At 42.0% G+C, this 144,179-nt stretch overlaps 2 protein-coding genes across 8 annotated transcripts in view; one reads left to right on the plus strand and one right to left on the minus strand.

Moving 5' to 3' along the window:
- Positions 1–8,575: 8,575 nt before the first annotated feature.
- On the minus strand, positions 8,576–91,659 carry CCDC93 (CCC complex scaffolding subunit CCDC93). Of its 5 annotated transcripts, none has more exons than XM_075001569.1 (24): positions 91,486–91,659; positions 89,574–89,687; positions 84,889–84,983; positions 81,998–82,109; positions 80,066–80,164; positions 78,470–78,526; positions 68,310–68,410; positions 67,451–67,468; positions 62,981–63,020; positions 60,293–60,400; positions 58,383–58,433; positions 56,882–56,968; positions 46,952–47,065; positions 37,316–37,378; positions 35,134–35,207; positions 33,995–34,076; positions 32,655–32,726; positions 30,999–31,070; positions 30,515–30,677; positions 25,959–26,041; positions 23,970–24,007; positions 22,950–23,034; positions 18,946–19,059; positions 8,576–9,797 (listed from the first exon to the last, which is right to left on the minus strand). In XM_075001569.1, the coding sequence occupies exons 1-24, from the start codon at positions 91,525–91,527 to the stop codon at positions 9,744–9,746; spliced, it is 1,938 nt and encodes a 645-aa protein (XP_074857670.1). In that variant the 5' UTR covers positions 91,528–91,659; the 3' UTR covers positions 8,576–9,743. The 5 variants fall into 5 exon arrangements, with proteins under 5 accessions (XP_074857670.1, XP_074857669.1, XP_074857671.1 ...); XM_075001568.1 differs by having other exon boundaries at positions 8,577–9,797; positions 46,952–47,068; XM_075001571.1 differs by having other exon boundaries at positions 8,578–9,797; positions 30,515–30,623; positions 46,952–47,068.
- Positions 91,660–136,815: 45,156 nt separating this feature from the next.
- Positions 136,816–144,179, plus strand: part of INSIG2 (insulin induced gene 2) — a 15,924-nt gene continuing 8,560 nt past the window's right edge. Inside the window, exons 1-2 of one of the 3 annotated variants that reach the window (XM_075001655.1) lie at positions 136,816–136,925; positions 140,942–141,267. In XM_075001655.1, coding sequence (XP_074857756.1) covers positions 141,024–141,267 — 244 coding nt within the window. In that variant the 5' untranslated portion in view covers positions 136,816–136,925; positions 140,942–141,023. Of the gene's footprint in view, positions 136,926–140,475; positions 140,824–140,941; positions 141,268–144,179 lie in introns of those variants that run through there. The other 2 variants (XM_075001656.1, XM_075001657.1) reach the window with 2 other exon arrangements.

The raw sequence follows: 144,179 nt of genomic DNA on the forward strand, positions 1-144,179 counted from the left end.
GTTTTACCACAATGTTATTAATGTCTGTATATTAGGTTTTGATTATAAAAACAAAATGCAGAATTTGTGATCAGCCATTCCTCGTTTTGCCTTGTTTGAAATAAAGCTCATTTCAGTGTAGCCAAAAACAATTCATGGCATGGGGAGCAGATACAATGACATCTCTCTTCTCATCCAAGGCATAACTTCCACAGCATTAAAACTGGAATGGGGTGCTCTCCTTTTCAGAACTGGAGGTGTCGTCTTTTTTATACACCACGGTTTTGGAAACTTCCAGCCATGGGGGGTTATGTGGTTAATCTTCCACCCCCTGCAGCCCACTGGCAGCTAGGATGTCACCCTAGTGCAGTACAGACGTTCAGAGATTGATACATGCCCCTCTAGAACTTGACAGAAGCACACACTCATTAGAAGGTTGATGTTTCACAAAGTTATGGGATAGCAGCACCTAGGGTGTCCTTGGCAAGTCAAGGGAGATACCTCTGAACACTAACCAGAATCCAAGTATAAGCCAACTTTCAGAAGGATGTTTTTCTTGTTCTCTGTAGTACTCTTCTCTTGAATCTCTTTGCTGCTGTTCCCACTTAGGAGCTAATGTCAAGCATTAGAACAGAAAGGAAGACAAGTCTCTTTTGGCCTTTCTGCGCTAGCTGACACAGGTTGAACCTCTCTAATTTGGCACCCAAAGGATCTGACTGGAGCCAAACCACATAATCTGTCAGACCGTGGGAAGACAATATTGTTTAGCAGCATTACCAACACTTAGAAGACACTTACAGCTAAGTAACAGCACAGCCCACTGAGAGCCAGAACTGGTGGCTGTAAACACATTTTATGGGACCACCCAAAACTTCATCACATCCATGATGAGTGGTCACCCAGCTAACTTAAATCATGCCAGATTACAGATGTGGCCAGACTAGGGAGGTTCAACATGTACTTTGAAGTAAAGTAGATGGGAAGAGAAGCAAAAGAATTATTCACAAAAACCACCAATGGAACCTGAGGAGTGTATGTCCACCAGTAAGCTTCCTGTGCTCTTGTGACATAGTGATGGTCAGCTGGCCCATCAATTTAATTGTGAGGAGCTGCTAATGGGACATTTTTAGGCCTCATCAGTGCTCTAAGTCTGATGACTTTCACGGTGCATTAGAAAGTTTCCCATTTAACAGATTTCTTCCCCCCAAACAGGGTTTTGGTAAAAAATTGAAATTCCACTTTCTACCAGGAGTAGGGGGGAAAGAAAAGCTGGGGCTAAATCCTTAGTGGCTGTAAATAAGTGCTGCATCATTGAAATCAGTAGAGCTGTGCCCCATTCACCAGCTGAGTCTGACAATTCTTCAGTTGCTGTTGCACCAGTACATAGAGCTATTTAAGTGCTGTATTTTTAAACTGTACATGCACTAACAGTTTTCTGATCAACACATTTTATGATTAAAAAAATGATGAAATTCTCTTTGTGATCATGTGCACTCTGACAGCCCCTACTGACGGGAATTAATAGATTTGTTAATTATTTACACAAGGCATGTTTAAAACCACATTTTTAAAGATCCTTCTCATGAGCATTTCCTGCAGAACTCACTTAAAGGATTGACAGTTTTTAGGCTGCATCAGATAAACACATCCCCCGCCCCCCCCACATGAACCATAGTTGGTATCTAGAAGGATGAAAGGACTGGAGACAATGTTCTTAAGGCGTTAGAACAAAGAGCCAGAAGGAATGTACCTTCTCTTCCTTGCTCTGATAGCAACCTTAAGCCTTAACTTTTTGGTGCCTCAGTTTACCAGGTATTGAACCAATATAATTAGATCAGGAGGCTTGTATGGGATGAACTCTGTCATTTAGTGTTTAAAAACCAGTGGGGTTTTAGTGCCCAGGGGCCTCATCTGAGACTGGGACCCCATTTTACTGGGTGCTGTACATATGTAAGAGGCAGTCCCTACCCTGAAGATCCTGCAGTCTGCATAGGTAAGATTAACAAAGGACAGTAGAAAGGGATTAGTAATCCAAATTTATAAATGGTAATTGAGGCAAAGAAAGACAGGGCTAGATTTTCAGCTATTTAGGTATCCAAAGATGCAGATTGGTGCTTTTGAAACTCCTACTAGGCATCTATATCTTGAGGTACTTAAATACCTTTAACAGTCTAGCCCCAAGCAACTTGCCCATGGTCTCACAGGAAGACAAGGGTGGTACAAGGAACTGAAGCTTCTGCTCTCAGTTGCACCATATTTACACATAGATGCATAACAGTTATTTTTGCTTTTGGTGCAAGTGAGAACAGACTAATGCACGCTAGATACAGGAATCATCTTAGTGGTGTGTTGCCAAAGTTCTTACTGCTGGGGGCGAACCCTTCTGTTATCAGCTTTACATTCCTTCAGGCTACCGGCACATTTCCAGACATTGAGAACAGATGTTTAAGACCTTTTAATTCATTTATTAAATCATCCATCCCAGAGCAACTGAGCTGAGAACAAATGCTATAACCCCATGTCCCACCTTGTCAGTTTTACAGGGCTTTTAAAGTATCATCATCGCTTGACTTCCTGCGTAACACAGGCCACATCAGTTTCACCATAGTATGGCCTCTGTGCTGGAATCACTGGGTGAAACAGTATAAGAGCAATGCTGTCTTGATTGAAAGATTCCAACTGATTGATAATTAACCTATTGCTTGGTAAATTGTTCCAGTTATTAGTTACCTACATCTACAGTAAGGGAGGCTAAACTGAAGTATGCAGCTGTTTTCCCTGTCCTACAAGGTTGTTTCACAGAATTAATACAATGTGTTTTACCCTTAGCTGCAGGATAGACTAATGAATGTTTAGAAACACAGCTCCCACATGGATGGTATGAACATAAATATCTGAAGTTGTTAAAGCAGCCACACTAAAGAAACATCTTTGGCAATATGTTTAGACATTTTGCATGTGGGAAAATAAGAGGCCAGATGGCTAACATGGAGCAGGCTGGCAAGGACTTGAAAATTCTGCAGTTATAGAGATGAAGGTTTTTATTCTCTGTGGTAGCAGAATACATTGTTCATTGCAGAAACCAAAAGAATCTGGGACAGGGGAATTGAATTGCTACTATCAGCTTCTGTATGTTTTCTCTTCTACCTCAAACTCACAGCCAGCTAGTGTATGAGTGAAGTTGATTTTCTATGTGGGCCATTCCATCTAGACTGCCTCTGGCTTTCACAAATAGGGCCACACAAAAGAAAGCTAACAGTAACTTACACAGCAATTCATTGTTAAACATGGGGATGAAGAACAGAATTGTTTAGCTCCTTGCTGATCGCTCACCCACACTTCGCTCTCAGGATCATAGATGTCTGCTGCATATTAGAACCACCAAGCACTTCCTGTATGAAGTCTAATCTACAGACATAAAAGATGCAAACAGAGAGCCTGACCTTGTAAATACTTATATGCGGATATTAAGGTAAACAGTCCCTTTGATGAAATGGGTTTGAACACGTCTTAGATGAGAAAGGCTATCCCAATGCCAGTCTTGAGTCATTCATTACCACCACCCAGGAAAAATCCTCCACTGCCTTGCACCTTGTGTCACTAGTTACACATGTGCCACAGAAACATGCAGTAGATGTGTCAGAGTTCTCTATTTATGCACCGCACACAGCTGTAAGTGACTGCGTACAGCATGAAGCTGTAGAGAAACGCCCCATTTTTTTGACTATTCTTTAAAGGTTTATAACGAAAAGCTGCTTTCATAGGAACATCTTGTTTCTTGCATGACTTTCAGTACATCCTTCCTGATTATATCTGTGGACCAGAAGGACAAAGACAATCATATTTCTACTTTGCTACCCAAGTCATCACACACTCCTGGACAGCAACAAGTAAAGAAGAGCTTTTACACATTCAAAACCACTAATTTCCCCCAGTTGTGGTTTAATCCTTGGAAACATGCATGATAAAAGTGACTGAGATTTGCAAAAATCAGCTATAAGCAAGGAGGTGAAATAATTTAATTACATTTTAACCAACCCCCACCCATCTTCCCTTTTCAGATGAAATGAATGTGTTTTAGTAGAGGTTAAACCTCTCTAATCCAGAACTGTTTTCCTGAAACATCCATAATCTGGCATGATTTTAGTTAGCCAGATGACAGTTTATCATGGGTGTGGCCAAGTTTCCCAAGATCCCATAAAGTTTGTTTATAGCCACCAGTCCTGGCTCTCAGGGTTGTGTTATTTAGCTGTAATTTACCCCTATATATCTTCTATGAGTCCAGGAAACAGTGGAAGTGTTGGCATTGTGCTAGACAATACTGACCTCCTGTGGTCTGGCAAATTCATTTGGCACAGGTCAGGTCTGGAGGGTGCCAAATGAGAGCGGTTCAACCTGTTTTCCACTTATTCCCTGTGAAGTAATAACTGTCTGGATGTTGTCATGCTGCGTTGTTTTTCCCAGGCTGAATACGTCAAATACAACAAACTGTCAGATCCGGCATGCTATCATCCAGAACGCTCAACTGGCATTTTAACCTTAAGTAAATTTTAATTATGTTGTCCATAAGTAAAGGATAGTGAAAGTAAATACAAATACAGTGTAAGTTTACAGGGTACAGTACTATTGTTAGTAAATAAGTACTCTGCATACATTTGTTTCTTAATATCTAATCTTGTTTTTCTTTAGTGTTATGCATTGCTAGATATCCAGAATATCTGGCAATCTCCCGACCCTGGGGCTGCTGAATATGAAAGAGTTTACCGTATTTTCATTCACAAAAAAGTAAATCAAATGAACTCATGTCATGGCATTTACTGTCATTATTTAAGAGAAGTGTCTTACCTTAAGGTCGCTCAGAGTGTCTCAGTTTCTGACACGACATAGGCAAACTGTTATTCTACAGCAAGTCATATTAGCCGGCCCAAATAATTAGATTTACTGAATTGTGACTTCAACCTCTAAAAGAATCTACCAGTATAAAATAGATATGCTAGAAACCTTTCAAGTTTTACTTCACAAGCCTGGTATGACCCTAATGAAATCGAGAGGCAGGTTTTTCTTTTTTAAACTGTTGAATAAATCTTCAGCATGAATGATGGGGCACAATGTTAAGAAATTGGCTCAACTCCCAACAGCTAGTCTGAGTTGAGATCTCTCTCTCTCTCTCTCATACACAGGCTTTTGGACACTGGACTTTTTCATTCACTTTTCCCAGGACAAAATGCATTTTTTCCCCCCTGACAATGTGGACCCAAAGTGTAAAATATTTTCCCTCTTTCATAGAGTTCATTTCAGTTTTCATTGGTATTTCTTTATACATTTACCTGGCATTGTGCAAGTCCTTAACTCAATTCATTTTGGTGTTCTGGAAAATAAATTGAAAATGTACATGCTTCATTTAAATCGTTGCACTAAGGTCGGGCTAGGAGCGAGGGGTTCAGCTGGGACTACGCCAGTACTCTTTCATTGCAGCAGCCTCTCCACGGCAGCTTGAGTTCCAGTGGGCATAACATGGGGGGGGAGGTGCATGTCTCCCAGCTGGGACAGATTCATGTTTTCCCTGAGCTCCCCAGATAGAGTGAGGAATGCAGCAAACTGGGCACCTTCCCCTTGCTTCATGGCACAGAGGAACAGCCAGCAGTATTCCCTTACAAATCAGGGAGGAGCTTCAGCCCCTCAGCCTTCCCTTAAGCTTTCCTAAGGGTGGGAGGCTGTGGGCTGGGGCAGTCCTGGATGGTCCCTTTCACCTTTTCTGTATGGTTTTGAGAGAAGCAATTCCATTCCAGGCCCATCTCATTTTCCTGAAACAACCAAACCCTTGTTGTTTTAAGTTATGAGAAGAGAAAGGTGTATGCTACATTTGACGGGCCTAGCTCTTACTATTTAGGCATTCTTGAACAGAGATACAGGCAAACCCCATTGCCACCAGCCAGTCAGTTGACCCCATGGCAGCCAGCCCCACGGCATGCCAGTTAACCCAATGTGCCAATTAGCTGGGTGCCAGATAACTGAGCTTTTACTGTATATAGTAGCTCTTACTGACTTCCTTACAGATTGTGAATATATATTCCACCTCCTGCCCTCAAGACAGGAATTTACAAACCATCTATCTCAGAATCCTGCTTGACTGTGGCCTGAGGAAGGTCTAAAGAGCTCAGCAGATGTGAGATAATCTACCCCCCCCCACACACACACACTCCGCTGGGGAGCAGATTTTTCCCTGGTTAACCATTTGATTGATTTAATTCAGACTTGCATTTTACAGAACTGCTTCTTGTGCCTTGCAACCGTCTTATCTAATCTGATTTTGAGTTTTGAAGTAATGGTTCCATTTCTCTGGGGAGTCTGCTTGACTGTTCAATTGATCTTATGGTTCAGATCTTTAAAGTCTAATCAAACTTTGCCTTCCAGCCATTGCTCTTTTTCCTACAGTTTTCAAAGCCTAAAGATATTTCATTCCTTCATTTATATTGTAACACTAATAGTATTTATAGACTGAGCCCATCTCCACAATTTCTTTTAGAGCCCACAATATCATTTTTCTCCCTTACTCTCACAAATTTTCCTGTTTTGTTATTTGATTGTATATTGTGCTGCTTTCCTATATCCTTCCTCAACCCTGCATAATAGAAACACAGTATTGCTGCTGTTAGTCCACCATCTTACCATGAAACTCCAAAGAGGATTTCTTCTCTTTCTCCCTTATATGATTAGATTGGGACAAAAGTGTCTTTCATATGTAAACCCGCACGCAGATCTCTCACTGGTAAAAATTATACATGCATGTTCCCACCTGATGTAATAATTATGTAGGCCTGATCCTGCAGCCACTGAGGTCAGAGTTTTACAACTGGATTGTGTGCCCAATCCAGAAACATGAGTGAGTGGCTCTCAGTTTAAATCAATGAGAACAAAAGGCACCAGTTCTTTGCAGATGCTGCTCCCGGACCAAGGTCATCCTGACATGCACTGAAAGAGTTCATTCTTCTCATTGCATGTTTGCATTTTCTACTCAATGGTGAAACTGCAATTGCACACTTCTGTCATGAGAATTAAGACTGGGTAACTCCCAAAACCACTGAACACACACAAAACCAAAGCATTCTGTATGCCAACATTTCATTAGCTTAAGCAGGTCCCAGTCCCCAGACTACTGCCCAGCGCTTTCTTGTTTTTTTTTTTCTCATTTCAAGATGAAATAGTTCTACATCATTGTGTGAAGTGATTTTAACATTCTGTTTGCTAGCACAGGCAAGGTCTAAATTGAAAGCTGCTCACCATAGGGATTAATTCCATAGGTCTGTTTCTGCTGTCTTGAAGAGCCCTATTTTTGCAGAAGGGCTGCAGGCTGGGAACTTGCTGCTTTGTTCAAGCAGATCCCTCAGAAAGCATGTGTGTGTGTTGGGTCTGGGGGCATGGGAACTCCCATTTAGAAAACAAGAGGGTAGAGCAGGGCCTCATACTGTAATACTCAGGATAACCCAGTTAACCTTCTCATGATCACTTTACAACACCTTTACACTCTTAGACCAGTCTTCTCCAATACTTTTGTGCAGTATCCAAAAGAGAAGCTTGCCTCAGTAGTAGAGTCAAATTTTCCCCCCAAAAATCTAATTATTAATATTGGAAGTTAACAGGTTTTACAAGTCTTATGACTGAAAATGGATTCTGTTGCTGAGGCTGCTTCTTTAGCAGGTTTTCAGTGTAGGTCAGGGGTTCTCAAACTTCATTGCATCAGAATGAACTTCTGACAATAAAAATGATGTGTCTCCAGGCGTGGGGGACCAACCCCTGAGCCTGTCTGAGCCCTGACAACCTAGGAAGTGGGGAACCAAAGTTGAGGCCTGAACCTCACCAACCTTGGGGGAGGTAGGGGGGCCCAAAGGGTTTCATCCCCAAGCAGGGGGCCTATAACCTGGGCCCCACCATCCATAGTGGAAACTGAAGCATTTGGCCTTGTGTGGTGTGACTTGGACTTCTGCCACAGACACCAGCTGCTGCCAGTCTGACCCTGTACTCTGGCAACCCCATTAAAATGAGGTTGCAACCACTGTGCAACTTGGGTGGCCACCCAGAAGAGATTCAGGTGCCATTCAGTTGATTAGCAGAATGCCCACAGCCAGCAGCATGTATTTCTACTGGCATTACACATCTGCACATGCCTCTGTGGACATAACATTTATTCTGCATATGGATGGAATATATTGGATGGAACACTGGTCATGCATGACCCATGCTGAGGTTCCAACTCAGTTTGAGAACTGCTGGTGTAGATCATATTGTTCATCTGTTAACAATCTTATACCAGTTAGAATAATGTGGAAGACATTTGATTTACTGTGTATTCGTTTTCAAGATGGACTGACAGACCCATTCAGGAGCCTACTGATGCGCCAATATGTGGCACTGAACACAGCATTCTATGGTTATAAAAAAAGCTTAAAACAATAGAAAAAGAATTTCCATGACCTTCCCACACCTGGTTTAAAAAGATCCCTCACTTAAAATGCAGTGCTATGTCCACAGGTACTAAGAACAAACTGCAAAGGAGATACACCAGTTTGTGAGATATTGTGCACATTTATACAAGTCTAAATAGTCTTACACATTCCTTATCAATAATCCGTTAAGGCTTCTAAAGAAAAGATAAATATAACAGCTGCAAGTCATTGAGTCCCAAACATTTTTATTTCACATTTATCTGCCATAGACAGTAATTTAATAGCACTGTCATCCATGTTACAGAACAAAATGAAGATTTTTTTTTTTTTAAGCAAAAGAGGGTGTATTATACCTTGGTAAGTCTAGTCCAAGTAACTTCCTGGTTTGTATAACAAGCTGTCTGAACTCTTAAATACTGTATACAGAGGTTATATAAAAATTCACAAGGGGTTCAACAAATTTTCTGAATTTTCAGGGCTATTCTTTCTGATATAAAATTGGCAGAGCTTTATTGACTGCAAAGCTGCTATACAGTTTAGACTTAATCTTTCCAAATTACATCGGACACATAATTTGTTTTGACAGATGCATTTTCCACCCAACCAGTGACACTCAAAAGGTCTGAATGATTAAAACAATTTGTCTGGAATGACTTCAGCACTCCCCCCTCCACATAATTTTGAAGTATCAAAGAAAGTGGTATACAACAGCTATACCTGCTGAACTCAAAATACAGAAGTCTAATTTTACACTAGGGAATTATGCATGTTACAATCTATTTGCTTAAATCTTCAGCACCAGGAATGATATTTCTTACTCTCTGAAATCCTATCTATGGCTAAAATGTAAAAGTGAAGTAAAATCTACTTTCTTAGCAGGTGAAAAAAAAACAATTTTCTTTGTTTCACCTTTAGCTACATTTATCAAACCACTGCATTTTACTATACTTCATGATGTCTGCATTTATTTTTTCAAGTATGTTACAAACTTACTATATTTTTTTTCCTGAAGTTACAATTAGTGCAGTCTTTAATCCAAAGTACAAAATACTCCTCTCTTCCCCATTGTGAAAAAACAAATAAATAAAATTAGACAGCATTTCTAAATTACTATACTGCATTGAACTCTTTACTGAGTAATGGAGGTGATTATGAACAAACAGCTTCTGGATGAAATAGTGTATAACAAATTACAGGATTGAAAAATAAAGACATATAGCAATATACATGTTTTTAGGCATTGCAGCAGTTATCACTGTTACCAAAAAGTATTCATTTACAGACCGATCAATTACAAAATTCACTGGCTAAAGGCATTCTTCAGGAAGAATTGGCTTTCAGCTTAGATAGCAGCATTTCATTCTTACGGCATTCCTGTGGTAAAAGTAAACAGTTTATCAATTGCTCATAATAGTTATGGAGTCTCTGTTCACATTATTAAGACAATGCCACCGACATTGTGGGAGCTGACATGCAGGAACGCAAAAGGAATCTCCATTTGCCTCTTTAAGGCAACTTTCTGGCTCTTTTGTGCATCTTTGGTGACCAAAAGGTGATAACATAAGTCAGGATCGAGCCCAAAGTATGGTTATGAAATGACTAAATTGCAGTGACAGCTACTTAAAGCTTAACAATTTAAGCCACAATTAAATATATCACTGAAGTGGCACTAAATTATTTTACTCATTTTTGTGCTTGCCTGCTCTGCAATTTGAGGCACCACAGAGTCAGCTGGATTCTTTTTATTATTATTCATAAAATCATCAATGGAACTACTAACTTAGTTTCAATGGCAGGATCACTATTACAGGTAATGATGCACAAGACAGAAAGAATCTAGCTTTATGATCAGTTCTAAATGGAGTTTATGGTGCTGGTAGTTATGCAATCCATATTTTTTTCTTACAAAAGGAAATAATCTGAAATACAGGTCATTGATACCTAATCAAAACCCCGCAATGCCATTTTGAAGAGAGTCTATACATGTTTTCTGTTCCCAGTAAGGTTACCATTATCTTTCATGAGAGAAAACAAGACACGCTAGGGTTAGGAAACTCCCTCAAAAGTCAACTGTTACAGAATGGCTTTTTCATACTTCACAGAAATCCAATTGCTAGAGAGGATGGAAACTCCTATCATAGCTAGGAAATTGGCTAGGCAACCCATCGGTCTCTGAGAGGTATGTGATGCAAGGCAGGGAAAAGTAACCCAGCAAATGAGGGCAGATTAGAAGAAGTAGCCTTTTCCAACATGCAAATGCCACTCTCTTTTGCATGGCAGTGCTATCTTGGCATTCGTTCTCAAAGACACAAACAACAAACAACAGCACCTGGAAGGCCAACTCAATGTAATATTAATAGTACCTTTGCAATGTTTAGATGACAAGACTGTGCATTTCCTCTATTATTTTACTGAGGAAAACACACACTGCAGACGGTATCATACAATTTAAGACTCTACAAAACACTACTACTCTTCCCCTCTTTTCTTTGAAAGACAGATTCTCACACCACAAAAGGTTACATGTTACAATAACAGAAAAGATGATTGTGAACAACTGCCACCAGGAAACAGACAAGACTAGCTCTTTGCCTACATCTTCATCCTCTCCATGCTGCACATACTTACAGTCCCTTTCATGGGTTTGCAAAAGGATTCCATTGGACAACTGCAGCCCATAACTAACATTTCCTGTACTGTTACCAGCATGGTTAAAGAATTGCTTATTATCTGAAACACACTCCAACCCAAACTCTATATTATAGATAACGTTATCAACTATGAAAGAAATCGTGAAACACAAGAACATTAGAAGTTAGGATGCTCTGTTTTTGTCAATGAGGAGACAATGAACATATCTCGTACAGATGATCATGACATGTCTCCCTGCAAAAACATTATATAAATTGAAAAATCATAATTTATGATGTGCAAGCAAATGCAAACTTAAAATGCTGAATTGCCTCACGTTCCACTTTCAAAGTCTACAATTGCTACATTGATTCCATTATAGAGCAATCATATTCACTGCTTTACAATAGCCTGCATGCAAGGATCCTGAAGAGAAACAGCTCAGTAAGCTAGCTAAACAGTATACCTGTTTCCTAGAAGGATTAAGTGCTGGAGCAAACTTGTATCTTAGTCCACTCAGCAATACAGGAAAGACTCACTAATCTATTTTCTCAAATGTGCAGTGCCTTACAGCATCTATTCCTGTGTATCTGACAAGTCATTCCAGCTTATCATCCAGAATCAGCACCCGAAGAATTTACAATCTATGCATATAGTAAGACAATATACACAGAATGATACAGTAATAGATAGATAAATAGTGAAAAAATCCTGATTGCCTCAATGAACAGGTGGTGTTGCTGTTCATTAAAGACAAACCCGTAATTAAGCCACTACGATTTGCGTATGTATAAAACAAGGAGACCACTAAAGCTCAATCCTTCATGACAGGATTTTCAAAAAGTAAGCGTGGTCCTAATTCTGCTCCCATTGAAGTTACTGGTAAAAACACAATTGACTTCAATTGGAGCAGACTGGGCCAACAAGTGCTTTTGAAAACCTCACTTTTATCCAGTTAGCCAGGCTTGTTCTAATAAATATTTTAATGAGCTGAAAAATAAATTTTCAAAAAATCAGTTTATAGGCCAATGAAAGGTCTTTAGCTCCACCCCTTCCATGAGAGTTCTCTGAGATACAATAAACCCTCAAAATGCACGGCTTCAGGTTGCAGGTATCTTGCTTTAACGTGAGTTATATACAACTTGAAGTTGCTCTGTGGCCCCTTACCCCCGCCTCTGCTCAGCTGCACAGCTGTCAGCTGACAGGCTAGAGGAAAGCAGGGGGAAAGCTTTTAGCTTGCTTAGCTGTGAGCAGCTAGACACACTAAATGCCCCTTCCCTCTGTCTTCCCTGTCAGCCACACCACTGAAGGAAGGAAGGGAGAAGCAGCCAGGAACCTGACCAGCCCTAGTGGGCTGGTCAGTTTCCCAGTCCTGGAAGCGGAGGGGAACTGGGAACCAAGCAGCAGCCTGGTTCCCTCTCCCCCCAACTTACACAAAAAAGAGAAGTTACTCACCTGTGTAGTAACGATAGTTCTTCGAGATGTGTCCCCATGGATGCTCCACAGTAGGTGTTGGGCTCGCCCCGGCGTCGCAAATCGGAAATTTCCAGCAGTCTCCGTCGGGTCACGCATGCACCGATGCACAATCGGTCCTTCGTGTGCTTTCGGTCACGTGCGCGATCCGGTCCCCGCCAGTTCCTTGACCAACTGCCCTGGATGCTTCTGAAAAACACGAAACAGAGCTCCGAAGTGGGGAAGAACGGGTGGGTAGTGGAGCACCCACGGGGACACATCTCGAAGAACCATCGTTACTACACAGGTGAGTAACTTCTCTTTCTTCTTCGAGTGGTCCCCGTGGGTGCTCCACAGTAGGTGACTACCCAGCAGTGACCCCAGAAAAGGAGGTGGGTACCCGATTTATGTGCAGCTTGCCTTTGAAAGGACTGCTGTCGACAGGCGTGTATCCTCATCAAACACCCGGTGCATGGCATAATGCTTGGCGAAGGTGTCGTAAGATGACCAAGTCGCTGCTCTGCAGATGTCTCTTAGCGCAATTCCCTTGAAGAAGGCTGTCGATGCCGCCATCGCTCTGGTGGAGTGAGCCCTGGGTGGAACTAGCAGAGGGGTCTTACGAAGCTCAAAACACAGTCTTATGCAGCATACAATGTGATTTGAAATCCTTTGTGAGGACAGGCCTTCCCCTTTCGACCTGGGTGCGAGGGACACCAGGAGTCTGTCTGCTTTCTGGAAGGGCTTAGTTCTGTCTATGTAAAAGGCCAACGCCCGCCTCACATCTAGTAGGTGCAGCCGCGCCTCCTTGCTGGAGTTGTGAGGCTTAGGATAAAATGAGGGCAATACTATTGGTTCGCTAATGTGGAACTCTGAGGAAACCTTTGGAGCGAAGGCTGGGTGTAATCGTAAGATCACTGCTTCCCTTGAGAATACTGTGCAGGGTGGCGTTGCTGTTATTGCTGCAAGTTCGCTCACCCTACGGGCTGACGTAATCGCAAGAAGGAAGGCTGTCTTCATGGTAAGTAACCAGAGGGGTACTGTGGCCAATGGTTCAAAGGGTGGTCCCGACAGCGTGTGGAGGACCAAGTCCAAGCTCCATGATGGCGGTAGCAGTTTCCGAGGGGGGTACAGGTTTGCTAGCCCCTTTAGGAACCGAGTGACAATAGGATGGGCGAATATGGTTGGCCCTTCCTCTTTGTGTTGAAACGCTGATATAGCTGTGAGATGGACCTTTAATGAGGATAGGGAGAGCCCGTCTCGTTTTAGCTCCAGCAGGTATTCTAGAATTACAGTTATAGGGACGTCCAAAGGAGCTAACTGCTTAGAAGAGCACCAGGAGATAAATCGTTTCCACTTCTGCGCGTAAGTCCTTCTAGTGGAATTCCTTCAACTGAACTCCAAAACTTGTTTCATTCCCTCTGAACATGTGCTCTCTAAGGCACTGGGCCATGGATTAGCCATGCCTGTAGGCGGAGTCCTCGAGGATGTGGGTGCACTATGGACCCCTGAGCCTGCGTGAGAAGGCCCGGCACTACCAGTAGGGGGAGTGGTGGGCGGCATGACATGCGCAGAAGCAGAGGGAACCATTGCTGTCAGTCCCAGGTTGGGACTATAAGTATCATGTGTGCTCTCTCCCTTTTGGCTTTCTCTAAAACCTTGTGGATGAGTGTTGTGGGAGGGAACGCGTAGAATATAGGGCCCTTCCATGGTACCATGAAGGCGTCCCCCAAGGATCCCTGTCCTATGCCTGCTCTGGAGCAGTACTGAGGGCATTTCTTGTTGTTGTGAGTGTCAAACAAATCGATTTTTGTGAAACACTTTGTCGGAGCAGATCGGAATGGATCTGCCACTCATGCGTGAGCGCAAAGCATCTGCTGAATTGGTCCGCCTTCACGTTGTGGACATCCGGTAAGTAGGAGGCTTTTAGGGTTATATTGTTGACAATGCACCAGTTCCACAAACAGACCGCCTCCGCGCAGAGCGCGCAAGATCTGGCCCCTCCGTGTTGGTTGATATAAAACATGGTAGAGGTGTTGTCGGTATTTATCCCGACTACTTTGCCGTGCAGGTATTTTCGAAAACGTCTGCACGCACTGAATACTGCTCTGAGCTTTAGTATGTTTATGTGCAGTGTCTTTTCCGCAGGGGACCATAGCCCTTCAGTTACTTTGTTGCCGATGTGCACTCCCCATCCTACGTGGGATGTGTCTGTCGTAAGAAAAATCGTAATTTGTGGTTGGCGGAAGGGCACCCCTACTAGCAAGTTCTTGGGATCTACCCACCATGCCAGTGACCTTCGTACCTCCGTTGTGGGCGATACTGCCCTGTGGACAGTATGGACTATTGGTTTGTCAATACTCGCCAACCAATGCTGCAGGCCTCGCATATGCAGCCTGACATTCTGTACCACAAACGTGGTGGTCGCCATGTGTCCCAACAGCTGTAGACATGTTAAGATTGGCACTGTGGGGCTGTACGTCATTACTTGTACCAGGGATTTGATGGCGCAGAAACGGGCATCGGGCAGGCATACTCTTGATATAATAGAGTCTATGCGTGCCCCTACAAACTCTATATTTTGCGCAGGCTCGGTCTTTGATTTTGAAAGGTTGATAACTAGGCCCAACGAGGCAAATGTGTTTGTAGGGATGCGTGTCATGTGTAGGACCTCTGCCTTCGAAGCCCCTTTCAGCAGGCAGTCGTATAGGTATGGAAAAATGAAGACACCCTGGCTCTGTAGGTAAGCTGATACTACCGCCAGCGTTTTGGTAAAAACTCTGGGCGCCGAAGAGAGACCGAACGGAAGAACTCTGTATTGGAAATGCTCCCTGCCTACTGTGAATCACAGAAAACGTCTGTGTGCCGGCTGAATTGTTATATGAAAAGACGCATCCTGTAAATCGAGGGCTGCAAACCAGTCTCCATCGTCCAGTGCCGTGATTATGGAGGCAATTGTAGTCATCCTGAAATGCTGTTTGCGCAAATGCCGGTTGAGGGCCCATAAATCCAGGATTGGCCTCCAGCCTCCTGTCTTCTTCTCTGTTAGGAAGTATCGTGAGTAGATGCCTTTCCCTTGGAATTGTTCCAGTACTCTCTCCACCGCCCCTATAAACATGAGATGGTCTACCTCCTGTTTTAACCTTGTCTTGTGAGAGGGGTCCTTGAAAAAGGACCTGGTGGGAGGTTTCGGTGGTGGTAGTGATTGGAAGGGGATCATGTATCCCGTGGCTATAATCTCCAGTACCCATGTGTCTGTAGTGATGTTTCGCCATTGAGAGTAGAACGGTTTGAGCCCATGGTGAAACGTGCTGAGATTGGCACTGAGAGATGGTCTTGATCTTGCAGTCCTCGACATACCCGTCAAACTTGCTGTCTCAGGGCTTGCCCGGAGGGTGCGCGACCCTGCTGGGGGCGACGTCTGGGGGCCCTATACTGCTGCTGCTGTTGGTGGCACCCCTGGTCATAACCCCGTTGATATTGTGTGCGCTGGGGTTGATAAGCGTAACGCCTTTGCTGTGGGTAAAACTTCTTCCTCCTGTACGGGGGGGTGTATGTACCCAGGGTCCTAAGCGTGGCTCTCGAGTCCTTGCTGGAGTGTAGGACCGAGTTGGTTGAATCTGCAAATAACCTTTGTCTATCAAATGGAAGATCTACGATTTTTGTTTGCAGATCTATGGGAATACCGGATGTCTGGAGCCACGATTCCCTACGCATTACCACTGCTGTGGCTGTGGAACGTGCTGCCGTGTCCGCCACATCCAGGGCAATCTGAACTCCTGCCCATGATGCCGCGTAGCCCTCCTGGACAATCACTTTCAGAACCGGTTTCTTGTCCTCTGGAAGGAAATCCATGAGGGAGGTAAGTCTGGAATAATTGTCGAGGTTGTGGTTTGACAGGTGTGCGGCATAATTTGCCATTCGCAGTAGTAAGGTAGAGGAGGAATAAACCTTCCTGCCGAATAGGTCTAATTTCCTCGCATCTTCATCTGACCCTCCTGACTTATATTGGGGTGTCTTGGCTCTATGCTGTGATGATTCAACCACCAGGGAATTCGGCTGGGGATGGCTAAACAGGAATTCCATGCCTTTGGCTGGAACAAAGTATTTCTTACCCGCTCTCTTACTCGTGGGTGGGATGGAGGCCGGAGCATGTTATATGTTGGTGGCTGATTCCATAATCGCTTCATCTAGTGGGATGGTGATCTTGGATGAAGCTGGGGGTCTCATATTTTTCAGGAGTTTATGATGTTTTTCCTGCACCTCTGCTATTTGAATGTCCTGTTTGTGCTACCCTCTTGAACAGCTCTTGGAATTGCTTAAGGTCATCCGGGGGAGAGATAGCCCCGGGGACAACTGCCTCATCTGGGGAGGACGAGGAGGCATTGCTATGATATACCTCCTCTAATTCCTCAGGTTCCTGACTCTGTTCGTATGCTCGCTCTTTTGAGGGTTCTGGAGGGGGGTCCAGGGCCTTTGAACCGATTTGCAGCTGGGAAAGCTGTGATCTTCCCACAGAGTGAAATTGTGTGAAGGGGTGTTGGCGAGGAGTGGATGGGGATCTACCCCCAGATCTGGACCCCCTGTGCCGGTGTTCAGTATGGTAAGGACGGCCATAACAACAGGGGCAAGGGCCCGGTGATGGAGATCTGGACCACGACCGGAATGTGTACATATGGTGCCTAGAAGGGCGTGACCTCCGAGATGACGTTGACAATGGCGGAGATGCTCTGTGATAGTATTCATAGGGATCCCTGCTGGAGGTTGGTGAAAGTTGTCTGAGCCAGGGGGATGGAGGTCTGAAGCAGGCTGTTGGAGTCACTGCCCGGTGTATCTCGGGGTGGGCAGGGGAGCTAGGCGATAAAGGCAACGCGATGATGTCTGGAGATGGGCTGCGGTGCCAGGTTTTGGCCTTTGCTTTTCCCTGTCCCCGAGTAGCAGGTGCTGCCCCCTCCGGTGCCAGGGATCTCGGCACCATAGTCGGTGCCACGCTCGGTGCCACTGTGCACGGTGCCGCGCGGGTAGTTTCCTCCAGCACCGTTGGGCCCCGTGCCAGGTACCCTCGCTCTGGTGCCGTCAGTGCCGCGATGCTCGGTGCCGTGGGAGCCGGTGCCGCCGATTCCGGCGCCTGCGGGGCCCTTGGTGCCAAATGCTTAATGGTCGGAGGCCCTTGTGCAGCTACGTGCGCTGTGGTCTTCCCGCTATGAGCAGCCAACGGGTCAGGGCCCTCTGCTCCGCTCGTCCCGCTTGTGGATGTCACTGGCAGGGATCGAGCTGGGGAGAGCTTCTTCTTCTTTTGCACAGAGGTGGTTAGGGAAGCCGCCTTCCTCTTGTGCGACCCTGAGGGCTCCTTTTTGTGGGGCTTCTCTGATGGCCCAGGTTGGAGGGCCTTATCAAATAGAATCATCTTCAGCCTCATTTCCCTGTCCTTTCTGGCTCTGGCTGTAAGCTTAGAGCAATGAGGACACTTTTGTGGAATGTGGGTCTCCCCGAGGCAACGAATACACTTGCTATGCCCATCTGAGGCAGGCATGGCCTCATGGCATGACTCACATTTCTTAAATCCCTGCAAAGACATTGCCCGGGCATTTAAGTCTTTGAACGTTAATAGAGCACTTAACAGCTAATCAGTCCTGGAGCAGATAACATTCGCGGCCTTAAGATAGCAGACCTCCTGAGGTGGCCGCCTCTGTTCTTCTCTCCTTTTCTTCTTTTTCCTTTTTTTTTTTTAAACTATATACACCTCTAACACAAACAACTTCAATGGTAATAACTAAACTATCAACTAATAACTATTAACAGTAAGAAAACACAGTTTTATCTTTCTCAGGCATTGGAGCCTGTCTTATGCAGCTATGGCGACTGCCCTGTCCCTCACAACAACCCAGAGCATTGGTGACATCTGCAGCCGTTGGTGGTTGAGAAGGAACTGGCGGGGACCAGATCGCGCATGTGACCAAAAGCGCGCGAAGGACCAACGCGCATCGGCGCATGTGCGACGCGACGGAGACTGCTGGAAATTTCCGATCTGCGACGCTGGTGTGAGCCCAACATCTACTGTGGAGCACCCACGGGGACCACTCGAAGAAGAATTTGAGTTATGCTGGGGTTGCAACAATGCAACCCCCCCAAAACTTGAGGGCTTACTGTAATAGGAAGTTAATTGAAAAGATGGTTGGGGAGTTCCCTGAGAGCTTTTACCTCTCCTTTTCATTTGACTCAGAAACAGATAATCCAAAGGAGGCTTGTGAAAGTTATCTGTTGTGAAAGTGTTTCTTAGCAAGCCAACACATCTAAATATTTGTCCATCAACAACTGACTTGTGATCCATGTTTAAGTTAATTAACTTTGAGGAGGATGGCTTTGAAGATTATTCTCAAGTCAACTAATTGTTTCATGGGATCAAATTCTCTTTACCCCATGCAAATACAAGTTCTCTTACCTCTTTAAATTCTTTCACTGTTTTAAAGTAAAGCCTCTGTTTCTCTAGCAGCTCCAGGTATTCATCATTTAACTGGTCTCTTCGCATTTTATTTTCTTGTTTCTTCTTTTCTATCTGTTTTTTAATGTTCACAAAGAATGAAAGAAGAAGTATAGTATAAGGACCAGAAACATGAGGTACATTTCCAAGTAGATGCTGGAAAAGGATGCTTCACAAAAGACTTGGATTGCTTCCTTCAACAAAATAAATATTTAGGCCTAGACCAAGGAAAGGCTTACACCGAATCAATAGGATTACTTACACTGCACTTGGAGAATGCACACATCTTTGTGAGACCATGACCTTGTTTACTGAAAAAAAAACTCAAATAAGGCTATTTATTTAAATTAAAATGATAGGTCATAAGAACACCCCAAAGTTTTTGTAACAAAAAGTTACTGATGAAGTAGTGAAGGCTTGAGTTGGCATCTAAGGTGGGTTGCCTCTATTATCTATCAACTTCGAGGGGAAAAAAATTCATACATTAATCTGGAAGATTTAGTAGGAAAATTAAATTAGCCTTGATCCTGGAGTCTGTCACAAAATTTTAGAAAAGTACTGTGATGTTTTTAATGCAAGAATTTTATTACTTGATGCTTTCTGTTTCTGCCAATGAGTCAGGACAGTGTTATAAGTAAAAACTAGAGCTGCATTTAAAAATACAACATTCTTCATATGTTCCAAATAGAGCCTGTATATAGTATTTGTAATGCTGTCTGTTCCTATGGGAGACACTGTGGCCAATTCTCCACTGCCTTCTGCATACTCCTTTTCAAAGCGAACATGCAGTGCCATCATTCTGATTTGATAATAGATTGCACAGAAGTAAGGTAAGATGCCAGGTAGTGGAGACCTGGGCCTATAAATGGAGAACCCAGTTAGCGGGACTCATCAGAGGTATGTGAGGCTGCTAAAAAGCATTAAATGTGAGCTATCTGGGAAGCACCAGCAATTTATGCTATTGTTATTTCAAAACAAAGAAACAGGGTCTTTCTTCTGCGAGCATCCTATCAAAATACACATGCCCTGTAAACCGAACACTTGTTCATTGAAAAACTGCTCTGGGTTTCCAGCACCTAAGGCAGAGAGAAAAGGATCAGTGACAGTGGCTCGGCATTTGGGGGACATACACAAGAGCAGAGGCTCTGCTGCGAGTAGTAGTGGAGACAGACAAAAAGCTCCTCCTGCTATCAGTGCAGTGGAGCAATCTGTTGCTTGTTTTGTGAAACACATCTCTTAGCAAAAAGAGGGGCAAAGACTATTCAGTCAAGTGAAAAAACCTGTTGCATCATGTCCATCCCTTTGCTGCTTCAAATTCTTCATACCCAGATTTATTCCTCAATCTCGCCAGCAAAAACTTGCACTTCTCTCATCAAACTTTGAAAATTTAATATAAAAGATTTTTTTTAAATTGTTTATTAAGTGAAAAATACTGAGAAACTAATATGATATGAGCAAAGTTAACCCTCCATCATCCCTCAGTTACCTAATATGTCTCCTTGTTGCTGGTCATGTCAAAATTAAATTTAACTCCTCAGGGTAGGGACTGGATATTGAATTGTAGACCCAGTTGCACAAATATGTGCATAGTCCTTTGGGTAGCTATTACTATCCTCTAGTCTTCCCTCTTGCACATCACAGACCATCCATTCCCATAAAAGCCCCACAACCTCTAGCTGAGTTACTAAGTCCTCAACTAATGATTTAAAGACTTCAATTGTAGAGACACAAGTGTGAACCATACTCTGAAAAAACCTCCATGTTTGCTTTCTTCCATTAGATACCTGATGGGGAAGACAAAGCTGTCATGAGGACGTAAGGGAAAACAAAGAGCTCTCTCAGACTGCGTCTACACTACAAGATAAAACTGAATTTAAAAGGAGTTAGTTTGACATTAAAATGTCAGTCACTGTCTTCACTGTAAATGTCATTAGTTCAATTTAGTCTTCCCTAGTATCGATAATAAAACGTCGATATTAGTGGATGGGTATCGTGGCAATTCTGAATTCCTCAGCTATCCCCAATTAAACAATTTCTGTAGCAGAGGGGGAGTAAGAACAACAACTTTCAACAATTGTTGACTTTTTGGAGTTTGCTTGGGTTGTCGCCGCAGGAATTACATGTCATTAAAGAGTCTGTCAGCCTTCCAAAACAGACAGACATAATTATTGCCATCTCCATGAATAAAAAATATGTACTGAAATATTTCCATAATCTCAACAAGTGCCTCAAAATTAAATTGTCTGAATGAGCTTGCTAATGGGAAAAAAGATAAAATAAAATAACCAAAAGCAAACAATCCCCCTACCATTTATGTCATGCGGAATTTGTCCCTTCTATTAAAAAAAAAACAACTGCCCACCAATTACAGACAGTTCACTGCAATATTAATTTACTGACATACTTATCTCCTCCAATATAGTGGCTAATAATAGTTCTCCATTTTTACAGAAGAGTGCTAAACTGAATGTCACTGAATTTCTATACAAAGGTTTCATCATATCAATATATGGAAGTCCCTGTGGGTTTACTTATCTCATAACAAAGAAACAACATGGAGAGTCCCTAACACTCAATATGTTTCTTCTATGTTAGTTTTTCCCCCCAATACTCCATAATGCTTCAAATTTCAAATAAAAAAACAACACAGAACATAATTATGATAATCCTAACATTGCACATGATGCTTAGTTCTTAAGAATAGGGAATCTCAGCAGGTTTATTCACTCGATTTGGTTGACATGGTGTCATTAAGTAGGCTAAAACTGACATATATTATAAGTGTTTCTCAACCCAGGAACTGCTCACAACCACATTCTGGGAGTGCTCACCCCCACTCTGCGCATGAGCCCCAATGCTTGAATCTAGGGGTGTCTGCCTCTGGGAGAGAGCATTGAGCCACCTGTTTATATATATCTCTCTATATATATATATATATTTTTATACCCCCCCCGAGATTATATGGATATATAAATATAAATTTTAAAATTATCTATCTAAAAATTGTGGATATTGGGGTACTTCTTTTTTGAAAAAGGGGTACTTTACAAAAAAGGTTGAGAAACGGTGTTATAACAATATTTGTGGGACTCAAGAAGACTTTTTTAGGTGAAAGGAATAAAGCCGAAGAAAAAGTAGAATAGGAAATAAAAAAAGACACCCAAATGGAAATAATTATATCATATTTATAAAGAAACAAGTAAGTTCAAAACATACTTGGAACCATCTTGCAAGTGCATAAGACCACCTACAGATTCTTCAGTTTCAACTTTGCTGCTGCTAACACTGATGAACAGCCTTAAAGGACTGGCAAAAAAGTGCATGACAGCAGTTGCTGAGGGGCAGATCAAAGGCTGAACTCCCAATGTCAGTGGTATTGAATCAGGCTATGAGTCCTATGATTGATCTATTTTGTAGCACCAGAAGATAACCCAAGTGCTTAAATCTGTCTGGAGTGAGAGAAGTGCTGGTAAAAAGACAGTAATTTTAGTTAGAGGCTCTTTTTTAGGGAATAGAAAAATACAAAATGAGGAGACCTGTTTAATTAGTTTGCATTTAGGATGACCATCCGTCCTGTATTTGGGATGCCAAAAAGGCATCCCTACTTATTTTTAAAAGGAACTAATTATCCGTTATTTGGGACCTCCCACTGGCTGACCTTTTCTGCCAGCAGCTGCGCAGCTTTTCCACAGGCGCAGCTGCTTGCCAGAGAGCACTAGGTAGCTTCCCCAAGCCTTGGAGTAGCCGGGGGGGAACGCTGGCGACTGCCACTTCCTTCCCGGCTCCCTGGGGTTAGGTAGAGCCAGGCGGAGCTGCCCCTCCCAGCCATATCTCCCTGTCCTGTACCTGGGACAGGGAGATATGGTTGCCCGATTTGCATTCCATCATACACATTTTTAAATCATCCATGGTTATCTGAGAATTTCTTAGCTTTTGCCAAAACAAGCCAGGAGGAACAGTCTAACCTTCATTCGATTCTGTTTAATTCCTTCTACAATCTGTTCCATCTGCCGCAGAAACTGCTCACGAGCACCAGAGGAGGCCATTGCTCTGGAAGAGAAATCAATACTAAGAGAGGAGGGAGTTGGACCAAACAGGAGTTTCCCCTAGAATTATCTAACCTGCATGTAGAACTCTTAAAATAGATCTAAATAATAAACATGTGGTCTTAGAACTACAGCTGTTCTTTCTGCACAGAGTAAAGGGATAAAAAGTAGATTAAGACAATCCTGTTAATTGTCATAGTTCCTTGGGATAGATCTCCATACTCTATTAGCTCACCCAGGGTATGTCTACACTACAGAGTTATTCCAGAATAGTTTATTCTCAAATTATAACTCCAAAATAAACTATTCTGGAACAACACAGACATATTACAGGGAAGCCCCAAAATAAGCAAAACATATTCCAAAATAGCACATCCACACAAAATAAAGCCAATTTTACAGCAGTGTTGTATCAGAATAAGCAATTCCAGAATAGTTGATTTCAAAATACTCCTTATCCCACTGTGTATACAGCCGCTAGTCTGAAATATCTATTTCATAATAGACACTATTACTCATAGAATGAGGTTTACAGAAATCAAAATAAGCCATCAGCTATTTCAAAATAATTTTTAAATAGTGGGTTTTTTTGTGTAAATGCTTGCAAAGTTATTTAAAAAATGGCCATTCTTCTGAAATCACTCTGCAGTGTAGACACACCCCCAGTTCATCTCCCTGCCTGTACACAACTGATCCCTTTGCTAGACTTGTGTCATGATAATAGCTATTAATGAACCAAAAATATGGCTTCAAAGTAAGTGTTTCAAAAGAATAACTTATGTGAAACGTAAAATTTTAAATTAAATTATCAATGTATAAACACTAAATAAGAATTTATAAAGTTTTTGCAAATATTCTTGAACAATTTCCACCCTGATTTTGCCAACCAATTACAGATGAATGGGTAGACACCAAGACTTAATGATTCAGATTACTTACTGCTGGAAATTATCATGAATTGAGTTCAGCAAGTTAACCTAATGAAGACAAAAAAAAAACAAAACTGAACACGTACATCCTCCTTTCCAACACCAATATAGATTTTCAGTCAATTTAAAATGTGATTAAGCTAAAAAAGAGAGTCAGCCGACTAAAATGCCAGCTTCCTGTTTTGCAGAGTAGTATACAATACTACCTACTTGCACTCATGGGCTACGTCTACACGTGAAGCCAACATCGAAATAGCTTATTTCGATGTAGCAACATCGAAATAGGCTATTTCGATGAATAACGTCTACACGACCTCCAGGGCTGGCAACGTCGATGTTCAACTTCGACATTGCGCGGCACCACATCGAAATAGGCGCTGCGAGGGAACGTCTACACGCCAAAGTAGCACACATCGAAATAAGGGTGCCAGGCACAGCTGCAGACAGGGTCACAGGGCAGACTCAACAGCAAGCCGCTCCCTTAAAGGGCCCCTCCCAGACACAGTTGCACTAAACAACACAAGATACACAGAGCTGACAACTGGTTGCAGACCCTGTGCCTGCAGCATGGATCCCCAGCTGCCGCAGAAGCAGCCAGAAGCCCTGGGCTAAGGGCTGCTGCCCACGGTGACCATAGAGCCCCGCAGGGGCTGGAGAGAGAGCATCTCTCAACCCCCCAGCTGATGGCTGCCATGGAGGACCCAGCAATTTCGACGTTGCGGGACGCGGATCGTCTACACGGTCCCTACTTCGACGTTGAACGTCGAAGTAGGGCGCTATTCCGATCCCCTCATGAGGTTAGCGACTTCGACGTCTCGCCGCCTAACGTCGAAGTTAACTTCAAAATAGCGCCCGACGCGTGTAGCCGCGACGGGCGCTATTTCGAAGTTAGTGCCGCTACTTCGAAGTAGCGTGCACGTGTAGACACAGCTATGGAGCTACAATCAGCTTTCTTTTAGCAACAAAAACAGTTCTACTGCTTTATACTCCTGTTAGCTAGGGCTGGTTAAGGGTCTGTTTTCAGGAAAAAAAAAAACAAAAAACCTTACTGGTAAAGAAGCTGCACAATGCAGGGTTTACATCATACATGCAGCACATTTATGTTATAGCTTAACTATATTGATGTAATTATACCAGTGAAAATTCTGCTATACAGTAGACCCCTGACTTACATGGCGGTTGCAATCTCTGGAGGGGGAGCATTCTCTGGAGAGGAGCCAAGGACCAGGTGGCAGTTTGGATCCTGGTTCCCCTTGGCTTGCAGAGGTGGGAAAGTGACCACCGCTGGTGCCGTCGTCAGTTTTCCCACGCCTGTCAGGGATGGCAGCTGAGAGCTTGACTCTGAGCTGTTGCCCCTGACAGGAGCAGGGAAACCTCTCCTGTCAGACACGGCAGTTGTGTTAACCCAGCTGCAAGTACCTCGGGGGTTTACTCCACGGGCAGACTTCCCAAGCCAAAAAACATGAGAGTTGTACAAATGTCAGTGTGGGCTAAACGTAACACAATTAAGGTGAACAGATGTAATAAGGGGCACCACATGGCCTGTAAACCTTACATCACTGAAAATAATGGGATACGTGAACGGACCCCGTTTGGCTATAGCACCGGGTCCTATACAAATGCAGACACCGGACAAAATAGCACTCAGGTTAATCTGATTTTGTGAAGTCAAAATTTACATGGTCAGTGCTAATATCCTAATTTTATTCCTCTTTTGAGCCTGCACTGAATAATTCAGATATCTATGGCGTTGGCTTTTCTATTAAAATATACATATGTACACACAAAAATGCACAAGCAGAATCTGAAACAAAGATTTCCATAAACTGTTCCGTAAACCGAGTTTGGGATGCAAGGCGATTTCTTCTCAGTTTTGAACTTTCAAGATAATTACCTGTCCCTTGCATAGTCAAGACCTAGTCCAGTGCCCGCTACACAAAAGCTCAGCAGTATCCTATTGTCCTATTGCGTGCTAAATATTTTAAAAACATGTTCTTACCTCTTTTTCCAAATACACCTTCTTATCATCCAATGTGTTATAGAGGGTAAAGAACTGCTTGGTTTCTTTGTGAGTTGCTGACACTGAAAACAAAAAGAAAAACAATAGCCCGATGAGAGCATAAGGGCATTGCCCCCTCCAATATGTTTAGGGGGATTTATTATTGGTTACATAACACAGCATTAATAAAAACATTTTGATGAAATTATTTAAAAATCCTCAGTGAAACAGTCTTTATGTAGTTCAGTATTCTCATGTAGTGCTAATAATCCTATGTTGTACTGTGGGATTTCAATCAGAGTACAGAACTGAATAATCTCCTCAAAAAAGGCGATGAGAGGAGTTGGAATTAATTCCATCGAAGAAAGAGTACAAAATATGGCCTGGTTAGCTGTTCTGAGGAGACAAAGAGCCTGTCTACTCGGGGAAGTTAATGTGCAGTAAGTTAGGGTGTAAATTTAAGGCACACTACATACTCCATACTAATTACCTCTATGAACTCTTGTTGTACATGAAGACAACCCTCAGACCACATAGTTTAATGCACTTCTAACATACTTTAAGCTACTGCCTTCAAAGGCACTCTTAGGCTGTGTCTAGCTTACTGAGAACTGGTGGCAAAATATACGCAAATTGAGTACCACAATTTGTGTACCTTTTGCTGACAGTTCTATCAGGAGAGGCTTTTCCAACATTTGGCCCAGCCACATGGGAACACGGGTCAGAAAAACCCCCTCTGTCGAGATATCCTGTCTTCCTCATGGAATGAGGCGTATAGCGATGCTCGCAGAATGCACCCAACCGGCAGATCTCTTCCAAGAGATCTGCAGTCTGGATGCCCGCTCTGTTGACAAAACTTCTGTCAACAGAAGCCTGCAGTCTAGACACAGCATTAGAGGTTGTCATTACACAGAATTAGTGCACAGCAAACTGGTGTGTAAAATCTACAGTGCTGTAGCCTGCCTCATACCAACAGCCCATGCTACCATGCATGAAAAGGTCTACAGTAGTTTCTGGGTCCACACAGCTAGTCAATGTGCAAGACTAGTGCACCACAGATTTTCATGCAGCTAGCCAGGCACGAACTACCCATATAAACATGTGCAATCCCGGTGTCCACATGGAGAGTTAGTACAGATTAGTTAGATCTCAGAGATCCACTGGGAATTTCAGTTCAAGTCCTTTGCATCTTTGTACAGACCTGTTTTGCACACCATGGTACTGTGAAGTGAGAAGTTTGCCTACATAAATTTCAACAAAAAGCAGTCAAGTAGCACTTTAAAGACTAGCAAAAGAGTTTATTAGGTGAGCTTTTATGGGACAGACCCACTTCTTCAGACCATAGCCAGACCAGAACAGACTCAATATTTAAGGCACAGAGAAACAAAAACAGTAAGCCAGGAGGACAAATCAGAAAAAGATAATCAAGGTGAGCAAAGTGATTATCTTTTTCTGATTTGTCCTCCTGGCTTACTGTTTTTGTTTCTCTGTGCCTTAAATATTGAGTCTGTTCTGGTCTGGCTATGATCTGAAGAAGAGGGTCTGTCCCACGGAAGGTCACCTAATAAACTTTTTTGCTAGTCTTTAAAGTGCTACTTGACTGCTTTTTGTTTTGGTAGTGTATAGACTAGCACGGCTTCCTCTCTGTTACTATAAATTTCAACAGTGCATGTGAAAATTAAATCACAAAAAAGAACTAGACATACGCAAGGATTGCTTTCAAGTAAAAGAATCAAAGAAAGTCAATTTCTTTCTTAGATACCCAGCTGTCCAGTTGTCTTGCAGTACACAATATGCAAGAACACACTGTACAGATCTCACATAAGTAGCTGGAAATTCAGCATTGAGATAAAGATTTATACATAGTGCATGATGAAGAGATTAAAGTAACACTACTGTGATGCCCATGGGACAAATGGATGTCAAAATACATAGTTAAATCAAATAACAGGAATCATCCTAAAAATCATGAGTCATTTTGGGCTACTTAACTATTACTATGTATGGTTTATTAGGGACAATAAGCTACCCCCCTGGAGGCAAGACTTTACTGAATTGACATTATTATGCTATGCTTCTAAATGAAGCCATTCATAGCCACTAAACCATACAACCTGAATGAAAGAGCAAGGGTAGGACCCATAACCCTAATTCTAACAAATAATCTGATTAATGCAAGGTCTTGCTGATCAAAATAAACATTAACATGCTTAAAAAAGCTTAACAGCAGTCATTTACATAGCAGCATGCTCAAATTAAAACCAAAAGCAATTCACATTCCAACAGTGAGCATTTTAGTAAAGGACACCCATTAAAAGATGTATCAGAGAGGTAGTCGTGTTAGTCTGTAGCTTTGAGAACAACAAGAAGTCTTGTGGCACCTTATAGACCAACAGATATTTTAGAGCATAAGCTTTCGTGGGCAAAGACCTGCTTCATCAGATGCATGAGTGGAGGGGTGGTTTCAGAGGGGTATTTAAAGAATGGGGTCCCAGTAAAGGGGGACGGCCAGAGCTGACAAAGTCTATTCAGCAAGGTGGAAATGGCCCAGTATCAACAGTACTTATCAAAAGAGGAAAAAACAAGTCAGATCAGACAGGCAGATGTAAGCCATTGTCAGCATCTAATGGGGAGCTATGAACACCCAGAGCAGAGAAACTGTCTTTGTAAGCTGCGAGCCACTCCCAGTCTCTGTTTAATCCATGGCTAATGGAGTCAAATTTGCAAACAAATTTCAGCTCAGAGATTTCTCTCTCCATTTGATTTCTGAAATTTTTTTGTTTCAGAACTGTCACCCTTGAATCTGCCACTGAGTGTCCAGGGAGATTGAAATGTTCTCCCGCAGACTTCTGTATATTACCCCTCCTGATGTCTGATTTATGTCCATTTATTCTTTTACAGAGAGACTGTCCAGTCTGGCCAATGTAAATTGCAGTGGGGCATTGCTGACACATGATGGCATATATTATATTAGTAGATGTGCAGGTAAAGATTAACAGATGATGAACTCTGTGTACCAGAAAAGAGAGGTGTGGAACTGAAGAACCTACTAATTTAAACCATTGTGAAGGAACTGAGGAAACCTTTCATGGAAAAATATACTGAGTGCATTATAGGTACACATGGTGCTCTCTCTTATTGGACTAGCTTCTGATGGTGCAAAAGACAAACTTTCGAGCTATGGAGCTCTATTTCGGATCATGATGCAAGTTCACAGTTTAATTCCTCAAAGATTCCATCCATGATGATCTTGTGACAGCCCAGGTTGGAACATATGATGATATGCAAATTTTTTTTTTGGGGGGGGGGGGAGCGGAAGAGAGGGAATGTCTCAAATTGTGCACAAGAAATTAGTGGATACCTCTGATCTCAATCTCTTCGTGCCTCAGCATCCAGCTGTAAAACTAACATCTTCTCATTTCACAGGATGTTGAGAAAATAAATTCATGAATATTTGTCAAGTTGTCAGGTACCACAAGGATGAGCATCACAAAAAATTCCATGAGGAAATTAATAGTGTGTTTATATGGCAGGATCTGAATAGTGTACAGCAAATAGAATCTCAAGCCAAACACTGAACAATGAAGAGAAAAGGTATTTAACAGCTGCTAACTAAATTAGCATCATCCATTCTCTGCACTGAATGAGGCTGGGCTGCCATGCAAAAGAGAACCAGGATGGGACCACATAATGAAAGACTATGACAATGCATATGCATAAGGGAGCCAATTAAAATTGCTCTGGCAACCTTAACTCTGGCATTTCCTAACTTTAAGGTTGCTTTGCCAAGAATTCTAATGGTCTTTTAAAATAGATTGTGCGCATGCTGAGACACATTCTATAGTCTGTACACACATTTGATTATGCACTGGTCACATCTGTATATACACAACACAAACAGTATATGTAGTATATACACACGAATGGATGCATAGTATGCCTTCCTCACAGTAGAGGATCACATTTGGAAACACACAGAGAATGATCATTTATATTCTCTCTCTCACCAAATTAACGATTGACAGGGAAGAAATTTCAAAACTAAGCTCATTCACACTTCTTCCTAGATATCACAGCACATTTGTAAAACTGACAATTGTAACAATACAATAGACATGAGGTATTCAAGAGCACTGGCCTCAACTATGAGCTTCTTGATATTTGATTCAGAACCACATACTCATAAAGAAACACACACACACAAATAATAAAATCGGGATTAACTAATTAATAAAACACAAGTCAGATGTAGCTTTTCCCTGTAAATGGTGGATAAAGGGCTCTCCAAACACTCAGAGTTGATCCAAGGGACTGAGCCTACTGCAAACAAGAAAACAATTACTTCAGAGACCTTGTGTATCAAATATTAACCTCAAGGGAATTTTATAGCCCCTTTACAAAACCTTGAAAAGAGAGGTATACTATGTGACTGTCCAGTGATGCTTAAATAGAAGAGAATTAGCAGGTGTTGTCGTCATGCACCATAAGCCTGTAATATGGTTATGCTCCTTCCAGCCGTTAGCTTTCAGGAGTACATTCCTTTTTGATATACGTACCCTGACCATAGAGTTCGATAAATCTCTTCTGATACTGAGTTAACTCCGCTCTGCTGGGTACCTCATCAATCTTGCGTTGTAAAATAGCTATCTCTCTATTTCTTCGGGCCTCAGTGAAAGAGAGGGAGAGAAAAAAGAAAGGCCCATCTCTTATTTTGAATAGCTAAAAAGATAGCAACATTCAGAAATAACCTGCTGAATAAGTTAATCAAATAGTTCCTGCAAAAAGGAGAGTTAATATATTGGGTAAATTCTGGTAAGTCTCAAGATTTACTTCATGAAACTAAATTATAAAGATACTTAGAATCATAAGGCTGCAACAGACCTCAGGAGGTTGAGTCCAGTCCCCTGCTCAAAGCAGGGCCTTGCTTACAAACACTGAAGAAATTTACAGAAATACATTAAATTGCTTAACTAAGAAAACTAAAAATTTTTCCCTAGCAAGTTTGCCAAAAAACAACCAAAAAAATCACTTTGCACTCACCAGTAATAGCCTGATCTTTTGAAGCTTATCTTTTTCAGCTTTGTATTGCTGATCTATAATCTTATTAGGTTCCTAAAATTTGAGTAACCAAGATAATTTGATTAGTAGACAAAGAAACAGAATTTAAGCATTACCTTAAAAAAGAGAAGTAGCTGTTTATCAATTATAAAAACATAGGTTGGATTTTTTATTTTGTTCACCTTTAAGGCTAATCAAAATATTGCCAACATTTTTATATTATTATAATTAGAACAGGTTATCAAAGCTGTAAGATGAACTACATTCAAGTTCTGAATGTCAATTATATTACATAAATAATATCCTCTGCTGTTTAATGGTTCAATGATTTTCTTTAAAATTTGTTAAGTAGCCTTTTCACTGGAGACTAACACTTCCTAAAGGACAATCACAAACTAGGTAACTTATGTTTTAAATGCCTGTTCACAGTTTCATTATGTTCTCACTTACTGTAAGTGTAAAATTAGAGAAACTACATTGCCATCAATACATTTGTGATCAAGGACTTAAGAGAGATGAGCAGTCTTATGGAAGTGAAGCATATACATAAGTCTACTTAGGATGGGGGCCCCCCCAAGTTCCCAAATTATCACCATCTTCCTTTGATTCTCCCATTGTGCAGTCCTTAATTTCCTGTTCATCTTTCATCTTTGTAGGACAAGGACCATGTAGGTGCCAAATGCACAAATAGGCAGTTAGCCAATCACCACAATACTAAGGATTGTGACAACCATTAGCAATAAATAATAGCTGTGTCAATCATAATGATGTCCAGAATCACTTCATTCTATGGGACAAGGACTGTACAAGATCCCCCATGACACATTACCCCTATATTATCCCCGCATAAGATGATCCCCTCTATGCTTCCTCCCTCTTGCCTCAGTCTGCCCTGGGGTTCACACAGCACCAGTAGCAGCAAATTGTGCAGGACCATTGTTTAGGCTTTGGGTGGGGGCAGAAAGTTGGAAATTTTGTTCTTAAAACTATTTTAAATCCTAAAATAATAAGTTGAAAGCTTTCTGTTCAGTTAATTTTATCATCTTCTGCAATATTGAGGTACAGAGCACACACTGAGCACTTAAGAGCTTGTCATTTTAAGATCCAAGTATATAAAATAACTAAACACAAGCCTCCACTTTCATCTTCTATAACTTTCCTGCCCTCCTATTAGCATAGATACATGGTAGCCAAGTTTCACAGTGACTGATATTTATTACACTAATAACTGTTTCATTGTAATCTGATTCTCCACTGCCTCTAAATCCAACTTTCTTACTTTTTGTTTAGATTTGCTCCTTTTGGTGAACCTTTTTCACGTCTAATATAATTAAAGCCTGATCCGTGACTGGAGACACTAGATACCTCAATAAAAACAGATAAATACATAATTTTATTGAGAGGCATTGCTAATATTTCTAATATCCCCTAGCGATCAGATGAAGAGTACTGAGGTTACTCCTGAATCCTGGAACCTGCATGATAGCCCATCTGTTGTGCAGGATTGATGGCTGTATGTCTCAAATTCCAGTAGGTGAGGGATTTTTTTTAAACATGACACATGCGTGAACAGGAAGAAAATTACCTAATGAATAGGATTAAAAACTAATTAAAATAAACTTTATATTTGCTGTTTACCTTTTCTTCCCCATCTTCCTCCACATCAGCTTTCAAACTTTCAATATTTTGCTGTAGGCGTGCCATCTCTTCCTTTAAAAACAGACACCTTATTTTTAATAATTTAAGCTTTTCTTTTTGAGAAAGTAAAAGAAAGCCCAAATCCACATTTCTTTAATAATGTATGCCACAGACAGTATTTTATGATGTACAGGTACTGGTAACATTAAATAGCATTCTGTCCTAATGGGAGGATACCAATGTTCTTCATTATGTTAAACTGAACGCCTTGATTGTCAAGTTAGAAACAGACACATTCAACTTTGAATGCATCTTCAGCAACTGACACATGATATGGAAAGGAGGACTGGAGAAGTGTAAAAATGTTAAAATTCCAACACTGACATTGGTCTGAAGTATGTGGAAACCACAACATATGAATGCACATGAGACAAATTAAAAGTTGCAAAATTATTTCCATTATGTTTCCTTTGTTTTCACAACTTTTCAAATTATTCATCACCATACTTAATCTTTGCCTAGAGCTGGCATTTCCTCCATTAGATTTCAACAAAATCTCTTCAGCTGTTGTTGCGTTACAAACCTCAGAAAGAGAACAGTTCTCTTTCTTAACTATTATATCTTATTTCCAGGTTGTGCATCATCATAGTAGCAACCTGAACAGCAAGCACATGAATTATAGACTGAAACAAACATGCTGAAAGTATTAAGGCTTGATCTTGGGCTTCTCTCTACTGATGCATTTTCCAAAGTCAACGTCCCTTGACCAAGTAGATGATCCAGGGCACTCTTACCAGCACTATCCAAAAGACAACCTAGCAATCCCAGTGAAAAAAGATAGATAGGTATCTACCAGGTTCGACTGTGAATAAGCTTTTCAGTGGTGTTCTTTGTAGTATGGTTCATGGAGTTAAGAAGACATGTTACTGCGTCAATATAATGATGACATTACTTATATACAGACATGACACATAAGACAAGACAGAACCTTCAGGGATGCCCACTACAGATATCCTTTCCCAGAACACAAAATCAACAGCCTATTCAATATTATCTAAAGACCAAAGATGAGCACTTCTGGGTTTCCAGCCTAATGTCAAAGATATATTAAATGACAGCTCTCAGTGAATCTCCACAGTTCGGTCATAGTTTGGGATGGCATTGTTCAAAGTGGATCTGACATTACTAGTAACTGCCAACAAACTGGGAAGGTGGAGATTGGATCTTACATCTACCAATGTTTCATCCATCTTCATGTAGCAAGACAGACAGACAGACAGACAGACAGACAGACAGACAGACAGACAGACAGACAGACAGACAGACAGACAGACACTTACCCTACAATGTGTTCTGAACTCTTGCTCTTGGCTTTTGAGATTTTCATTCATAGCCACCAGTGCTCGTAGGTTCTGCAATACGCTAAATTAGAAGACCCAGAAAACTATATTAACTATTTCAGTTTCTAAATTTAGAACACAAGAAAAACTAAGTTATTAGAACAATGTTAATATAAACATGTTTCCCTGAATATGAGCTAAACTAGTAACACAAATATCACCATGGTGCCACGGAGGAAAACAAAAACAAACAAAAAAAGAAACCCAAACCAAACCAAAACAAAAAACAAGCAAGCACACAAGCTTTGGTACTGCACTGTTGTAATGCTTTCATGATGCTTCCCTTAATTCTTCTACTTATAAAAGTTCTGGAAGCATCTCTCATCCGGTATATGAAACAGTTTTCAAGACTAAGCCTTCAAGTAGAGGGGAAAAGGATAGGGAAGCTTTACTGTCTTGTCAAATTAGTCTTGACTCCTCTGACTGCAGTACATATCTAAACTTCTCCAATAAAGGAAGAGTTTCATTTTTAATTGCAAGTTTTGATCATGTTGCGGGGAAATTTTAAAGACTCCAACAGGAGTTTCTAGAGTTGACTGACTTTCAATTGGAGCTGGGGCCTGAACTTCCATTTATGACTTTGAAAAACAATCTTCTCCCCTTCCTTGTGATACTCTAAATGGTAATTTATCCTACATCTCCTTTATGAAACTTCTGGAATTTCAGGCCATCCCAGAGAAAAGGAGCATCATGAGCCATTATTTATTAAAAGGTAAAGAATATGACAAACAGAACAAAACAAGCCAGCCACATTTTTCATAAATTAAGCAGGTGAAAGTTTAACAGTTTGTGACACCCAGCTCTTCACTCACGAATAGCATTATTCATTTAAAATTTAAGAAATGTGTTTGACATTGTCAATTAATGATGCAGTCAAAAACACAGAATTTAAATTCAATGTAGTAGTAAGTTGGATTTTTTTTGTCCAATTAACTGCAGAATTGCTCTCCACTAAGCTGCAAACAGATGCCTTGAAGTCATACATTAATTATATATTTAGAGTGAATAAGAAATAAGTACAGAATGCCAAAACCAGAAATGTCTAATGATCTTAAGTCATATGAATGAAGAAAACATACTTAGAATCTGCTTGGGATTCCACCTGTTCTAAGGCTGCCAGCTCCTTGTCCAATTTATCACTGTAACTCTTAACCTAAGGGATGCAATGAATAAAACATGTAAATAAATTTGTACCTACATTCATGTTTCATTGTTTTTCCACACAACACAACTAAGGTGGTAAGATAACTCCAAATAATTGCTGTCAAGAATTCCCAAAATCTTTGGCTTTCTCTCAGCCACCACTAACACAGTACGATTTCTTCCCAAGGACAGAGGAAATCTCTTACCAGATGAATTTACTGACCACTCCATTTGCCCTCTACAATCAATATGTAGAATCCCTATTTCACAGCAAGATGGTCAAATTCAATCTATATTGCACAAGACTGTACCAAATGCTCTTGTCGCTCTTAATTCGGGAACCTATTTACATACAGGCGGAACAGTCATATTTCATTTTCTCAGGGCTGTATGATTTAATCATAAAAACCTTGCCTTGGAATGAAATGTGAAAGTTCAACAGCGCATGCTATTTAAAAAAGAAAAAAATCTTATCTAACATTAAAATCACATTGGGTTGTAGAACAGAAATATTCTATATGACTGGTTCAAGACATCTGAGTGCCTTCTTTTTCCAACGCACTTTTGCAGTCCGCTATGTAAGCACAAAACTATGATTCACATAATACACCTACCTAAGTGGGTAAAAATCTGTTTTAAACACCTTTCTGGGCTGCCTGAACCTCAAGTGCAGGCACACAGGAGTAAGGACAGCTACTCATGAGCTTATTCTATCCTGGCAAGTTGTGGAAAGAGAGGAGCAGAGAAATGAGGAAAGTCTGCTACACTTCTCATTCTTACTAGTCCAAGAAGTTGAACCAGTGTAGGGGAGTTGTATTTTGCAGCTAGTAAAGACCGACGATAAACTACTAGCCTCAGGTAACAAAGAGGGCAATGTACAGCAATTGGTACAAACTATGCTGCTCAGTTTAAAGATCAGAATGAAGACAAAGCTTTAGCTCAGTGAAACTGAGTAAATGCAGAAGTACAACAACTTCATCTGGGCTAGAGCACCAGAAGATGTTAGAGTGGACTAATAAACAATATTAACATCCCAAGTTTTATATCTAACCTAGAGAAGGCCTCATTAGAGAAGTATCTCCAACTTGTACAACCTCCCATGGCTACTCCTGAGTGGTACAGTTTATATGCCACCCCTTATGCACATGTAGAGTTGAGACAATAATCTAGTCATTCGTCTAGTCTGACCATAAACCATATATATAAAATGCATAATAAACAGCAGAAAACCCCTCTGTCCCTCTCATCACTGTACAAGAATGTAGCACATTTATGACTAGACTATCTATATGACCAGATGAGTGACACAGAGATAGCTGTGGATACCCTGCCTATTTGGAATGCATGCCACATTAGATAACGAACAGCTGTCAGATGGAAATAATCTTCAGTCTTGACCAAACTGGGATAAAATTCATGATGATGATCAATAGATGAAAAGTCTTTGTGTTTTATTACTAATCCAGAGGCAGCCAGTTCAGCAAAATTCATTTTAAAAAACAGTGTTCATTTTGACAGACTTGAGAAGATATTACAATCTCACCTGGACTCACGAGGATCCACTGTGTTTTAATACTTTACCTCCCCAAAACCATGCAAGGTACCAACAGAATGACAGCAGCAAATTCACTGCATCCACAATTTCAATGAAATGGGACTAGTTAGTTTCATGAGCGACAATTCCAGTAGTGTCCATACACCAATACATATTTATATCCTGCTCCCATTTCACACTCTTACCAGAAGTATTCTCCTTAGTGTTCCAAATACATGATCGGAAAAAAAAAATTCTCCTTACACTATTATTAAGACTCTGGTTTGACTTTCAATTATTATTCAACAGGAGCAAACTCAGGCCAATGCTGAAAGCTTTTCAAAATCCCACCCTTCATGTATATTTTAGGTATGCATCAATTAAAAAAACAGCAATCCAGCTGGTCAATACTAGTTTTAAAGTTTATGTCTAATATTACATGTTATTGTCATAAAACAAAGGATGAGAAAAGTAGTGTGATAAGTTTGATATTACCGCTACTACCACACATTTTAAGTTGTGTTACCTTAAGAAAGGCAGAAGAAATGTTACATTTTTACAGAGGAGGAAGAAAGAAAGATTACCTCAGTTAACGTCTTCTTTGTTTCATTGCAACTTGCTTGCAGGTCAGCATATTTAGCTTGCAGCTGTTATCAAAGAAAAAGAAGAATTTGATTCCATGTTCACACTCATTACACCTGTAATGGAGAATGGTAATATTTGCTCTAGTGAGTTATTTATTACCTTGAAGTTCAAAATGGCTGTCCTCTACACAATAGGAAAGCTGTCAGAATAACAGTTTTTCCCTGTCAGATTCTTAGTCTACATTCTGTTACACGAATCTGAGCTGAAAAATTTCAACAAACATGCCAGACATTTACTGATGAACTCGCCAGACGCATTATCCTTAAAACAAAAACTTGCCAATGGACTGATGACATGCGGGACGGAATCCTGATGCTATACAGAACTCCAAAGACGTCTGAAGAATAAGCTAGTCCAGTTTCCTTAAGCTTCATAACTAGACAGGAAAAAGTGTCGTGTTAACATGCTACCTCTACTCTTCCAGACAATTTGGTAAATTTAGGAGACCTAAAGGGAGGAAGGATGGTAAGTAGTGTGTCAGGAGATTATTAATGATTATTTTTATTAATTCTCCCCCACGGCAACTTTGAAGTGTTAAACTACAAAGTCCCGGCCACAGCTAATCCACCGGTACTTCGAAGTACCCAGGCAACTTCAAAGTCCTTTTACTCCTCCAACTTTGAAGTCCCTTTACTCCTCAAAATTTTGAGGAGTAAAGGGGATTGGATTTCGAAGCTGCTCAGGCACTTCAAAGTGCCGGCAGCTTAGCCACAGCTACATGTGAGCCGGCACTTTGCGAAGTTGCCATGTGGGAGAATTAGCTTAATGAAGTGCTGCATATGCAGTGCAGCACTTCATTAATAAACTCCCAACACCCTAGTTACCATGCTCCCTTCGAAGTAGGGAGCTAGTGTACACACAGTGATTGTGTTGTATATTATTGTTGTGATTGTGGTCAAGGATTTCTTCAACTAACAATCAGGAGGAAAAAATATTTTAGTGGCAGCAGAGAATTTTCTTAATATGCATCAACCTATTGTATAATAGTAAACATATGACAATAATCTGAGATGACAGCAGCAAGGAAAATTCCACTATTTCCACCTCGTCACACAGCATTTACAAGGTCCTCTGATAACACAAAACAAAGATGTATAATACTTTACAGGTAAAAAAGAAAAGGTCCCTAGCTTTGTGCCTAGTTTTTTTATTTTTAAGAGCAATTAAGGTATCTAATTCCCTTGTATTTCAATGCGAGTTCAAAGCTCTAAAACATTTCAAAAAGTGAAATCTAAAAGCCAGCACCCAAACACACTGTAACCAACTAACTTCAAAATTTCATCCCATTCAAACCGCCCAAGGAAAAACAGAATTCTCCTCTGATCTGGGATAACAAGCTATTTAAAAAATGAGCTTTACCATAAATTTAAAAGGGGAGCTACACTTGGGCTTATAAAGAACTATCTTATAAACTATTACCCCAGAATATTTAAAAGCCTAATGTTAGAAATATAAAAGTTCTGCAAAGTAGCATTATTCATTTCACAACCACACTATTTTTTTTTTAATTGTTTTTCCTCTTTCCTGTTGTTTGTGGGGGTCTTTCGTACAAGAAGGGAACCTACAGGGGAATGGCTCATAAGAAAAAAATAAAGGGGAAAGAGTTAACGCATTTAATATACGCCAGATGACAGGACTATTTCTATTCTACTAGTCCACAGCTCACACTTGTCTTTAGTACTGTAAAAGAAATGGACCATCTGTTCCAGTACCGTTCTTCTGAAAATCATGTTCGCACTTACGGGCACAGGAGCAAGTGACAGACACACATTTATTAGTAGGCAATTGTTTTTCTTTATTAATGGGCTAGAGGAGGGGGTGGGGAACCCAACACAGCCAGACTCTCCTGCTTTTCAGACCATGTGTCGCTGGCACAGCACATAGACTGCAAAGCTGCCCAGCTGAGAATTCCCTAAGCACAGGGTATGCTCATTTGGCAAGACCCAGCACCTGTGGCAGCTTCCTCCCTGCTCAGCTATAGCTCTTAGAGAAAGGACAGAAAAGCAGTGGGACTATGTAGAGCCTATACCAGCTGTCACAGTGTTTCAGGCCAGTGTCAAGAAAAGTAGGCTAGAGAAGTAGTAAGCCAGCTTCAATTTATGATGGAGCACAAGCCACCTCTCCCCATTCCCAGCCAAATCAGCTTGAGATCATCTCCCATATCATCTCTCCTAACCCACTGGGCAAGGAGTCTGATGTTCTGATCTACCTTTGCCTTTGAAAGTAAACTACTGTCTCCCCCCTCATTTTGCATGTATGTGAGTAAGTGGAAGCACGTGTCCCACAAGCTGACACACGCATGTGTATACAACACACTGTGGTATGATCAAATAGATTTAGCACAGGACTGATAGCACAGATCCAATGGGTACTAATACCAGTAAACATCCATTTCTTCCACGCCTGAGAGCAAGGAATACCTCTCTGCCTCGCCGTGAGGTCAACGCATATTTGTTTTACGAGGCGTTAACAGGAGCTGTTTCTAAGATACACTAAAGAATATGCATTATATACATACTTTTGATAGCTATCATGATGGGGCTTTTCATAAAGCCTCATCAGAGACCAAGAGAGTGTATGAGAATATTACTGTTAAAAAATAAGTTTCTAGCGCTCATAATTTTGGAGAAACACATGAAGTGAAAGCATCCTGGTGGCTTAAAAACCAAAGATGTTTTGCCAGTCTCATGATTTTTGGACCTTACTCTTGAATTCCGAGTACTGGAGGTTAGCAATACTGTAGTCATTCGATGTATCGCCCACATTTTGTTACAGTGTCTAAACACACTTCATTTGTTTGTTTTTCCTACTTTGAAGCTAGTGCTACCCTCACACCTAATGCTGGAAGCTTGATGCAAAGGAGAAGTTGTGAAAATATGCAAATGAGTGGTCATTTTGCATTTGATGGCTCATTTGCATATTCACAGCAGAAAACAAGCAGTGAAGACGTGGTTCTGCCAGCAAAAAACCCCTTTGATGGCAGCCCCTTGTCCCTGATTTTTTCTCAGGGATAAGGGGCTGCCAACAGAGTTGGTTTTTGCTGGCAGAACCACATCTTCACTGCTTGTTTTCTGCTGTGAACGTGCAAATGAGCCATCAAATGAAAAATGACCACTCATTTGCATCAAGCTGCTGGCACTAGAGGCAAGTGTAGCAATAGCCTGAGAGTAAAGTGCAGATAAAGTCAATTGCCTTTTCATGCTACAATATCAATACGCTTATCCCTCGCTGTACAAGCACAATTGGTTCCTAACTTTTTGCTTGTAGGTGAAAAATTGTAGTAGTAGTAGTAGTAGTAGTAGTAGTAGACATCCTTCAGTCTGCATAGACTATGGATCGCGCCCTTTAAAGTTTCAATTGAGGACTTCATTTACAGCGTCTATTGTGACTATGAAGACCCACACAAGAGTGACAGTCCTTGCTGCATCTCTTGCAGATGTAATGGGTGTCTGGCAAGTCCTTATTGTGCTTTCTGTGCGCTCGCTTCTCCTCTGCTAGCTGTCTGATCTTCATCTCGCCCTTCTGAAGGCCCTTGTGTAACCCCTGCCTCCATCTGCTGCAGTCATCTGCTAGTTCTTCCCAGTTGTCCAGCTCGATGTCTACCTCTCTGAGGTCTCTCTTGCAGATATCTTTGTAGCGCAGCTGGGGGCGTCCGGGAGGTCTTTTGCCAGAAGCTAGCTCACCATACAGGATGTCTTTTGGAATCCTTCCATCATTCATCCTGTGGACGTGGCCAAGCCAGCGGAGTCGACGCTGCCTATGGAGGGTGTGCATGGTTGGGATTCCAGCTTGCTCGAGGACGGCGGTGTTGGTCACTCTGTCCTTCCATGATATTCCAAGGATGCGCCTGAGGCAGCGCAAGTGGAAGACGTTCAGCCTCTTTTCCTGGCGGGCATACAGGGTCCAAGTCTCACTGCCATTAAGGAGGGTGCTGAGGATGCAGGCTCTGTAGACGTGCATTTTGGTGTGAGTGTACAGCTTGTTGTTGTTCCACACTGTCTTGCTGAGTCTGGACAGAGTTGTGGCTGCTTTTCCAATCCTCCTATTTAGCTCAGTGTCCAACGACAGGGTGTCAGTGATGGTGGACCCGAGGTAAACGAACTCGTGGACAACCTCTAACGTATAGTTCTCAATGCTGATTGATGGGGATTCAGCAACATCCTGACCGAGTACGTTTGTCTTCTTTAGGCTGATGGTAAGCCCAAAGTCCTTGCACGCTTTGGAGAACTGATCCAGTAGTTTTTGAAGCTGGTCTTCTGTGTGAGACACTACAGCAGCAGCATCTGCGAACAGCATGTCTCTGATGAGGACTTCTCGCACCTTAGACTTAGCTTTCAGCCTTGCAAGGTTAAACAGTTTCCCATCAGATCTTGTGTGCAGCAAGATGCCCTCTGTTGAAGATCCAAAGGCATGCTTCAGGAGGAGTGCGAAGAAGATCCCAAACAATGTCAGAGCAAGCACGCATCCTTGTTTGATGCCACTCCTGATTCTGAAAGCATCCGATAATGCGCCATCATATTGGATGGTTCCTCTCATGTCTTCGTGGAACGACTGGATCATCTTCAGTAACCGTGGAGGACAGCCTATCTTGTGGAGCAGTTTGAACAGACCATCCCTGCTGACCAAGTCAAAGGCCTTGGTCAGGTTGATGAAGGCTATGTAGAGTGGCTTTCTCTGCTCCCTGCACTTCTCCTGCAGCTGCCTTAGAGAGAAGACCATGTCAACAGTAGACACCTCTGCCCGGAATCCGCACTGCGATTCGGGGTACACCCTCTCACCAATATTCTGGAGCCTGCCAAGGATGACATGAGCGAACAGTTTACCAGTGACGCTTAGGAGGAAGATTCCACGGTAGTTGTTGCAGTCGCTTCTGTCTCCTTTGTTCTTATACAACATTACAGTGTTAGCGTCGCGCATATCCTGTGGAACCTCACCCTCTTTCCAGCACAGGCACAGTAGCTCATGTAGGGGTTCCAGGAGTGTGTCCGCGGCACATTCGATTGCCTCTGGTGGTATACCATCCTGACCAGGGGGCTTTCCTGCTGCAATGCTGTCGATGGCTCTCTTCAGTTCATCCACAGTTGGTTCTTGATCCAGTTCATCCATTACTGGTAGGAGCTCAACAGCATCGAGGGCTGCGTCAACCACAATGTTCTCGCGTGAGTACAGCTCGGAGTAGTGCTCAACCCAGCGCTCCATCTGTTTGGCTTTGTCAGCAATGACTTCACCAGATTTGGATTTCAGAGGTGCCATCTTGTTCTGGGTGGGTCCTAGTTCCTTCCTCATACCCTCGTACATTCCTCTGAGATTACCAAAGTCGGCACAGGTCTGGATGCTGCTGCATAGCTGGAGCCAGTGGTTGTTGGCTCAGCGCCTGGCTGTCTGCTGTACTGTTCTTCTGGCCTCTCTAAGTGCTTGCTGGGTACTCTGGCTCGGTGAGCGTTTGTACTCCAGGAGTGCAGCGCGCTTCTTTTCAATGACTGGAATCATCTCATCGGAGTTAGCTTCGAACCAGTCGTTCGTGTTTCTAGCTCTTCTTCCAAACACCGACAAGGCCGTGTTGTAAACTGTATCCCTCAGATGTTGCCATTTGGATGTCGCATCGGTACCCCCAGGGCCGCTGCGCAGATTTTCCTGGAGGGTCTCTCTGAACTTTTCAGCTCTCTCAGAGTTTGCTGTCTTTCTGGCGTCAATGCGGGGCCTTCCAGCAGGTTTAGAGCGGTACAGCTTCTTGGCTCTCAGTTTGAGCTTGGAGCAAACTAGCAAGTGATCTGTATCACAGTCAGCACTATGATAGCTGCGTGTCAGGAGGACGTTTTTGAGATTATTACGCCTAGTGATTACCACATCTAGTTGATGCCAGTGCTTTGAGCGTGGGTGTCTCCACGACACTCTGTGCTGTGGCTTCGTTTGGAAGAATGTGTTTGTGATGCACAGATTGTGGTACGAGCACAGTTCAAGGAGACGCTGTCCATTGTCATTCATTTTTCCCACACCGAAGTGTCCTAAGCAGGAAGGCCATGAGGCCCAATCAGCTCCAACTCTTGCATTGAAGTCACCCAAGATGTACAGTTGTTCACGAGCAGGTATTTGCGCTACAGCAGCACTAAGCATGTCATAGAACTTGTCTTTTACTTCTGGTGTGGCGTACAGGGTTGGAGCATAAGCGCTGATCAGGTGGACAGGACCGGCACAAGTTAGAAGTGTGATCCGAAGAAGTCTTTCTGATCCGCCCGTGACTAAATCAACCATTTGAAGAAGGGTGTTTCTGACAGCAAAGCCAACACCATGCTCTCTGGGTTCTTCTTGGGCTTTACCCTGCCAGAAAAAGGTATAGTCCTTTTCCTTTAGAGATCCCGAATCTGCGAGTCGCGTCTCTTGCAGTGCAGCGATATCAACTCTGAGACTCTTCAGTTCCTAGCTAACAGGGAAGGGAGTTTGCCGAGGGAGGAGCCCCGTGTTTGTCCTTTTCAGGTATGGTGTTCCACGTGTGCCCTGCAAGGCAGCACTACCAGGAAAAGGAGTCTCTGAAGAGAAGAGCCTGAAGAGCGATGAGGGAAGGTGGACCTGGGGGCACTGAGAGCAGCTGAGGGGAGAGGGGCCAGTGCAGTGAGGAGGGTGGACATGGGAGCAGATGGGGGTAGTGGGTTGGGGAGGGTCCTATGGTGATGGTAGCTGGGGGGAGGGGTGGTGAAAGGTGGGGAGGAGGGTCCTGGGGATATATGAGGTCATTGCTCTGCAGGGAGCTATGGTGACTCGTGGTAACAGGGAGGCAGGAAGTAGTTGGATCCTTAACCACATTCTCCACACCCCACTGCCTTGTGGGTTATCCTGGGAAGGAGAGAGGCTAAGGGAATAAACCCGACAGAAAATCCGGAGTGGAGTCCGAAGGCGGTTTGGTGTCAACTTCTGGCACTGTCCCGGCAACTCCTGCAGCTGAGCTGGTACCAGACGTGGAGGTTATCCTCTCCTTTAGACTATATCAGTAAAGCCGAGAGGGGCACACTGGTGTCTGGGCAGCCCAGAGTCTCCATAATAAGTGCCCAGGCTCGCGCCCGGAGAGGTACTCCAGCATCGCTGAACAGCGTTGCATCAACACGGGAGGCAACAGATACCGGTTGTAAGCTCTTGCTCGATTGGCGTAGAGAACGAGAGCCAGGGGTTGCCTTCGACGGTGGGAGAGATCCTCGCATCTCACTGGACAGTCACCGCTCGCCTCAACCTGGGCAGCCCCCAGCCAATAGGGTACTGTCCCGCCACAGTTCACCTGCCTCGCTGGGTGCGTGAGGCTTAAGGTTCTTGAACCTGACAAGTGACTGAAATTTGGCCACCAGGCAAACCAATAAGAAAATCAACAAGAAATGAGAAACATCAACAATTTAAGCTTGCTTGCTGGAATGTGCGGACCATGCTGACTGGCTTGACTGAAGATCTTCAGGCCATCAGTGACACCCGCAAGACCGCTGTCAGAGAAAAATTGTAAGAGGGATACTAAATGCCTATTAAAATACATGTAAAACTCTGATTGGTTCCAAGTGCTTGGAGTGGCAGCAGGTGGCACTGCTTTTGAAAGGTGAAGTGAATGTGGGGTTGGGAGGGGGTTAAAGGCTGGGGGCAGTTTGGGGCCATGAGCAGGAGGGAGGGTTAAAACCTGCAGGCGGCTCAGGTGGAGGTGGTGGGGGCTTGTTCCTCCTGGCTGCAGCAGAGGTACCTTGTGGGGGGTGGGGGCTTAGGAATGGGCTGGGGTGGGTGTTGGGAGTGGGCTGGGTGCATTGCGTGGGGAGCTGTGGGCTGGGAGAATGTTGGGACTGGGCAGGCGGGAGGGAGGAGTGCACTGAGAGTTGCCACAGGGGGAATGTTGGGAACGAGGCCTGCGGGTCTCCCTGCCCCAGCCAGGGACCTCTTAGCTGGAGATGAGCCAGCCCCAGGGCTGTGGGTCTCCCTGTCCCCTGGCCAGGGACCCTGCGGCCAACTCGGCTCCAGCCATGGGGCTGCAGGTCAGCCCGTGCCCCGTCCAGGGACCCCAGGGCTGGCTTGTATAAGTGGGGAAGTTCACTCGCACAGTGAACAATTATAAGTATGTGTGTCGCTCGTTTGAGCGAGTACTCGTAAGTAGAGTACTCATTAAATGAGGGATGAGTGTACAATATCACAGACAAAACCCACACACCACACACACTTGACCCATTAGATGAGAGAATAGCGTAAGATGATCCAGGAAGAATGATGAAAATAAACTGTAGAACTTTTATAGTGGAGATAGAGTGCTAGTTTTAAATAAAAAGGGATAGCTAGCAAAGTGCTAACAGCTTATAACAGATGTGGTGGGACAGAAGGCAATAAAGATGTGAACTGCTTTAGCTTTGACAGAAAAAAAGTAATTAATCCAGTTATGTGTGTTCCATTAAGAGATCCAATCTAACACTTACTAGAATTTTTAATTAGCTGTCATATTAGAGTTTTCTAACTAAAACAACCCAACTTTCTTTATAAAAATGTTTATGTTAGCCAAAAAACCTCAATTTAACATTTTTTGTTAGGAGGGAGAAAGTAAGATTATCTTCAATTCAAGTTTATCAGTATTTTCAATTGTCAATTCATACATATATGTATGTATGGATTTCGTTCTATAACCTAGTCCTAACCTTGTGTTTGTTGAATGTTAAATTCAGATCAGTGACCTACATTCAAAAACCTATGCTCCATTCAGAGCTTTTTAATGGATTTACCTATAAAAGGTGATGTACACCCTATTCATAAGTCTTAAACATGTACACTAAGCAACACTGAGATTTTGTTGAGCTAGATTGTGAATGACCTTTATTCTGGTATACAGATGTGGTGTGGGAAGAGTAGACACATGAGAAACTGCATTCACCAAGCATCTCTGTTATTTGAATATACACGTTGTCACCATTTCATTACAACTGGTTATTTTAAAATAACTTTGCAGGGTAGACGTAGCCTAAGAAAGTATTCGTGTTAGGAGGTTTGCTATTTAGACAAGATAGGAACTTTTAAACACAGCACCACATTCACAAGGGTATCTTGCTCTTTAGTATAATATCCACTCAGATTTCTTAGTAAGGTACGTTCAAGCAAGATATAGAATCATAGAATGCTGGGACTGGAAGGGACCTTGAGAGGTCATCATGTCTAGCACCCTGCCCTTATGGCAGGACCAAGTACTCTCTAGACCATCCCTGATAGACGCTTATCTAACCTGTTCTCAAATATCTCCAGAGATGCAGATTCCACAACCTCCCTCGGCAGTTTATTCCAGTGTCTGACTACCCTGACAGTTAGGAACTTTTTCCAAACTTCCAGCTTAAACCTCCCTTGCCCATTGCTTCTTGTTCTATCCTCAGAGGCCAAGGAGAACAAGTTTTCTCCCTCCTCCTTAAGACACCCTTTTAGATACCTGAAAAATTGTTATTAAAAAGGTACTTAACTAACGTTCAGTATGATACATTACTGGTACGGAATATAGTTTTCAAATATTTTCTGAATGGCAAGAACGCTATAATAAAATACATTTCCTGATGCTTTTTCTTTGTTACCAACACAAAGCATACCTGTTCCAGAAGTTTGGTTTTCTGCAAGATTTGCTTTTTTAGAGATGCCACTTTCCTTCGGTGCTGCTGTGCAGCTCCAAGTCTTTCTGGACGCTCCTCAGAGGAAAGCTCAGACTGCTGAAAATAAATTAAAGTCAACCAAAAACTGTTGAATTGCACATAGCCAGTATTTGCTTTACAGGGATGTAAAAACACAGGACCAGACATAGTGGAGTGGAATTACAGTCTATCTAGGCCAGCATTCTGTCTCTAACAACAACTAACACCAGCTGTCTCACAGAAAAGTGCAAGAACCCCACAGCAGGCAGATATGGGACAATTTATTCCCAATACATTAGTTTTAACATTGCATGTGGCTTATTGCAGATAGAAGAACATCTAGCAGATGAGCAAGCAGGGTTCAGGAAAGACAGAAGTACCATACAGCAGATACTGGCGCTAAGATTGATAGTGGAGAAAGCTCAATGAAAGAACAAGAACATGTACACTTCCTTCATCAATTTTCAGAAGGCATTTGACAATAGAGATCAGAAAGTGACTTGAGCAGTTTGGGAGTCATACACAGTGGATAGCAGACAGAAATGGTTGTTGAAGAATATCAATGACAATGCAGAGGTAGAGGTGAGAATGTGCAAAGAGTTGGGAAGTTAGTTTAGAATGAGTAGGGGTATGAGACAAGGAGATCCAACATCGCTGAGCATCTTCATCACACATCTAGAGAGAGTGATTGACAAGATCAAGGTAGAAGGGATATCTGTGCATGGCAATTTGAGGCTCATGGATGATATAGTTATCACTGAGGAAGATGAGGAGAAGCTAGCAAAAACAGTGCAGGTGCTAAACGAGGAACAGAAGCGGTACAGACTGATTATGAACATTGGTAAAACCAATGGTATTTGGAGACAAGGAAATTGGAAGGAAGATCAGTGTAGATGGGATTGAACTAGAGAACGCAGAGAAGCTCGCATACCTGGGAAACAACGTAAAACGTATGATCTAGACTGTAAGAAGGAAATAGCGACTAGAATAGTGAAAGCAAGAGTGAGTTTGAAGGTGAGTGATAAGATCTGGAAAAGCAAAGCAATTAGCTTAGAAACGAAGCTGAGCATCTTGAAAACGTGTGAATTCAGCAACATGTTGTATGGATGTGAGATGTGTGATAACAAAAGATTCGAGGAGAAGAATATTAGCATTCAAGAGGAATTATAGAAAGATCCCAAGAATAGGATGTATGCAGAAGGTCAGCAACAAGGTATTATACAGGAAGTTACAGCAGAAAGAGAACCTACTGCAGAAGGTTATACAACAGAAGCTATGGTTATTCGGGCATATTTACAGAATGAACAATGAACAAAAAAAATCAAGACCTTGGTATTTGGCATAATGGACGGTTCAGATAAGATAGGCAGACCCCACAGAGAATAGGTAGATTGGCTTAGTTTCTATAGACTAGCTCCGCACCACTCCACACTGGACAGGGAAAGAGTGAAAGAAATAGCGAGAGAGGCATCAGACACCAATGGGCGCTGCGCCCATGGTTGTTGATGACGATGATGATGTGGCTTACACTGAGACCAGTAGGCAATGGTGTAATGAAATTATATAATGGATGCAGTAGCATAAGAAACACTGTTGTAATTTCATAGTTGTTTAGAAAATAATTTTCAAGATACAAATGAAGGGGGGGAAATCACTTGTAAATGAAACCATGTAACAATTTTAGTGGAGATTTTTTACTAGGAAGGTAGACTTTGATAGTTCTCTTACTGGAAATTACTCTCCTTCCAACAACTAAACACACATTTCAAAGGATATTATTAAACTGGCATGTTAAGTAAATTGTTAAAATTCTTTCAACCAGCAGAATCAGTCCCCTTATTAAAATATTTATTCCACACATTAATGGTCTGTATTTCAAAAGTAATGACCTATGGACTTTGCCATTTTTTGAAGAGGAAATATATTCACAAGATACTTTTTTAAAAAAGGATCCTTCTGAAGAATCGTGCTTTATGAACACAGCATAAAAAGCATGTCAACTTCAAAACTTAGAGGTCATGCTGGGATCAGGACAAGGAAACAAAATAGGAAGAAGTTTTTTTCGAAAATGGGTTTTTTCCCCCATAAGGAAACCTGTCTACACAGCTGTTTTTGTTTTTGTGACACACTCTTCTAGAAACAAGATCACGCAAGATTATGCGAATGAAGCATGGAGATTTGTAAATCCGCACTTCATCTGCATTTTTGATCTCATTTGCATTCCTCCTCTGAAAGGGGAATGCCATGTAGATGTAGCCCAGGCATGTAAAATATCACTGTCTTTAACACAGACAGTCTTTTATATTTCCAATAGCTAATCAGTTAACAAGTTGCTTGGCCTTTACAACTAAGATGACTTTCTAATTTGGGATGCTTTCCTCAATCAGGTGGGATCTCAACCTGTACAGCTCACCATACACTTTCAGCAGCTGTAATGTACAAGGACTTCAGCTTCAAACTGTCATGGACAATAAGGATGGTAATGCCTAATTTGCTGGGTACCAAAATAAAAAACTGGTATCATTTGTAAAACTAACTCCCAGAAATCCCAACTCAGATTAAGGTCTCAGTGCGTTAAGTGCAGTGTATGCACAAGGCTATTGCCTCCAGAGAGCTCATCCTGCCATCCAGTTTAAGAAATACCCATGGCAACCTGAAAGCTCATATATGGCAAATGTTCTGAAGACAATATCCTCACCCTAAATTGAATGCATACATAAATGTATACTTTTGAAAACTGAAATTAGGATTTAAAGAGATTAAATCTGTTTCCAAAACAAATTCATAAAAAGGTAGCATGTATAACCTATGCACTAGCAAAAGCTGACAGGCGGAAAAAAAATCACTTCATATATGAAGGAAAAACTAGCATAACAGAAATAATGTTTATAACATCTCATTCACTGGTGAGTTTGAATGAGTTACTAAAGTGGTTACATAAATGTAAAGTAAGTTAATATCAAAAGACATGGAGGAAGGGGCGAAAGAAGAAGTATGGATGACTATGAACAAACGTGAGGTAAAAACAATGTTCCAAAGCTGTGGTTCTTAAACTGTGGGTCAGAATCCCAAAGTGGGTCAAAACACCGTTTCATTGTGAGTGGCTTACACATGCTGGGGCCTAGGCCAAAGTCCAAGCCCAAGCCTAAGGATTTCAGCTCTCAGTGGCAGGACTCAGGTTACAGATCTGCCCCCACTTCACAGACACCCCACCCTGGCCCAATGCAGGGAGGCTCAGGTTTTGGCTCTGGCTCTTCCACCTGAGGCACTGGGACACAGACAGAGATTCAGGCTTTGGTGCTTCCTCCTGGGATCATGCAGTAATTTTTGTTGTCAGAAGGCAGTCATGGAGCAGTGGAGTTTGAGAATCCCTATTCTAAAGGCTATAAGTAACTAGGTAACTGATTACCCCTTGAATATGTAAGAGGATGTCTACATTTAAACACAGTGATATTCTATACACGTTGTTCTAGAAGGTACCACTCCTTACTCAACTCTCTAAAAAGGAAGTATGCATTTGCTATAACTAAACTGTGATGCCTATTTTCCACAGCAACCAGCACCATAGAAACCCGTATAAATAAACGAATGTGCAAAAATTTAGAAAGTCCTTTTACAGGTGATTACTAATGAATTGTAAGGTGGTATGAATTGTGTCAATCTTAAAGGAATTAAAAGAGTTTACCCATTCTTCCCTGGTTTTATTCCCTCTTGTGGATTACACACAAGCTTTGTGTTTTCCTCCCCAGCTGAGCCTCCACGCCTGCTGTTCAGCCACAAAAGGTTTTCTTTATTCCCAAGCATTCAGACTCTTGCCGACAATCAAGGTGCAGTGTTCCTCAGCTACTTCTGCTTTCCCCAGACACAAACGTCCTTGTTACCTCCTAAACCCTACTCCATCAGATCCCACACTTCATTTGGAGTATTCACTCCAAAAAGCCATCTTTTTGTTGTTACTCAGTGATTATTCAGTATTTGTACCACTACAGGTTGTACCTCCCTTTTCCGGCATGGTCGGGACCCGGCAGATCCCAAACAAGAAAATCTTCCAGACCAGGGGAGTTTCTGGATTTCTGCCCCCAGACAGCCCTGTGCCCCCGGGGCTGCTGCAGCCCCAGCCACCCTCCACCAGGGGAAGGCACAAGACAGGCATGGCTCCAGCTCTTGGCCCCAACCCAGACCGTGGATGTTGCAGGATGAGTACTGGATTTAAGAGTTGCATCCTGTACCACAAACAATACATGTGGCAACCGAGAGGCAGGAAAAGGTGACTTTACCATTCCTCTGCATGAATTTTTGTTAAGAAAATACTGGAATGAGCCTGATTTTGAAGCCATTAACAAAAATATGCATTTATAATATACATATTAGGTTTATAAACTACAATAAGTAAATAATTGCCAAGAATCCACTATAACTTTAAACCTAAGACTCCTTGAAAAAAATCTGTTACTTGTACATTTTATGAACCTGTCTCTCCATTTTCAGAGGAGAAAGGAATTTGTATTGGAAAGAAGACAAATGGAGGCAATGATTTCTCTCCTTTGTAATGAGGTACTTTCTCTTTCACACAGCTATATTACTATTGTAAACCTTCCAAGGGTAGAAGAAATAGAATTGAATCTTTAGACTGAGCAATTTACTGGTGGGAGGGGGAACCAGAGAATTCACATACAGCTTCTCTGTAGAAAATTCAGACCTAGCAGCAGTTTGGTATTTTGGTTCCTCTACCCAGCTGTTGGAAAACACTCCTGATATGCCCTGTGTGGGTGGAAAATAATGGTCTGCTAAAATATGTATAATGATAAAAACAAAATGAATTGCTTCTATCAGAGGAAAACAATAAAACCCTGAATGGTACAAATATTCAATTGTATCTAAAAATATATGCACAATGGATCTTGATCTTACAGCTCTGGAGAACAAATGGGCTGCTCATAGGCTTTGTGGAACATATTTCTAATCAAAAAGGAGAGTAAACTGAGTCAGAGGATTGCATCTACTTTCCCTGAGACTGATGCATACTCCAGCATCTCAATATTAGTAGTAATTATGCACATACTTTTGGATGATGAATCCAAAAAGAATCAATGCAGCATATAGTTCTATAAATAGTGACTTTGACTTACAGTTTGCCAACCTTTGTTGCGATAACCACAGTTGTGATGCTACTTTAAAAATGTTAGTAAACAGGGTAAGAAAAAGCAGTCTTCACGATGCTCTGAAGTTCAGACAAGCATCAACAATGCCAACAGCAGCATATCAAGAGGGAAAAGAAATCTCAGCACAATGAGGCTGCTTGACATCCATGCATCTCTGGTTTTATACCAGTATAACTGTACTGGAAATAAAAAATACATTTAAAAAAGCGGGGGAGATACACTGGTGAATCAGTCATCAATCAATTTGCAAATTGTGCAAAGTATATTAAGAATTCTGCAGTTGACCTTATATTTCAGTCTAGTAGTCAACACATGTATCTCCATACTTAGAAAGCGTTTTGTTCTGTCTTTCTGTAATGTTTATGAACAGCGTACCCTCTATTTTTTCCCATTGCTGGGCAGAAAAAAAATTGTTATGTGCACCAAGACATGTGGATGTACCACCAAAAGCAGCACAGGCTACTGGCTGTCAATGGCTGGAAGTGCTCAGATAATCTGCTGGGCAGCACCTGAGTGGGTGACCACTCAGCACTCAGCTTACAGGGAACACGGTCTATGACATCAAAGCCCCCCCCCCCTCTTTTTTAACTACAATCGTGGAAACACAGTGTCCATAATGATTGATCAGTGTCAATTAGTGTCACCTGTGGTCAGAACACTGTAGGTCTGATGGTTTCACCTAGATCACTGGTTCCCAAACTTATCACTGCTAAGGAGTCCCAATTATACCACACCCCAAACCATTGGCAGACCTTCCATCAAAGCCAATTCTAGCTGCTATGTACATGTCATTAAATGAAAAAGGAAACCACCACAGATTTTCAGACAGCAATTCACAACATTATTGGAATAGATTTAATTTAAGAATAATAGATTGTAACATTGCTATTTATTTAAAACTTATTTATTATGACAATTTTTATTTGCCTTCTTTTTCATGGACCCCCTGCAATACCCTCACAGACCCCCAGGGGTCTAGAGACCCCAGTTTGGGAACCACTCTCCTATACTGTTGCCATGATTTTAAAGACAGATGATCAAAATATGCAGTGCTGATGAGTAAAACAAAGTTACAAAAAGAAAATGAAAGAAGAGCGAAGCAGGGTCAAAGCCATGAAGTCCTGAAAGAAAACAAACTGGGAAAACTGTGGATTAGGATTCACCTGTGATGAGCTATGATCCATTCAACTTATTTGAGCCACACCTCACACTATGAGTTCAAATCTTCAAAGAGTAAAACAACCAAGAGAACAGTTTATTTTGTATAAGTAGTCCTAACAACTTCAAGGAAAAAAAAAAAAACATATGGGGCATGGCTGTGTAATTCAGACTACCATAGTGTTAGTATCTCCTTTAGCAGAGAGACCACACTGATTTCAGTAAGCTACCATCTCCCAACTATGGCAGTAAGAGTCAAAGTTTGCACTCGCTGAAGTCAATAGCACAACTCTCACTTTTATGAAATGAGGATTTCACTCTGTTACTTCACCTTAAGCAGCAGAGGCAGATGTTTTTCTATCTGGAGCTGCTCAAGTTCAGTCCCTGCAAATGAGCCAACTAATTGCATCTTTAAATCAGATATAGCAGCTCTGAATTATATGGGTGTCCTGGTGGGAAATTAACCACAAAATGACAGCATGACAACCCCCCACAAAACCATATCCTACTACTAACATTACTGCTCATTTTGTCCTTGTTGACTACTACCTGCACACAGAGATGCTCTAACTTAAATTGGTTGCCAACAGCCCTTAAGAGTTTGTTTTGCCGGATGGAGCTTAGAAAGAGCATGAGCACTCTAGACATGCTCCCCACTCCTAGGCCAAAAAGCCCATACCAAGATCCCATTACATGATCTACATGCATCTGACAAAGTGGGTCTTTGCCCACAGAAGTTTATGCTCCAAAAAACTTGGTAGTCTACAAAATACCACAGGACTTCTTGTTGTTTTTGCAGATACCCATTAAAATAGCTACCCCTCTAATATGTGACCTACAGGGTATCCAGAAGAGATATAGTCTATTTGTTCACACTTTGCTGCAAAATAGCTAGTAGCAGTAAGATTCGTGCCAGCATGATGAGCTCACTCCTCCTCAAACATTTCAGGCTTCTATCCTCACTCAAATGGGCAAAAGTCACAGGCTGAGATGGTATGTTTGTGCTGCCCAGCTTCCTTTCGGAGTTAGTCTGAGGCCAACAACTGATTTTATGCAGATAGCTGAATGGCCAGTACTGGTCATATTTAAATTGCAACCTCTTCATACCAGGTAGGTCATTTTCATATCAGCACTTAAAACACTTTTGGGCATGCAAATAATGAACACTTTTTTGCTCATAATCAACTAGAACCAACATTATTTGATCCTTGAGTCATCTGTTCTCCCATCCAAATTTGTATAAAATGACCAAAAACCTATTTCTAACAAACTCAACCAGATGAAGCATTTAAACTAGGTTCAATCTGAAGAACTTTAAAAGTAGCATTAGTGCATTGCACATTTTTACTACAGTTTGATTCAATCTGCAATAATTTTATCCTAAATCTTTTCCATACACAAAAATAAAATAATAGTATACTTCATTTCTCTTTGCTGTCATACATTTCTGGTTTCAGTATACAAAATAACCCAAACAAACAAAAAATAAGCAGTGTTTCAGTGGCACAGTCATCCATCACAATGAGCTATTAATATGCTTATTTGATTCTGTTCTATCTGAACATATATGGTTCATGTTACCTTTAACAGAAGATTGTAGACATGGACACATTTTTACCCATGAAGCCTTGAGCTATATTCTTATGTAACAATTTTCTCCGTGTGTAATCACTCTGAAGACAGCAATCAGTGATGCACTCATTAAGAATCACCCTTTGTGTATTTTTAATGAGGTGATTTTGACACTACACTTATCCAACTCTTAGTTTTTTACTTGTATAATTATCCTCATTAAGAAACTGCAAAGAAGCTTTCCTAATGCAAACTATACTTCTGGGTGTTAAAGTGGGCACTCACTTGATAGGGGCACCATCTGGCATTCTCACAGCATAGGAACCTCTGACAACATGGTAAGAACAAAACAAATTTAGTACAAAACAGCCCTTTAAAAGGGTGGTGGGAAAACATATTTTCACGTTTTCAATGTTTCACAGCAACACTCTGTCAAGATTTTAAAAGAGGCCTCCCCTGACACTGATATACCCACTCTTTTACATGTTCATAGAAAGCAGGAGTGCATCACTGTAATTTACCTTCTTAAACAAAAATTCCATCTAACAGCAATAGAAAGGAAACCTTACATGGCAAACAAACTCACTGCAAGTCTGGGAACATGCAGTGACTATACTGAGAGTACATGACCTGTACGCTTCGTAAAAGGGGGAGGAATTCCAAGTTAAGAATGGTAAAGGGAGGCCTTGTAAATGGAACCACCTTCTACAGAGCTTATGAGTAATTTCTTTAGGCTTTTAAAATTATCATCAAACACCTCTTTCTTTGGCACAATATGGTACATGCCAAAAACAAAAAATAATCTTAATCTCTTTCGGGGCTTAAAGCAAGAACGATCAATATTAAAGTTGGAGGAAAACAGCAGCTGCATCAGTGGCATAGATGTCATTGTACGTCACCTTTTAATTTAGGATTTAAAACAGATTTCTGGAAACTGGGAGGTTAATGCTTCAGTGAGCGGTGTTTCATACCCTCAACTTCCACTTCCAGTACACACACGAAGAAGGATCCTGTTCTGTAATATCTAGTAAATTCTAGTAAATGTGATACATTTTGGTCAGACTTGGATCCATTCTTATTTTCTAGATTATTAATCATTGTTCTACTGTAATAGTCAAGGTCCTGCTGCCTTCTTTCAGAACAGAAGAAATGTAACATTGAAATATGACCCTATGGCTTCTGTTCTTCCAATCCTTTATAATACAGAAAGGCAGGGAATTTGCCATAGCCTCTGTTGAGTTATAGGGTTTATCTCATAAGTGGGAAAGCGCCATACCTCATAAGTGTCAACAAAAAGGAAGAAATATGAGAAGACTATTGGACATAAGAACGACCTATAACTCATATCTGGCAGTGATGTATTATACGTATTAATTGCTCGAAGAGCCAGGTTTTCTTTCCACAATATTGTAAAAACATTCCCAGTAGAAGACAATAAATTGAGCTAACAAACAAAATTAATTGCCTTGATTAAAGAAGCAGCAAGGATTTGGTTTTGACAAAGCTAGTTACTGAATCAGCATCTAGGTCACATGACTGGTAATGGGAGCCAATGAGACTAATGCCCAGTCCCATACTGATGCGTGTATTTATCTTTAGCCACCTAAGCAGTTCATGGATGCCACGGGACTAGTTTTGTGCTTAAGCCAACCAGGTAAGCAGCGATCAGCAGATCAGAGTCTTTGTTCCAGGGCTTTTTTTTTCCAGTGACACAACAGGTGCTGATTCAGGCCCCAATTCAGCAAAGGATTTATGGATGCATAAATTCATCCCTATTCAGTAAAGCTAGTCAGCATATTATTTTCACTGACATGTAAGTTTACAGAAGACCTAAGCACATGCTTAAAATGCTTTCCTTGATAAGGATAGCTCCCTGTATCATGTCTTCACTACTTTGCATTGGAATGTTGCTTTATAGACGTCTAGACAATCAGTTCGCAGTATCAGGGCCTAAACATTCAAATATGATTTGATAAAATGTAATCAGAAATGAACATACCTTTTCAGCATACTCGGACACGATCTGCTTGATCTCATCAGACTGGAGTCCAACAATCTGACCTACTGTGCTAGCTGTTAACCTGCCCTGCAATTAAGCCAAACATTTATTGAAACTTTGGGACAATTTGCAGTAATAAATTGTGGGTTCGTTTGTAAGGCACCTCTCCAGAACGATATAAATACAAAATTATTTTAACGTAATCAAATCTGCTTATAGAAAAATGAAGTATGTCATGAAGTTCATCTGGCCCAGGACTCAGTACACAAATGAAGATTCATATATGTCCTCCATGAAGAAATGTAACTACTGAAGATTCCTTCATAGCACCAATAATTCAACTAAATTTAAAGTCACCTTTTCAGATGTGTGCAACTGTCATCAAGTGCTTTAACTCTTAGGCAATACATATTTTTGCATTGTGCATATGATAGCATTCTGTAACAAGGATCAATTTAGATCATCACTTTCTGAACCAAATTATTGACAAGTAGGTGTGTGAATGAGTGTTCATCCTAAATCACACAGGTAGGGAAGCCAAGTCTCTCTCCTAAAATGAATTCTAATGTAGGAGACATCCAATCTCAAGGCAGGTCTGACATACCATCATTTGTCAAATTAATTTCTGTCCACCTGGTGCCAGAAAATGAGAAAGATACCAGGCTTCTAATAGTACATAGAATGTTTATTATGTTCATAAATATTTCAGGAATCACTGCGAAATTGCAGGAAAAAGCATAGTAATGTAAACAAGCAACATTTAGATGTTATATAAAAGTTACAATTCATGATACTGTTACCAAATTCTAGGTGATGTGACAAACGCTATGAAAAACACCTAGTATTTTTGCAGTAAGAGGAAAACCCTATAATATCCCTACCTTAATTCTGCAAAGTCAAAGTGTGAAAGTCTAGGTTACACAAAAGTTCCATATCTTTAAATGCCATTTCAAGGATAGGTGCACTGTAGTACGTTTAATTATTGATGCAATTATTTCTGTAGTAATCACTTAATAAGCAGCACTATGATTTATACAAAGGCCACAATCATTTTAGGGTAAAGAATTACAAATCAGAAGTCTTATGAAAAATACTGTTGCATGTTCAACCATTTTTCCCTGTATCGATTTTTAATATATAATTTCAGTACTTCATGCAGACATAACAGTTAACCATATTTCAGGAACATTGACAGCTTTCAAAGCAAATGGCAGATGTAAAGAGGAAATTCAGGGGCACAAGTAAGGTAAGCGTGAAGCATGTTGAACTGATTTATTATACAACAAGAAAACAGACTTCTGGGACTGAAGTATTATTATTTTAATCTCTAACTAAATAAATCTTTTTATCTGACTGGCAAAATGTCAATGTGCCTTGGGCCCAATCCAAAGCCCAACAAAGTCAATGGGATTCTATCTGCTGATCATTTGAATTCTGATGTCTAAGACTCATCAATGTGCATAAAGGAAACTATAGCTTTATTTTAACAAGTATCACTTACCTCCTCTGTTGCCATTGCAGCCATTCCAGTCATCAGTGTTTTAATACGAAGCTAATGAAAAAGATATGGTGAAAGAAAACATAAATCAGCAAAACAATTAGCATAGTTCTGTGAGAGCTCCCATCAGCCAATTAATCCAGTTCACATGGTATTTTAATGCTCCTAATGGAAGAGGCAACTTTTATGAAAGTGAGTGAAACAGTTGCTACTTATTCCACCCAGAAAGTTCTGATTACAATAAAGGACTTAGTGCATGTGGTGCTCAGCGCACTCACTTATCACTGTTAGCAGGAGATGAAGACACTGAGCTACCCATGAAAAGGCATCAACAGGATTAGGTTGTGACATTTCACCCCATATTCTTCACAGAAATATGCTTATGAATACTCATAACTGGAAGATGCTTGATGCAAAATACATCTTGTAACAGTAGAAAAGTTATAATCTGCCAAATGTTTATTCTATTTGTATGCATGTAGCGTTCCTGTATTTGAAGTTAAAAATATAAAGTATAAACCAGTTTCCTGATCTAGCCATGATAAATGAGGGCTGTTAGGAGTAATAGAACTTTATGGCTTCGTACTTGGGACCATGATCTGTGACTGGTCTTGTTCTTCCTGTAAGGCTGGACTACAGTTGGTCCTGCCAAGACATGTGGCCAGGTCACTCAATCCTGGAACCCATTTTGGATGCTGTGCTTTTCTGCTGGAAGCATGACAAATTTAAACTGAACACAAAGGAGTCTCGTCTTTAGCAAAAGAGATACAAAGATGGGAAACCAAACAACAGGAGCTGCCAGATATCAGGATACCCCAGCTTACCACCCAAGATGACTGCTGGAAACCTCCAAGACTGAAAAGAGGAAAGATCAGGCCCAAGATTGGAGGCTTCCCGGCTTGTGAATAAAGGTTATTAGAACTACTGTTAGGGTAAGAAATTATATGCAACAAGTAGGGATGCAAAATGCCACTTAATTAACCAGTTAAGCTTAATGTTTAACTGACTGGGCTGACACAACCTCACCCCACTCAAGTGAAGACCAAGGTTGCTCTGGCCAGGCTGTTGCAGCCCCCACCACAACACTCCCAGGGTTGCCATGCACCAAAGCCACTGTGACCCAGCTGAAGCAGCCTCACATCCATGTTCCTCCAGCCTAGCTGAAACGGTCCTGGTCCATGGCAGCCGCTGCAGCCCCAACTTGATAACCTTAGGGTGAGGCTTACCAGTTAACCGTTAACGTCTCTAGCAACAAGTTTGAGTGTCAGGCTTAGCTGTCATACTTTATTGTGTTTATTAACTTACTTGGCTCTGTCTGCTACTCTTAAAACCACTTAAATCCTACTTTTTTATGTTTAATAAAAACACTTTTGTTTGTTAATAAACCCCATGTAAATACCTGTTACCTGGGGGTAGGATTTGTGTGTCCACAATAGATGTGTGTCTCTCTCACTGATGAAGGATGAAAACTATTTGTGAACTTGCTCTGTATAAAACTTTATATAGAGTAAGATGAATGTATCTCATGTTCTGATCATATTGGAGCTCTGCACCTGGGTGCTGTGCCAAGTCCCTTTGACTGAGCCTTCTCAGAGATATTTTAGCACATCAAGTGACAGTGTCATATGGCTCTCTGGGATCAAACCCATCACACAGGTCCTATATATGGATAGTGCCTGTGGTTGCAAAACCCAAATGTTGCCTAGACTAGATTTTTATATGGAAAATCCTAAGTGAGCATTTACTTTTTGTGCCTCTGTTTATTATTCCATATTTCCCTATCTGAAACCCATTCACTGTTCAGCTATGCTACTGAACTTATCTTCTTTGTAGAAAGGGAACAGAAGATGTCATGCTCTTTACACTGTCCCCAAGCTATTAATAGCTAAGCTGCATGCCCCCGCCCATACAACCTCTTCAGCAGCTTGAAGATCATCTTCATCATAGGCATCGACCTTCCCTGCTGCTGCTGCGGCTGCTCCTGCAAGTCCTGTAGGCAGTACCATTTTCTTGTCTTCAGCCTATTTAAGGAAAATGAATACAGCACAAAGCTACATGATCAGACAATACAATACAGCAGTCAAAGGATTATGAAAATAAAACAAGGAAAAAATGTAATTCAGGGGTTATATTTAAATAATTGAAGTATATTGTTATTTACTGTCTAGAGTCCAAGTTCAGGCCCTGCCCAAGCAAGTGCAATCCACTTTGGCCATGGCTACACTAGCCCCTGCCTTCAAAAGGGGTATGCTAATGAGCCACTTCGACAGCTGTCAATGAGGCACTGCCATGAATACGCAGCGCCTCATTAGCATAATGGCAGCCTCATGCTTTTCGAAAGTGCTACTTTCAAAAGGCATGCTGCTCATGTAGACAGGGGCCTTTCAAAAGGACCCCCAGCTTTCGAAAGCCCCTTCTTCCCATCTGGTTTTGGGAGAAGGCACTTTCGAAATCCAGGGGGTCCTTTTGAAAGGCCCATCTACATGAGAAGTGTGCTTTTCAAAAGCGACACTTTCGAAACGCACACAGCCACCTTTATGCTAATGAGGTGCTGCATATTCATGGCAGCACTTCATTAACAGGTGCTGAAGTGGCTCATTAGCATACCCCTTTCGAAAGGCAGGGGCTGGTGTAGCCACAGCCTTTGAATGTAATGGTTGTTCAGACCATGTGTGACTAATGGTTATTTAGTCCCCTGGTCTCAGTGTATGGCATAGCAAGCCAAATGTTGAAAGAAGCATTTTTACAAGTCTATTTTAACATAAAATTTAAATCTCAATCCAAGTAGTAGTTTAAAATTTTAAACATATTAAGAATAAAGAACAAATCTATTTTAAGGGAGGACTGTCCACTTTCAGAAGAATTCTGTTGAGGTTAGTAGCATTTCTCAGAGATTTGTATGGTATTTCTTGACACCACGTCATGTTTCTACCCAAACATTTAAGTCCCCTCACTTGTAGTGGCTTAATTCAGACGACAAATGGCAACTGCCCGACATTGGCTAACAAAGCAAACAGGACTTTGTGAAAGAACATGGTTATATTTTGTGTATTACACCTCAGTCATAGCCATAGCATGGTTTATTTTTTATGCTCAAACACACAATTGGAAATATCTTTTATATTAGTTGAATATTATATTTTAAGTTAATGGCTGGCCTGCTGCTGGTTCTTCATATACCTTACTACAAGCAATATTGTGACTTCCTGTCACACTTAACAGGATGTACGCACAATTTGATGCACTATCAATAAGAACACCTTGTAAGTGAAATTAAGTAACATTGTGCTGCAATATGTTCTATTTATATGGGTTAATTTAAACAAAAAGGGTATGGCTGTCAAGCAATTAAAAACACAATTGAACAATTAAAAATTAATCATGATTAACCATGAGATTAATTACACCATGAAACACCAGAATATCCTATTTTTGGATCTTTTCTACATTTTCAAACACAGCTCTGGGATTGGGAGGTTGCCAGATATTCAAATATTCTGGACAACAGAGAGGTATACTTAGCAATGCATAACACTGAAGAAAAATCAAGATTAGATATTAAGAAAAACAAAAATGTATGCAGAGTATTTTATTTACTAACAGTATTATGGTACACTCTAAACTTATATGGTATTTGCTGTATTTATTTGTATTTACTTTCACTATGCTATACTTCAGGAAAACATAACTAAAATTTACTTATGGCTAAAATGTCAGTTATTTGAGCATTCCGGGGGTCCCAAAACCAAATGGGAAGAAGGGTTTTTCCAAACACATGTGGCTGCCATTGTGCTAATGAGGCACTGCATATTCATGACAGCACCTCATTAGCATCTTCGAAAATCCCTCATGACCATGCCCCTTCCTAAAGGAGGGGGCTAGTGTGGCCTACTTGTCTGAGGTGAGTTAAAAATACTATTTATTTTACATGTATTTGTAAAATATATGAAGTGAGCAATGCACACTTTGTATTCCATGTTGAAAATGGAATTGAGATATTTGAAAATGTACTAAAGCATCCAAAATATTTAATACTTTTCAATATAATATATTTCTACTGATTAAAAGTGCAATTCAAACTGATTAACTGCACTTAATGACAGCCCTAAAAAAAACCCTGTATATGAAGAGCCCTAGTAACATTATTTTATGGCAAACGAAAAACAAAGCTTCAAAGTATGGTCAGATTACCTATAATGAGAGACCGTCCTAAAATGTGTTGTTCATGGCACAGCATAACATATTTGTATCACAATGTATTACTCTTCGCATGACCATTGTTGAAAACATTTTTTATCGGATCAAATAACTTTCAGCAGCCTGTTACTGGATTTATGTCAAAGAGGTTGTGAAATCAGTACAACATGACCTTTCAAGGGGAATTTTCAAGACATGAAGAAATCAGTTAAATCTTTCATGAGCTACAGAACTTTAGTTTCTTTTAGCAATTTTTTAAAGAGCAGTAAAACAAACAACCTTGCTGATGTTAAAGCATTTCTTCAAGATCTTCCAGAGTTGAGGTGTCTTTACTAGAAAACAAAAATTCCTTCTCCCTTGACCACTCTGTTTTCTTAATTTATCAGTAATCAGTGTTCTCTTACCTTCTCCATTTTGCCTGCTTGCCTGCTAAATCCATATCTCCTAAAATACAAAGGAAAAGAAGAAATCAAAGAAAATTGTTGATGAAAGCTGACATTCTCAATTTTATGAACACACTTGTGTTAATTTTCTGCACCTAAGAGATGCACTAAGAGATAAATTTTATAACACGCAACAAAAAAAGCAAGCTTCAGACTAGTTATCAAATACCCAAATTAAACAGACTTTACAGCATATTTGCAATTTAATTTTTATTTCCCCACCAAACTTTCTCTACTACAACAACATAAACCTGCAATCAACCTTCCAGAATGCTGAAGAGCAACATACTCTTGCCTAGGGAACGCTTCAGATCTGTTTGAGAAAAGTAAGCTTAGCAGTTTATATATGTCTGATTTAGAAAAGCTTAAATTCCACTAAAGTCAATGGGACTTGGGCACATTCTTAAGTGTTTCCATAAACTGCATTACCAGTACCTCAAATCCTCCCAGTTCTAAACAAACATATAACAATGGTGCTTTGGTTTATTTTTTTCCTAAAAGAAAAGTATATGCCCTGCAAACCCACAAGTTAACAAGTGTTATTAGATCATACATGAGCAACCAAACTCAGCAATATAAAAGACCCAAACAAGAAGGGGGGAAAAAAAACCCAACCCTATGAAACACACACATATGAAAGGACAAGCTTGACATTCCTGGAAAGCTTATTTGGTAATAAAAGTCTGTTTGAAGCAATGTTTGCTGTAGAAAGAGTTTCTAACGTTTGGGCTGTGTCTACACTAGCTCCCTACTTCGAAGGGAGCATGGTAAATAGGGTGTCAGGAGATTATTAATGAAGTGCTGCACTGTAGATGCAGCACTTCATTAAGCTAATTCTCCCCGGCGGCAACTTTGAAGTGTTAAACTCCAAAATTGAGGAGTAAATGGGACTTGGAAGTTGCCCAGGCACTTTGAAGTACCGGTGGGTTAGCCCTGGCTAAACCCGAGCCAGCACTTTGAAGCTGCTGCAGGGGAAAATTGGGAAAAATAACCCCAATTATACATACAATGTGATGGGGGCAAATTTAGATACAACAGATCAGGAAAGGGATCTTGGAATTATAGTGGATAGTTTTCTGAAAACATCCACGCAGTGTGCAGCGGCAGTCAGTAAAGCAAATAGGATGTTAGGAATTATTAAAAAAGTGATAGAAAATAAAACGAAGAATATCATACTTCCCCTATATAAAACTATGGTACGCCCACATCTTGAGTACTGCGTGCAGATGTGGTCTCCTCACCTCAAAAAAGATATACTGGAGTTAGAAAAAGTTCAGAAAAGGGCAACTAAAATTATTAAGGGTTTGGAAAGGGTCCCATATGAAGAGAGGCTAGAGAGACTGGGACTTTTCAGTCTAGAAAAGAGGAGATTGAGGCGCAATATGATAGAGGTATATAAAATCATGAATGGTGTGGAGAAAGTGAATATTGAAAAGATATTTACTTGTTCCCATAATATAAGAACTAGAGGACACCAAATGAAATTAATGGGTAGTAGGTTCAAAACTAATAAAAGAAAATTTTTCTTCACACAGCGCACAGTCAACCTGTGGAACTCCTTGCTGGAGGAGGCTCTGAAGGCCAGCACTCCAACAGAGATTAAAATAGAGCTTGATAAATTTTTGGAGGTTAGGTCCCTAAATGGCTATTAGCCAAGGGTAAAGTATGGTGCCCCTAGCCTTTAGCCAAAGGCTGAAGACAGATGGCAGGAGACAAATCACTTGATCATTGTCTTTGGTTCATCTCCTCTGGGGCACCTGTCACTGGCCACTGTCGGCAGACGGGATAATGGGCTGGATGGACCTTTGGTCTGACCCAGTATGGCCGTTCTTATGTTCTTATGAGAATTACCTTAATGAGATGTTGCATATGTAGTGCAGCACTTCATTAATAATCTCCCAACACCCTACTTACCATGTGTCCTGGGAGTAAAAGGGGTTCGTTGGACAAGCAGTGGACGGAGACGAGACAAGCAGTGGGCACAAAAAAAGCTTTATTAACAATGGCTCAATGTTATGAAGCAAATTAAGGGGGAATGCCTAGCGTGCTCTAGCCTTCTACCCCAACGCAATGTCGGGTGACGGACAGGGGAAAGCCTGTACTTACGGGGAGGTTACCAAACTGCAGATGGCAAGCAGAGGCCACACCAACATCTAGGCGAAAGGGTCCGGATTTTCGAAGAGAGGGACAAGCGACTCGGGCCAGCCGACAGGCTTGTCAAGGTACACGTCTACGATTTCAGAGGGCGGAGTTAATTTTTTATTGGGGTTCGGACATGGAAGCAACCCCTGAGCCAATGTCAGTGTGTTGTGCCCTTTTGCTCTTTTTAGGAGTTAGGAGCTTTTCCTTTTTAGGAGCTTTGAATGCTTGGTGAGGCAGTGGTCTCACTTCTACATAAGTGACTAAGCCCTTGGCTCAGCCATATACAAGGAAGCGGGGCCAGCTCTTAGCTCCTTGTTGGGGTTTGTCAGTGCATGCTGGCATGCTGGGTTCTGACTGGGTAGTGAAGCCTTGATCATGCAAGGGGTGCATGCAGGCCACAGCTTGCACCACTGTCATGGTCACGCCACAAACGGCTGTGCCCACACCGTGCTCCCTTCGAAGTAGGGAGCTAGTGTGGACAAGCCCTTTATGAATAAAGTAGTAAAGGTACAAATAAAGTTTCTCAATGATACTAGGATTGATTTCTGCTAACTGCCCACATGGCTTTTTCAGCCTTTGTACTTTCAGGGTCAAATTCAGCCTTCTGATTATGGCAACACAACTCCCACCCTTAAGAACCATATCTGTTCTAGACAGTTGTATCACTTTAATTACACTGCTAGAGTTAAAGCAGTACCCTCCTCCTAGTCTGGGCGCAGTTTTAATCCATTTAATGGTGCTTTATACTGGCATACCTATAACCATAAGGGAAGGGAATAAGCGATAAAATGCACCCATTTAACTGCATCCACACTTGTGAGAAGATTACACAAGTATAACTATGTCATCAGAAAAAATACATATAAATCATATTTCTAACAGGTACCATCATACCAATACAAAATTTGTGCACATATGATGCCTTAATGCATGTCCTGCTCTACAATCTGATATATTGGAATCTTTGCCCCCAAATTAATTTGGGATACGTAAATAGGAGGTATGATAAGCCCTGAGTCACAGCCCACAGAACTCAAAGGAAAAAAAGACTTGACTGGTCTCTGGATTAGGGTTGTGGTAAAACTATAACATTTAAACAACAGAAGAAGACTAACAGAAGAAAAGATAAGTGAGAATACAGCAGCAGATATTCAGTGTCTATAGCCATATGATACCACATGCCATAGCCATATATAATAATCCCAACCGTTTCTCCAGGCACTTAGAAGGAATGACATTAAAGGCTGAATGGGCTTTATAATTACTATGTCTGCAGTGAAGGACCAGGGAGTTTCAACCTATATTTCATCACTAAATAAATGTAACATTTTCCAACAGTGAATTGAGTACAACAGAGAAACGTTTAAGGGAATGCAACGAAGCCACTCCCAACCATAATGTTATTTTTTACTCCATAAAAATAATCACAAAATGACATGGCTAAAAATCACAAGTAATTAAAAAGAAATTCTAACGAATTCCACCCCCCAAGAAAACAAATAAAAATTGACCCTTTACAATACATCTGAAGACAAAGTTTCCCCAGGGAATAAAAGATTCAGGGAGAAGTCAGCAATTTTATTTTGTCAAGAACCTATTTTTAATGGAAATATTTCAATCACTAATGGGCAAAATGCTGCAGCCTTTGGACAAAACTTCCATTGACTTCAAGTCTGAGAAAGGAGGAAAAACGTTTTTTGACTCATTTAAAAACATAGTAGCTAAGGAACATTTACTGATTTTTAGTCAGATAAAATGACACAGCTGCACATTTAAGACTATGTTGCACAGTCTTTGGAAATTTTAGTTTCATTATAGAATTATTCAAGTACTTTTTTCATTGCAGTGCTAGGGACTGTGATCCCAGATTAGTGTTCTGAACAGATCAAGAGATTTCAGAATTGCTTACACTCATTAGCAGATAAACTTATTTTTCTGGATCAACCAGCCAATATTTAAAATAGCTATACTGAAAGCCATTGAACAAACAATGTTATTTAGTTAGCTTCTGTATAGATTTTATGTAAATGTTCAATCTCGTGTGTGAATGAAAGGAGAGTCTTCTCATTCATATGTGCATTCCAAATAACCCTCATTAGTTAAGATCATATTGCAAATTTTATCCCACCTTCTTTGTCAACAAGCTGGAAGGAAAATGTTAGTTAGTCCATGCTGTCAGGGCCAAATACACAGGGAACGAGAGGAAATCTAATAAAGCATGCTTCAACACAGGGCACTACTGCTGTCTTAAAATAAAAGCCAAAAGGGAACAAAAAGGAAAATACTCACAATAAAGAGTCAGTAAATCTAAGGTAGGGGAGAAGGGATGAAAAAAAAGATACACATAAAAGAAGGAAAAGAGATATAAAACTTAATACTAGCTGAAAAAATTAGAGATCACAGTGGAAAATCTATCTATTAAGAGTGCCTTCAGCATTACTAAGCTAAAAAAAGATAGTACTAGAAATAGAAGTTGGAAATAGATAAAAGTTTATTAGTACCTCCAGTACCTTCTTCCCAAATACTGAATATTCTCTCCCCCAATCCCATTTATCTCATGTGAAACCAGAAAAATAATGGAAGTCAGAAGATATTCGCAAATATTTATTTTCAATTAGATTTTTGTCTCTTCATCTGGGTGATCATTCACATAGCACAGACAACATTAGTGTTATAACGACAATTCAGTTTCCTAAGGTGTTGACCACATTCTCACCATCTCAAAACAAAACAATAACCTCTTTCTTGCAGACTTCCAGAAAGACAACTTCAGTTAAAATCATGGCTGAAAGTCTCAGCCCAGTTAGAAATGTCAAGAATCTAGACTTTGCTGTTTTGTTGTTTTTTTTTTTAAAAGGTATGAAGCTTAATTATTTATACAGTGGTGGTGCTAAACCTCATTCAGAGACTGAGTCTCCGTTATGCTGCACACTGTGCCCTGTACGTATTACTAAAACAGTTCTTGCCCCAAAAATGTTTAGAACTTACATAAACGTAAAATGTAAAACCAAATACACCTATTGAAACCTGAGTCATTTGCATAAAAACAAAAGGGTTCCAGACAAATCAGACAGCTAAACTTATGCAATGTAAAATATTTAAACAAATCACAATAAGTTAACTGCTAACACTGATGGGACCCTCTTACCTGCCATATTCCAAAAGCGTAGCATGAACCTTAGACTCCTCATCTAGTAGCTCTTCTGCTCCCTCCTGACGTTTGAATTTTCTCTGGGGTTTATAAACCTCCTGTGAGACAGTAAATAAATTCAAAAATTGTCAAGGACTTTGCCCAAACAAATGTTTTTCTTTTCTAAACAGATAATGAGCAATCCCACGCTCTAAAGTGCCTCCTCCATCCACTCCATGGGGCTCTAAAATCAGTTTCTGCAATAAGGTTGGAAAACCCTGACAAAGTTAAACTTGAAAAGACTTCCTATAACACCTCTTTTCTTCCTCCCTCACCTTTTTTTCAAATATTATACATGAACATTTCATTCAATTTGCCATTTTAAGCACATTAGAAAAGATGGCCCAAAATAAAACAGATGCCTGTTTAAATGAAAAAAACTATAATTAGACAGCTTCAGTGATGGGGAATTAAATTCAATTATCCAATTAAGACATAATTACCATTGACTTAATTACAGCTCCTTTAGCCAGTCATTCAGGAAAGGAAAACATATATATCCATATTACACTTCAGAGTGCATCTGGCTGGCTGGCTGACGGTGCTACTTTTATTCAAGAACTCAAACTATATGAGCTACATCCATGAAATCTGGAATGCAGCTTCCTCTTATTGTATCTTAAACAGAGGTCAGGGTGTGGTTGTGCTTGGAAAATGGGAAGTGCTGGGAAGGAGATGTTTTCCAGAACATGGAAGGGGAGGGAGCAGAAGCAGGGGCACAGACACGAGGGACACAATACTGACAGTAGCCACTGGGGCCAGCTGCAGCACCAAGGCCGTTTCTACATCTGAAAGTTGCATGCTAATAAATGGCCCAAAATATGCTAATGAGGCACTGATGTAGATTCCCGGCACCTCATTAGCATTGGATCACATGATTTGGAGTCCAGAAGACACTCTTCTGGACTGCAAAATGGCATGTAGGATTGCGGTGCCAGGGGCAGGGGTCTTCTGGAAGGAAGTCCTCCTTCTGGAGGCCCCTTCTTCCTGATAATTTTCGGGAAGAAGGGGCCTCCAGAAGATGGACTTCCTTACGAAAGACAGCCTCCCCCCTGGGGGTGGGGGGGACCGGGCTTATACACGCTGTTTTGGAGTCCAGAAGAGCACCTTCTGGACTCCAAATCATGTGACCTTATGCTAATGAGGCACTGGGAATCTACATCCTTGCCTCGTTAGCTTATTTCGAGCTGTTTATTAGCATGACACTTTCGGAGAAAGTGGCATGTGTAGAAATGACCCAAGAGACCAGACAAATAGCTCCCCTGCCCCAAACCCAGAACCCCCTCCCCACTGTACCTGTGGAGAGATTGGAGGCCAGAGAGGGTGCTGCTGCGTAATTTCCACTCCCCAGTTGTTCATCGCCATGAGGGCTTATTACACCAAGCAGGACCACTAAAGCCATGTCTACAGTTTTTTAGCAACATAACTGTTGCGGGGAGTGGAATTTTTTAACCAATGTAGTTAATACCTGTACAACTCCTAGCATGCATGCAGTTATATCATTATGAGAGTGTTTTATAGCAGAATAGCTATTCTCCTCACGTGGGTATAAGCACAAATACACTGCACTAGGGGGCAGGAAACTACACCATTTAAACTGAACATGTACAATGAAGCAGTACAGCTTTTATGTACTGCAAAGCTCAGAGCACTCTAGGGGAAAAGAAGTGACCAGCATATGAAGCACTCATAATGGGGTTATTTTTCTTATTTCTTTGGTGTGGGTGAGAGGAGAAACGAGCTAGTTCAGCACAAACACAGGAGACATTCTGCAACTGGAACAACAGTTTTAAAAAAGTACTTTACAATAGAGAAGTCTATAAAATGTTAAAAATGAAACTCCACAAATACTGCTAGCCATGACAGTACTTGGGGGGGGAGGAAAAAAAAAAAAAAAGAAAAAACCAAGAGCAGTGTTACCAACCCTTCTGATTTTACTGTAAGGTCTGCAATGTTTGGTATTTGTCTTGAAGCCCCACCTATCAGAATCATTTGACTAGGGGTACGTCAACACTTACAGGAAGATCAACACATCGGCAATCGATCTAGCATGCCTAACAGAGATGCTAAATCAAACAGTTATGGAACTACCATCAATCCCAGTACTTCTGGAAGTCACGAGATTAAGGTAAACCAATGGAACTGTTTGTTCCATTGACTTCCTGCTGTGTGGACAAACGCAAAAATTGATTTTAGATACATCGAATCCAGCTATGCAATTCTGGTAGCTGGATTTGCTTATTTAAAATGAATTTTACCTCCTAGTGTAAACCTGGCCCAGGTGAGTGCTCGTTCTCTCTCTCTAGATAGGTCTACATGAGGGGAGAAAGCTGACTTAAGATACAAGACTCCAGCTATGCTTCTACGACAAGCACCAGGGTCAGTGGGGATACCCCCAGCATTCAGTTAGGCACATCTCTAGTAGATACACTAAATGAAATCCTGGAAGATCGATCTCCACAGTGTTGATGCTACAGTAAGGCTATGTCTACACTTACCCCCTTCTTCCAAGGGGCTATGGTAGTCAGGGTGATGGGAGATACTAATGAAGTGCTGCGATGCGTATGCCACATTTCATTAGGTGAATTCTCCCCCACGGCAACTTCAAAGTGTCAAATGGCATGCTGTGTAGCCGCTGGCACTTCCAAGTGCCTTCACTCCCCCAAAATTTGTAAAGGCACTTCGAAGTTGCCGTGGGGGAGAATTCACCTAATGAAGTGCTGCATATGCATCGTAGCACTTCATTAGTAATCTCCCATCAGCCTGATTACCATGCCCCCTTCGAAGAAGTGCTCAAGTGCAGATGTAGCCCAAGTGTAGACATACCCTCATTCTCTCTCAAAAAGAGTGTCTGTTTCCAGCCAATACGCCTGATGATGCCTTTGCCTGATAGAAGAAAGCTCTCAAATCTATCAGATGTCTTCCTGTCTAAAAGAATGGAATTCATAATAGCAATTATAGCATGCACAAATACACCATAAATGTTAGTCTCAGTATCTGATAATTAAAACAAAAAAGCAGTCAAGTAGCACTTTAAAGACGAACAAAATAATTTATTAGGTGAGCTTTCATGGGACAGACCCACTTCTTCAGACTGTAGCCATACCACAACAAGCTCAATATTTAAGGCACAGAGAACCAAAAACAGTAATCAAGGAGAACAAATCAGAAAAAAAAAAAAATGATCAAAGTGAGCAAATCAGAGAGTAGAGGCGTGGGGGGTAGGAAGGTCAAGAATTAGATTAAGCCAAGTAGTTAACTCTCCTGCATCTGTCCTTTTCTTAGATGGATCCAGGTGTTGGGCCCTTAGAGAGGCAGGTTCCCCGGTAGCAACGCTGTTTAATACTTATTTAACCACTACCTGACATTCATGAGCTGATACTTCTAATGTTAAAAATGACTGACTGTAAGAATGGGGAGAGTAGAAACCAACTTTCAACCTTTTATATATGAGAATGGGGGGACAAAAAGAAAGTGCAATTTTGAAAGAATTCATTGCATAACCCCTTTTAAGAAGCCATTCTACGGGAGTGCTGTGAGGGCACAGAATTTATTACTTATGTGTCAAATTAGCATGGAAGAGGGTCATTAAAATTTAAAGCTGTAACTTCATTTCTTTACTTCCCCACTATTCCTTCTACGTAGTTCCAGTCCTACGAACAGAACTCATGTGCTTTAAGTGTGCAAGATAGGGACTGTCCAATCTTGAAAACTGGCCTACTACAAGTGCTAGATACTTTAGGTGCTACCTCCCTGACTTCCACTTACGGAACAACACTCATCTGTGTCAGTCTGAATTTGAGTCAACATGACCATGCCTGATACTTGTCTGCCCCTTTCCTTATGCCCAATGCTAAACTTCCCTCACCTTTTTCCCTTCAACACATTCCAGCACACTGTTCATATCATCATCTGTGATCAACAGAGACAGCACAATAATAGTATTATGGTTTGTTGACTAATTTGATTCAAGTGTCCATCTTGTAGAAGGTTTTGCTCAAATAAAGAAATTTGTGGCATGTATAAACACAGCTGTTAGGAGAGCTTAAAAGAGTTTTTGGCTCGTAAATGGGTAGGTTAGAAACTAGATGCTATTGCCCTCTGGAAAGAGATTTCAAGCAAGTCTAGTTTTGGGCTCAAACTATTCAGTATCTCTTTAAGATTGCTAGCATCTAAAACAAATAACTTGTAGGTCAGCTGAAGCCTGCTAAAATGATTAATCCTGGAATGTCAATACCGCCTACGAGAGAAAGAGTAAATGTGTGGGAGGGAGAAATGAGGGATCATTTAGTTGTCACAGCAACAGGCAATGAACAAATTGAATGTGAGGTTCAAACATATAAGCACACGTGGGCTGAGCCAATGCAGCCACCAAAAAGTCACTGGATCTCACACTACAATTATTGGGTAAAGAACAGATGTGTTCCAGAAGGTGAGTTTTAAATAAACACACTACAAAAAAAAAACAAAACAGTAACAAAGAATGAAATCTGAAGAAAACAGGGACTTCCCACTCCCAAATCTAGACTATAAAGTGGCTTATGGTGTAAGAGAATACAGGGGACAGATTCTGCTCTCAGTTACACCAATGTAAACCCAACATCAATTCAACACTAATGGACCTATTTCAAATTAACTAATGTGTAAGAGCGCAAAGTTTACCCCAGACAATCCCAATCAAGCACCTTCAAACAGTTCTTTAATATACAGAATCAACATGTATTGATCAGAGCCAAGTACAGAAATTCCACAGCCCTTGCACCAAAGAGATTTACACTTATGAACTGGAAGTACATAAGCAGTAACAATATATAAGGCATTTTAAGTAGTGCTATTAAAAATGAAGCAGTATTCATTCAGGATAATTTTACAATTGCAAAACAGCATCCTCATGCTTTTACAACAGTTTGAAAGGCATTAGCAAGCTAAACCAAACTAATCAACATTTCCTCCCTTCTTAATCTTCCAGAGATGTGGGAGGAGACCTTGACACTCTGAATACAAGGAAAACAATATATCAGAATGCCATGAAGAGCTCTGGTTAACTGTTCTAGTTATCTGGAAAAGCGTGTCTTTTCAGAGTTGTCTCTAGGCAAGGAAATGGAGCAGAAGCTTCTCTTCCCTTACCTTGGTTTCTGAAATGTGGAGATTTTTTGCAGGGAATAGGAACTGCAGAGGTCCAAATGAAAACTTTCAAGTGTCTGGAGAATCTTCATTATAAACAGTAACCTACTACAGAAGAGCTCTAGAGGCACTTCAGCAGCTACATACTGATTTTTTTGTTTCAACTGCACCCAAATCAATGTATTGCAATGTGTGCACTGATGCCATGTATTGCATTTAATCTCCAACATGGAGAAACCTCAAGAAGCACTTTGCAGGCTAAACTGGCTTAACTCTGGTCCTTTACTAGATTGGCACTGTTTATCAGAAACTGATGCACACAAAAATCAACCCATTAGGAAAGGATTTTGAATTCTAAAGAGGTTCTTTTTGTTATACAATCTAGAGCTATGGGCTATTCCTTTATTCCAATACTCTATTCACAGTCTTGTCAAACTCTAGACATAATACCCATGCTTTCCAAATCCTTCAGGTCAGATGTAAAACCCAAGACCTGGGACACATGTAATCACTAGAAATCCCATGTCTCTCTCTCAATTAAAAAAAGAGATTTCCCTGTGCCCTGACCAAATATTTCCAGAAGCTCTATTGTCCCTCCCTTATGCAGTATCAATTGGCTATAGCACCCTTCATGTATGCCACCCTAAACACATTTTTGCATCACTTGTGCTCTGTTTGAAAATTACTGCTTTTCACACCAGAGTTGGTTGCATTTCAGTAAGGGAAAATTTGAGCTCTTAAGCACACGTAAATCTATTTTTTCTAATTGTAAAGCATTTCTGAAACCACTAAGATCAAAAGTATGTTTTTAAAAGGAAGAATCCACACCAAATAGCTTCTGTATTACTCATATTGAGAGCAAAACTCCACACCTACTAAACAAACACACACCTAACAGGATAGAAAAGAGGCATCGAAAGCTGCCTGTGAAGACATTCCACACTTTTCTCCAGAAATAGCAGAATCCATTCTCTGCCTTAGCTCGATAAGCATCATGAAAATACATCAGCACTTCCACTTTGCTCCTCTTGTTTTGACAGGTTTTGGCAGCTTCACAGCAAGAAATGCTTTTTTATTGAATGTAGCGCCTTGCAAGTGGAATAGTAACAGAGAGAAAGCCGTGTTAGTCGTGACAGTATATAGACTAGCACGTCTTTCTCTTTTTATTAAAGCTACTAGGTTTCAGTGTAAGGCCCATGGAAGTCATTGAAATTCATAACAGCTGTCCAGATGTGGAAGTACAATGTTGTTAAGGACTTTTAAACTGTCTAATGCCTACTCACAGTGAAAGGAATAGAGAAAAATCCTGAGGTCATGCATACCGAAGTAGTAAAAAGTAAACCGGCATCTCCCAATGCAACCATATTCCAGTCCACCTGCCACCAACCTAACTGCTTTCTCCCCTCCTTTATTAACACTAAAGATTGCAAAAATTATGTGTATCCAGTTAATCCAGTCAGATGTCTTCATTTTAATGCCAAAAGTACTCAAATATTTTCAGTACTTAGATCTGAAGATGAGAGGTTATAGATCAGAAACCCTCTTTGCAGCTGTACTTCACCGAAAAAAATCTCAAAACAACAATATTTTAATTCAGGTGAGAAGGTAGATTTTCTAAGTCACGTTACATGTGGAATTAAAATATTTCAGGTGGTTGATACATGCTGCATTATTTTAAGAACAATTTCAAGTCCTTCATTCTAGTTGCAGCTCAGCTTGATTAATTAAAATAATTATGCAAATTTAAAGGTAAGAAATACGTAGCTGAGGGTCAAGTGCACAGAACAAATTCTTAAAGGCTGGTGATCTGAGGTTTTGTTAAATCAAATCGGAAAAAAAATCTTGGTGATTAAGTTCTCCTTATGCAGAGATACAGAAATATAAATTTTAATACCAAAGTAAACTGGTGGTTTCTCTAGTCAGAATGATTTCTTCTAGATATTCAGCATTATGGATCCACAATTCCAATAAGACAGTATTGTCTTACTTTTATTATTAAGAATCCATATTGCATGCTGACCATGTATGTTGTACTCTTAAATCCATGGGGACAATACCAGATTGATTTCAAAGTAATATTTTCTTGCTCACTTTGAAAAGGAAGGGGCCCATGTATTCCAGATTAGCATTAACTTTGAGAAGGAAGGATATTTATAGCCATGGACTAACTGCATCCTGCCACGTCTGACTGTAAAAGACAATATGCAAGAAAATGTTGTGATGGAACCAACATTAAAAGCTATACACAAGAAGCGGCCCTGGTGTGACCATCCTGTGTGGGGCTAGAACTGGGACAACATTCATCCAGCTTGACTCCAGAACTGGCAATCCCCAGTAGCTTCTTTTAATAGCTTAATTAGAGCTAGTTTAGAACCTATGCCACCAGCGAATCTGGTGGCTGTTCTCCTTACAGAGGAATACCATGGGCCTGCCACAATTCATGGCTCTAAAGTGAAAATACATCATCATTTAATTCCAAACATGAAAGCACTGCAGTTATCTAGAATCTAGTGGAGAGAGCTTTTTTAGAGTCTACATTATAAAAAAACATATCCACTCCTTTGTCACTAAGAACAAAGCATATTTACTTATTGCCTATTTAGCAGTGGGAGACCCTACATCTCAGAGGGTTAGCAAATCAAGACTGGGGACTTCATCGATCAGTGTCCCAGAATAGGAAATCTACGTAACCTTTGGGAGTTGAAAGAAACATCCAAAGGTAAAGCTGACAATGTTGTTTACTGCTGGAAACATGCAGGTTCTCTCACAGAGAGAGGTTAGAAATCCAAAACTCACTTCATGCTTGAGCACAGACTGTGATTTCAAGATTCCCAGCAAGATAATTAACTTTTCTGTATGCAGTCTGGCCACCGGTGGGATACCATAAGTCTTGGGAAAGCTAAAAGTTAGAAAAGCTGACAAGCAGTCAACATAAAGTGCAGGACCAGTTCTGTAAGCAGATGCCTGGAGATGCATTTACCGGCAGATAATTTTAAATTTAATTAAACTTAGGCATTTATACTAGATAAATGGTATTGGGGAGGGCTGGGTGTGGAGCCTCCTTGCCCAAGCGCTCTCCCATCCCCATTTAATCAATACTGGCTCCCCGTTGCAAGCAGCAGCAGACGAGTCAGCATTAACCTCCACTCCTCCAGGACATTTCCTGATTCAGGACTGGTCAGTCCCTTGGGTGCCAACCCAGAAAATTCAACTCAGAAAAAAAAGTAAAGCTTTGCAACTTTTAAAAACACAAATGTCAACATCCCCAGTCAAAAATCACAAAATAAATATTCTTACATCAAAAGTAACTTCTCAAGGAGCACTTTTATTATTTCATCTAAGCTTATATCAATGAAAAAAATTTCCTTTGGTTTGTGTGTACAGTGTGAAGCCAATGTTTATTGACATTTGCCAATAACAAAAATCTATTCCTTCCACACTTATTTATTAGGAATACACAGCTATCCACGAAGTGAGTGAGGGGAAGAAAACACTTGGACTTCTCTCTACCCGCAAACCAGCAGTTTACAAAAAGACAGAGATGCCTGGTCAAGTTCCATCCTGCCCATGAAGTCTGCAGAGTGAGAAGCATAAGCAGGGCAAAATGTGCACTGCTACCTGTATGTTGCTGCCATCACATCAAGATATGACCAGTGGGGACATTCCAAGTTTCTGGAGCAAAAGGCTCAGACTCTGGAATCCCAGGTGCTGGGATTTCAGGTCAGGCAAGAATCTACTCTTCAGTCTCACTGGGAAGGGAGAAATGGAATGAAAAATGTTGGGATAGAGGACCCCAAATGTGATGTACTGTGTAGGTATATGGCAATGAAATAAAGGTCGTACGCACGGGAATTCCGTTCTGCAGATCAAACTCATAAGGGAGTTCAGTTCATCTTCTGTGGATAAACTAGGCTGGCCAGAAGGGAAAAAAGTATACAAGGGATGATGTATGTCTGTTATTTCAGCCTGAACATCAATAGTCATAGCATGGACTGTGCCACTGCAGCTGTGCCCACTTGCTGAGGGGCATATACAAAAGCAGAAAGCTTCTCTGGGGAGACTCAGTAAGGCAACGTAACCACTGAAACCCAGCTGTTTTGTCAGCATTCTTCCAGTGTCTGTAACATCATCACTCCTTTGCACTGGTAACCAAAGTCATATATCCAGCATTATGATTCAGTGAAGGAACAAGAGCAATCTATGGCTCAGAATTGACAAGCAGTCCCTATCTGCAGTGGGAAGGGGAAGAGAAGAGACTGCACCAGCGTGGTGGAGAGACCTCCCCAGCCACCCCCACCCATTAAGCATTTAACCGGTTAACTAATTAAACAAGATTTTATATCCCTAATTTATACTAACATGGTTTCTGATAGCAGCAGCTTCTTTTTCCACTGTTTTGATATTTTAGGGGTTGCAAATTATATGTTTAAAGCAGGAGAAAATAAAATAAAAAGTCTGAATGCCTTGGGAAAAAACATTACTGAGTAGGCATAACTTGCAAGGAGTATCCGTATTCTGACTGTTAGCTGTAGCAAGCAGTTAAACTAAAAACAAGTTTTGAGATATAAATTCATTCAAATAGATTTAATTTCAGGTCTGTTTCTATTTTCACTCATTTTTAAGAGTAAATGATTCCTGTTTTTGACAGTTGCAAATTAATGTTTTCATTTCCTAGAATTTTAATGGTGAATGTGTCATCTTGTGACTTTTGTCTGATTGCATGGAAAGAGATGCCTCCTGCAGCAGCAATTGATGTGGTTTATGCCAGCAGTGCATTACACACTGAACGGTTTGTAATGTGAAATGCTGGCATCTATGACCCTTTCTGAGAACGAGATCTGACATACAGCACCTAATTGGGACCTCCTTATGAGAAAACCCAGAAGTAGTTGCATTAAATTAGAATTAAATATCACATTTCATTACTCAAAAAAGAACTTTAAACATTTAAGTTCTGAAGCTTGATAATATAAAGTGCAATATATTATACTTACAAAGATATCAGTTACTGTTTTGATAGCCTTCTCTTTTCTTTGCATAAACTCATCATCCTGCAATACAATTGACGATCAAAAACAAGTATTAAAGTTAACCCTCAACAACTCTGTTGCGTTTAGCAAGTAGACTTATCAACTCATTCCTAAATGAGCTATTCAATTAATCAGTTCACTTAATTCTAAGCTTGCATCTACAGCAGTCTTTTTTGTTCTGTGTTTGTACAGCATTTTACCCAACATGGAATCCCTAGCAATCAAAAGAAAAATGGACTTATTTCAGAGGAAAATAAGTGTTTTGGAATAATGATTACTTAAATTTAAGTCTGGGAAGAAGGGTTGTCGTATTATTTCCATTTTAATGAGGACACTAGGGCAGAGCAACTCAGTGACTTCTGAGAGTCACACAGGAAGCCTATATCTTCAACAGAGCTGGTAACTGAAATTGAATTGCTGCAAACCTATTACCCTAGACACTGGGAACATCCTTCCTCTAACAATTCTGCATGCAAAACAGTTGTTTTAGAAATTGATTATACAGTTTACGTATCTGAGAATTTTTAATTTTTCTTTCTCTCTGTTTCCATTCATCTGGCATTATCAAAAGGAAGTATGGGATTTAGGAGTCCAACTCTGAAATAATATAATTTGGACTTGTGCACCTTTGAAATTTCAGCCATATACCAGTCTGCATACCAACCCTGATATAGCAACTGCATCTCTCCAAAATGGAAAAGAAATTTTTACATCTCGAAGGACAGAATAGTTCTAGCATAAATGGTCTATAGAAATCTAACATAATGGTAACCTGGGTAAAATTTCAGGCAACCACTTAAAATAAGCAGATAAAAAAAGTGCCTAACAGTTTGTAAACTCTGACTTCCTCACAGTACGATACAACTAAATACCATAATTTCAAAACAAGTTTATCTGAAGTGTGGGGGGAGGGACAAGACAGTATAACATTTTTCAGTTATATATTCCAAGATACAGCTTCACCATATCAAGTCTGCCCATTGCACTAGAATTCTAGTCCACACAGTTTAAGCAAAAGTTGACTACTATGCAACTGTCACCTCCATAATATTTAAATTTCTATAAGATTCTATGAAGATACTTATGTACATACAGAGACCTAATTCTAAATGGATTTGTTCAGAAAAAGGACATAGCTAAGTACCCATGCTGATATAACCAGCATCAGAGATAGTTTGCCCAGAGCTGCTACAATCACAATGATTTGATACTGTTACTTTCAGGACTGAAACAGAGGTAGAGGTGGCTCCTAGCAATGGTTGATAATATAGTTATCCAGTATTTGGTGTCAGCAAGGATTAATCTCCCCCACTATATGCAGCTGGAGCTTCAATTTGGATCCTGGTATTCACTTGCTTTTCTAATAGTACTCTTCAGAGTTCAACCCATCCAATTATAGCATAAAATAAAAATCATAGCCACACAATCAGTAGGGATAAGAAAAGCATAGTTTTATAAACTTCAATGCAGTTACACAGATTTACAGCAGCTGAGGAGACAGCTCCATGTATGTATAGACATATTTTAAAGAGAAAATAAAAAGTTTTAGCTAGGTCTTACCTCTGGTAGGCTACGAGTTTTCTGAAATTGGGATATGGAATAGGAGCGGATATAGTCTCCCGTTTCTTCTCTAGTTTCTATTGCACGTTTCACCAGCCACTAAATAAAAAAATAATACTATTCTGCAATAAGTGTTTTTCTAAGTATTTTTATTTGTAAGAAGCAAATATTTCAAACCTGAAAGTTTTTAATGGAAATGCGACAAACAGTTTAATGGAAGTTACTGCATAAACAGTTCAACATTAGCTATTTATCATCTTCATATTATTGTTATGTGTTAAAAATTCAACAGAACCAACAAGAGAGATGATAAACTAAGTAACATACATAACTGTGTCTGTAAGCCATATCTTTTCACATTTGACAGGCTCATGAACTGTATGGTTACAAGGGGCCACCATGATCTCGTCTCACCTCTGGAATACTGCAGGCCACACAATCTCAGCCACTCAGCTCCTGTAATAGGCCCATAACCTATGCCTGAGTTACTACAGATGGCAAATCTTGTTTTAAAAGTTTCAAATAACACAAAATTCCCCCATTTACTCTAGTTCAAACCAAAAAGTGACCTGTGGCTCACACTACAGAGGAAGGTGAAAAAACCCTTTAAAATGTCCAGGAAAAGATTCCTTCCCCAACATCAAATATAGTAGATAGACCGTAAGCAGGGACACAAAACCTGTCTAGGAAAGAATTCACTATAGTGAAGGCTGAACCTCTCTTGTCCAGCAACTTCAATGGTCTGGCATAATTTTAGTAAGCAGGATGTCCACATATTGTGGGTATGGCCAAGTGGGTCAGCACTAGTTAGGTCCCTTCCTCCACTGACCAAGGGAGACATCACTGTTGCTGACCCTAGTTTCTTATTTTTCCTTTCCTGTTAATCTTTAAAGAATTTCTAAGCAGAAGTAGGCTAACTCTTCCGCTCTCCTGTTTCTAATTCCTTCCATCATTTCTTGTCATACCCCTCAGACCTCCATTAAAAAAAAAACCCAAAAACAAAATCTCTGAGCATCTTTTAATCTGATTTATGCCCTCTATTCTGAGTCATCTTCCCCAGTTTATCTACTATATATTTTAGCGTGTCTCTGTCCATGCTACGTTGGCTCAAGAAGTCCTCAGACGATAAGAGCTACAATCACAAAATTTGGTATGCAGCTTTCTCTGACCCTAACATAAACCAAAGTCAGTGTTTGGTTGTACTTGGAAAGTGGGAAATGCGTGAAATCCCAGGATTTCCCAGAACATGGAAATGGGGGGTGGAACAGACTAGACAGATGACATACTTCAGACTCACCACTAGGCACAGCAAGCAAAGGAACAGTAATGCACCAGAATGAACACTGGGGGCAGTCACAGCAGGAAAACAGTGGCCCTCTGGAGACACCGCTCTCCACCCTGACAGGAGAAGTAAGAGTCCCACTATCCAACCCTCAGTCACACTCCTCCAACACAATTATCTCCCAATCATTGGCATAAACCACATCCTTTTTTCAAATAGGACAAAAAAATCTGACCAATGCCAGGTCAAGGAATACCTGATTTCTAGGAGCCTGGATGGGGAAAAGAAAGAGAAAAAGAAAAGAGACAGAAAGAGAGAAAGAAAACTAGTATATGCTAAAGCAAGGTTCTTTCCCCCAACTGACAGACACCACTGCATGCAAAATCCAGCCCAAGGAGGTACATAATCCAGACAATTTTTTCACGTGGGTCAGAATATGCTTTAGAATTCCATTTTGTACAAAGATATCCTGGTATTGTAAAATATTTACCCTTTTTAAAAAAAAAGGTTGAACCCAATGTTTCATTCCCCAGCAGAACAAATTTTCAGAAGATATAAAGTCCAATAACCAAATAGCTATTAACAGTCCTATGTGAATTTTAAGACTTGTTTTGTTGACAGAAAAGCGTGATACATAGCAAAGCTATTACCTGTACAACAGGAAATATGTGAATGAAATCCAGTCCCTGGATCTGATGTGGCTCCAAGCGATGTGGGCACTTCATTTTTGGTAAGACTGACACAATTTTCTCTGTTAAGGCACTATTTAAAAAGAAAAATATTAAAAGCGCATACCATGTAATTTTTTAAATTTTAAAAGAAAACATTTCTAAAACATGCAATATTATTATAGCCATAATGGTCCTAGGACACTAATTTCCAAATTGTGTAGCAATTTAAAAGCGCTCTCTAGTGGCTAAAATTAGATACGACAAGCTGGAAAAAAATCTCTCCTGTGAACAGTATCAGAGAGGTAGCCCAGTTAGTCTGTATCTTCAAGAACAACAAGAAGTCCTGGGGAACCTTATAGACTAACAGATGTTTTGGAGCATAAGCTTTCATGAGCAAAGAGCCGCTTTGTCCCATGAAAGCTTATGCTCCAAAATATCTGTTAGTTGATACGGTGCCCCAGGACTTCTTGTTGTCTCTGCTGTGAAGTTGTATTTTTTTTAAATTAATACAATATTGCTTGTTTTTTAATTTCCATTATTTAACATCAAATTTGAAAAGCTCTTCGGCTGATCAGCAGTGCAGAGTGTTGAGGGGCATCCATTTTATACATAGGTTACAGTTACCATGCATGTACATTTAATTGTTAAAGTCTCAGAGACTAATTTTAAATACAATTATGTAACATATGAAAAGAAGTTCAACTTCAGGATGAAAAGTCTTGAACTTAAAATTGTCTTAGTGGAATGTTACACCTCTCTGCTGTTACTAATGAAAAGCATTCTCCTGCAAAACAGTCAAAGTGAAATAGTGTATCTACCAAGAATACCGCTTACATGAACAGAGTCCAATCAGCTGAAGTATATTTAATCCACTTTGCTGAAAAACCATGTCATTCTGAACCTCAGAAGTGCTGTTCAAGTGAAAGGTAGCTTAATTTGGGAATAACTCTACTGGGATTCAAACTTGTACCTATTTCATTAACATGGATTTTGGTATAAAGTATTTTTCCCTGACCACAGAGAGTTAAACAAACATACAATAAATTAGAGAGAATGTTCAAGAAGTCAGTCTTTACAGACAACAACTTCAAAGGGTCACTGATGTGATAAAATCCATTTTCCCCAAATTAAAAAAAAAAAAAAAAAAAAATAGTATCCAGACACTGATGTCAATGACAGAGACTACCATCCTAAAGAGATGTTTTAAAGGCACATAGACCAAAAGGATGGAAGAGAACAGGATGGACACGAGAAATGAGCCAAAAGCTGGGGACAGAAATTGAAGAGTCAAAATCAAAAGAGAAATAGCTGAATGAGAATTTCTACTACATCAATGTGTTGATGACATGCAAGAGTGTTCTTTGTTTGCATGAAGAATACATGCAATTAATTTAAAATTTTTGTCCCAGAGTAACAACATACATAACTGTAATGCTCATTTGTGCTTCCATAAATATTTTGATACCATTAATAATGGTTGGCCCAAGACTTTTAAAATTAGAACATCAGCTAATAAGAGCCAGCAAAATGGACACTGGAAAATACCAAGAGAACACTTGCTAATTAACCCCTATTATCATTACTCTGTCAGCTGAATGAAAATATTAGGAGACAATAACTGTATAAAAACAAAACATCCGTATTTGTATTACCACTACTACCTTGATTATTAAATACCCACACAGTTGTCTGTTATAACAATTTCTGGTATTTTCTCACTGGCAATTTAATTTTGCATTTCCTTTAGCTAGATTAAAAGAGATTAGAAAAATTTCATTTTGGTGCTTGTAGACTAGCACAGCACTATTTTTGTTCCAGATATTCCAGAGGAAATGTTTAATGTCAAACTATTTTTTTAAAAATGTCATCTGAAATGCTGTCATTAAATTAACAGTGTCAAGGCTGACTTTCTTTTACAGAAAAACAAATGAATTTTGGTGTGTTTTTTTAACAAAAGTTTTGTTAAAACGCACAAGATTTTTATAACAAAAAGATAAAAGGAAAAATATATTCACCTCCATTTCTGGGCTGGAGGGGTGTAGTTAAGAGTACTTTGCATGTAGTTCATTTCCCCTGCTGGTGTACTTGTCTCTCAAAGCAACAAGGGAAAGACTTCTAAAAAAATGTTTTTTTCTAACATGGTTATAAACAGCATCTAAAAATCAGCAGGTGAATACAGAGGCACATACAGTAGCTTAAACTACATTCCATTTTTCCCAAGTGGGAAAGTAAACTTAAATACCATTGAAACTTGCCTGGCATTGACCTTCCTTAGTCACTTCCTGCAACATTTTAACTGTGGCCTATAATACTCCAGGTTTATCAAGAAACATACTGCACTTTAAAAATATTGCACTCCGCTTCTAAGGAGATCTGCCATCAGGTAATTCTGCATCCCTCTGTGATGCAAGGAGTGTCTGACAATCAAGTGCTATCTATACAAGATGGCAGGAGCAGGAAGAAGCCTCTTCAGGCTCCACCCATCATGTGAACATTCTCCATCCACCCTTCCGCCACAGTCTGGGGCACTTGTGAATGACTTCCCTTTCAAAAGGGTGTACACCTCAATGCCATTCTGTAGATTTTATTGCCAGATGCTTGCAATTCTAGGTTTGAGACTAAAAGAGGACCAAAGACAATTTACAGTAAAACCTGTCTTCAGCAACAGCTAGACAACATGCATCTTCTTCTGACATACAGAGAACTAATTATACTAAATATAAGGGAGCCCTTTGTAAGTTGTTTCCTAAAACAGGAAATTGCTTAATAAAACTGATGATTTGTATAGATTTCATACCCATGATGGTGATTTGTATTAGATTCTTTACAAAATGAAAAGCTAAACCACGATTCCCTCTTTACCTACTTACATTTTCTGACCAATTGTAGAGTTTTCCTGAAACAATAAATCAACATCAACGTCAAAGTTGCAAGTAGTAATGCACCAGGTCATGCCACCAACCACCTGAAAGTGAATAAAAATATGCTTATTTTTACTTTATGTTCACACGGGAGAGGATTTTCAAACAAATATTATTGTAATCCAGCCAACATGGTATCATGTGGACAGTCTCCTTCCTGACCTCCAAAACAGCATGATTCAAATGCCACCTAATATTTCATAAGAATACAGTGAAGGAAAAGAGAAATACAGAACCACAATTTACGGTGTTTCAGATTTTTTCTAAACTTTATTTCCTACTCTTCTTGAGTCTGAGTTGTCCACCTTTCAAGCAAATGAAAATCCAAGCAATCCAAGCACAGCGTCAACCACGAAGAATGGAATAAAGATTTTAAACCATGGCTGTTCTAGAGATCATGACATGTTAAAATTCAACAAACAAGGATTAAAATATGCCCTCATTTACCTAATCCAAGTTTTCCCACTGTTATTCTTTTAATTTGCACTAGAAGTAGTACACAAAGCCAACGAACACAGCAGGCATTGTACAAGGAGTGATAGAAATCCCCTTACCTGAAGGGGGCTCAATCTTTCAAACATTTATAAACATGTTCAACTTCAAATTCCGCAGCAGTCTGACTGATTTTAAAAGGTCCACTCATTTAAAGTTAATCATGTGTACAAGATTGGGATCTGCACATGACAGGCAAGGAATAGAAGAGCTACATGCATAGAGATGTGAAGTGGCTTACCCAAGGTCTCACAACAAGTCAGTGTCAGAATAGAACCCAAGTTTCCTGTCTTCCAGTCAACTTTCGACTCTACCAAACACACTGCCTCTCTAACATAATACTCTATTCAGGCGGAACATGGATAGTGCCTTTTAAGGTGTGTTCCCGGGCAGCCACACACAAGAGAATGAAAGGCCACCCATCTAATTGAGTGGGGCCGTGCAGGTGTGGCTCCACTGTGTCTTCTCCAGTGTCCAGACACACTAAGACAAGGTAGTGGCCTTTGCCAGGGGGATAGGGGATGGATGTGAGGGCAACAGGAGGAACATGGAGGGCAGTGGGGTGAGAAGTGAAGGATGGGGGAATTGGGGATGTGAAGGGCTGCAGCAGCCAGAGAAAGGGGAGACTTTCCTAAGCTCCAAGGCTGCAACTGCTAGGAAGTGACATCTTTCCTTCCCAGCCCAGCTAGATGGCTGCCATGGTGGGTAAAGCTCTCCCTCCTTTCCAGCCCATCTTGGGAGCTGCTGTGGAGGCGAGAGACATTTTGAAAGATCATTGAATGGTCAGGAGAGACTGTCAGCAATTTTCAATAGGTCCATAGGGGGGGCGGGGAACCACACCTGAACTGGAGAACCACTGGTCTAGTCTGACAGCAGACAGGAGAAGTGTTTTTATTCTTACAACATTTGTTTGTTAATTGAGCGATTAACAAAAAGTCGTGTAAAATATACTATATCATGAACTGCCTACAGATTATCAGTACATTCATCTAATTAAAGTAATCATACAGGAGGATCAAACTGTTGGGTGTCAGTTCCTTAACTGAATATCTGAGTATTACTGAAGTGTTCATTTCCACAGATGAGTTATATCATAGGAGCAGGGTCTTAGTTTCCAACAGGAATATTTATATTTGTGCTTGTTAAGGGCTGGGACTGCCTAAGGCTCTATAAATGTAATAGCCTGCAATTTTTAACAAGCCAAAGGTTCATAAGACAGCACGACTGTTCTATGCACAATCAAACTATGGTATATAAAAATGAATTAAAGAGCCCATCTTCAAAGTTTCTACCATAACTACCAGGGATGCATTTTCAAAGCAAGGTTCAGGGATTTATCATCAAGTCAAATGTTTAACCAAGAAAGGTATCTCCTGAAGCAAAGCCTGACTTACTTCCTGTCTTTAAGGATAAAGGTCTGTATAAATTGCCTTCCCACAAAATTACCAAATCCTTCCTAAAAAATTTCCCGTGACAGCCCAAAGACAGCTCACCCTGGATAAGCAGATCTATTCTTTCATGAAACTCCACTGCTAATAACTTCTTTAACCTTATTTCATTTTGTCCCCATTACTCCTTATTTTCACTGTCATAATTATCATGCCACAACACAAACAAGAATTAGGATTATCAGACTATTTTTTTAAAAACCAACAACTGCAATTAATTAGACATTAAAAAAATTAATTGTGATTAATTGCACTGTTAAACAATAGACCAACTGAAATTTAAACATTTTGAATGTTTTCTACATTTTCAAATATATTGATTTCAATTACAACACAGAACACAAATAATACAACACAGAACGTACAACTGTAGAATTCTATACAAAAAATGCATTCAAAAATAAAACCATGTAAGACCACATAGAGCCTATAAGTCCCCTCAGTCCTACTTGTTGTTCATCTAGCCACTCAGACAAATATTTGCAGAAGATAATGCTGTCCATGTCTTGGTCACAATGTCACTTGAAAGGGAGAGCAGGTGTTCATATAGCCAGCACCTCAAGATATTTGCATGCAAGATACACTAAAAATTCATATGGCTCTTCATGCTTCAACCACCATTCCACAGGACACGTCCATGCTGATGATGGTTTCTACTCAATAACGAAACAAAGCAGTGCAGATGGGCACATGCTTATTTGCATAATCTGAGCCAGATTACACAGGGTTAGCTCAGTGGTTGGAGTATTGGCTTTATAAACCCAGGGTTTTGAGTTCAATCCTTGAAAAGGCCATTTTGGAGTCTGGGGAAAATAGATAAAAAAGAAAAAAAGATGGCAAGAGATGATTTCTTGGTCCTGCTGAGAGTGTAAATTACTGGACTTGATGACTTCTCGAGGTCCCTTCCAGTTCCACGAGATACGTATGTATATGTAAGCAGAATGGTGATTTTCTTTTTTTAGTGGTTCAGATTCTGCAGTTTCCACATTGGAATGTTGCTCTTTTAAGGCTTCTGAAAGCATGCCAAACACCTCATCCCTCTCAGATTCTGGAAGGCAATGCAGGCTCTTAAACCTTGGGTTCAGGGTTGTAGCTATCTCATAGGGGCACCTTCTTTGCGTTTTGTCAGAACTGTAGCAAAAATGTTCTTACAACAAACATGTTCCGAATTATCATCCCAGACTGCTATAACACGAAATATACAGCAGGACAACAGAGCAGGAGAAAATACTCTCCAAGGAATTTAGTCAGAAAGGGAATACAAATATTTGGTATATCTAACACCTTGCAACACTGACTACAAAAATGCCATGTGAACACCAGTTCTTCCATTCAGTTGAAATTGTAAACAAGAAGCAAGCAGTATTACTCCTGTAAGTGTAAATTAACTTGTTTCCCTTAGGCTGCGTCTACACGGAGGGGTACTGCCAGCAGCTTCATGCTAATAAGCAGTCTCAATTGCAAATTGCCACTCATAAGCATAATCGCACAGCTAATTCGCATAGCTGCATGAGATCTTGCTGCCAGTGGAAGCTGCTGCTGGCAGCAAACAGGCCGTGTAGACATACCTCCGCCAGAAAACCCCGGCCTTGTCACCAGCCCCTTATGCCTGAAAAAAAATACAAGTTCAACAGGAATCAAATGCATTAATGTTTCAAATCCAGCAGAGAATACACTGCCTTAGATAGCAAACACAGACACTTTCAAAAACTGCTCAATGCCATCCTAGGGATGTTGAGTTACACTTTCCCTCATCTTTGCAACAGCAGAGAGCAGGGGGCAGGCTCCCTATCATCTCATTTGGCCTGGGAAGCAGCATTTCAACCGCTTCCTGGCACAAACAGGGTCCTGCAGGATCAGCATTTCCCCTCATAGTGGCTCTGCAAAGAGCTACCATTACCAGGAAATTGACAAACCTGTGCCAGCTAGAGCTCAAGCAGCCTTGTGCAGGGTTATCAATTCTCTCCCCCCCCCCCACACACAGTAGATCTGCAAAGAGCCACAGTGAGGGAAAATTGACAAAATTTCAGGGTGCACGTGGACAGTTTTTACACCACACTAGTTGAAAAGCCAATGTACTAAAATACCTGTAGGAGATGAGTTGAAAAATATTTTTTTATCATTTTACAGTACAAATATTTGTAATAAAAAGAACATGAAGTGAGCAATGTACAATTTGTATTTTGTTGTAACTGAAATCAAGAGATCTGAAAATGTAGAAAAACCTCCAAAATACTTAATTTCGATCCATATTCTATTATTTACCAGTGCAATTAAAACAACTCATTTTTGAGTTAATCACTTGAGTTAACTATGATTAATTGACCACATTTTTAATATAATCAAATTTAGGTTCTTCTTTGTTTAGCCATGAAACTCCAGTTCCAGCTGCAAATGACACATGGGGCTAAATTCCCCTTGTGCCCACTTCAGAATTTTAGGACTTTATTCTGTAAATAGTGACGTGCTTAGTTCTATACATGCAAATAGTCCCAAACAAGTCAAGAACAGCATTCATGAGTAACCGCTGAATTTGGGGGCCTTAGTTTCCGGGATAGGGATGCAGTTTTGCTCATTTCTTCACCACAGTAGTGCACTAACTATTTGCTGCTGATCTCTCTTCCTCCTTATTTTCTGGAACTATAAAGCTGAATTTTAACCTATGTCTAATTAATAATTTTGGGTAAGTCTCACCTTGTCAAAGGGGGATAACCCTTTGATTCTTGCCCTGAAATATCCAGCTGCCACCAGCAACTCCAAAATTTCTGTCAATTTGACATTTTGTTCTTCATCTTCTCTTGTTTCAACCTACCAAACATAAAATTAAACCTAATTTTAAAATAATGTATTCATTCTCCTCCTCCTCCAAACACTCAACATTAGGATTCAGAATAAACTTTCCCATTTTTTCTTAATACTTACCACATGTATGTTAAATACAGATTTTTCTCTCACACACTTCCTTTCCATTTGCAATGTGAGATGGTCTTTATGGCAATTACACACCAATTGCACATTAGAAAACATGTTAGAAAAGTACTTAATGTGTTTCTACCTGGCTTTAACGTGAAATGTTTTGTCCTTTTTGACAAAGTACATATATTATTCCCCAGATGATTTTGCCCTTTTATTTCAATCTGCATCTCTTCTCTAAATATGGCATTTTCTCATCTTCTAAACAAACAATTCTGCTGTTACATTCTAACTGAATCCGTGGATTTTCCAGTTCTTCATTCTATCTTTTTTCCTCAAAGTAAATCCAAACAATCTGGGTATCTTTTACCATATCATCAGTAACCTACCCTTGATTCTGCAGATATCTGGCAACTTTCTAGGGCTCATATAATATTATGTCTTACAATTTAGTGTTTTCAAAGACTTTGTATGAAGATGGTAGCAGATAAATTCCACTGTTTTCTTTAAAAAAAAATTCCACAGACCAGAGTAGGGCAACAACAGCACTAATACAGAGCACTTTTTTAGCAAGTTTAAAAACAAAACAAAAAACAAAACAAAGCCACTGTGAAAACATTATCAAGCTAACTGACATAACGCAGCTGTGTCACAAGTGTGGGAACCCTCCTTTGGCCTTGTACATGTAGGAAATTTGGGGAAACAAGAATATCTGACTTGCCCATGGATTAGAGCAGAGGTGAGCGAATGGTTTATGTCAGACCCCATTTTTCCGCCATCTAATTACCGTCCCCCTACCCCCCTCAACCTGTCTAATGTAATCCAAACTGACAGAAATTTCAGTAATGTTCATATGGGGGGAACCTACAAGATAAAAACTTTGTCAGTATGTAAATGTAAATATACATACATAAAAACAGCAACGTATTTTAAATGACATGGATGAGCCTAAGATCGATCCTGCTGCACTCTCTTTATGAAACGTCATGCCCCGCACTTTGCACACCCCTGCCTTAGAGAAGGGTCAATTACAGAGCTAGACTTCCCAAGCTCCGTGCCTTAACGCTCAACCAGCTAGAAACATCCTGCTTCTTTCGAACACCAGCGTCAGTGCGCGGAGCGGGGCGGAAGCCAGGCTGGGAAGTTGCTGCCTTTGCACTTATTCATACAGTAAGACAAGCCGCGAGACCTAGGCGCCCCGTTTGTTTCATGGTGGCAGATCCAAGTCTCGGAATATTTCACGCTGTGGCTGGAAGTTAACACTCGCAAGGAACTCGAGGCCGCTTACGTGCAACACCCCGGGGATACGTGCGCCAGAGAGCTGCAGCCCAAGGGACTCCGCGGCTCGGCCACGCTGGGCCTTCGCCCCTCTGACCTGGGCCGCCCCCTGCCCGTGGGGAACCCGTAGCGTAGACACAGCCCAGGCGGGCAGCCCCGGAACGCCGCGAGCCAAAGCACAAGCCCCGTCCCCAGCCCCCACGGCGAGGCATCGCAGCCGCCCGGCCAGGCGAGAGGCTCAAGCCGCTTCAAGAGGCTGTGACCCGCCCGGCAGGACCCCGCGCCGGCTGATCCACAAGGACTCGCCAGCCCCGGGCGCACGGCGCGGACTGGGCCCGGGGTCTCGGGGCAGCCCGGCCGCAGGGAGCCCAGGCAAGCGGCGCGGCCCTGAAGGAAGGGAGGGTGGGGGTCGTACCTCCTGCGGAGCCTCGTACCCGTGTCCCTTGGGGGCGCCCATCGCCCCGGTCTCCAGCCTGCGCGGCCGCCGCTCTCACCTCCGCCCACCAACGGCCGCGAAGACGTTTACTCCTCCTTCCCCCTCTTTGCCCAATGGTTCGCTCCCGCCCTCCGTGCGCACAAGCACATTGGGGCCGTGCCATTCGCTGCGAAAAGGGGCGGGCGCGGAGGGCTGACAGGAGGGTCATGTGACCGCGGGGAACGCCGAACGCCCGGACTGGCAGCCGTCTGCCGTCTCCCGGCTGCGCGTGGGTGAGGGGGACGGGAACGGGGCGGAACTGGAGCGCGCGCTGTGGGGTTCTCGCTGGCAGCAGCACGGGGAGGGACTGGCTAAGGCAGATTCCTGTCTTAGCTTATTTGTTCTCTGCCTCGCTTTGCGTGCATGACTTCCTCCTCTCCTCTCCTCTCCTCTCCGGCAGCGGTCCTCAGTCTTCTCAGTGACCCAGCAGACGCCAGGGAGACAATTCCACCCTACACCCGCGTTTTCCAGCTGAATCAATTTCTCATAAAGGTCCCATTCACTCACATGTACGGTGGTTGCAGACTTACTAATATCAGAAAGGTAGCCGTGTTAGTCTATATCTTCGAGAACAACATGAAGTCCAGCGGCACCTTATAGACTAACAGATATTTTGGAGCATAAGCTTTTGTAGGCAAATACCTGCTTTGTCAGATGCATGAGTGGGAGTGGGGGGAGGGTTCAGAGGAGTATTTAAAGATGGGGGTCCCAGTAAAAGGGAGGGCCAGAGCAGACTTACTAGAGAGGTTTGCAACATAATAGTGCATGCAACTAGCTTAACAAGGATCAAATGCATTAATGTTTCAAATCCAGCACAGAATCCACCCTCTTAGACAGTGGTCATGGACATTTTCAAAATCTGCTCTATGCCTTGCTAGGGATGTTGTGTAATGGAGTAAAGTAACCACTGAAAGCTGAATCACTGAGGTAACCACTGAAACAAGTCTGGTGGACCCAGGGGCATTTAAACCACATCCTAGTTCAAACAGGCTCTTGTTGTATCTCTCTTTCCCTTGCCACAACAGGGGACGGGGGCAGGCTCTCCAATGGCTTGTTTGGTCTGGGAAGCAGCATTTCAGCAGAATTGGCATTTCCCCTCACAGTGGCTCTGCAAAGGGCTATCATGGAGGGGAGGGGAGGAGAAATTGACAAACCCTGCACCAGTTGGAACTCAGGCAGCCTTTCTGCCTGAGCCTTAGATGGTGCAGGGTCATCAGTTCCCCTGCTTACCACCTCTTCCCCATGGCTCTGCAAAGAGCCACAGGGAGGGAAAATTGACAAAATTTCAAGGCTCACTGGGACAATTCTCAGGGCACTCTGATTGAAAACCTCTGCTTTTAGGGAACGCAGGATTTCCTTCTGCTCTGCAAGTCACTGGGGGTGGAGGGAGCTGTGTTTCTGGTTAAAAGCATTTGGGCATGTGTGTAAGATGTGCAAACACACCTTTTGTAATCACAATTATTTATCCTGATTTTTTTCTCTATTGCTGAAGACTCCTGGACTTCTAATAATGTCATGCTGTTGCTGCTAATGTGCAATGTGGAGCTCTTAATAAACTACCCAAGGAGTTCAAATGTCCCTCATTTTCTCTCCCAAATATATGCATCATGCTAACAAACCACAGCACCTATTAGCGTAGAGGTGTTCTAGACAGATTATTTGGTAGCCTCAGGTTATGGCTACCAACTCCTGCTTGTGACTGCTCTTATACATCCATTTAGTTATTGCTAGGTAGAAAGTCTGAAAAGTGAGACTGGTAAACATACTATCAATATTCACAACAGACCTACTCTGCCCTGCAAACCTGGGGGTTAAACAAACCCTGAAGGCATTACCAGCCAGGAGGGGCTGTGGGGACCAGAATATGATGCCCCACGGTGTGTGGCTTGGGACAGAGCTTGAAGCTATGTGACCAGAACCTAAAGCCTTTACTAGGAACTGAAGGTTGGTGCTGCAGCCGAAAGCTCTGTGGCCAGTCCACTTCTCTGCCACCGTAGGGCTGAAGTCCCTTTCTTAAATCCAAAGCACTTAAGGATGTGTTTCAACCACACTTAAGTTAACACAGATTTAGATGATATTTTTAAAGTAGGAATGGTACTTCTCAGACTTAAATTTACTTTCACATGCTTTGCTAAATAAGAGTCATGTGGCCTGATCCTGCAAACATTAATTCATATTGTCCTGTGAGATATAAAAATGCTTATCAGCACCCAAGATAATTAACTTGTATCTGACTTGAGACCTTTTACATTTATTCTCACCTGCACCAGCATTCTAGCTCACATTCGGAGCCCTGTGCAGAAACAAAAGTTTGAATCTGCATCTGATTCACCAAGATAGTAAATAATACAAATACATCCGCAGATGCAGATGTCCATGGATATAATGTAGATATCCACTGATTTGCAGGGCTATAATTGTTTTCATGCTTAATCTCACAAACAGGAGTAGTCCTTTAAAATCATAAGACTTACTTCTGGTAGTACAGTTAAGCTTGTGTTTGGAGGATTGGGAGTTTACAAGGTAGCTTTCAAACATATAACTACTACCCAGGTCCTGCAAACACTCATGCTTAACTTTACTTCTAAGAGGGGATTACTTATAGGAATAAAGTTAAGCAGATGCATAAATATTTACAGGATTGGGATCAAAATATGTCACTGTGCAGTGCTATTTCAGTCCACACTATGAGGCTTTTGTATGTCTTTCTGAGCCAACTGCAATCTGTGTAATGTTATTGGAGACAAGCCCCACACAACAGGCTTCTCTGAGAAGGAGCTGATGGAGCAATAATGGAATTGAATATGCCTGCCCTGTTTCATCCAGTAAAGGACAGTGCTGCACACACAAGGCAGCCCATAAAGACGGCAGTCATGACAGGACAATCAAAACAATACAAATAAAAGCAGAAATATGCCAGACTGGCTCTGTCTGAGCACTGGTATGTGGAGTCTGTCCATTGACTTCAATGGGTTTTGGGTCAGGCCCTAAGTGAACATATTGTTACATTTGATCATGTAGCAATGTTAGCAGAGATCAGTTAAATTCTTTTCATTCCCTAAATTCTGCCACATTCTCCAGATTCCTGCTGTGTAGGTTTTAATCTGGATTTCTGGAATGAGGAGTGCTCTCAGTCAAAGCATTATTTTCTTAACCTTTCACTCATTTATTGTCCTTACTCTTCTACTACTCAACTTTTATTTTGATTTGTAGCTCTGAGAAATGTCCCTACTCCAGTGGGCTTCAACCAGTGTGCTGTGAGAATTGTCCAAGTGTTCCACAAAATTTTGTCAATTTCCCTTTGCTGAGGTTCTTTGCAGAGCTAGTGTGTGTGGTGGGAGTGGGGGAATTGACAACCCCATGCCAACTGTGGCTCAAGCAGCAAGCAAGCACGTGCCAACTCCACAAGGATCCTGTTCACATTGGGAGGCAGCTGAAATGCTGCTTCCTGGCCCAAATGAGCTGGTGGGGAGCCTGTCCCCACTCCCTGCTGGTGCAAGGGGGACAGAGGGAGGGAGCTGGGATGTGGCTTAATTGCTGCATCCTGGCTCCAATAGGCTGGCAGGAGAGCCTGCTTTCAGTGCTTACTTGTTTACTCAGTATCCCTAGCATGGCTTTGAGCAGAGTTTGAAAATATGTCTGTGCTCACTGTCTAACATTTGATCCTTGTTTAGCTTGTTGTATGAACTACTGTGTTGCAAACCTCCCTAGTAAGACTGTAGCCACAGTAAGTGTAAGTAAATGCGATGTTTATGAGCAAATGATACAGTTGAAACAAGTGGGAGTGCTGTTGAATTGTTTGTCTCATTGAAGTGTGCCATGTTACTGAAAAGGTTGGAAACCATGGCTCTACTCCTTAGCTGCCTCCAACCTCCTCATAGACATGCAGGAACATCTTTGCTGTCACATAACATGTAGTAGGCACCTTGTCTGGTGTGCTGCTACTGAGGACATCCAGATGCTATGCTGCAGAATCCTCATCTGGGTTAAGCAGGGCTCTATGTACAATCAAATGAAAAAGCTACAGACCTATTATGATTACCACTACATTAGGGGTTGCAGCAGACCAGTGATTCCCTCAAGCGGACTGATAAGTTTTGCAAGAAGTAGTGCCCTTCTAGCACTCAGTGTGGGTATCAGATGCTGATGTTTTAAATATACTGGCTATCTCAGCAACAACTAGTAGCATTCGGGAGGTGCTGTTGAGACTGGACTCTTTTTACATCCTTCTGTTAAAGATGGTCACATTAACTGGCTTACAAGACAAATATTTTTAGATCAGGCACCAAGCAGATAATAATAGCAATATACTGTTTGCCCTTCCTCTGACTCCAATCCTCTATTCTGACACCATTGTCATTCTTCCAGAGCACCTAGAACCTGAAGGCAAGCTTGGGTCGGGCTTCTCAATGAAGGAGTAATTAGTGACACAGAATCTGAATCTACTCCAAGTGTAATTTGTTTTACCCCATACGCCAGTCCCGAAAAAATATCATCATGTAATATGTAGGGCAATCCCTCCTTCTGAAATTCTCAGTCCAACGCCAATGATTGGTTGCCAATAGTAAATCCATCTCAACAATTACCTCCAATCAGAGCCCAAGGAAGAAAGCAAACTTCCCTGCTGCTCGCACATTATCCTTTCTCTGGAGACGGCCTCTAGACCAGTGGTGGTCAACTATGAAGGGCGATTGGGCTGCATGAGTGGGCCTCCTACAGATCAGTGGGCCGCAGCCCACTGGGGGTCCACCTGTGGTTCCCCCCAGTTGGTCTTTTCAGCCACACATTTATCATGCACCAGGGCAGCAGTGCCCACCCCCTAAACCCCTGCTACCCAGGTCCTCTCCTTCCCTCCCAGCACTTTTGAAGCTGGGAATCACCTGATTCACACTCCATCCCCACTCTTCCCACTCCCTCCCAGAACTGGAATGCTGCAAACAGCTGATTGGTGGTATCCCAGTTCTGGGAGGGAGGCAGAGGAGTGGGCCGCAGGTTGGTAATGCTGCTCTGGACTACACAGAACCCTTCAGAACCCCAAACAGACAACAACACAGCATGAGTCAGACCTTGTATTCATCCACTAAGAAAAATGAACACTAATCAGTGCCACCCCATGGTCCCAGCCATGACAATATGCTGTTGCCTTGTGGGATTATATTGGTTCTGTTTGGAGTGGGACTTTTCAGGAGTCAATGTTTATGTTAAGATGTGTTTGTAAGTGTATAGCTTTACATTATGTAATACACTGAGAGGACTGAATAGGTATGTGTTAAATATAAGTACCTAAATTGTGGTTGGCCTTACCTCTTCTCTTCCCTGTAATCGCTGGGGAAATCTGGGACAATACATCTCATAATTCTGATTCAAATGTTCTCTGAACTGTTGTAGGCCATTTTTTCTAAGACAAAGGAACAGATTTTATTGTCTCCATGAAATGAAGTCCAAGTTTTATTACATTGGCCATATCAAGGATTTCTGTCTGTGATCCAAGCCTTTTCTTTGCTGGTGATTTATTTAAAGCTTGGCATAATGTTCTTTCCAAAGACTTTCATATTCTCTAGAAACAGTTACTAAGAAAAAACAAATTAACTTTCACCTCTCTGTCTATTCAGACTTTGGAAATAAAGATCAGTGTTGAACTGACAATTATTTGCAAATTATAGTTAATTTCAGCAAGAATTAAATCTCCCTACTGATGACAAATAAAATGTATTGCTTACCTGAAGGGTTCTTTTTCCATTCTGACTCTCCAAGGCATTCCACTCATGTTCAACACAAAACTAGATGAGAATCAATGACAGAGTTATCTAACTAGTCTTATTGTTAAAGAAAATACTTGGTGCAATTTTGGTTCATGAAAAGGGCAGGTTTTCACAAAGATCATAGTTCCTGATTTGTTGAGAATAATTGACTCACTCTGAAAGCTTTGTCAAGTCTTGTGAACTCAGTAAATCCAGGCAAAAATTGGGTAAAAATTAGGAATAGGTTAACAGATTCTGAGTTTCTTATGTGGGTGATAACTTATGCTCTATGTACATTGTGACCAAATATTAATAAAAACTGCCCCATAATTGCTAGTTCTTTTAAGGTTATCACATGATATTTGTCCAGAATATAATTCTTTTTTATTTTATTGCTGAGTATTTTATCAGAAATATGCCACCCAGTAGTTGCCAATTATGGTTTGATGTAGTGATAGGTCATGGGGAAGGCTGCAGGGGAAAGATGGAACAGAAATGAATTCAAACACTCATGGCAACTTTGTCCAAAAAGGAGGGAGAGAGAAGATACATCTTTCCATCCCCAGACTGTCTCCCACAACTTCTTTGGTAGTAAAACCTCACAGTTGGCTTATCAAATACCTGTAACCTAAGAACAGTGTCTTTTAGCTTGTGTAAGAGGGTCTCATAGTTTTTGATCCAGAGGTCCTGGTTTGATCGCTGTTGGTGACAAACCATCCAGACACACTGCAGTACAGATGCTGGCCCATCCAGTGATTTAAACTGTGTGGTTCTCTGAAGCTTGGAACAACCATCTCACAGCTGAAAGAAGTACCTGATGTGCTTCTGTCCCTGTCTTAGGGCAATAGGAAAGGCAGCTGTGAGTGACTGTCTCTCCCCAACTGGCTGAAAAGGAAGATACCAGTGACAAATTTGATACTACTGATTGGTTGAAATGAACAGTACCTGTTTTGTAATGGTCTGCCCTGAGGTATTCATGCTCCCGAGCCTCTCCATGCAGCTTGACAGCTACTATATACCTGTATTGCTTCTCTTCGTCAGATTGTCCACAAACAAACAAACAGGCATCCATATCAAGTGCTACTGCCTGCAGGGAACCTTAGCAGAATTTCACTGCTTTTCATCCAGAAGAATTCTGGTGTGCTTGAGGGGCCAGGGTACAGGCCATGAAAGCTGTGTCCTCTAATGGCAATGTCTAAATTGTCAGCTTGGCACCATGTGCATGGAGCAGAACTAGCTAGAATCCAATACCCAATATCTAGTGGGGAAAATACAGTTTGCCAGTTCATTTGCAAGCTACCCTTTCCACAGTGAAGCAAATGTGCTTTGTCCTCCACACTACTATATCAAGCTTCAGGACCCTCTTGCGCTCTCTCAGCTCCCCTGTAGAGATTCGTGTTAGAAGTCTTCCTCTGGGCCCTTTCTGCAATGGGTTTAAAGAAACAGTGCATATATTCTCATCAGTCTTACCACCAGTTTGTCATTGGGACTCCCTTTCCTCAGTGTTTGTCTGCTCTTTTCTTGCTGTGCTTCTCCCAGACCTTGTAGGTGAATGCGTGGGCAGGGCCATCCTGATTGGCTTTCCATTTGGGAAGCAGGGCAGAGCAGGCTGTATCGAATGTTTCCACTGGGTATATCAGGAGGGCTGAGAAAATTCGACACATTAACACATGGTTTGAACTGGGATGCCAATTTTCTGGGACACTATAGGGACCCTTTGGAATACCTGGCTTAATCTAATTCTTGACTCCCCCCCCCGCCCCGGCCCCTCTACTCTCTGATTTGCTCACCTTGATAATTTTTTTTCTGATTTGTCAATCTTGATTACTATTTTTGGTTCTCTGTGCCTTAAACATTGAGTCTGTTCTGGTACAGCTATGGTCTGAAGAAGTGGGTCTGTCCCACGAAAGCTCATCACCTAATAAATTATTTTGTTAGTCTTTAAAGTGCTACTTTACTGCTTTTTTGTTTTGACACTTTAACAGATGTATGGGATGTGAAGGGGAGAGAAAACCTGAAAGCCAGAGGGCAGCCTGAGGAGACATGGAGGCATGTAGGAAGGGGGAACTGAAGCAGTGATACTGACAGCAAGAGTCAAAGATCTCAGCTCTTCAGAAAGAAGTCTGGGCTTCATGCAAGAGAGAAAGGTAGCAACTGCCCACAGCAATGCGGCAAATTAAGAGAACTAGAAGGCTTCAGACTGAAGTGGTCAGTACAGGCATAAGTAGAAAAATATGAAGGCTGTTCTCAGGGCCATTCCAAGGGGGCGAGGAGTAGGGCCTGGGGCACCCCTCTTCCCAGTGCCCCAGATGCAGGGCCCTGGGCAACCCCTCCACCCCCCTCCATGCCACATGCCCAGCCCTTTCCATGTTCTGCCCCACTCTGACCCCTGAGCCCCTTCCCTGACCAGCTTGGCCAGGGATTAACTGGGGTAGGAGGTGGCCGGTGGATGACAGCAGCAGCTGAAGGGGGTTGCCCTCTCCCAGGCCTCCTTTTCCCCCACGTGCTCACTACACAGTGATTTGTCACACCCTCCTTGCACCACTGAGCTCTGTGGCTGCTACCACTTGCCCCCTAGGTAATTCTTACCCCCTCCCATCCATAGTGTAGTTGGGGTGGCCACCACAGGGCCCTCAAAAGCACAGGGCCTGGGACAACTGCCCTACCTCATCTGATGGATGGGACGGTTCTGACTTCTTCACCAGGACAGGAAGCAGAAGCTTTGGAGCTATCTGTGAATTTGTCAGCAGAGGCAGAATTTCTGGGATCAGGCACCAGACTGGAACAAAGGCGGTCACTACTGGGTAGCCTGCTCCCATAACGTTTGGTACATACCACCAGAAGAGGTGGATTTCCAGACATGCACTCACACTATACTCTGTGAAATTACCTGACTTGCCGAGGTCCCAGAGGAATGGAGGCCAGAGCTAAAATTCTATTGTAAACCACATTAAAAATTAAAGAAAATAGTAAGGTGGAAATGGGAATGGGAAGAGTGGTGGAAAAGACTTATGTCTGCACCTCTAGGCCTAACCTTTCTCCTTCAGAATGGCTACAATATTTATTTTGTTCTGTACATTACCTGTATCGTGCTATCATAGTGTTTTTGAGGATCCAAACAGGAATATGATCTGATAAAACCCCTGAAGCTGGCCAGTCAGAACACAACTCAAGGCAAAGGTGGAACTGAAATCATGTTGTAATTTCCCATAAACAGCTGTTTGGTCTTACATAGTCCCTATTAGGGAAAAATGATATGTTGGTGCTCCATATTTATGTGTCTTCACTGACTTCCTTGTGAAATTTTCTCCATTTACAAGTTAAAAAATGTCTAGCAACAAAGTGGCTTTGAAAATCGAGTTATGTTCTTTCCACCTCATAGCTCATCATTTACCACTGACAGTGATACAGATTTTGAGATCAGGAGTGAGCTGACACATTTGTTGCTGGTGCATGAGGCAGGACAGAGTATATCTTGCTTTTTTGCAATTTTATTAACTATTAATCTTTTCAAAATCTGAACGAGCTCAGTTTGGTTCATTTACTCTAGTGACTTGCTTCTGGTAGCATCCCGCACTCAGCACTCCAGAGGAAGGCTAAAATATCCATAATGAATGTAAATAATTGTGTATTGTATGTAACTAATTGTGTAATTGTGTAATGTTATCATGTAAGGACAGTGGGGGATGGGGAGGAGAGGAACATCCAGTATCTTGAAGTTTATCACATTAGAATCACAGAATCGTAGGGTTGGAAAAGACCTCAGGAAGTCATCAAATTCAACCTCCTGCTGAGAGGAGGACTAATCCCAACTAAATTATCCCAGGAGATTCTACCACCTCCCTAGGTAAATCGTTCCAGAGCCTCACCACTCTCCTGGTGAAATTTTTTCCCAATAGCCCCACAGCTTGAGACTGTTCTGTTCATGTTCTGTCATCTGTCGCGACTGAGAACAGCCTCTCTCCATCCTCTTTGGAACTCCCCCTTCAGGTAGGTGAAGGCTGCTATTGAATCCCACCCTCCTGCCCTCACCCTTCTCTTCTGCAGAGTAAATAAGCCCAAATCCCTCAGCCTCTCCTCATAAGTCATGTGATAAAGCCCTCTAATCATCTTTATTGCCCTCTGTGGAACTCTCTCCAGTGCCTCCACATCCTTTCTGTAATGGGGGGCCCAGAACTGGATGCAATACTCCAGATACAGCCTCACTAATGCTGAATAAAGGGGAATAATCACTTCCCTTGATCTGCTGGCAATGCTCATACTAATGCACGCCAGTATACCCTTAACTTTGTTGGCCACGAGGGCACACCGTTGGCTCATATCCAGCTTCTCATCCTTCTCATCCACTGCAATCCCTAGGTCCTTTAATTAATCCCAGAAACCTGGAATTTGGTTAGTCTTACAGCATTATCTTAGCTAACACATCAACAACGGGTCTTTGGGCTTTATCCAAAGCCTGCTGGATAAAACAGAAACAGTTCTTTTAACTTCAGTGGGCTTTGGATCAGGCCTTTAATGTGATCAGAGAACATACAAACAATCAGATGAGACTGACGATACATAATTGAAGCAGAAGGTTCACTTTGATAGCCTCTTTCCCATCTCTGATTACATCTGAAGGTGACGGAATATTTTTAACCATTAGAACATCTTTTATATTCTTGGTCGCAAACTAGATTATTTGTTTGAATTTTTATTTAGATACAGCAATGTTTCTCATTTAACCCAAGCTGCTGTCCTTACTGCATATCCTTCTATTTGTCTAAAGCATTGAAAAATAATATATTTCCCTTTCAAGATAACAAAAATTGCTTGGATGCCTAAAAAAATCAGTAGCGAGATCGTTTCACTTAGACTGGTAACTCTTACTTTAATTTTTTTGTTGCTGTTCCATCTTTGTACAATGTTTAGCACAATCCATAACTGGGGAGTCCCTGTGCTACTGCAATACAAAAAGCAAACCATTTTCCCTGGAGCAGACCATGCGCAACAGAATGTGCAATGAAAGTCAGCAAGCAAGAACCATGAACAAATGAACTAAGGGAACAAATTTGGAACTGTACTTTAGTATGTGCATAACTTGTAGTAGTGTGTGTAAGTCTCCTTGATTTCATGAGAATGTAAAAACACGCTTAAAGTTAAGCAAGGGCTCTAGTGGAGTCCAAAACAGAAGATGGACTGGAACAGATGTTTAAATGTTTCCCTGAATCAGAGTCATGCCAGGGAAGAAGAGAGAAAGCACAAGGCTTAGACATAAGATCACATGTCTGCACCACAAGGTGTGCAGATATCTTCACGGTTCCTGTTACTTTCCTTAAGCTTAAATGCAAGTTATTTTCCTTCTCCTCCCACTCTCAAAAAAAAAGCAGTTTTGTAGCACTTTAAAGACTAACAAAATAATGTATTAGTTTATGAGCTTTAGTGGAGCAGACCCACTTCTTCAGATTTGGAATAGTGCTGAAAATGAATTGGCATGATGAATATATAACAGAGATATAGAAAACAACAACAGCAACACCAAAATGAAACGAAAACTGACAAATCAGCTGGGATGGGTGAAGGGTAGGGAGGAAATCATTTACTGCAAGTGTCTATTAAGTTAAGTGACTTGCCTGAGATCACTACAAATATGAAAGATGGGGAAGCTATCTTTGTAATGCTTAAGGTAATTGCTATTTCTACTAAGGCCAAGGCTCAAAGTGTTGAATGACTGCATTTTTTGTTTTGTGAAGATACAGACTAACATGGCTACCTCTCCGTGAATATCTCACTCTCAACTCTTTATCTTCTTTTTTAGTTGTTTCAGGTGAGATGGAAGAAGAGGGGTTTTAGGAGGGATAGGAAAAAAGCCAAGGGAATGGTTCAGCCAACAGACTTACACAAGGTATACGATCTATAGGAGAAGCATGGAAGAAAGCACAGAGGACTGGATAAAGGGAATAGTGGGGTTATTAAGGCTTGGTCTACATTAGGCAGGTAAGTTGATGGCAGATACGTAATTCTAGGTACAGCAATTGTGTAGCTAGAATCAACTTATCTGCAATCAACTTACCTAGCCATCTTCACAGGGGATGCTCAATGGGAGAAACTCACCTGTTGACCTCCCTTACTCCTCACGATATTGAGTAGTACCTAAAACCTTCTAAAACCCCTCTTCTTAACTGCTGACCCCAGGTAGTTCAATTTTGTGCATCTCTACCAGGCAGAAATTAGTGCTGGATTTGTGAGGATTAAGAGTTGAGGGTGAAGAGGGATAACAGTTAACATGCACAGGGCTGCATGTATTTGGGCAATAATATATATTAAGGGTCCATTCTTGCAGCCATTGAAATGAGTGGGTATTTTACCATTGATTCCAATGGAAACTGGATCAATTTCTTAGTGTGTTTCCAGAGCTACTGTAAAACTGCATAATAATGGAAGCAATTGCCCAGTGCACCTTGGAACAAATGTATACACAGAAAGAGATTCCAGCCCATCACTTGCAATGACACTGAACTATGGGAAGCTTAAAAATAATTCTGCAATATGTTGTGTACACACCATGGCTTTTCTGTGGAATCTTTTCTCTGTGTCAGCAACAGATGGCGCCAAAGTTAAGCAAATGGATGAAAATAAAAAGCAGTTCATTTCCTTGGCTAAATTGTATGCTGCCTGCCCTGAACAGATCCTGATGCATATTCATAAAGTAAAAAGTGTGTGTCCTGTGTATTGCTCATCGCTGAGATGAACTAGGCATGCTTTAATATCAGCAAATATTGCTTAATGGAAAATCATTTAATTTCATTTCACAGCTGATGGGATTTTTTTTTAAACTTCCAAAGGGGAAAGGATCAAGATGTCATACAAATTTAACTTTGTCTTTGAGATCTCTTGCCTAAGTTGAAGAACAGAAAGAAAGCAAAACTGAAAGTCATACAGTTTTCCCATTAATGTAGTTTGTTTGATCATTATGCTGAAAGCCTGCTTGATTTCCTAGCCTGACTGGTACAATTCATACATAGGAATGCAATCCAGCAGGCTTTAAGCATAGAGATATATATATAAACCACCATTTCAGACCAGAACACTGGACCATCAAGTTTAACATCCTGTGTATGTGCCTGGCCAGTACTTAATAATTAAGAGGAAAGTGAACACTATCCTACTTGCCTAATCTACCTATTTATGTAATATTGTAACTGAGAGGCAAAGGCTACATCTACACTACCATAGAAGATCAACCCGCTCACAGTCAATCTTCTGGTGTTCAATTTTGTGTGTCTAATATGGACGCACAAAATCAACTTCTCCAGAGTCACAGTCAACCCCTGTACTCCTTGCAAGATGGGAGGAGTAAGGGAGATTGACAGGAGAAATTCTCCCTTTGACCTTCCCCTTTATAGACAGCCAAGTCAGCTGAGTTCAGATACATTGATTGCTGTAGTTAGAATTGCATATCTGTGGTCAACTTACTTTGCCTAGTGTAGATATAGCCTTAGATATTATGGAGATAAGGCACTGAGGACCTGTTTCAAAGCCCATTGAAGTTAATGAAACAACTCCCATTCACTTATATGGGCTATGATCAAGTCCTCAGTTAGTATGGTGATGAAAATGGTGTAAATGCATAGAATGGACAGAAAAAAATTCCTTCGTGACCCTTATGTGGTTCAGTTTATACTCTGAAGTTGGGGTTGAGGTGGGCGTGGATTTGGCAATCATACTCCTGAGATAAGTCCCAGGCTCATGAGGCTTCTTGCAAGAAAGTCAGCATCACTCTCAAGATTTGATTGCCCTTATCACAGCATGCATAACTACATATTTTCTTTTCAAGTTCATATCTATACATATCACACCTGGAATATGCTTTTAATCTTGCTGTAATATTAGAATCATTGCTTAAAAATGCGCATGATATGCTGCTAGACATATTTATAACAAGTAGCGCATCCAGTCTCAGTCACTTGTGAAGGAGCAGCTCTTCTTAATCTGTCAATCAGCCCATGCACAAAATGTACAGAGCATCAATTGCATTTTAGATTATTTACTGTGACTTTTGTATCTGCCAATAAATCTAAAATCCAGTCAAAGAATATGTAGCTCTAGCAAATCCATAAATGTAGCAGAAAAGCTTCACTAACTACCTGAAATTGTCAAAAGCTGAGTTCATTCCTTATTTCAAAAAATATTAAGGTCCATAAATTATTTTTATCACCCTCCAGGGCAATGCAAACAGTTTCCTGCAGATGCTGAAAGTGTGATTGAATTTTTCTTGAACATCAAAATATCATATTTGAACACTCCCAAATACTAAGTAAAAACATATACTTGGACTTTAAGGTCCCAGTAAAGCATTTTACTTACTGAAGCATTGTCTGTTGAACTGCAGTGTGAAGGCTGGATCCTGCTCCCATTAAAGTCAGTTTCTTTTCATCCAGATGGGATTAGGCCTTAAAAAAGTTCTGTTTACTGAATCCTTGAATAAAAACAGTAAAACACCAGGAACATGATTTGGGGCCTATGGAGTGAAAGTAATATTAGCACATGAATTAAATCTTGTGTTTGACTAAATTTGACATTCCTTGTTTTGGTTTAGTTTGGTCTTTAGTTAGGATTTAGTTGACATGTTCCTTAAATTAAAAACTATGCTGGGTATGCAAAGAATGTAAAAATAACGAATGGTGAACATTCTGCAGAGAACTTTGTAGAAAACACCACTGAATTAACTTGCAGTACATTTGTTAAACATGAGCAGCTCTAATAATGACATTTCATTTAACAATGCCCTTTGTCTTTTCAGTTCATCAGTTACCTATTTCGGTAATGAACTGCAGTCATACCATTCTGATTTTCACCTAATGTAAAGGCTGAGATCACTTCACTTGCACTGAAGCATGATGCTATTATTCAGTTTGTGGCTTAGGAAAAAAGCTATAGAATATATCACTATTCTAATTGGCTAACTAACATTACAGTCTATGATTGTTAAGGGCAGACAATAATGTGGTTTATTTTTTGATGGGAGCAAGTAAATTTTAAAAAAATGGTTTGAAAATGCTCAATATATATACTTTCTGAGCAACGTGTTAAGTGTTCTTTGGGGAAAAATAAGCCATGCATTAAATATTATCTTAATTCTTTATTATGAATCCATGCACATAACTTAATAGCAGCATCTTTGCTTAGGGGTAATAATCTCAACTGCATAAGCAAAACTGAGATACCTACAATTTTGATGAAAGATTTCCCAAAGAACTACAGGAGGCCAGATTTTGTGGGTGATATTTCACCTTGCACTATGTAAACGCAGGACAGATAAAAGAAATATTTCTGCTTGATGTATTCCATAAGTCTTACAAAAGGTAACCAAGCCTGTGTTCAAACTCATTTGTTGGCCCCTTAAAGTTTCTTAAATTTCAAAAATCTTTGCATTGCCTTATCGGCTATGAAAGATATATTTTCTATTGACCAGGATTCATTCAAAAATATTTTCAGAGCTCACCAAAACATTTAATTAGCAAAGACTGGTGGTCAGCACTTCATAATCTTTCCAAACTGAACTAAATCTACACAATTTACAATAGATCTTTGGAAAACTGCTTTATACCAAATGCTGCATCTATAGATCTCTCTCAATTACCCACAGTAAATTTAGGCATTGTACAAGAGCAAATTTTACAGTCCATGAAGAGATGAAGTGAAATCTAGATGAAATTCATTGTGACAGATTCTCAGTTAGCACCCTGATGTGTCTGTATTACAGAAGATAGACATTCTATTAGCATGGAAGCTCCCATAATGGACTGTGAATCATTTCAGGTAATAGAGATGCCAAGTAGAATGACTGAAAAGCACTACTGAATTCCATTAGAGCTCTTTGTTTTTAAATCAGTCATTTCTTTGTGAATATCCAACTATATACTTCTTGACCCTATCTGCAACTAGTAATTGTGAACTAATATTACAAAACATTAATCTGAGTTACTGTTTAATTAATGTTTCTGTTCAAGGGTTATTTTTATACTGCAAATGTGAAAGAGACTGTGGCTTGTATTACAAATACGTATTTTGTACTTATGCTAGAGCAGAATGCCATTTTCAGTAACATTTGAGCATCTACTATATTCAGTCTCCTCTTATTAGGTAATAAAACTCCCTAAATATTAGGATTTTTTTTGCTAAGTTATATAGGCAGGATTAAATGCCTATAATCAAGAAACATGGAGAGAAACATTTTTATAAGGGGTGCCAGAACTAGGGTTGTTTTCCATTTATATCCTTGGTAAGTATTAGCAAAATAAATAACACCATATCCTGCCCCGTTTTATCGGCCATGTCTGATTAATCAGATTTAATCGTTTATTGGCTAATTAGTATAGGATCTAGGTTTATTCTATATGCTTAAATCACAGGAATGCCTGCATAATGTCCACTCACCAGCAGATCATGTTATGAACTATTCTTTTCCAGTTAAAAGTGCAGGTTAGAGACTAAGCAGTACATTTTTCCTCATCCATTGCCTTTAATGCAAATATCAGTTTACATATCATCTCATACAAATGGCATTTCACCATCAGATTTTCTCCAGTTTATTTATTTATAGGTCATTTAAAAACAAACATCCTTCTCCTCTTGTGTGTAAGTCCTTTGTGCCCAGTTTAGATGGAATAATACTTCGAACACATGAACAATGTGATTTGATGCTCTTCTGTATTCCCACGTAAATCCTTTGGGATGACTTTAAAAGAGTAGCATCTACATCCTCTGTCTACAATCATCTACTTTTGAATCACACTGAGGAATATTAACCTTATATACTTACATACACAGAGTATCTGTGTCTGCAGCTTGAAAATTAGACTCTCCTTAATATTGTAATGACAGGTGTAAGATTAACTTTGTTAGGTGCCTAGCCACTCATGCAAACTAAATTAAATTAATGGAACAAATTTCTCTCATAATTAAGATAAAAATTCATGTCAGCTGTAACCTTGCTGTACACTAATTATGTACAAATGATTTATCATCTGTTTCGCCCAGAATATTAATTCTCACCTCATTGATAACTGCAGCCAATGTTAAGAGATGAGAGTTGATTAACTATGACAGATCGGGCAACCATGCTACCAAGTGCCCAAAGAACCAGTGAAACCAATAAAATTCAGCTAACACTTCTTATTTAACAACGCATTCCCATAAAAAGAGATGCATGTTAAATGATGGGTATGACGATTATTTCAATAATGTCTGATATTGGATCAATCAATAACAATTAACCACTTTTAATTTTAGTCTTAAAGATATGATTCTATAAAGTAGGTTACATACATAGTGGGACCCCAGTTCAAGACATTTTAGGAATAATGTATTTATGCTATGTTGTTATGTATTTACTTCTTTGATTGCAGGCTTTCAATCGCTTATGCACACTCATAAACCAAATCATCTCTTGTTGGCTCCCCCCTGTCTGTAATAAAAATAAAATAAAAACAAGGGATTGGTTCTGTCCATAGTCCTTTGTGTGGTCCATACATAGAGTCCAAAGGTATTTATGATCAGGAAAACAGTATCTCTTTGTGAGAATGTTGCTCTACAGAAAAAAAGAAAATTAGCTCAAGAGGCCCCATTCTGTGAGACAGAAAACATTATTTGATCTTAGTTCCAGAATATGTCAAAGGTGCCTTTAATCACATTACAATAAGGAAAAGTGATTCAGTCTTTGTTTTGTTTTATAAACTACCACTGTGTACTTTTGAGAAGGTCTTTAATAATGTGTTGTTTAATGAATAAAGAAAAAGCATTTAACCTTCCAAGCATTTCGAAGATTTGCACTTTTTGTATTAATGCTGTCACCCCCTGGACTCTTTTCAGGCTCTTTTCATGCTCATTGCTCATAGAGGTTCCCAGAATCCCTCCCTAGCAGTTAGCATGGAGAAAATCCAATTCCCTGTACCTAGGCATTTACAAAGAATGATTAGCAAATATGCAGAAGGGGGAGGAGGGGGGATGTATGAAGAAGGGGACAATGCTGTTATAAGTGAATTATTTTCCTTGAAGATTTGTGTCTCTGAGGCAGAATTATACCTTCAGGAAAAGTAACAGCTGAAGTTTGATTTCAAGCAACTCTGAACCTGTACCAGACTGTGAGCCTCTTTTTCACACTGCTGAGCAATGGCACAACTTTTGTGAGAATCAGCCCTCCAATGGGGGTTCATAGCCCAGTCTTCAGTGATGTTATTGCTGGTGAAAGCAGCCAGAGACCAGTCACCTCAGCTATACAGAACAGGCAGTGGCAATGCAGACTTCCATATTTGCCAACATACCCAAACTGGGACATAAAGGAACACACTCTAGGAAGGAAGGTAATGTATGTTCCCTACCTATTTAGTGAATGCTTATTTCTGAGGTCAGCACTTCTTCAAATGGTGGTATTTCCTCTAATATAGATAACCCTTGCCTTCAAACTGCACTGAAATGCATTTCAACTGAGCCACCAATACAAATCAACCACTTACTGAATTGATGTTTGAACCACGATCGTAGGAGGTAAATCTTCTATTTTCCAGTAACAATACCCTAAGCCACCTGATCCCACTCTTTTCTTACCTTGGCCTTTAGGTCACAAAAGGAGTTAAACGGGAGGATATAGAATCTTCTAACTTCATCCACATTTCTAGCAATTTCAGGGCTCTGAAATTGTAGATGCAGATAATTAGAAGAATCCTAGGCATAAAGCATTAGATCATATGCAGAACAATTTAATCCAAATTAATTTTGAGTCTAATATCAACTTTAAATAAGAAGAGAGGCCATAGGATTTATCAGAATATTATTCCTCGGTGACACACATCTTTTATGAACCTAATCAGCCACAGTGTATCCCCGGTGCTCTACGCATATGCTCTACACATATGCTAATGAAAGAATATTTATGTGGCAAAACAAAAGGGATCATAAACACCGCGGCTGTGTCTACACTAGCATTGCACTTTTGAAAGAGGCATACAAATGAGGAAATTGAAAATGGAAATGAGGTACAGATTTATATATCTGGCACCTCATTTGCATATTCTTCTTTCAAAAGAAGAAAAGCAGTGTAGACGTGACTCTTTTGAAAGTAAACCCCCATCTTCAAAAGAACCCTTTTTATGGGAAGAAGGGTTCTTTCAAAGATGGGGTTTACTTTCGAAAGAGCTGTGTCTACACTGCTTTTCTTCTTTGGAAAGAAGCTCTTTTGAAAGAATGTGCAAATGAGATATATGTAAATCTGCATTTCATTTGCATTTTTATTTCCCTCATTTGCGTACCTCTTTCGAAAGACGAATGCAAGTGTAGACACAGCCCACAAATCTGATGTGGCACCTAGAATTTACCCTATGTGTTTCTATCAGGATTCAGCGTGTCAGGCTTGCACGTATCATTGTGCAAGGTAGCTCACAGTTCTCTGTCCCCAGGAATAAAAAATGAGAAAATGTGAGAAATTATAAATAGAACATCAAAAGGAAATCACAAAAGCAGCCTCCCTGGTAAACAAGTTTTCTAATGGCAGTTTAGCACTCTTTATATACTAAGTGCTTTACAAAAGCTTCACAAGCTAATGCTAACAACAGCCAAGTATTTGGTAAGAGCTGCCTTCTTTAGACAGATGTTTTTAGCCAGTGGTGTACTTGCACCAGTGCAAACAATGAGTGTGGAGGTGTTGCACCAGTCCAACATAGGCATCTTATATGGTACAAGTAGTGGTTTTCACCAGTGCATCATGTCCAACATACAGAGATCTGTGTGGGTAGAGATAAGTTGGTGTAACAACTCTGTGGGCTAACATACACAAGGACTTAGTAATGCTCCTTTTAAACAACAAAATTCAGACACAACAATAATTAAATGCCTTTCTAAAGTAAAAACAGTAAACTCTTTCATATCCAACAGCCCCAGGACCAGGAGGTTGCCAGATAGTCAAATATTTTGGATAATAGAGAGGTGTACTTAGCCATGCATAATACTAAAGAAAAACACGATTAGATATTAAGAAACAAGAAAAAATGTATGCAGACTACTCTGTTTACCAACAACAGTTGCATTGTACCCTGTATTTTCTGTATTGATTTGTATTTACTTTCACTATACTGTATTTATGGCAAACATAACTAAAATTCACTTATGGTTAAAAAACTGGTTATTTGAGCATTCCAGATGATAGAATGCCGAATATGAAAGAGTTCACTGTAGAAGCATTTTCAGCTCAGGTTTCCCCACGTGGAAAGTGCAACCTTATCTTTACTTTAAGGAGTAGGGAGCCAAAGTACATAAGGAACAATAACCATAGAGAAGCAGAGGTGAAAGTAAGCAGGTGCGCCCATGTTCAGAGCTCAGGCAAGAGGTGCAGTGAAGGCCAGCAGGAAGCTATATAAAGAGCTGGCAGATATCCAGATTGCAATAGGACAGTCCTGTAAGAAGTTTTAAGTTACTCTTGCCCCTGGAGTGAAGGCTGGTGCTAATTCATCACATTTCCCAGCAGTACTCTCTTGGACAGATTTCCCACTGGGGTAGAGCTGATGCAGAATTATACATTACATTTGACTGCAACATTTTGGCTGAATTTGTCACAAAGTGGCTACGTCTACACAGCCGCGTCTACACGTGCCGGCTACTTCGAAGTAGCCGTGCCAACTTCGAAATAGCGCCCGTCACGGCTACACGTGGCGGGTGCTATTTCGAAGTTGACATCGACGTAAGGTGGTGAGATGTCAAAGTTGCTATCCCCATCAGGAGATGGGAATAGCACCCTACTTCGACGTTGAACGTCGAAGTAGGGAACGTGTAGCCATTGCGCGTCCTGCAACATCGAAATAGCGGGGTCCGCCATGGCGGCCATCAGCTGAGGGGTTGAGAGATGCTCTCTCCAGCCCCTGAGCTCGATGGTCGCCGCGTGCAGCAGCCCCTTAAAGGTCCCCGCCCCCTGCCTTCCTGTGCAGGAAGCTGAGAGAGCGTGCAGGCAGCAGCCCAGCCACGCGGCCAACCTGCACGCTCCTCTGCAGCCACACCAACCCCCCACCGCTGCGATGGCCACCCCCCAGCCTCCAAAGCGCCCCCAGGGCACCCCCCAAGGGGAGCCAGGGCTCCCAGACCGGCAGCCAGGCTGGGAAGCGGCAGCGGGTCCCCTCCTGGACGGATGCCGACCTTCAGGACCTGCTGGGGCTCTGGAGTGAGGAGGAGGTGCCCCAGGTAATGGGGAGCAAGAGGCGGAATGCGGATGCATTCACTTGGCTGGCCGAGGGCCTGGCCGCCCGGGGTCACCCTGCCCGCACTCCTGACCACGTCAGGAGTAAGGTAAAGGAGCTGCGGCAGGGTTACGCCCGGGCCCGGGATGCGGCCGGCCGATCTGGGACCGCCCCCGTCACTTGCCCCTTTTACAGGGAGCTCAGGGCCATCCTGGGCCCCCGGCACACCTCCTCCCCGCCGGCCACTCTTGATACCTCGGCCAACGAGCCCCAGCAGGCCCCGGAGGTGGAGTCCGCCCCGGAAGTAAGCCCCGCACCCCAGGGGCCCCCCCAGGAGCCCACCCCTGGGGCACTGGAGGAGGAGGAGGAGGAGGAGGGGGGATCCTCCTCCAGCGATGGGGGGCTCCGGATCCACATCCCGTCCTGGAGCTCCAGCAGGGTGTCCGCCCACCGGGTGTCCCCGGACCGTGGGAGCGGGCCATCGGGTATAGGGTTGAGGGGCGGGGACAACAGACATGACCAGGGCCCTCCACATGCCCAGATGACCATGGCCCCAAGGACAGCAGTGGCATGTCCCTCAGAAGAGTGCATCAGCCCCTGCCCCCCCAGCATGACAGTGCCATGCCCCATCCCTGGGGATGGGGGGAGCGGAACCTAGGGTCCCCCAGGGGGAGGGGGTGGGACACCCATCAGCAGCAGCACCAGCATCTCCCGGGGACGGGGATGGGGAACCAGCAGCAGAGGGGTGCGGGGACAAGGGCCACGGCTCAGGGGCCACACTAACGGCTGTCTCCACTCTTCTTCCCCCACTTGTTCCGCAGCTGCACCATTGGAAGGACCGGAGAGTGCCGGCGAGGTGTCAGTGGTCCCAGAGAGCCCACCGGGGATATCACTCCAGGCCAGCCCCTTGGCGGAACACCAACTGGCCCCAGGGCGGGGACAACGGCGGAGCCAGCACCAACCGAGGACGGCGACAGACCCCCAGCTGCTGGCCATCGTCCGTCGGCAGCTGGAGGTCTCAGAGCAGTGCCTGAGGGTAGAGGAGCGGCGCCTCCAACCCCGGGACCGGGCGCTGGCCTGGCGCCAGGAGGCATGGGGGGCCTTTATGCGCACATTTGAGTGCATCGCAGACTACCTGGCCCCCCATGCCGCGCTGGCTGCCGCTCTGCCTGCCCTGCCTGCTCCACCCGCCGCTCCACCCGCTGCTCCACCCGCCGTCGCCCTTCTGCCGAGGGGGACCTGGGGCCAGCTGACACCCGCCAGCCTTATCTTCCGGCCCGCCCGGCCCCCAGCCAGCCTTGGCGTGGGCTGTGGCCGAGGCACGGGTTGCGGCCGCCCACCCCCAGTGCTGGACATTAGGGGGTGTGGGGCCCAGGATGTGGCCCCCCCCCCTTTGTATATATCCCCTTCACCTATCTTTTGTAAATAGTTTGTATTAGACCCCTGTTCTGTTATGTTATGATGATACCTGCCCCCCCATGTAAATAGTTCTCCCCTTCCTTGTCTTCCCCTTTTTTTTCCTTTCATCTTATAATACATATATATATAACATTTATTTTGGCTGTACATAGTTATGATATAATAATGAGTTCAACATATATATTCTGGTTTGATGAAAAACATGTCTGTTTTTATTTACAAGAAAAGTGGAGGGGTGCTCTTGGGTGCTCTGTGGTGTGGGCGTAGGGGCAGGGAGTGTTGTGGAGGATGGGGGGTGCAGTGCGGGGCCTGCCAGCGTTCACCCTGCAGCCTCGTCGAACTGGGCCCGCAGGGCCTCCCAGACCCGGGTCCCTTCGGGGTCCACCTGGCGACTGGGGGCAGCGGGTGGCTGCACATCGGCCCTGCCGGCCTGCACAGCCCAGCCCTGAAAGAAGGCCTCCCCCTTGCTCTCGACGAGGTTGTGGAGGGCGCTGCACGCGCCCACAATCTGGGGGATGTTGGTGGGGCCCTCATCAAGGCGGATGAGGAGACACCTCCAGCGCCCCTTGAGGCGGCCAAATGTGCGCTCCACCACCTGGCGCGCGTGGTTCAGGCGCTGGTTGAAGTGCTCCTGGCTGGCTGACAGGTAGCCCGTGTAAGGGTGCATGAGCCAGGGCCGGAGGGGGTATGCCGCATCTGCGATGATGCAGAGGGGCATGGTGGTGTCCCCCACAGGGATCTCCCGCTGGGGGATGTAGGTCCCCGCCTCCAGCCGGCGGCACAGGCCCGAGTTCCGGAATACCCGGGCGTCATGGCTGCTGCCAGGCCAGCCCACATATATGTCCAGGAAGCGGCCCTGGCTGTCCACCAAGGCCTGGAGGACTACTGAGTGGTAGCCCTTCCTGTTTAGGTAGCGTCCTCCACTGTGCTCCGGGGCGCGGATGGGGACGTGGGTCCCATCCAGAGCCCCGAAGCAACTGGGGAAGCCCAGGGTGGCACAGCCCGCGATGGCAGCATCCGGGTCCCCAAGCCTCACGAGCCTGTGGAGGAGCAGGGCGTTGATGGCGCGGACGACCTGCAGGGGAAGCACATGAGAGAGCACCAGTGAGGGGCATGCAGGGTGTGTGTGGCCCTCCCCTGCCAGGGCCCCCCTCCCATCCCAGGGCTGCCTCCCCCTCCCCCCGTGGGTCCTCTTACCTCCATGAGGACAGCCCCGACGGTGGCCTTGCCAACACCAAACTGCTGGCCCACAGATCGGTAGCTGTCTGGAGTGGCCAGCTTCCAGACAGCGATGCTGACCCATTTCTCCACACTGAGGGCACGCCGCATGAAGGTGTCCTGGTGCCTCAGTGGCGGGGTGAGCCAGTGGCATAGCTCCAGAAATGTCTGCTGGCTCATGCGAAAGTTCTAGAGCCAGCGGTCATCGTCCCACTCTCCGAGCACCAGCTGCTTCCACCAGTCGGTGCTCGTGGGGTAGCTCCACAGCTGGCGGTGTGTGCGGCGTGGAGGGAGGCGGGGTGCTGCAGGGTTGGGGGTTGCTTCCTCCTCCCCTGCGGACAGCTCATCCTCTGTGGCTAGGATGTGATCAGCTGCCTCCTGCATGGCATGGAGCAGGGCGAGTACTGCTCCTGCAGGGGCAGCTGGGTGGACCTCTGGCTGCTGCTGCTGCTGCTGCTGCTGCTGCTGCTGCTGCTGCTGCTGCTGGGGGTCCATGACTGCGTCGCTCGAGGTGTGCGTGCCTATGGCTCTGCAAACCGCGTGCTGTGCAGGCTGAGTGTGTCTGGGAGGGGCTCTTTAAGGGAGCGGCTAGCTGTTGCCCCGGAAGCGCTAGTCCGCCCTGTGACCCTGTCTGCAGCTTTTCCTGGCACCCTTGTTTCGATGTGTGCTACTTTGGTGTGTAGACGTTCCCTCGCAGCGCCTACTTCAATGTGGTGCTGCCCAACATCAACGTTGAACGTCGACGGCACCAGCCCTGGAGGACGTGTAGATGTTATTCATCGAAATAGGCTATTTCGATGTTGCTACATCGCTTATTCCCATCAGCTCATGGGAATAAGGGGACTTCAAAGTAGGTGGGGTCCTTTCGAAAAGGAGCCCCATCTGGACGAGACACGCGGCGGCAAGCCGCGTCAATTTCGGAGTGCCGTGGCCACCCGCATGCTAATGAAGCGCTGAATATGCATTTCATCACTTCATTAGTAAACTTCAAAATGGCCATTTGCATGGCCATTTCGAAGTTTGGGGCTCGTGCAGATACAGCCAGTGAAACAGGGGCTTAGAACTCAGCACTTCCCGGCCCCACTACACCTATGCTCATTAGACCTGATCTTTATCTCACTGGCGTCGATTTTACACAGGTGAAAATGCATTGGCTTCAGTGGAGTTACTCCAGGTTTATTCTGGTCTAAGCAAGAAGAAGCAGCTCAGGTCTTGTGTCTACCAACCCACTTCACAGTTAATACTCTTTACCTCGGCATCTACCCCTACATCCTCTCTGAATAAGAAATGAGGATACACATCTTCCTGCAAACTCTCTATGGGGGACAATTCCATTATTCATACAGTGCAAATACCACAATTATTTCTGAGGGGAATAAGCTCAGCCCTGCTTTTGTTATTTACAACTACTTCTGAAGAGCATCAAATAAGCAACCATTTTCCTGCAGCCCTCTTTAACAGAAGAAATGAGCCCAATATGCTGCTACCCTAATGAGGACTGCGTGACAGAGTCATAGATACATTTTCTCACCAGCCTAATGAGGAACGTGACAGACAGTGAAACATTTCACACTTGAGTAGTTTTCTAGTCTCCAGCAACTACAGTGCTCATAGTAGCAAAAGCCAGAGAAGGAGCAAAGAGATATACAATAAATACATTCTGGCTTCACTGGCCAAAATAAGTTATCACTAGAATGGAGGTCTGGGGGCAAACTCCCCTAGGAAATTTAAACAAAAAAGAGTCAATTTAAGGCATCTCTAGCAGCACATTCAATTAAAATTATATATATTTTTTAAAAGGATCATCTGCTATGCTGCTAGGCCACCTGCCCAAAAGGGGAAAAAAAAGGAAATTAGAGATGCAATGACCCTGCACTACCCATGTCTGCAAGCTGCTCACAAATAGCTGAATAATATCTGCTTTTCACAAATGTCCAGTGGCCGTTTAAGCCCAGGAATGAAAGGAACTAGCTGCAAGTAACTCATTATCCATAGTGACAGCAAGTATTCACCATGAAAAATGCTTTTCTTCTTACTTTTTTAAATAAGTTAGCACCCGGCTCCTCTGAAGTCATTATTTACATTAAAAAAAATCACTATGAGCCGACTCAGGGTTCATCCATTGGCATGGATTCCACTGATTCCATTTGGGGAATGGTACCCTGAGGAGCTGCCCTTGGTGGTAGCTTTGTAGCACCAGTCAGTGTGGGCAGACTCCACCCCCCACTCTTTCAGCTGCCTAGGCATGCAGCGTGCTCAGAATGTGGTTAGGTGACACAGTCCAAATCCAGGGTAGGGGGCTTTTCCCAGCTAAATGGAAACCTGGTGGGAGCACTGAACCAAAAAGATAAGTCCCATACAACTGACTGACAATGGATCTGACATCCATGGAGAAGAGAAGTTCACTGGTGCAAATACGAGAGAGCAAGAGTCTGAGCACAACCCTCCCCATCCTTCACCAAGAACTTGTGGTTTTTACCAGCGAGGGAGGCCATGCTTGTTCACCTACCAGCACAGGAGATTCATAGTCTCCTGTGAACCTGTATCCCCTCTCCAAAGCTGCAGCAGAGGGGGCAAGCCCAATCAGCAGGCAGATGCTTGGTAATATACGTGCTCATTTTCTCCCAATTGTCCCCATTAATCAGGCTCTGGAGGACATTCAACACAGAAATATGTTTTAACTAACTTTTTTAAAAGTGTCTCCAACTTTTCTCTCTGCCATTCTGTTGGTGCTTCCTTCCTGATTTCAAATAGCCCAGAACATGCTACCGCAACTAACAGTGTCTCATTGTAAGGCATGCTATCCACAGTATTCTTAATGTCATAATTGGCCTTGTCCACACACACACACATAAGATTTACTAATTTAACACAAATACATTTACATTTTTCAACACAAACTATACTGCTACAAGCCATGTATATACTGATATTAGAGTGTCCACACAAGAACATGCTCATTTTTCAGATATATTAGGTTTGAAACTGAATTGAGTAAAAACAGGGCAACTTTTGTGCATAGACTGAGCAAGAGAATCAATCTGAAATGTGTTCAAACCAGGAACTTCAAAGAGGGGAAAAGAAAAAAAAGATATTAAAATGTTAGTGTTTTATTCTTTGTTCATCTTTGCTTTGCAATTCACCTTAACTATTCCTGTGTGTGAGCTACAAAGCTTGGGACTTGAAACATGCAAAATATATAGACCTGAGAAATGCAGAAAAAATGCTCCACTATTCTAGTAAAGTCTGATAGTGATGTGCTGAGAGAACAATCAGGCTAAATCAATAAATATGCTCTACTTATTTTTGTGGTGGTGCTAGAATTAATATAAGCTCCTGTCTCATAGATACACTTGTCACAGAGTGTGATGGGGAATGGACCCCACATGAGTTTAGAAACAGTTAAGCTGAGCAAGGAGTAGTCAAGGTGAATCTTCCAAGTGAGCTGGAGAAGGTGCAAGAGTACAGCCAATAACAGAGAGGGTGCAAAAAAGCAGCTAATCAGGGCCTGGCTGGCTCCCATAAAAGAAGCTGCGGGGCAGCCAGGGTCATTTGCTGGTTGGAGACGCTGTCTCTAGCAGGCCGAGAGTCACATGGCATATTAGACAGAAAATCACATGGGGAGCTCCTGGTTGGCTGTTGGGATTAGGTAGCTGCATGCTCTGAAGCAACAGTGTAAAAGGTGCTAGAGCCATAGGGAAGTGGCCCAGGAAGACATAGCTGCAGTGGGAGAAGCTGAAGAGTCACCGCAAGAGATTGCTAACCGTAGAGTCCCTGGGTTGGGAACTGCAGAAGTAGACAAGTCCAGATCCCCCTCCGTATTGAGGAAGTGGAAGGACTGTTGAACTGAGAACTATCCCCCAGAAGGAGCGAATACTGATGATTAGGACTCAGTCATGAAGAGGAAGCTGCACTTACTGAGGTGGCAGACAGATGCAGAGACTGAGTGATGGGGTGTAAACTGTGAATAGGGAGTACAGGCCTTGAGGTAATCCCCAGAATGAGCAGGGCGAGGCACCAGTCTAAGGGTGAGTGAAGTGCCATGTGACACGAGCCCATTAAATATATGGCACAGCTATATCTTTTAGAGTTTTCTTTTGCTTTATTCAAATTACTAATCATTTAGATTCTCTTTGAAAGACTTTCCTCCCTTGCTCCACATGCATGCTTAACATAATTCACTATAAATGAGAAAAAATGCTACCCACATAAAATAGAATATGTTAAGCTATAAATTATCCATCTCTCCCTACTGAGGCTCCAGCACCTCTCCAGGAAAAGCTACAGTGTTGATGCAGTTTTCTTGGCTTGCCCTCCAGTTAGTGTCCCCAAAATAATTTTAGACAGCATACTGCTCTGCCATTTGGCCATCTGACAGACTTTGATGACAGTGGGCTGTTGCCAGCATTTTCAAGATTGCTCAAAGGAGGATTTGCCTGGTGATTTGGGAGAGTGAAATCACTCTTTGCATTTCAAAGAACGTTTGCAGAAAACTAATGGTCATTTATGGAAACATGAATTTTTTTATTCCAATTAATGTCTTCAACTGCCCATGGTGGGACTCATGACTAACCACACATTTGTGTCTTTCTGCCGCTTTCCTCTCCAGGCCTTTTTTCCAGTTAGTGCCTATCTCTGGGACATGTTCCACCCCCTAAAGTCTGATCAAAAGCTCATGAAAGGCAATGAGTGTCTTTCTATTGACCTTACAGGGATCACCCCCCCCCCACCACCCAAGTTCCTCCTTAAAATACACTTCCACAAAAGACTTTTCTGCCCTTTTCCGGTACATCCATGCTGCAGCTGAGAGATGAGATTCTCTGCTTTGGTGAACGCACATGGGCTAACTCTGTGTGTGAGCTAGCCCACAATATATGGTATAGCCATTGCAGCATGGGGGCTGACTCAGACTAGACATCTGAGTATGCACCTAGGATCTGAGATGGGGATGCATGAATTAGATAATTGAAAATATTTTTCCAGATGTGTATCTAAATCCAAATAAAATGCATGGCACTAGGAAGACGCACACTAAACTTCCCCAATCACACTGCTTTTATGACTTCCCCACCTTTCTTGTGCCTCTGCATTTCTAGCTAGACAATAAACTCAGTCACAATACACTGATTTACATAGATGTTTAGCACACCAGTAACACACAGGACAAATAAAATACAATGGCCCGGTTTTGAGCTCCTAACTTAGGTAGTGAGAGATCTGAATGAGTAAGAAGCTCATGATTAGGCCTGCTCCTTTTTCAAATTCTGTCCATAACAATGTACTCACTCCCTCTCCCACTCAGGTCAGTGTGAGCAGTATGCATATAGTATATCTGGGAGCAGGATCTGGCCTTCCTTGTGCAGCTGTGATTGACTCCAAAGCCAAGCCTCATTTAGGGGGAAACTGCTGCTTTGAAGACAGGAGGATGCTATATGCAGCTTTGGGCACCCCTAGGGAAGTGTAACATGACAGTGGTTAGTATCAGTGACTAGTAGTACATGAGTAATGGTCCCTAAACATTAGAGGCTAATGGGTTCTCCTTTGCCTGGTGGGGCCACAACACCCCAGCTCTCTGACATCTCCTATCTGTGTGAGCTGGAAGAAAAAATATTCAGCATATTCTGTACCACTGGCTCCTCTGCTTGTTTTTCTGTCTTACTGCACGTACTCAGTCTAACGATAATATTTTACATTTATGTAGTCCCTGTCCAGGAGATTTATGACATAACTTGCAGGCTTGGCCTGTCATCATCATCATCATCGTCATCATCCGAGCCTGAAAGTTATGTCATAAATAATAATTTATGATGATAATTTATTTACATCATAAATTCTTCTTCTTCTTCTTCTTCTTCTTCTTATTATTATTATTATGCCTGGGAGCCATAGTCATGGACCTGGACCCTGTTGTGCTAGGCACTGCACTATCACATCATCCACCACTCGGGTGTGCCGTGGTGGCACAAGGTGCTTCCGGCTAGCCTTGGTGCTGTGGGGGAGACAATTCCCAGAAAGATGCTTTTCTGTTTTTGAATATTGTGTCACTCATGGAGCACTGTATAGCTCACGGGCCTAGTGTGTGCATGTCACATGAGTGAGATCATGTCCTCTAGTGGGGAGCCCCAGCTCCTTCCCCAGATACCAATATTCACTGAGATACTCACCCCGGATAACCAGAGTTGGCACACCTCACCACTCCCTGCCCTGAGCATGAAGTAGTCTTCTCTGTACCTACTGTGGGTGATTTCCCAGAAACCACCAGGATGGCAGCACAAGCTCCTGCCTTCTAGGACTCCACAGCCTTGTTCAGGAAGCAATAGGTGCACACCAACTCCTGGAACGTTCCCTGCAGTATTGAGCCCATTATCCACTGAACACTAGCACAATTACCAAGCCTATGATTCCTAAGGAACTGTACCTGTCAGCTTGCAAGAGTCAGCTCCCACTCAGCACTTAGCTTGACACCACAGCCCTTTAGATACATTCGTCGTGAAAACAAGACTAAGTTTATTATAAAAAATAGAGATTTGAATGATAGAAGTAGGGATATTGGAAATAAATGGTTACATACAAAACAAATCTTTTAGAGACTAAATCTAATGATTTACTTTCTTGTCTAAAGATGCAGCTCACCCATAATTTATTCCAGTGATTTCAGCCAAGCCAGGCCAGGACCCATTTTTCATGAAGCAAAACAACTGTCAATTTACTTCCCCTCTGAAGGGTGGCAGGATATTGTTTTTATCTCCCAAATGTATTGGAGCATACCTTTGACGTGTACAGCCAGATAGGGTTCCACCTTTTTTCTTTCTGTGTTGGTTTTTGTTTTTGCTTTTTGCTTAAATCCTAACAATTCTTTTTCATTCACTTCATATTGATGTTAGGTAACACACTATAAACAAAACAATACTCAATCAACACATTAAGAGAAAGAGAAAAAACATCTCTGGTATGATAGAAAACACATTTTTTCACCTTCAGGAGTGACGAAGAATTTTCCAAATCTGAAGAAGTCCCATGAAAGCTTATCACCTAAGTAATTATTTTGTTGGTCTTTAAAGTGCTACAGGACTGTTAATTTGTTTCAGACTTTTTATTATGTATTGAAAATTACAACTGAACTATTGATCCTATATGAAATTAAAAATATCCAAATATAGGTGGGAAGGAGAAAGAATGTAGAAATGATGACTATATAGAAAAGGGCAGACAAGAAAGCCATACCACTATCTGGGTCTTGTGGCCCCACCAGACGAAGGAAAATCCATTATCCTCTAATGTTTAAAGACTATTACTCATCTAATACCAGTCACTGATACAATAAACTAAGAAAAACCATCATCACTCATTTTCACCTACCCCAGACTCTGACTCTTCCAGCATCTTGACGGAGCTTGGTCATAAGTTGAAGTGAGATGTGCCCTGTACCAGCGAGCAGAAATTCTCACCCTAAAACACAAAACATCAATATAAATTGTTTGCATTATGGGGATATAGTGCAAACAGAGGAAAATGCAGAAAAATGACTGGTGTGTCCCTTTAATCTTCTGGGCTGTAAAACCCACATAAATGGACTTTATCATTTTGTACGTACTACATAGTTCAAGGCACACTGCTGACAGTAAAATAATGTATAATAAATAACTAGCTTCCATTAAAATCTGCTGAGCGGTGCCTTTTAAAGCTGGCATGGGGAGAGATGATTATAACCTCACAGTGTTGATAGTCTCCATATTTTGTTGGGCTGGTGTTGCTCAAAAGATGATTCACAGCCTTATATCATTAGCAGAACATACAAAAGATATTCTGAAATATTCACTCAGCTTTTTAAACATATTTGCTTTGGTCAGTTGTGGGCTCTGGTTTTGTTCCACTGACATTCAGGAGCAGAATGGGCCCCCAAGCAAAATTCCCTTGTCCTACACATGACTTCTCTGTCACTTTCCCCTTGCTCCATGTCTTCTACTCCCAGTGAGTCCACTGTATATCTGCTCCCTCTCTTCCACAACCCCACAGAGAAACTGCAGCTAGAAATGTTCTCTACTTTGAGTGACATCTAGCCAGTGTCAAAGACACTCACAGCCTCAAGGGGCTGCACTTGTCCTGCCTCTGGGCAGTCACACAGCAGAGTCACTCACCTCCACCCCAGCAGGAGGCAAACTACAGGAGGGGGAGAGGGGGCACATGCATTGTTCAAATGGTTCACAGAGATGTAACTGCTAGGGACTTAGATCTACTTCATCAAAGGTGTTTTGGCACCTCATTCTAAGCCAGTTGATTTCATTGAGACCTTTAAATGCCTTTTGAGGATCCTGGTGTAAAGGTGTGTCTACAATTAAACCATGTCACTCTAGCACTCCAGTGTGGCCACTACCTACAGTAAGAGAAGGGGTTCTCCCATTGGTGTATGTAACCCACCTCCATGACCTCCATGTAGGTCAACAGAAGATTTCTTCTGTCAGTCAAGTGTTATCTATACTGGGAGTTAGCTCCACACTGTGAAATCTCTCAGAGGTATGAATTTTCCAGATCTGTTAGAGACATAGATATGGCAATGTCAGCTCCAAATTTAGACCAGTCCTTACTACACAGTTCTGTTGATTCACAAGAAGAAATAGAACGCAGCTCATCTTATCTGGATCAGCTCTATGAGGTTTATAGGAATAAAAAGTACCTAAAGCTTAATTTTGTCAACGTGTATTTCAGTAAACAAAGGCTATGGAAATGCACAAATACACTAGCGAGTTTTGCCAACAAAACCCTGGTTTTGTTGACAAAACTGGTGGAACATCCACACGCAAAATGTGTTTTGTCAACAAAAGTCGTCACTTCCACTGACAACCTTCTGCCTCACCCAGATGAGGAAGAGTGTCTTTTGTCAACAGGTTTCTGTTGACAAAAAAGCTGCGTGAACGCTCTGTGGGGCCTTCTCTTGACAGACAGGGCATCCAGGACAAGGGGCAATGCTGTGCTTCTGGGTGCCTGCTTTGTCAAGAGAGTGGCCAGGCAGTCTGTCGGTAGAGCAGAGCGCTCTTCCAATTGGCTTTTGTGTGTTGCTGTACTCTGCTGACAGAAGTTTGGTTGGGAAATCTCTTCTGACAGTGACTTCTGTCAACAGACTGATGTAGTATAACCGTAGTCAAAGACAGGAGAGTGGGTAAATTACGTGTTTATTCAGTCAATTTATAGAGTAAAATTTCACAGGAACTAGTTTTAACAACACCCCATTTCATTGATGCAGACACAGAAAAAGCAAACAACTTGACCAGGGCTTTGTAGCAGAACAGTGGAAGAGTCAGGATGAGCACCCAGGAGATCCATGCTGAGTTTAGTAGATTAGAACTTTTCTTCTGTTCAACCACTGAACTGTGCAAAAGGCATCCTCTTCAAAGCCAGAACTTTTAGGCTGAGCTGTGTCACAAACGTGCAATTTAGTTCTAATTAATCAGTTCCAAGTCTCATTAGTGGAACACAGCAAGGCAAAAATATTTGAAAGAAAACGAACTTTTGTCAGAAAAGAGCGTATTATTTGTGAGACTAATGCCTTGCTTCAATTTACAATTAATAGGATTCAGCAACCATCAGTAGAAAATGTCAGAAAAGCTATTAGCGGACACTTAGGTCATGTTGTAACTGAACATATTTTGTTTCAAGGCTTTAGGTCTGAGAAAAACACCCACTGTTATCTGTGATCCAAACTATATATTAGCTCCAGAACAAAATTTGAAAGGCCTAAATACTAAGCAAAGATAAATGTAGATCCATAAGCAAATGTCATGTTACAGATTTACCTACCAACAAGATGCCAGTGGGGTTCAGGTCAGAGGTTAATGAAAGACATCCAAAGGTCATTCAGTGATTATGTGAGAGCATGAGTTTAATAGGGCATCAGGACGACAGACACTGAAAGAAGATTTATACCTGAGGTGATGACATTGCTACGAATACTGCTGATAAAAAGAGCCCCAATATAGGACTGAACAGAATGATGAATGGGGCACATGTCTACTCACACTTCTCATTATAAGCTCTTTCACTCTTGGTGGCACTTAGCATCATTTATTTACTGTGGCTTGAAGGTGCAAGGCAGCAGCATGGTATATCTAGTGCTTTTAAATGTAGACTTGCCATATAAAAATGAAGGAAGAGATGAGATTAGATCTTTGAATAATTGCCCAGCTTTCCAACAGAGATTATATTCACTAGTGCTAACATTATTTTTTCCCTAATGTTCTATGTGTGAACAGCTCAAGTGAATTAATTTTCTAAGGCAGAAGGTCAATGGAAAATAACAGATAAGCATTGTGCTTGGTATAGAATATCACTTTACAATATTCTCTCTTCCTCATTTGTCAGATAGGGAAAAAGAGATAATCTAATAAAAATATATAAACATATTTTTTTGTCACACCACATTTAGGTTTACTTGTCCCAACCAGTATTTTTCTTTGTGGATATTGGTAGGAGAAAGATCAAAGAAGTCAGCCAAAAATGTCAAATAATGATCATCGTAATAAAAAAACTGAGAACCAAATGCAAAGAAAACCAAGACCTGATGAATAACAGGCACTGCACCAAGAAACACCTTTTCAGCTTGTTATATATTTATCAAACCACTGGAGGGTGAATTCCATGAATAAGTCTTATAATCTTTCAAGCAGCAGGTGCAATAAAAATTAGAACTACAAAAAACTGTGGACATTACAAAAGGTTAGTTTTACCCATTCATATATATCTGTAGATGGCAATGTCACAAAGACAGGTCTCATCTGTCTTTCTGCCTGGGTTCTCAACCAGTGATGGAGCTGTGCTGGATGACGTCACATTTAACATTTAGCTGCACACACCACAAATGAAACCACTTGACCAAGAGAGACTGGAAATGGCATATGCAATTTTAAAGGATGAAAAGGTGGAACATTCAAAGCGTGCACTGTCTAAATTCCTCAAAATAGTTAAATTATAGTTACCATTCTGATACTATTATTTAATTTTCAAATCCAACATATCTTCATTTCATACCACACCTGTCACCAGATCCTCTGAACATATTAAAAGTATTAGCAAAACTAAATACAGTAGGAGTTTATTATTGTAATAAATAATAGTAATAATTAGGTCCCAGACGGTGAGCACCCTGACTTCTGTTGGTGAGCACAGGTTTCTGTGGGACTACTTGTGTAAGTAGCTGCTCACTAAAGTGATTGAGCATTCACTGTCTGGTCCCATAGAAATAGTAGAGGTAACTGGAGATCCCCATTGTGCTAGACTCTACACTCCCGTCCCCCAAAAGATGGACCTTGCCCCAGAAAGCACACACATTATCTTTTTGAGTTGAAGAAAATGGTTTGTAAAGTTGCACATTGGACACCATTTAAAATGGATTTGCTCACTGCAGCATTATAACTATCTATAGTCACTATTCTTTTTCCTGATCCCAACATCCTTGTGGCCAGGTTCTCAAGGGGTCAAAGAAATATATCCTATTTCTTCAAGAAAGGCCAGTACAAACAAGTAAGTGACTGTACGTATTTCCCATTGTTCTAGAAATAAGGTCATAGCCATCAGAAATGCATGTAAATCACTGTAACCGGCTTCAGAACCCCTGCTTGCTTTTCAGAAAGCAAGGAGTTAATTTTCTGCTCATCAATCACACACATGTACAGGCCCAGGGTGATTACTTAAGTTCTAATCAGACACTGGGAAGGAACCTAGGAAAGTCTACAAGAAATGCTACCTGGTAGACAGAGGCCATTGAGGCTTCAGTATTGCTACCAGGATAGATTATAGGCCAAGCCAGAAACTGTAAGTGGACACCGTGAGATGGATCACTCAGCGCAGAGAGCTGGACCCAGGCACATAGAACAGGATCTGCCACTGAGGGGTGAATATGTATTGGGACTGCTTTCCAACCCTCCTGCCCCCCATCCTTAGAGCTTCCCCTCTGTACCAGGCTGGCATTAGAATTGCGGTGCAAGAACAGAGGGTGCATATATGTAAAGGTGGTTGTGTGTAAGAGGAGAGGGGCAAAAGATAGAATGCAGCTGGTAGATCATCTGAGTAAAAAGTTGGGGAACGACTACCCTACAATAGTTTTCAGTTTTCATCAGGAAACAACAAAATACCATAACAAACTGGACCCTCTCTGCATAAAAGAATAAATGAACACAAATCACGTTATCAGGAATGGCAACATACAAAAAACCTGCAGGAGAACACTTCTATCTCCCTGGAATTCAGGAACAGATTTAAAAGTAGCCATCCTGCAAAAAAAAAAAAAAAAAAACCAACAGACTCCAAAGAGAAACTGCTGAGCTAAAATTCATTTGCACATATGACACCACCAACCAATGATTGAACAGAAACTGGGAGTGGCTGGCCAACTACAAAAGCGATTTCTCCTCTCTTGATGTTCACACCTCCATATTAACTACTGTATGGGCCACATCCTCTGTGACTGAACTGACCTTGTCAGCTCTGGCCTTCTTCTTGACCTGCACTACCTCCTTTTCATAAGCCTATAAATTTAGACCCTCCTCTGTAACTCCCACTCATGCATCTGATGAAGTGGGTCTTTGCCCATGAAAGCTTATGCTCCAAAATATATGTTAGCCTATAAGGTGCCACACGACTTCTTGTTGGTTTTGAAGATACAGACTAACTCAGCTACCTCTCTGATACATAGCACTCTTTGACCACAACCCAACTGAAATCCAGTTTAGTAGCATGAAACATTATTTCTGCTCCAGTACATGTTGCATAGCTGCAAGATCGTTCTAGACCCTGGGTAATTTCCACTGAGAAGTTGCATGAGAAGGTTACCTTGAAACAGATCGGTGCTACCCACTCCAGATATGCATCTTGCTTCTACCATGTACAACTGCCATTCCTTGGTCATGTCTTTGAATTTATTTGGAAAATAAGATCTTCATGAGACCATCAGAAGGAATATGTGCTTATTTTTGGCATTATACTAAGAAAGGCTGGTATAGTATTGCAAACCGGTTATACCTATACAAACAATGTACTGTACATGGAATTCAACACTAACCAAAGGAACAGCTGTAAAACTGTGAATATCAGATATCTCAGAAAATGTTACCAATTGGAGTTTGATCGCAACTCTATAAAAAGAGGCTGCTTGCTCATATCAAAAACACATGGCCAAGCATTATGTTTTAGCACCTTCTATGGGATGACTTAATATCGTTCTTGGAAGATGTATCTCATTCTCTTTTACCAGTCTGCAAAGAATTCATTGCATAAATAATACAAAACATAAGTATCTAATGTTTCTTGGTGTTTCCAATGTTTCTGTTTGTACATGAGTTTCTGTGTATGCAGGACCTCCTCTGCCCAGGGTACTTCAATACTTGGATAATGGAAATAACCAGCAGAACCTTAGACTCCATTTTAAAAAGTCCAAACACAAGTAAGGAGAGATTATCTAGGGACCTTGAGAGTACACTGTCAAATTTCTTTACTGATATAAATTGATACTTCTCTGGTGGAGCAGTGCCAATTTTACCATCAGACTTTGCATCTGAAATGCATTGCCATAATCAATAGGAACAAAGGGACAAATGTAATCCTGAGATTCTGTCTAGACCAGAGATTCCCAACCTTTGGGTCAGGACCCAAACATGAGTCGCAATTAGATTTGTTAAGGGTCCTCAGAAGCTGGGAGCAGCATGTGGCTCTCAAAGAAGCCATTTGCAGCTCCTTAACACTGCCACATCCAGCAGCTACCTCTATCTATAGAGAAGCAATTATGCATTACAAAGACAGCTTTTCCACCTTTGATATTCATTGTCATCCCAGGTAAGCCACTTAATGGACACTTGGGCTACGTCTACTCTAGAACACTATGTCGAAATAGCCTATTTCGAAGTAAGGACGTCGAAATAGGCTACTTGGACGTGTATCATCTACACATCCTCCAGGGCTGGTGCCGTCGACGTTCTACGTCAAAGTAGCAACAGGGAACATCGAAAGGAGCTGCCCCGGAAGGAAATGTGGAGAGTCCACACACACAAGCACTCCCCGTCGAAATAAGGGGCCAGCAAAGCTCCAAGCCGCTCCCTTAAAGGGCCCCTCCCAGACACACTTGCCCTGTACAACACAAGATCCACAGAGCCGACAACCAGTTGCAGACCCTGTGGCTGCAGCATGGACCCCCAGCTACAGCAGCATGTACCCCCAGCTGCAGCAGCAGCAGCCAGAAGCCCTGGGCTAAGGGCTGCTGCACGTGGTGATCTTAGAGCCCCGCAGGGGCTGGACAGCACATCTCTCAACCCTTCAGCTGATGGCTGCCATGGAGGACCCCCCCGTATTTCGATGTAGCGGAACGTGGATCGTCCACACATGCTCTACTTTGATGTTGAACGTCGAAGTAGGGCGCTATTCCCATCTTCGGATGGGAATAGCGATTTTGATGTCTCGTCACCTAACATCGATTTCAACGTCAAAATAGCACCTGGCGCGTGTAGACGCTACGTGTGCTATTTTGACATTGTGCCGGCAAATTCGAAGTAGCTGGTTAGTGTAGACGCACCCTTGAAGTTAGTAATTTTTGCCCCCCCTCCATTTTGCCCCCCTTCTGTTCTATGTAGCTGATGTCAGTTTTCATTTTTGTTTGTATCTGCCCCCAGCCCGAGTGTGACTCCCCTGAGCCTCTGAGTGTGGTCCCCAGCCCTTGAGTATGACTGCCTGTGATGGAGTGGGGGGAGTGCATGTGTGAGTCAGGCTGGATGTGAGAGGCAAGGATGACCCTGGGGCTACAACTGGCAGGTTACACCTCTGCCCTGAACAAAGAGGAGGGAGGAGCCGAGCTGGGTTTTTGAATCGGGGGGCGGCAGTTAGAGGCTAGGGGAAGAGGAGCTGGAAGGCAGCCAGCCTGAGGAGGGGGAAACCTACACCCCAGAGGGGCACCCCTCGGGGTCCTCTCCCCAGGCCGGGTTGGAAGGACTGTCTCTGACTGCTGTACTGTTGCTTCTGTGAGAAACTGGGCATCTGTTGCCTAATAAACCTCCTGTTGTACCTGCTGAGTGAGTCACTCCTGCCAGCGGACGGGTTGCAGTGCAGAGGGACCCCTGAACCCCATCACACTGCCCCCAGCCCCTCAACCCCCAACTCTTGAGTGTGACTCCCCACAATCCTCTCTGCTTGAGTGTGACTCCCCCAGGCTCTAAGTGTGACCCCCCAGCCCAAGTGTGACTTCCCCAGCCCCTGAGTGCGGGGTTTAAGCTGCGGGATCAGTTTGGGGGTGAGGGTCTTTTCCCCACCATAACTCAGATCAACTATAATAAAATCACTATAATAAACATAGTGTTATTAATGTATTTTCCCTTCTTCTATGAAATAAATAATATGAATATATAAGCATGAGGGGGAACAATTTTATATTCTTGCCTCAGGTGCAAAATTAGCTAGTTACAACACTGCTCCCCACCACTCACTGTTTTTGAATTGCCTTGGGTCACCAAGTCTTCCTGAATTGTCAAAATGGGTCCCCATCTGGAAAAGGTTGGAAACTGCTGGTCTAGACCATTCTTTAATTCATTACCTCCATATCATCAAGGTATCTGGGCATATGCCTATCATTAACCACATGTACATTCCCATTGACTCCAGTAGGACTAGTGACATATTTAAGGTGGGACATAAGTATCTTGTTGAATCAGACCCCAGAAAGAATGTACATTTCAGAGCCTTGGGGCAACTTTACATAAAAAAGAGGTAAAACATGAAAAGCTAATACTGAAAATATACACTTTTCATTATTGTGAAAATCTGGAGATGGACAGCGAAACCCCCACAGTAGTACTTCTATCTCAGGGCTCTCTGTCAGGTGGGTCACTTTGTTGATGTTAGTTACAATAAGCCCTGGGCCCAGCCCATGCACACAAGTCACTCTGTGCACTGCTGATGACAGTGGCAAAAACCTGAGTGACACCACGACCCTGTGCTTCGGGACTTCACTCAAATTTGGTTCAACTGCCCCTTACCCCCACATTGGGGGCTTTCTAAGATGAGGGCTTGGCACAAACAACCTCTGTTGTCCTCCCACTGGGTAGCCCTGCCCATAAGATGGTAAATTAATTCCCTCCTCTGCCACGTACTTCGTGACCAAGGTCCTTAATCTCCTTGTACCTTAGTTCTCCCCTTGTAAAAATGGGATTCATAGTAATTACTTTCTCCACTCAATGGCTAACTGTTCTATTTAGAGTGTAAACTTTGCAGGCCCTCATGAAGGGACCTGGGGGGGAAGAGTCAGGACTGGGGAGGGGCTTTGCGAAAAAGAGAAGGGCCTCAGGGACCCTTGTTGGTGTTTGCAGGGAGAAGGGCGACACTGAGGCCCAGACACAAGTTAGAGCATCTAAATGCAACCTCAATATAAATAATAACCAATGAGGCACTGAAAGCTCTGGGTAGGCAAAGCATAACCTCTGTGTGGATTATAAACTAGCTCTCAGTCTATATAAAGAACAATTTTAACTAACACACTTGATTTTAATGTATTCAACAGCGATTATGATTTTATTGCAAGTCTTGCAATATTTGGTGTTAAAGCTCCAGATTCATGGAAACTTGTGCTTATGTGAGATTCTCAGCTCTTGTTTTTTAAAATAAATGTCTCATTCTCATGTTTGTCAAGAAGAGCTTGAAAGCCTGACCCTAATGGCTGAAAAGACAAAAAAAAAACCCAACATGTATTATTTTTTAAAAATCTCATCATTTTGGAAGCCTGACTCATGAGATTTTAATGCTCAGGGATAGGTATACAGAGTGAGTGGAGCTCTGCATTTTAATACCAGGGCTGATTGTTCCCAAAAATCTTTGCTCATGTTGGACAGGGAAATCATCTCCATCATTGGCGTCATATTTCTTGGATACTCAAGGTATTTTCAGTAGGTCTGTCCAGCATTTTAACCTTTTGTGGAAGACTTCTTTCCTTCCCCCAGTGTTGCCATTTTATTTGCTGCATTTCTTATTTAATTCTCTAGTCCTTCCAGTCATTGCTTAGGTTGACATGTGCTTCTTTCTTCCTGCCTTCTTTCATCTTGACCTTATTTTAATTTCTATTGCCTTTATTGCCAAATGAGACACCCATGATGCTTCAGAAGTGCATTACCAATGTCTAGAGATTTTCAATTTCATTTCTGTGACCTTTCTCCTTGTTTTAGCATATTTATATTCACACAAACCTTTCTTTAAAAAATACTCTGACAAAATTCTATTTCCCTGTATTGATTTCCCATATTTTTGTTTTGTTTAAGTCCTGTCGGAATTTGGATGTCCAATGGAATTCATAATGAAATAGGAGACCTTTCACTTATATGTGTTCTGGATTGGGCTTAATTTAGCAGCGTTCAGATTCAGAATTTCAGTGGCATTATTTAAAACGTGAATCCTACCATATGATGCGTGGGGCTGTTTGGTGTAATGAGGTTGTCTTGGTCATGTTCCTAATGGGCTGGTCTGCATATCAGAGAAACCACCAGCATTGTTGGCACCACACCACTCCCTAGGTACTACTCTCTGCAGGGATGCCAAGGACTGAATGTGTTTGTAGACTAGAACATTTCTGAGACATGTTGGCAGGCTGGTGTGGGGAAACTTGAGCTGTGACTGTCCATGCTGCACCTGTTCAGTAGATAAATAAAGGACGTGAGTATCTGGAGCTGATGGTCCAGCACCTACTGCAAGCAGTAAAATAAACAAATAAAGCAAACAAAAACTGCCACAGATATCATCCCTTGGATTTTACATTCTGTCCATAATGTGAGATAAGTACTAATCCTTTTCATGTGTAAGAACAGATGTGAGATGATAATTTAACACTGCTACTGCTTTGTTATGCTTCAGCCTCTGAAATGCCAACCTTGTTGAAAAGCCAATTTTATGCAACTTATCTTTAACAGGTTGTACTCTTGCCAAGATATTGGAAACATTCAGACTGTGCAGCCCCTTTGTGCATCACAAGCTTCCCATAGGCTGCAAAACACATCAGCCATTCTGATCTTTGCATGTATCTAGTGGTGGATTAACATAAGGTCAAAAGGGGCAGTTGCTGCAGGGCCTCCAGACATAAAGGGCCCCAAGGCTCCATAACTCCAGTTTGCTTAAACAATTTGCTTTAATGGAACAAAAGAAACGTGTCATGTCATTCTTATTTTAAAATTAATTTCAGCATAATTTTATTATGCATCACAAGTAGTAATAAGCGTGACTAGATTGGTCGGGGGGTCTGGCTTATGACCAAGTTGTCACAGGAATCCACCTGTTCTTCATCCGCCCCGTTTCTGAAGAAGACACGACACAGCAGGCTTAGCTGACAAATTAAAGGAAATCTGTGGAAATGTTGCTTAATTCTACCTTTCCATATGTCTAAACATCTTCCAGAGGCTTTTTGCATAGATGGAGAACTTTCTAGAGGGCTTTCCAGGAGATCTGTGTAGTATTTTGTAGAGCTATTTTGCTATATATGGCTTATAAAATAAAGGCCTTTTCACTGTTATAGACAATGGCATTATTTCACTCATGATTTATCTAAATGTTAGTATTTACTTTTAATGTCTGTATCAATAGCTATAGTAATAGCAAAGAATTATCTTCTGACATAGCTTACACCTAACAAGATACAAGTATATACATTAGTATCATCTCTAATTCTCTAACAATACTGAATTGCAGTTCAAAGTTCTGGCTTACCTACCATGGAATGGCCCTACTTACTATTTACATACTTGACTAACAAAAAAAGGCCATTTAGGGCAGGTCTACACTATAGGGGAAGTTCAAATTAAGGTAAGCAATTTTAGCTATGTTCATTATGTAGCTAAAGTTGACATACCTTAATTTGGGCTTCCACACTATCTCCACTAAGGGAGATCAATGGAAGCCTGTGCTTCCATTGACTTCCCTTACTCCCAATGGGAGGGCAGGAGTATCATGGTTGATGGGGGCACCCTGTAAACTGGAATTAGTGCATCCCCACTAGATGCACTAAACGAATTCTGGAAGATCAACCATGACAGTGCAGTAGTGTAGATGTATACTTAGCCTGCCACCGACTTAAACCTTTCTGTCCACTTCATTGAATAGACCACCTGATCCATAAATGCAGTAACACTACGATGCTTTGCTTTCCAAGGTAGCCGTCCCATAAAGTTAATCTTATGTGGAAAAAGGTCACTTTTTTTTTTGTTTTTGCTTTGCAGAATCCAAAACTTGGAAGTCAAATATCAACACACAAAAATACAAAGCAGCTGGCTGTAGGAATAACTGAGGTAAATATTTTGTGAATCTGTGTTGCACGGGTCAACAAAATTTTTGAGGCAGAGCACCAAAATGTGACCTTTTGACCTCTATGTACCAGTGATACTTTTTAAAGGCACCAATAGTCCTACTTACAACCTCTTCATTAATAAATAAATAAAGATACAGAGTTTTACCATTTATGTGTTGTTTGGTAGCATTAGCTAGTTCTTTTATTAACCCACAGGCAGAATCGCTTTGAGCAAGGTGCAGGATGCGTGGGGGAGGAGAAGCAGGACTGATCTCCTGCCTCGCATGTGGATGAAAAGCAGCTCAAGTGCCACTATTGGCACAAATACTGAGTGTTGCTAACCCCTGCTTTATTGTATAAAACAGACAAACATTGAATGACTTGAAAATAGGTAACTGCACACCAAAATCATATTTATAATCATGTATTCCTATTACAACTAACTTCTTCTTCTTTACTCTATTCCTTGATAAACCCGTCACAATCTCTCGTGTCTTTCCTTAAATTAGATTGTGAGTGCTTCCTCTTCTTCATTTTTCCTCCAAGATCTGTCTCTTGCTATATATTTGTCCATCCTCCAGCACAATGAGGTCCTGGTTGTGACTGTGGCCTTTGGGTGTTACTGTGATATATAAAATAATCCCATGTTAATGGGTCACTATTCTGGCAATAGTATTGGGGTTTGTACTCTTATTTGCTATGACAACCCTCATTCCAATTATCAGATAAGTGATTTTGCAACATGGATGTAGCAACGTTCTTGCAGTACAATAGTAGAACTGAGTGACTATGATTTACAAGCATTCTAACTCTATTGTCCTGTACTTAATACACTTGGAATAAGAATAAACAGAATGTTCATTGACTAACACCCTAATGGAATGAATAATAGCATTCCTTCCCAATGGTGTTCCTCATAAATATAAATAACAAGCCTCAGAATGTTCTTCCTGCTAGTTGTTAACTTAGTTTACCAGAAGTTGTGTGCCTCACACTGTAACTCCTCCCCAAGGAAGTGTACAGATACCACAAATTAGTGATAAAAATGGGATTCCTACATTAGTATTTTCTTTTCATTTTGTCCAGATCATAAACACAACACTGTTAAACAACATTAAGCATGTGAACAGATCTTTGTTAGAGAAGGGCCAAAAAAATTTAAGTTCTCTTTGAAATTAATATCACAAGAGTTGGTGCTGTTAGTAAAATGTATTAAGCACAAAACAAAAAAGATGAAAACAAAATATTTTTACCAAGTGACTTAAGTTTTGCACTTCCTACTGTTCGGGTAATTAGTTGGATTAATGAAAGCCAGAATTTTAAAAAGAAACTCCAGTTGTATTTAACTGAATTTTACTGTTTTGTATATTGCTGTTTTATTTATTTGCAAATCTCTTTTAACTGCATTTTAGAAATCTTTTAATATATTTTTGCATTTTTAACAATCTTCCGATTTTTACATTCTTTCTGTCACGTAAGTATTTCATTTTGCCTGGATTCTATTTACATTTTAATATTTCTTCCCAGTCCCTACCCCTTTTCCCCTCTCGTTTCATAGGCCCCAATCCTTATAAAACACTCTTAGTAATAATCCCACTAAAGTCAATGTAGAAACAAATCCACAGAAAAACAAACAAAAATGCAGATAAAGGTGGCATGTAAAGAGTCATTTTATAAAAAAATAAATACAAGGTAGAACAAAGAATTCAGACTGCAAATTGTTTTTCAATCATTAAACACTGCATTTTTAAAAAAATCCAGTTAAACTGAAGTTACCAAAGCGAGGTTTAAAATAAAACAGGGGGAGTAAAGATAAGGGCTTGCGTAACTGTTTGAAGGATCAGGGTTTGAGCAACTTTTAACGGTTGCAGATTATTTCTCACTGCGGTTTATCATTCTTTCTCGCTCTTTTTTCAGTCTTTTGACTGTATACGACGTTGCATTTCTTTGCATGCCTGATTCTGCAAAGTTTAAGTAATTTCTCCCTCCCTCCCTCCCTCCCTTTAGTTCTATTTTACCACCGCTTTTTCTCCTCGGAGTTTTTTGTTTTTTTTTTTTTGGCTTCCTCCTCCCCCTGTTTATTTGATTCTCTAACTGCCTCTTCTGGCCGTTCTATTCGGCTCCCTCTTTCCTCTTTATTGCCGCCGTGGCTCGCGGCGTGCAGCTCCCCGCGCTCTGTGCAATAACACGTGGCACTCTCTTTCTGCTCTCCGGCCCGGAATCTCTCTCGCTCGGTTTCGGCACGCCTCGCCTGTCCGCCCGCCCGCCCTAGGGACAGGAGTTGGCTGCCCGCCTCCTGCAGCATTACCCCACGACCGACGGGGAAGCTCTGCCAGGACCCTGCTGCTCTCACGCGGAAGCCCCAGTGCCCCGACCTCCGCCGCAGCCGGCCCTGCCCCGCGGAATCCCTGGTGCCCCGAGTCAGCTGTTCGCCGCAGCCCAGCTGAGAGCCGTGGAGCCTGCGCAAGGCGGAGACTGGCAGGGGAGGGAGAAGATGGCGCAGGCAGAGTGAGTAAAGGAGCTGTGGCGACACTGGCGCCGGGGCTGGGCAGTGGGAGTGGCGGGGAGGAAGACATGGAGCAGCGCGCGGGAGGGACAAGGACTGTGCCTCGGGGGGTGCAGCTGGGACAGGGCAGAGAAGCTGCAGAGCCGCCCTACCCCCCTCCCGCCATCTAGGCGGGGGTGTCTCACTGCTAAACCCTTCCCCCTCCCGAGGGAATGACTTCCAACGCTGTCTGCAGGCGGGAGCCTAGGGAGTGAACACCCCCCCAGGCGGGACTATGCGGCAAGGTGCCCCGTACACATGGGGAGGGCTCAAAATGCTGCCCCCTGGCACACAAGCCCTCAGCAGGAATTCAGGGCACCTGACGAAGGGCAGCGTTTGGCCCCCAGCGATTAGTGCCAATGCCCGGCTTCGGTCTGGGCCCAGTTTCAGGCTCTGGCAGAGGCGTTGCTGTCTGATAGTGGAGGGGTGTCATCCGTGCAGTGAGTGTGCTGGTCTTTGGACAAGGGCTATGGCTCAGAAAAACCCACCCCTCCCAGTAGATGCTATGGTTGGCAGACTCGGGAAGGCCTGAATTTACCTTGGCATCTAGATACACTCTTATCTCTGAATGTGTGCCAGAGAGATAGCTGTGTTAGTCTGTGTTTTCAGGGCGTATCAAAACAAAACAGCAGTCATGTAGCACTTTAAAGACTAACCAAATAAATTTATTAGGTGACGAGCTTTGGTGGGACAGACCCACTTCTTCAGATCATAGCCTTACCCAAACAGACTCTGATCTGAAGAAGTGGGTCTGTCCCACCAAAGCTCATCACCTAATACATTTATTTGGTTAGTCTTTAAAGTGCTACATGACTGATGTTTTGTTTTGATACTCACCAGGGCCACGCTGGCAGGCTGTGGTGCGGAAGCTTGCATTGCTGTTGTCGTGTCCTGAGTCTCTTCTGGGTTGTCGCTTTCCAGGGCTGTCAGACTACGCCGGCTTACAGAAAAAGAGAGCCTCAAGATTAATCCAAAATGACTCACAGAGTCTCCTTCCAAATGAATGAGACTTGCCAGGCCAGTAAGGGTGAAACAGGGGAATCTATGTGTGGTGTGGTGGGTGAGTGAGTGGTTAAGGCGCTTGACTGCAATCCAGAAGGTCGTCCTAGGTTCAAGTATAACTTAATGTCACACAAAAAGGCAACTTGCGATTCACTCAGCTACAAACTGGGTTCCTGATCCATGGGGTGAGTGTAAAGTAAATCAGACATGATGGCCCCATCACTCCTTTGTGTACTGCTGGGTGGGAGACTGCATGGTTTAACCACCTTAGCCTCAGGCGCTATTGATTTGGGGGAAACTGGAGGCGAAGTTCCTGGATTTTAATGCCCTGAAGGAATCTTTGTCCTTTTCTACATTAGAAAACGCCATTGGTGTTGTAAAAGTAGCTTTTCATTTCAAGAGTCTGTCCCTTTGGTGCTAGATTTTTAGCTTAAGAAACTCAGTTTTCTTTTCTACCTTACCATGGTTTACATATCATCTGTGTATTGCATAAGAGTAGTTTGTTTGTGGAATTCACACAAATAAACCCTCGCTGATGTGGTCTTTAAGGGGGCCAGGGCTATGGGGTCTGGACAGGAGGTAGGGTGCAGGAGCAGGCTGGGAACTGGGGGGAACTGAGCAGGAGAGAGGGTGTAGGAGTGAGCAGAAAGTGGGGAATCAGGGCGAGAGGGGGCACAGGAGCAGGCTGAGGGTGTGGGGTCTAGGTGGAAGGAAGGGTGTGGGGGGGTGGGGATTGGAAGGGAGGGATCAGGGTGGGGATGAGGGATCTGGGAGGGAGGGCCAGGAGCAGGGTGTGGGTGTGAGTCTGGCCAGCAGAGGGGTGTGGGGTCTGGGTGTGAGGTGGTGGAGGGTTTGGGGGGAGGGATTTGGGAGGGAGGGGGCAGGAGCTGGGTGGGAGGGAGGATGCAGGAAGGGAGTGAGAGTGAGGGTCTGGATGAGAGGAAGGTGCACGAGTGGTCGTGGAGTCTGGGCGATGGGGGTGCAGCTGACCTGCTCACCCAGAGGCACATGGCGCCTTCTCCCTCTGCTTCCAGGCAATGTCTCCCACTGCTGTGACTGGCCAGAATTCCAGCCAATCAAAGCAGCGGTATGCAGCCTCCATGTGCACTGCCAAAGCTGCTGCTGCTGCTGCTGCTGCTGCTACCCCCCCCCCCCCCCGCACCCCCAGGAGTGGCAGCAGAGCCTGGAGCTGCTTCCTGGTCTCCCTGCCCCCCTGCCCGAGCCTGCAGTCTGGATCTGGCCCCAGCTTTCCTGATCTGGCCCACGCTGCCTGGGTCTCTGTGCCCCCAACCCCATCACAGGCCAGATGCTATAGAGGGGAGCTGTGAATGTCGGGGTCCAGATCCAGACAAGCCGCAGTCCAGATGTAGCCCACAGGCTACATCCCCACCACTGGCTTAACTGGTAAACTTTGGAGCAGATTCAGTGTGGTTTTCCTATTGGAGATGTTGCAGCGATTGGAAAAAAAACATCTCAGGCGATATTTACTGCTCATGGCTCCCAAAGCCTTGACATAGCACAGCATGCCCACAGTGAACAGTCCTGATGGAGTAATTATAACTGTCCATGTAAGCAAATTGATGCCCCGCCCCAACAACAACAAAAAAAAATGAGTCGTCCTATATGGTTAAGGCAATACTTTTAATGTGGCCTCTGTAGTGACCCCTCAGAATGTGTGGGTTTCTGCCTGACTAATAAGCATACAACAGCACTGAAGTGCGCATTTTTCTTAACTTTCTGAAGTTGTTGGTTGTGGCTTAACCTGTATTAATATAGCCTTAGAGACAGTGTGCTTCAGTTTTGGTATCTCTCCCACTTGTAATTTCTTTCAAAATTTCTGCTGTGCCCAAGCGGGTGCCCTGCTGGACAGAGTGCTCCTCCACCTTGCTTTTGTGGCTGTACACCATGAGACTGCATCTTATGTATCCATTGGTCAAGGATTGGAATGGGGAAACGAGGAGGCTTCTACTTCTCTCTGTCCCCGTGCCCATGAATATGAATTGTTGAAAGCGGCCACCAATTTGGCAGTTTCAAAGTTAAAAACAATGTTTTTATTCTTCAGCATTTCAGGGGGCTAAACTGTCCATGTCCGACGTGCATGTGATGTTGAAGCCATGTAAAACCATAGTTTTAATTGACGGTTTTAAAAAGATTGTCCCATTCATATCTAGCATTTGTCTAGTCAGGCATGTATGGAGTCTTCTGATCCTCCTGGGAAGATGGAGGTTTTGTTATGTCTTTGCTCTGTTTGTTTTGTAGCTGAGGATAATTTTTCTTAACACGCAGTTACAAGTTTAATGACACCCGGGTTGCTTCATGAGAATGTCTGTATAATGGGTTATGTGCCCTTCTAGGTTTCAGAATCACGTTTTCTCAGTTATTACAAAGGCTGCTGACTCCACCGTGCCATTTTTTTTTTCTAAAATTTCATTTTCCTAGTGCACACTGTGATCTTTTTACTGGCTCCTTTCGAAGATCAAAGACATGTAATTCTACAGCTGCCTTGAAACTAGATGCCTCCTTCTTTTCTGAGTTGCATACTCCCTGATTACCACTTCATTGTCTTCTTGCACATCAGTCATCAAAATCTCAGTTTTCTCTGAAGCAAGCATGTCCTCCCGTGTACAGTTTTTATTTCCTGCTCTTGCCTCGTGTGGTCTGACATCATCAGCCATACAGTTCCACTCATTCTCATGTTTGTTCCCTCCTACTCCCCAAATACGTAAGCTGTTGTTTTAACTTTATTTTTTGCAGCATTTTTGCAGCATTTTCATCAGCTTAACACATTATTGCAGACAGAACCGCGATAGCTGTGTTGCACATAGAGCTAGGTCTACTGAGGTTTGCCTTCTTCAAAAGGTAAATTATATTTTCTGCAAATTCAGGAAAGCTTAACTTCTTTTTAATATTTTTAACAGCTTTTTTTTTTTCTGCTAAAAAGTGTCTTTTTTTCAGCCTTGTCTGGTTGTTTTCGCAGGGTTTGGGTTACATCCTAAATTAAAATACTGACTGCAAGTGACTCCTTCCCATTCACATTGGTGGATATTGTCTAGCACGTCATGGCAGAAAGCGATGCAGCGCCAACCCTACCAAAAAAGTGTGGGCCATACATTTCGTCTGTAACCAGTCATGGCATGAACTTGGTGATTCGTGGAATAGTGCTGTTTTTTATTGGCGTGTTTCTTGCCTTAGTATTAAACTTGCTACAGATTCAGAGAAATGTCACGCTCTTTCCACCAGATGTCATCACAAGCATCTTTTCTTCAGCTTGGTGGGTACCGCCTTGCTGTGGCACAGCTTCAGGTAAGGTCTGAAGGTGCCAACTGTTTGCATGTTTTGTGAATGGGAGCGGGAAATGGGATTTGAGGAAATTAAATATCCTCCATAAGTAGAAAAATGTGGAAAATTTAAAATTCTGGATCAAATCTTGCTGCCTTTCCAATCTATGTGTTTCCTTCTTCCCTACCCCCAAAAGATCTTTGTACATTTTACAGATGTTGTAGATTGAATCATAGACCAAAGAAATGTAAGATTGGAATGGAGCTTGATAGGTCTTGTCCAGTCCCCTGCACTGTGACTGGATTAAATACTATCTAGTTTGAGCCCTGCTGTGCGGAACGCTTCATTCAGAAGATCAGGCTCTGTCTTCAGGATTAGGAAAGCAAAGTTTCGCAAGCCACAAAAATCCATACGATTGTAACCTTGAGGCTGGATTACTGCCATGCCCTTTATGAGCAGCTGGCAAAGAACTTGGAAATCTCAGATTTTGCAGCCTGGAGTGGTTTGCCTTGCCTGGTTTAAGCTGTAATTAGACTATGCCATTTTTGTCCCCACCTTCCTGCTTGCTTCTGAGTCCAGGTCAAGGGGCAGGTTTAGATTTATAAAGCTCCACGTGATTGGGAATCAAGTTATGCCCCTGTATCAGGAGTGTGTGAATACTGGCCCATGGGCCAGATCTGCTCAACCAGGCTTAGTTCCTGGTGGGCCCCCACCTCTATATTTGTACTTCTGCAGGTATTGGGCGATCACAGCTCTCATTGGCTGTGGATTTCCATTCGTGGCAAGGGAAGCAGCCAGAAAGGGTGGGGACTAGGATACTGCTTCCAGATGCTCCGATTGGCTGCAAGTGGCAATCTGTGGCCAACAACAGCTGCGATTGTCCAGTACTTGCAGAGGCATAGGTAAATACATGGGCGTTGGCCTGCTGAAGGCTAACCCTGGCAGGCCACTGCTTTTTTATTGCTCACACATGCCCAATCTCCTAAGGAGGCATATGTACAAGTGCTGTCTTGTTCCTTCATGTCAGTGGTACATTCTTAGCCATGAGTGTCCTCTGAAATCTGCTCCCTTTAGAAGTCTGACAGACCTTGGGCTTCAGAATTCAGTGTAAGGCTTTACCGTGGGTCACTATGACACTTCACCAGTGGATTATTCTGAGCTCTTGGATGGGGGAATTCTGTTATAAGTAAACCTTTTACTTTGAAGACGGTCTTCCTTGAACTTGATTTGCCTTTTTGAAGGTAGTAATACAAATTGGAAAACGTACCTTTGGGCTTTTGGGCAATTCAGGTATCATGCTAAAGGTAATTTTAAGCCTAGTCATTTATCTGATTACCTTTTTTTTTTTGGGTATGATGTTGAATCATTTCACCACAGATTTCAGAGAGGAGCCTAATTTGAGAGGAAACTGTCTAAACAGCTGTCACAATATGCCTATTTTATTTTTGCTCTACTTGGAATATTTTGGTCAGTTCCTTACTTCTTGTATCTGTAAGTTGCCTGTCTAACACAGCTCTTACCCTCTAATCTGGCTGCTATGGTACCCTGAATTTGCTGCATATATATTTGTGCTTAAATTGGTTGTCTTGACATAGAACTCATGAGGGTTTTTATTTACTGATCGAGCAGTTTGATTGGGCCAGCTCATAAGATTTTTTTTCTTTCCTATTTATAGCAGGGCTCAGCTACCAAGAGCACATCTATTAAATGTTTTTACAGTAAGAATGATCTCTGCTTTTAAAAGAGAATGCATAGATTTAGTTTTATATAATTCTGTGTTAGTAATATGGGCATTGTGTGTCCATGAGGCCTCCAAGAGGAGAGGAGAAAGATTGAAAAGATTGAAAGGTCAGCAGTATGCCCAGGAGAGGGGATTCTGGGCATCAGTGACCTATGCACCAAGATGTTGGAGTGGAAGAGGCTTACCTACCTATGTCCACTGTTCTCATTTAGTTACACACCATGATTCTGCACTATTTTCAGTTCAGTCTACTCTATTTGTTTCTACCTAAAAGATTTGTTCTGGGGTTGAAGTGACAATGTCCCACTTGCAACAGTGTCAGCCTCTTAGCAAGCAATTGAGACCATTACATACCTACAAACTGTTTACCAGGAAATTCTGAGCTTCAGGCTTTGTCACAGTCTTGAGGCGACAAGTTGAGCTTTTATGCTGAAACTGACTTACAAAATTGCATGTTCTTACTTCTTAGTCAGTTTCCTCTGGCCATAAATGCCACAGTGGTTCTTCCTAGGAATGTTTCCCAGTTCTTCCTCTCCAGCTGTTGTCTGTCTAATGTGCAAGGGCTACCTGAGGGAATACTGTTTGCAACCTACTCAAGACAAATTGCTGGATAATTAATGTGTTGTTCTGCTCCCCATACTTACCCAACCTAATTGACATTAATATCTCTCAGGAGTATGTCTTCCCCGAGTCCATCATCCCCAGTAAACAGATATGCAAAACCGCAATGTTTTTGAATGGCCCCCCCCCCAGGCATTAGACCTTGGTAACTCATCCTAAAGACATAAATGAAGAGACCTTTTGTAGCCATCCATCGGTGCTATTTGCAGAATTTTTCCATCTGCCATGGTTTGCTGTCAGCGGGGTCCCATATCTTCAGCTAGAATTTTGGTCATGTGGCAATTTCTGATGCTGCTTCACTATTGGTTTTTCATTTATTTCTTAAAGCCAGTAGATCAGATTCCTTTCTGAAAGATGGAAAACATCTCCTGTGAGATGCATCCAACCTACTGGTAGGCCATACGTGTTAGTGTTCAAAGCTGACACCTGAACCCCTCCCCTGCTCCTTACAAGATAAAACAGAATCATCTTAAACAGCATTTGCACTGGTGCTTCTGAGCTGGGGTGGCAATGTTCATCACAGCTGGAACTATGGAATAGTGAGTGAGTAAGGCAAAAGTACTAACAAAATTTT

This window comes from Carettochelys insculpta, chromosome 8, assembly GCF_033958435.1.
Source record: "Carettochelys insculpta isolate YL-2023 chromosome 8, ASM3395843v1, whole genome shotgun sequence".
Classification (NCBI taxonomy): Eukaryota; Metazoa; Chordata; order Testudines; family Carettochelyidae; genus Carettochelys; species Carettochelys insculpta.

Coding starts and splice junctions, on each gene's coding strand:
- CCDC93 (XM_075001568.1), bottom strand. CDS start 91,527: ATGGGCGCCCCCAAGGGACACGGGTACGAGGCTCCGCAGGAG. Junction 35,208..37,315: donor CAAAGAAGACGTTAACTGAG/GTAATCTTTCTT, acceptor TGCATCCCTTAG/GTTAAGAGTTACAGTGATAA. Junction 19,060..22,949: donor TTAAACAGAATCGAATGAAG/GTTAGACTGTTC, acceptor ATTAAAAAACAG/ATAGAAAAGAAGAAACAAGA.